Source organism: Chiroxiphia lanceolata, chromosome 1 (assembly GCF_009829145.1).
Source record: "Chiroxiphia lanceolata isolate bChiLan1 chromosome 1, bChiLan1.pri, whole genome shotgun sequence".
NCBI lineage: Eukaryota > Metazoa > Chordata > Aves > Passeriformes > Pipridae > Chiroxiphia > Chiroxiphia lanceolata.
The window spans coordinates 33,190,609-33,334,063 of NC_045637.1; the positions used below are offsets into that span (position 1 = coordinate 33,190,609).

At 39.3% G+C, this 143,455-nt stretch overlaps 4 protein-coding genes and 1 long non-coding RNA gene across 8 annotated transcripts; 3 read left to right on the top strand and 2 right to left on the bottom strand.

Moving 5' to 3' along the window:
* Positions 1 to 279: 279 nt before the first annotated feature.
* On the bottom strand, positions 280 to 26,434 carry RDH10 (retinol dehydrogenase 10). Its single transcript, XM_032712177.1, has 6 exons — positions 25,868 to 26,434; positions 25,190 to 25,425; positions 5,474 to 5,572; positions 4,039 to 4,184; positions 3,595 to 3,726; positions 280 to 1,681 (listed from the first exon to the last, which is right to left on the bottom strand). Exons 1-6 carry the CDS (start codon positions 26,157 to 26,159, stop codon positions 1,558 to 1,560), a joined length of 1,029 nt encoding a protein of 342 aa, XP_032568068.1. The 5' UTR covers positions 26,160 to 26,434; the 3' UTR covers positions 280 to 1,557.
* Positions 26,435 to 28,532: 2,098 nt separating this feature from the next.
* RPL7 (ribosomal protein L7) lies at positions 28,533 to 36,066 on the top strand. The gene is made up of 7 exons (XM_032712189.1): positions 28,533 to 28,656; positions 29,806 to 29,908; positions 30,674 to 30,840; positions 31,488 to 31,625; positions 31,920 to 32,029; positions 33,033 to 33,243; positions 36,002 to 36,066. Exons 1-6 carry the CDS (start codon positions 28,643 to 28,645, stop codon positions 33,239 to 33,241), a joined length of 741 nt encoding a protein of 246 aa, XP_032568080.1. The 5' UTR covers positions 28,533 to 28,642; the 3' UTR covers positions 33,242 to 33,243; positions 36,002 to 36,066.
* An 11,160-nt stretch (positions 36,067 to 47,226) lies between these two features.
* Positions 47,227 to 61,145, top strand: LOC116799241. Its single transcript, XR_004361026.1, has 4 exons — positions 47,227 to 47,329; positions 53,248 to 53,374; positions 60,458 to 60,592; positions 61,032 to 61,145. It is a non-coding gene; the product is annotated as an uncharacterized LOC116799241 (long non-coding RNA).
* A 44,931-nt stretch (positions 61,146 to 106,076) lies between these two features.
* On the top strand, positions 106,077 to 117,188 carry SBSPON (somatomedin B and thrombospondin type 1 domain containing). Its single transcript, XM_032708455.1, has 5 exons — positions 106,077 to 106,361; positions 112,018 to 112,212; positions 112,796 to 112,886; positions 113,685 to 113,861; positions 114,528 to 117,188. Exons 1-5 carry the CDS (start codon positions 106,115 to 106,117, stop codon positions 114,643 to 114,645), a joined length of 828 nt encoding a protein of 275 aa, XP_032564346.1. The 5' UTR covers positions 106,077 to 106,114; the 3' UTR covers positions 114,646 to 117,188.
* Positions 115,258 to 135,891, bottom strand: TERF1 (telomeric repeat binding factor 1). 4 transcript variants are annotated; one of them, XM_032708412.1, is made up of 10 exons: positions 135,658 to 135,891; positions 132,936 to 133,031; positions 130,584 to 130,714; positions 129,670 to 129,756; positions 128,202 to 128,351; positions 124,727 to 124,833; positions 123,663 to 123,728; positions 123,540 to 123,583; positions 122,435 to 122,496; positions 115,258 to 115,618 (listed from the first exon to the last, which is right to left on the bottom strand). In XM_032708412.1, exons 1-10 carry the CDS (start codon positions 135,848 to 135,850, stop codon positions 115,460 to 115,462), a joined length of 1,095 nt encoding a protein of 364 aa, XP_032564303.1. In that variant the 5' UTR covers positions 135,851 to 135,891; the 3' UTR covers positions 115,258 to 115,459. The 4 variants fall into 4 exon arrangements, with proteins under 4 accessions (XP_032564303.1, XP_032564313.1, XP_032564321.1 ...); XM_032708422.1 differs by lacking the exon at positions 135,658 to 135,891 and adding an exon at positions 134,461 to 135,565; XM_032708441.1 differs by lacking the exon at positions 115,258 to 115,618 and adding an exon at positions 117,008 to 117,153 and having other exon boundaries at positions 135,658 to 135,872.
* Between the last annotated feature and the right edge of the window lie 7,564 nt (positions 135,892 to 143,455).

Sequence of the window (143,455 nt, forward strand, 5' to 3'; positions counted from 1 at the left end):
TGCAGATCTATAGAACACCCAAATTAATATTCTTCAATATCTCTTTGACCAGCTATTTCTTCAATGAGTCTAGAAGATAGACAAAACTGTCAGCTCCTACAGCCTAATTTCACAGTACTTACCGATAGACTTAAGAGATTACACTGTAAACCATGTAGCTGATGAAGTGGATACAGGAATTGAGACATAAATATTTGATCTGTGTTGATACTAGAGAGCTGCAGAACAGGCACAAGTAGTTTGTGTTAGTTCAGTCTTCAAAGGAAACATTCCAATCGCTGTTTTAAGGAAAAGGTGGCTCACTTTAATAACCACAGGCATTGGTCACTATTTAACAAGACATTCTAAAAAAGTAATCACAATTTGTCTGATAGTAGTTTACAAGTGGATGGTATACATTAAGATACAGAGGTAGAAGTTCACTTTTACAATGCTTCACTAATACAGATTACCAAATTCAAGGCACAAAATTGTTCGCTTTACAAAAAATACTGTAAAAATGTCATTTGCTGTTCTACAATGTGAGTACGGCTCAAAAAAAAAATCTTTACAACCTTTCATGTTCTGCATGTAGAGTTGCATCACGCATTATTCTATTTTTCCTTTGCTAATAATTGGAATATGACCAGCACTTACATAAACAGTAAGTATCTCAGCTAAATTGCTTTGTCTTTTAGGCACAAGTCCAGTTACAGAATTTAACACAACAGCTTCCCTGGGGGGTGGGAGAACTCTGTCAGAAGTAAGAATGAGGAGGAAGAAAAGAAACATGTAGTCCACAACAGTAAACTGGACTCTGACATATAAAGGGAAACAGAACAGAGCATATTTCAAATCAAGGTACTTGAAAAAAGTCAGCTTAAATCACTGACTGAATTCCTAAAAAAACAGATGCCCAGTACAAGTTTTCTCTGACAGTATGTAAGACATTCATTTGCCTTTGAATCGGCAGACTTACAAATTTCTTTTAATCTTTGTTTAAATAGAACAGACAGTTGCAACAAAAGAGAATTACACCACAATTTGGCCATGTGTCCTTGAGAGAGCTTGGGTCAATGAGTGAAGAGATGCATTCAGAAACTGTCCTTGAATTTACTATAAGATCATGAGCAGTAGCTTAAATGACAAGATTTCCCTCCCTCCCCCTTTCCAATTAACATAGGGAAAGTCAAACCATTTCTGAAACATTGCATCTTCTAGTTGGAGACAGCTCTGAGAAGCCTTGGCAGGCTAAGGAAGAGATATCACACAGTGCATCCCTACAAGTAGTATGGCTAGTTTACTGTACATACAGTGATATTCTAAAAGGATAATGGTGGCAGCTACATCGTAAATTCATCTGACTTACCTATCACATTTCCCAAGTACTCTAGAGTCAGTTTTATTTACAGTATATAAAAACGCACTGATTTTTAGAGTTCAACACACAGGTTTAGGACCCAAGAGAATGCCACATTAAGATGCTGACATTTGCATCTGTTAGATGCAAGTGCACTTTGCAATTCAGTCATGTAACATTATTGCATTCACCTATAAAGGCTAGTCCATCCAAAACTGTTAAATTCCATTTTTTGCTTCATTGTTGTTTGTAGCCTGTTTCCGTTGAGCAATGAAAGGATACATACACTTGTCTGCTCCCAAAAATCGGTACATGCACACAACTGCTTCAAATGGCAGAATACTGTGAAAAAGAGGTTATAAATTTGTTAGACAGCATAAAACAAAACCTCCGCTTACGTATACTTGTAAGTATATGCACTTACATGTACTATGTACTTGGTCTCCTTAAAAGCAACATAATAGCTATTAAGTCTTAAAGACTTAAAGGATTTTTATTTCACAGGGATACTTGGAGAACTGAAATTCTAGAGTCCCAACCACACAGGCAACCAGAAAGGAAGAAGCTGTTTATTCAAATCCCTCCAGCTTAGACCTGATTTTCTGTTTCTTCACAAGCAGTGTGATAGCTTGTTTTAAAGAAGTGGGGGGGAAGGGGGTGGGGTGATGGGGCAAGGGCATCACAGAAGGTCTACTCAAGGCAAAGCATCTGCTGAAAGCCACATCAGCAGAGGTCATCAGACATTTAAGATATTCTTTAATGTGGGATTAGTGTTAGTTAATGCCATTCTTTGATCACCAGATGTCTAACAACCTTGATTTATATTCTAAACGCAATCATCCATCCTCAAAAAGAAAGGTCCAAAGTAAAAGAGAGCAATTTCCTTTTTTCCCCCCTCCAGATAAAATTCCAAGAGGTGATTATGTGATAGGTACCTGGCTACAGACCCTCCCTTCCTTCTCAAATGCACAATATATTGTTTTTATTTCAAGAGTAGCACTCAGGGGCTCTAGTGAAGGACTAAAATGGGATTCCTCAGCCCCTGGAAACAGCAGCAGACATTCAGTGGAAAGCAGTGCACAAATTCCAGCCATCAGGAGTAATGACCACTGAAGCACCAAGAAGTAGATGTCACTGGTACAGGTGTCCTCACTGCCAGCAGTACTGCTTGTGCAGTAGCGACTGGAGGGCCTTTGATCTAAAGGCTGCTGCCTGGGGCATGGATTATGCAGAACCTTTGATCTCCCTGTTGGAAGCTAAAAGGGCCTTTGATGTGACTGTTGCTGCATAAGGCACTGCTTGTGCAGGAAGTGCTGAAGCACCCTCTGAGCTTCTGCTTGAAGAAGTTAGTTCTTAAAGATACTGACAGTGGCCTCCATTTGTTGGCAGAATAGATTCATATATATGCTCTTCCAGGAAGAGGTGAGCAGTAAAGATTCCTCTATTCTTAGGTGAGCCTGTCCACCAGGAGAGACTTGAGGAGAACCACTTTGTATGTGGAATAAAAGTCACCAAGGTTCTCAGTTTCAACCATCCCTCACAGAAGGAAAATAAGACAACACTATATTTTAAAGGTTTCCCCTATATATTACAGATTTAAAACAAAACCACAGACAGCTCTGAAGCTCATCTCCACAAACTAGAATGCAAGTGATGTTGCATCAGAGAAATTGAAGCAACTCCTGCATTACCCTGCATCATTAAAGTGTCAGCCTGGCTACAGATGAAACAGTTTCTATCCAAAAAACTGTAGTGTATTAGAACAAAAATAGTAACTCCTTTAAATAGTCCTTCCACAGACTTCTACTCTGAAAATTGGTTCCAAATGTGCAGGTTTTCAGTTTATCTACAATATTTGTGCAAGTTCTGGAGAATCTGCAGGCAGGGCCTCCTACACACTGGTTCTAGATACAAGTGGCTAAATGTTAGTCTGCTGCCTCGTGCCCCATTCCTAGAGAGAATCTCAAACAGTGGAAATAAAAGTCTGTTGAAAAGAAAATAGGAATCTAAGGAGGATGGGAGATACCAGAAGGTTAAAACAAGGATGCATAAATACATGGGATCTCAGGCTTATGCAGCTTCCCAAGCGAGCAACCTACAAGCATGCAAGCCAAGAGAGAGACTTACGAATTCTAACAAAACCACACCCATGGTCTGTGAGGGTGGGTGTTTATATTCAGGTATTGGACACGCTCCTGTATTTTACTAGTATTTTGTGCATTGTATTGCCAACTAACTGGGACTTCAGCTCTTACCTTTTCATGAAGGTGACCATATACATGAGGCGAGGTGTGCAGATCATTGGCTGGTCTGTAAGGATAGCTCTCATAGCCTGCTTCACACAGTATTCTGGTTTCAACGGTGGAAGGAAAGGCTCAATTTCTTTTCTGAAATATTTAGGACAGATTGATATAATACATAAAAGACCACAGACCTCAGTGAAGAGTTCATTAACTCACTTTCTTTGGAACTTCTTAACATTCACTGTTAAATTACAAAGATTATAACTCAAAAGTTGCATTGCCTATGTACAAAATGACAGAAGACAGCAAATTCAGAAATTCTTTTTTCTGAGAAACACTAATGTATACTAAAGCAGATATAACATTTACTTTAATATTTTTTATGGTAGCAGTTGAGTTACCTTCAAATACTCTTATGGCACTACAAGCACAGAGCAGAAGGAGAATTCTACTCACCTGATCCTGCACCCTCTAAACATTCCTGTATCTACAAGATAAGGGCAGACTAAAGTAGTTTTGATTCCGTCCTTTTCAGCAGCCTTCAATTCATGGCTCAAAGACTCATGGAAACCTACAGCTCCAAATTTGCTGGCACAGTAATCCTGTGTTGGCAATGAACGAAGCCAAAAAAAAAAAAAAAAAAAAGGCAACACAGAAAGGACAGATATGAATGAGGTTCAAAGTCACCATACCTGAGGTGATTCTGCACAGATTTTCAAAGCAACAACAAAAGACACCCACTGAATAGAGCATCACATCAACTCATTTATCACTTTACTTTTGAGGCAATTAGCCCAGAATCATGAAAGCAGGAAAGCTGAATGTAGGAGGATATTACCTTGGATTCAAGTCTTTGAATCAGGCAGGCTTGCATGACAAGTTACTCCAATTACCAGTTTGCTTAATAATAAATGGTACAACAAAAGACTGAGATACCTAATACTACCTTGGATCACATTTGAAAACACTTGGAGAGTTGGCACAGCATAGGCATAAAAATCTTAATGGTGTTATTTTTAAGATTAGTTTCAACAGAAGACATAATGGAGTTTTGAATATTTCTTTGAGATAATATACTAAATTCAGCAAAATAAAAAATAATTGCATAGACAACAGTAGCATTTGAGTTTTCTGTGGGATGTGTCCATCTCTGCTGGTAGTCACACCCACAGGAAATCCTTTGTAGCTTTCTCAAGACAGTAAATAATCTATGATGGCTTGAATTACACCAGCTTCATTCATTTGTGTTATGAAACACTGTGGTTTAAGGCCCTGGATTGAGCCTTACCTGTATGCAAAGAAGCCTGTGTGCTTATGGGATAATATGACCATTATTATTTTAGACACATTAATTTTTACTAACTGAATGCTTTTTGTTCACACTTGCATTTACACTAATGACTGAAAAAGCAAGACAATAAGCTCTAATCCTAACCTGTTTTTATGCACCAAACAAGTCTCACAAACTGGAGCTCTCAAACACCTGCTAGTGAAGCAAGTGAGACATATATTCTGGAAGGTTTAAAGCCATTTCCTCACAGAAACAAACAGAAAACTTTTGAAAGCCTTTGGCTTTAAGCTTAGCATTGAAGATCATGTCAGGAGTAACTGGTCAACTTTCAAGTTGCTAAATTTATTAAAAGATCATTCAGCATTCTGAAACCCTTAGCCATTCTCAGCTTTCAGTGAGGTGGCAAGTCCACCATTCCAAGTAGATGAATGCAATGGCTGCCTGAGTCCTCAGGGAGCCACGTGTTGACATGCTACCCATCACCACAGCCTCCAAGTATCTTTGAAAATTTGACTTCATTTTCTCTAGCTGATAAAATTTAAAAAAGCTTATCCTAACCAAGAAGTGCCAATTTTTTTATAAAAGTATAGTCTAACAAACCTCCACTCCAGCAGTACTGAATAATCCCAAGGAACTTGCGACTGTCACGATGTGTCCATGGTTCATTTCCAGCATCTTGGGAAGGAATGCTTTAGTGGTCTAAAAACAAAAAAAACAAAACACACAAACAACATAAACAAAAAACAAACAAACAAAACCAAAACCAAACAAAAAAACCAGCACACCATACCATGAACAAGCTACATTAGTAATAAGTTTTCAAAACCTCTCTCATTTATTATCAAGAATATAAAAGTACAATGATTGTACTGGTTTTGAACTTCTGAGTTTGTCAAAAACGTCAGCAGAAAATCTACAGCTTGTTTGTGAATTCAGACAGCACTTACATCTCCAGAAAACCTAAGGTTAAAGGATCAATTGAGTTCAGACATGTTTATTTTTCTGCAAGAGACTAGTTATCAGAAAGAGATAATTCGACCTTAAAATGGAAGTCACATTTTTTTAAAGACAGAAAAAGGAATGCAAAGTGTTTAATTACACCATCCAGCACATCTGTTGAGACCAGTACCAATTATAAGTTCTAATTACTGAGAGTGTATTTCGTAAGTTAGATATGGCTAGTTTTATCCAAAAAACTTATCATCTTGGGCATTTTACATTAAAAGAAATACTAAAGGCAGAGTCTTTGCTGATGTTACTTTTTACTTACAATACAATAAACACCTGCTAGTCTAAATTATTTTCCATCTTTATTAGTATCCATAAACATTGCTATAACTAGAAAGACGAGATATATATTTGCTACCAATTCCTTAGAAGTTTAAAAATAAAAAAAGATAAAGCCAAAGCAAGTCTCAAGATGAAACTTTCATTTTAACCTCCAGTTTTTATGTTTTGATTATAACAAAGTTTGTTTCTGATCTGAGTCAGACTTAACACCTTTAAAAAATTAAATTTTAAGCAACAAATTGAAGGTACTTGCTAGAAGATCACCCCTACTAGATTACGTACCTTCGTCATATCTCTCTTTTGAAGCTGACTCAACACTTTCTCATTTTAATAAGTATTAAGCAGAGTGCCATATATGCTACAAAAATCAATGAAGTAGTAAAATGGCATGTGTAGTTACAATGTACTTTGGTTTCTAGGTTGTCAGTGTACCATATGAGATCACTTTTAAGTTGCCCAAGAACTTCAGAAAACGCTTTTTAACCACAGACATGCCTAGTTAATATATCAATCTATTAGTGACAGAGCTACTAGTCTAACTCGCTCAGTACCACTCCGTTTAAACCTCCCAGAAACCTAGTCTGCCCATGTAATTTGTATCCAAACTCAGAGCATGAAAATGCCCCTTAAGTATTTGCTACTTGCTTAATTGTTGGTCTGAGTAGTGTCAGCTGCATTCTTTAAAAGACTTGCAAGCTACAGCTGAATCCATCTAATTCCATTCTTAGGCTGTCTGCATTTTCCAATCATAGACGTCAGGACAGTTTTGCTCTAATGATTTTCACATGTTCCTGTACAACATTTTTGCCTGCAGGTGTTAAATGACTAATCCAGACCTCCTAACACCACACAAAAGAGTGTTTTCACTGGACAGCTGGCAGATGATAGAAGATTAACAGACCTCCTGACTCCTTGCCTTTTCTACTGTTGATTCATACAACTCCTAGATTCTGTCATAACTACAAAACGAAGCTAATTATAAAAAAATAATCAGAGCAAGCTGCCTTGCATTTGTTTCTTTCCTCATGGCAGGGATCTCTAAACCTCTTGTACTGAGCCTCGGACAAGAATTCAGTTTGCTGTTAAACTAATCTGTGCCAGGCACACAAAGTTTCAGCCTCTCTTCCCTTGTTGCATGGCAACAAAGCCCAGTCATCACCGGGCAGTGCCGACTGAAATTGTAAGAGGCTTCGCTTGGATGGCACTGAACTTTTACAGAGTGCTCTTTATCTGGAGCCTGCCTTGCACACTCCAACACCAGCGGTGTGTACACTATCCTGAATGCTCTGTGCTATCCCTATACGACATCTGTGTCCTGACTCAGTCTTGCTAGAAATTCACTCCCCTCCAAAGCATTTGTCAGCTCCATCATCAGTTTCCACTTATGTCTCAGCTATCTGTCCACATCACATTGGAATGACTGATTGCCACCTCCCATTGCAGAAAGCTTGATAATGCAGACTGAAGCTCTGGCTGCAAACCACAGCAACTACAGGAAAGGGGTAATTGCCTTGAGTTTTTCTTGGGGGAGAGAAAGAAGGGAAGGAAGTAGTAATAGATTTTTTTTTCCTCTACCACTTTCAAGGCATGAATCAATGTTTTCTTCCAAAAGATAAACAGGCAAGTGCACCAAGCTATAAAGTGCACCCTTACTATAGCACTGCTTTTTTTCCCCTCCTCTTTTTTTGTTGTTGTTAATATGATGAACTATAACTAGGTGTCCATAAATGTCTATATTTAGCTATGGCTGAAGAAGAGAATTTTAAGTGTCATATATATAAATATGGGAAATAACCAGAATAGTAAATTGCAGAAAGCCCACTAATCTATGCTACACTGCTTGAAAGCAAAAAGATTACAAAATCTGAGTTTTCAGGGCTTGTGGCTAAAGTAACTCATTTTCAACCAGAAGAAATTGGCACATGATGAATAAAGTCTGTTGAGCACACTTTTGGGTGACATCTTCAGCATCTCAAGTGCAGACTGAACAACTCCCAGTGCAGAACTATAGTCACTTCATGTAAGTTATCTCTTAAAAAGTCATTTATGGCCACATAGGAAAAAAACACAGCTCCTCTGCTCTAAAGACAATTAGCAATTCATAGAAATCTTTGCATGAGACCTCAGTGCTCTGAAGCAGCCTGTTCAGAGCAGGCCCCTGTACTTTGTCATGGGATGTTATCCCACAAATCCATTTAAAACCTGAAGCTGAGGCAGTCTATAAAGATAGCACAACTATCACATGTAGGAAACTTTGCAGTCAACTATCAACATCTCAGATAAATGGGTGTCAGAGAAAGTCCTCTCGATTGCTGCCACCCTCCAGCCATCTGCAGCAGCTGGGAGTCAACACTTGAAAACAAGCACTCTCAGAGGCAGACACACCCTACGGGGGGGGGGGATGCATTTCCAGGCTCAGAGTAATGGTTTGCCCATTGCTCCTCCCAGCCTCCTCTCTCTGGGAAAAAACAAACCCAAAGTGAAGTTATTCTTTCGTTGTATAAGCAAACCCCAAATAAATCAGTGTTCTTCCTGAGTTTCTGGCACAGCACACTTTCTTGATCAAAGCAGCTTTCTCTATACTCTGGTCCCCAGTTTTTCTGCACGTTACATAAACCAGATCAACCTAGTTTCTAGTTTCTTTCAGCTTCAGCTACATCTGCCTACCAGACCTGAAGTCTTCTGTGTTCTTGTTGTGCTGCTGAGAAACTAGTTAAGAGTTTGACTGGTTTGGGGCAAGATGCCTCCTGGGTGGCCTTCCCATCTGGAATTTGTCTGAACAGGTAGCACAGCCCACATTAGTCTTTGAGGTGATGCATGGACATGCTAATCCTCCATTTAAAAAAAAAAAAGTGTTAGAAGATACCAAGCAAGAAATGTGTTTTGTCCATGGCATTACAGGTCATGAACCAGGCCCCCAAAATAATTCAAATCAACTCAAGTGATTTAATCAAACTATCTGCCTTCTGGTTTGATCCTTGAGGTTTCAATTTTACCTTTCACAGCTGCAGAGGAAAACATTTAAACAAAACATTGAAGTACTTAAAGCCAGAGCTAGGCCATTTATTCGTGACAAACATACCAGTTTTCAACATTGAGGAGAAACAAATAAGTAGAATATAATGGATGAAAGGAATTGTGTTGTGATGCATCAGGGTGAAGAATCAGAAGTTATGCAATATTCAACATCAAGAAATGCAAGTTAAGCATCCTCTTCACCCAGAATTAGCTTTTTTTTTTTAAATATAGGGAAGAAAAAACCTAAATCCCAAAAGCATAGTGAAAACATGAATTTTCTAACCTGCAATATACTTTAGACACACAAACTAGGTAGCATAGATAGAACATATGAAGCTGTTCTGAACAAAGAGTAGAGCTAGTTTTTAAAGTTAGTTTAACCTGTATGATTTTTGGAGCGTAGAGATCAATATCTTCTAAGCTTATTCCTCTATGCTTCTGAATATACCAGTAAGAAAAAACTATTCCCAGTAGCTGTAACCAAACATCTATTTCATGTGCACACAGCTTAAATGACTTATTTCTCACAAGTGTGAAACTGAACAAACATTTACATGTCACTTCATAGCTTTCGTAATCTGTTCTCAACATTTTGGTTTACGGCAAATTAACTTCTAACAGTCTAGCACTTCTTCCCTCCCCTTCCCCAAATTCTTTAGTTCCATTCTTAATGAAACAAAACTCAAAAGATTGTGCAACACAAAGAACAGCACAGCTGCAATGTCAAGACAAATTAGTCTAAATACAGCAAATGAGAATATGAAGAAATACTGTGTTTGGGAAAGTGATTTTTTAATTAAATTTTGGATTAATTATTCTTAAAGAAGAAAGCAAGCAGAAAACAATGTTAGCTGTATGCAGCTCAACACAATGGACACTGAATGCAGAAAACATACCAAAGTAGAAAAGTAGGTGCTACCTCATGTTTAGAGAGTTACCTTTGTATCAAAGAAAGAAACAAGCAGGTACCAACACATGAGGTCCTTTAAAGTTTCTATTTTTCAATACAATATGTTTCTTCATCCTTTCTGCCTTCTGTCAACAGTCTTTTTGAACTATTTTGATGGCATAAACAAACTGCACTACTGTAAGGTAGGAATCCCTTTATACCAAAGGAATAGCTCATTTTCCACACAGTTCCTTCAGGTAAGGAAGATGGAAAGCATGGGGGGGTATTTTCAGTCTTATCTAAACAGGGGAGTTTTTACATCACTAGTTATCCACAACAGTGGCATAGTGGTATAACATAGAGGATATTTCCTCCTAAGCCACAGCTACTCCTGACTGCCAGGGCCTCTGCCCGACAGCACAAATGCATGCAAGATTCAGGTAAATGTATTGTTTCAACTTCATGTTAAAACCTATTCAGCCAGATCCAAAAAGCAAAACTGGTGTGGTTAGTCAAGGACTTGCATCCAGACATCTCTGGGAACTAAGGTACCAGAGACTATAACTGCTTGCTGCAATCTGTGTTAGCTAATCCTGTAACTCTCAGTGACAAGAAAAGGGTTTTTTCTAAAATACATGTTATCTCCTCTCCCTCCCTTAGCATGGACATTCAGACTTCTTTTCTTCCCATTATTCTTCACAGTCCACAGCAGAACATGCTGCAAGTTCTCTTACTCCTGTGCGGGACAGCATGTGGTCACTCACTCTACCTAATAGAGAGATTTCCACATGCCCCAGTTTCTCATTCCATTCCAGTAACTAAGAAATGCACAAAGGTTTGACAAAAGTGCACCTCTAACTCCCCTGCAGACAGCCTGTGGCACCCTTACTTGAAGTAGGTTTGTCCAAACTGTGCAGTATAGCACCAATGCACTACTATATGTTAAAAGGAAGGTGGCCAAAAGGCAGAAAATCCCCATGGCAAGCTTATCAGTAAATACACTGAAGTTATTTTCAGCTACAGTCATACATCCCAGCTTATTTCAGTAGAAAACAACTTTAAATATGTTTTATAAACACAGGTTAAAACCTCACTTACAGGATAACATTGAAAGTCATCGCCAAATATTTTAGAAGAGGCCTTGAAAATATACCCTAGAATTCTTACTCTCAAAGGAAAATTTATTCAAGTTAGAGGCTATAATATCGAAAATACCTTCTCAAGCACCAAAGCATGAAGTTACAGCCTAGATTTAACCATTTTTTTTCCTTCTAGCTTTTTCATTGAGTTCCAAAGAGAACAGAGAATAATTACTTGTAATTGCATTATCATCTCAATTATTTTTCCCATATAACCTTCACATCCTTCTTAAATTCCTTCATACAAACATACTGAAATAGTGGGCTAAATTGAGATTAGTAGCTATGCTAAGACTACATGAAAATATCAAGTACTGAGCTGAAGACTAGGGAGACCACACAACACAAAGGACATGGCTCCAACAGTAACAGGATGAATATAGCAGGCAGACAGAAGTCTACAACTACTGTTGACCTTGCTAACACAAGGGACCAAAGCTGTACTTTAAAGGACCTCAGATGTCTCTACTGACTGTTTTCAAGAACTGTTGGGCCCCTTCTGGATAATTAGCTGCTGTCTAAGTAAATATTTGACTAGCTGTGGAAATTAGAACAATTTTTGATCTTTGGTTCCTATTCTCAAGAAACGATGATGAAAAATAGGTCAGAATTACACGGTCTTCCTAAAGTAGTGAATAAAAAATAAAATCACATTTCTCTGAATTTATGGGTCTACCCAGATCCTTTTTATGTGAAAAAAATCAGGAGATAGACATGACGTCCTCAAGCCAAGCTTCCATAGACGGCTGTATTAACTATTCAAGGATTGTTCTCAAGTGTGCCTTGCACAGACCCTGCATTCAGAACAAAAAAAAGCTAGACCTTCCAATATTTCATCTCAAAAGACGTCCCTTTGTTATTTATCTCCTAGCAGGCAGCACAACCTTCAATTTCTCATTAAAGCTTTATTTGTCTTTCTCATAAAAACCCACTGTTTTGGGGCCATAGGGATTCCTTTAATAATGTACTACACCCGCAGTTAATGCTTAACATACATGCACAGTAATAATGCTACAGTTGCCTTGCAACCAGAAACTCATGAAAGAACAAGATAGACTTAAAAGAAATCTATAATGATGATGAGTACAAGGAAGCAAAGCCACACAGACACTCTCCAATACCTTGGATAGGCTACATCTGCAGACAGAGCGAAACTACAGATAAAAATCTACTCAGTTTAAGAGGTGAAGGTAATACCCAGAAGGAGTAAGTCACAATTAAAAGCAACATCAGGTACTTTAAAACTGTATTTGATTTACAGAGAAATAAGCATATTTTCTCCTCTCTCCAACTCTGCATGAAATACTGCACTGAAGTACATGAAGTCTTATATAGTAAAAGCATAAGCTATTACTTAAGTCACTTGTTTTATAATTTATTATTAATTTATGGAAGTAATTTTCTCCACCCTCACAATGGATCTATATACATAAAATCCCCTGCTTCTCAGACGTATTTCATCAGCTGAGAAGCATCAAAGTTGTACAAAAATAGGTGCAATCTTATTTATGGAAGTTTGTTAGTATTAACAAGTATCTTTCATGTACCATTTCCTAAAGAACAGGTATGCTACAGTCCATATTTACGTTACTACATTGTTTAGCATTTGTAATATTTAGGGTTTAGTTCCAAAATTTCTCCACTTTTTAAAGCCAAGAGCTGCCACTTTTTCCTATGAATGGTTCAGTTATTGTAGTGGTTCCTCTTCTACATGGAGTTAACTCATGTTAACTATATCAGAAGAAAGGTGAAACTGAATTAAGTAGTTTCCTTAATCAGAGCTCAGTGCCACAAAGCTGTTTACAATGGGTAGACAGTAAAGATAAGATAAGTAATGCTATTAAACAAAAAAAGCACACAGGAAACTAATACCACTAGTTATCTCTCAAACACTAATCATTGATTTCCACTCTTTACTACTAGAACTAATTATGCTATGCCTAGGGCAACTGAACACTGCCTGACTAAATTGCCTTTTGTATAGCTTGTTAACAAGGCTTAGTTGAAAAAGGCTGTGTCCACAGAGACAGGGATAGGAAAAATGCTTAGGAAGGACATTGCAACAAATTTTTATTACTGTTGCCTTATCATGTCTCTACATTGGCTTCTCTGTCATTTATTTTAAGGGCTTAATTTCCTCTGTCTTACCCCAAATTGGGGTAGAAAATAGCTTTGTTCTCCCTCTCACCTGAAGTGTAGGTTAAATACTCAAGAACACTACCTAAGTAATAAAATTCTGGCTTCAGAAACTTTCCTCTCAAGAATCAAGGTGGAAAAGATATCACTACATCAGCTTTACACTGCTCTGCTGCTACTCAAACTCCAAATGCTCTTCAGTAAAGCTTTTCTGCATCCCCACCACTGCATCACTCTAGATTTTGAGTGCACTATTATCTAGGGCAGGGGTTTCGGTACACAGAGCAGAGCCAAAGATAGCACTGATTTCTCCTTAAGAACATTTCACTTCCATTTAGAGGGTTCACTACTTTATATGCTTTTTGGGCATGAAGAAATTCAGGTATTCAAGCTAAACTACCCTTGTTATTGCTATACCAGCAAATGGAATTTAGATCCCTTATGTTACTGGTATGCAGTCTCCACCTTTCTGCTCCTAAGAACTTCCTCTTCCTAAGAGGAAACAGATTTTAGATTTACATGCTTTTTAAATTACTTCCCTCCTCAGATGTCAGGCTTGTCCTGTAAAGTATCCAATCTATCTATCTAATGACTATATGCCACCAGTTATTTCTGTGGAAACATTTAGCTGCCTTTAATGGACATGTTTGTATATATACACTACCATAAATGCACACTGACTTGTCTACTTTCTAGATATTGCTTGATTGCTTGGTTGATGTATAACTGCTTCCTATATATGCAGTAGTATACGTAACTGATTATATATTTTGATCTGTTTCCTCAAGACTTTGCAAGTCTTTGATTTCATATGGCTATGAAAAATGAAGCACCATGTCACAGGTTGCCCAGAGAGGTTGTGGAAATCTCCATCCTTAGAGGTATTAAAAAGCTGTTTGGACACTGGCCTGGGTCCCTGGCTCTAGGTGGCTCTGCTTGAGCAAGGGGGATGGACCTGATGATCCTTCCTGCCTCAGCCATTCTGTAATTCTCCACTTAAGTATACCAATTCCCTGCTCAACAGCCCATTCCTTCTTCCTCTTATAGAGGAAGCAGTTCAAAGGCCAGCAGAGACCTTGCACTCGGTCTGTATGTTAACAGCAAGTCTATCAACACAGAAACTTAACTAACTGGAAAGGATGCTGATGCTTCTGCCACATCTCTCCTGTATCTCTCCAACAGGAGCTCTTGCCTGTAATAAATTATCCTGCTCTGTCTGAAACAGTGTCTGTTCCACTTCCATTTCTCTTTTTCCTTTGGTCTCAAGTCCTTTCAGCCAAAAGGAGAGCCCAATGAAGCAGTGCAGAGCATCTAGATTAATTTATTGTGGAATTAACATTTTCAGTCGAGTTTAGAAGATACACATACTATACGGTTTTCAAAAACTAATTACTACCCCCCTGGCTATTAGAAGGCCTCCAGTAACCACTCCCTTGTCAGCTTCTTAAGGATATTCTGAGCCCTCACAAACTATTCTGCCCACTTTGAATTTTAATGGGGTTTAAAGCTTGGTCAGAGCCATCACATATTGGATTCTTGACAGCTAGCAACAAATAGGGCAAAAGACAGTATCTCTACTTAAGCAGTGCCATAGTGCAAAACATAAATTGCTGAGGATGTTTGTTGTGAGTTTCAAATGCCAAATTAATCTAAAAGATGAGAAAGAATAGCAGTAGGTAAGATAGCATGGCAAGAGATTTGTTGGAGGCCCAGCTATGTGTTTAGCCTGCCTTACACTGCAAAACAAGCAAGTCTAGACTAAAGTGGAACTTGGAAACAAATGTATACCTGCAGACTTCTCCAGACAGCACAAACTTAGGGCATAATCAAGCATGAGAACTGAAGGTTTCAAAGTACTCCTGCTGAAAAGATGACCTCTCCCCTCCCACCCAAAGGCATTTTATTAGACAAGTTGATATTTATTCTCCATAAAATTAATCTCATTCTACTCTCAGACTATCGTAGCTACCAAACCACAGTTATTAGTCAACTTAAACAAAGTATTACACAGTTGGCAGCAGCCACCGAAAAGCAAGATACAATTTAAAGAAAATGAATCCTTCTGCTCAGATCTACCATATTAGCATTTGAGCTTTCTATGTACCCAAGACTAAACACAGAGCTCCAACACAGCTGTGACAGCACAATTACGCTCCTGTAAAATTGGAAATTTAAGTTACAAGTAGGTAGCACCACCAACCTTGTGTTCTTCCACAGGCAGATCTATCTGTAAAGATGACCAAATTGGCATTTATTCAAATGTCAAATCTGAAATTACTTTAGATTTTTCTGGTCAAGCGATATGTGAAGTTAACACTTGCCTACTCCCTTCCACAAAAGCTGGTTTAAGCCCTGCTGAAGTCAAGTGACTAGAAATTCCTTGTTTATATACTGACAAATGGCTGTGTCAAAGGATTTGTAGTGTTTCAGAGCTATGTTGACATTAGTGTAACAAACACATTAGTTCCTCACTTTCATTAGCACAAGTCTGCAGCAAATGTCCAACCATTTGGAGAGCAGTTATTTATTGCCAGCTATTTGATAATCTTGACAAAAATGAAAACATGCCCACGAGTCTGTTAAAAATCCACATAACAAATTCATTTTAGAAAAAAAAAAAAATTAGATAAGACCTCAGAATATTCTGTTCGGGGAACAAGAACACAATTCAACTTTTAAATGCACATTTTTCTCCAGCTTGCCATAAGCTTAGTCATCCTCTGGAATATTTAGTAAAACTTGGTATTTTAGTCTACAGGTTTCCAAAACATTATTAGAGAACAGTATTGTCAGAACTACCTATGGAAAATGTGAAGTCATCATTCATGTTTTATAATATATGTAGCAGACTTTTCAAGAAGTGGCTAAGCAGAAAAGGACTGTCTCACATTTTATAGACATCTTAAGGCCAGTACCTCCATTGCAATGCAACTGCCAGAGTACTTGCAGGCAGATGAAGCCGAGTCACTTTACTCATACTGCCCAACTCAGTCACCAAGTCCTTGTTTTGAATCATCTGTTTTATAACAAAGAAAGTGATTATGCTACAGCTGAGTATCTCACAAGAACAGGTTTAGAAAGAAAGCCCCCCTTTCACATTTAGTGGAAAGAGAAAAACAGAGAAGATGATATAGCTGAATAGAGATTTAGCTTCAATATTTGTTTAGGAAACAGTAAGACCCTAAAAGGCTACAATTTCTTATGAAGTAACTCACTGACCAAGAAATAGCATTTTTAAAATGCATGAAGCTTAGAGGTTTTTGAAATACTTCGATATTTCTATTTTATACTTCTCCCCAGCCTTCAAAAAAAGAGCATGCAGAAAACAGTCTTAGCAGGTAAACTTTTGCTTCATAAGCAAACAAAGGATAAAACGATCAGAAGACTCCAGCTAATACACCGACTAAACCAGCAACTAATACAATTTTCAAAGATTCTGCTTGCACAGGCATTTTAACCAAACACCAGCAAACAACTCACTTTCTTAGGAGGTGAATTTTCAACAACAGAGACACGTCCTTTGCGTGCCTGTGGAAACTGCTTAGTTCCCATAAGCTGAAACATGGCTCTGGCCAGATTTTTTCCACATTCTGTGTTAGTACAACTGATTTCCAAAGAAGTCAAACAGTGCAGTACACTGCACTGACATCACTGCTCTTGATGATAGACAACAGCAATCATAGTATTGGTTCCAGGCAAATAAGCTAAAGCTGTTAACATAACATTATATGATGTGTACAGAAAACTAACTTGCCTTTATCTAAGGGTTTTTAATAAAGTGTAATTAAAATACTGCCATCTCTTTAGAAGTCAAGTTTTACATTCAGACTGCTATGCAAGTGGCAGATTTGCTACAGCTCGGAACCATTTATGACTACTTAACTATTTAGAGGCTATAAATCCCATTCCAAAAAAAGTCTCCAAGAATGAGGTTTCATTAGGATAGCCACAGAGGCCCTGTTCAGAGCTACATGGTTTTATCCTATCCCTTCTCATCTCCACACACTCACTGCTCCAAGTCTGAAATGTTCATGAGGTGATTCTAGTCTCTAAATAGAAAAACCAACCAATTTGGACAAGTTTTCCCTCCCTGCCCTCCAGCCAAGCTGAACTGGCTCACCCAAAGACCAGGTGAATATGAAAACTAGTGCAAGGTAAGATGCAGATTCAAGGGGCGGTCTCACGTGACAGCTTGCCACCACTAAGCTTCCTTGTAGTTTCATCCTAAGTCAACAGAAATTTTGGACAAGTTACTTTTAAGCATACACTCGTGCACTTTTCCAAAACAACACTGAAAGGAGAGTGCTCAAGAAGCTGTCACACAAGTTCAAACAGATGGCAGAAGCAAGCAGCACTACGGCACATTCAGGTGCAGAATTCAACAGCCAAACAAACTTGAATTTCAAAAGGCTCACACGAAGTCAGCCACCTCAGCTCCACAGCTGTTCTGGCATTCCTTGGCCTACCATGCCCTCCCATCCCAGTTGTGATAACTCACTGGTGTCAAGTGTTAATTTGACTGACATATAAATCATTATGCTAATATAATTATTTACAAGAACAGGGTGTTCATTCAGAAGTGTAAGCACAGACATAAATCTCTCCCCTGTTTGTGACACATCTTCTTTCAAACTAAACCCTCAAACCCCAAGATTCTATGAATCTCAAAGTCTATGTCTACTCATCTATATTATAAATGCATTTTGAAAGACTTTTCGGGTTTTTTTAAACAGATTAAGCAGCCTGAGACAACAGGTAAAAGCTTATAGCATCACAGGTAAATCAGCTTGCCTTTGCAGAAAGACCTCTGCCATTTTTTACAAAAGACAGACAGGTATCAGTAACTCAGTTTTACCATCACTGTCAATAGCCAGAAACCTCAAAGGTCAAAGGGAGCAAGGCTTATCAAGTGAGTGATGTGCTGGCTTTTACATACAGAGAACTGTGGAAAGATTTAGTACTAGAGATACATAAAAAAACCTTTCCTTCCCCCAAAAGCCCTGGAAGTAAAATCAAAGCATGAGAAGCATTGGGAGAGAATAATAGTTCACAGCTGATAAAGATAAAAGTAGAAAAGATTTAAGAACTGCAGTGCTAAAGTGGCAGGGATGGTGCTAGAAAACATAACATTCATCTTTCCTCAGCCTGTCCAGTCAGAGTAATTGATGACACTGAGAGCTATGAAAAAGGATTGCTTACCCTCACAGATCAGTTCAGACAGGTTTTAGGCAGTGATGCAAGCACTGGGTTAGCAGGACACTTAGCTGCATCATAATTAGGATTGCTTTTCTCCACCATTGAGCACATGAACACACCTGTCTTCTAGAAGTCTGCTGTAGTCACTTGGTTATTACAGAAAGTTAATAACATAATGACATAACATTAACTTAGCTGTTTTTCATAAAATAAAAGTGGACGTTACTTGTAAATAGAAAAATCTAGAGTTTAAACTCCATTGCCCTCCTCACCTCCACAGGACAAGGAAGGCATGCAATCTTTAGATGAGTATTTCACTGAAACACTGAAGAGCCACTCTTTCTGCTTCTAGCAAGGTTAGGCACCATGCTGTCAAAGACTATCATCCCATTCAAGGTTTTCCTGTCTCCCCAAAGCCTTCACAAGCAGCAGCATAATTGCAGACCAATGTCAGGGCAGAGGTTTGTGCTTATTCAGCCGACCTACCTCATTCCATAAGAAGGAGGAATTTAACCATCACACTGCTCGCTCATCCAGGACCATGCTTTCAGAGTAGATTAGCAATCCTGAAAATATTCATATAGTTTGCTGACATGCCTCTGACCCCCAGAAAAAGTCACAGAAGATTGAGGAGTGAGATTATCCCAAGTGCTTACCTCTGCAAGCCATACTGCAACTCCAGCTTTATTTTAGATGGCTGTAGAATTGCAAGCCACTAATAATTGATTAATACTTCAGATATATTTCAAGTAGTTTGAGAAGTCTTGGCATGGTCTCCTCAGAACAACTTTTCTTAACAGAAATTTCACACTGCTTTTCTGTGAAACACATTACTGTTTTCACCTAAATTCTTCAAGCTTTATATAGTTTAGTGTGTGGAAGTAACTGGCTGATCACACTTCATGCTACCATCTTGGACACCAATCTACAGGCAACAAACAATAAATGCGTCACAATCTGAGAATCTCTATTTTCTGTTCTTTGAGAGTTTAAGATCCAGACACCTTTCAAATGCTGCAGCAAATTCCAAAGTACATCTGAGAGAAGCTATTGAAAAGCCTCAGGTATGACTGAAGCAGCGTAAGAAAAACATTCTGAATGGTCATTTTAGATTTGTTAACTAACTGGGATTAAAATCAAATACTTTACATCATCAACAAGAGGGAAGGGAAATGCACAAATTCAGGTGCCATTTGAATAAAAGAAGTCAGCATTCTCTACCAGGCAAGGAAGATGCCCTAGCACAGAAAGTATATGTAGGAAGGTTGGTGTTGTAACATATTCAAAGAATCTTCAGTACGATTTCCCACAGCCCTGATGGAAGTCTTGCTAATTAACTAAGAGTGCTATAATCTCTTTTGCTCAGACTCCTCAATATGTAACTACTCATTTGTCATCAAAATACAGTAGACAATGAAGAAGCAGGATGGAGAGACTAGAGCTGAGAAACACGTGGAACAACTACAGTTCGGTCAGCAGTACTGTGGAATCTCAATTATAGATGCTCAAACTTATATGATTCCTACTCAAGGCAAATGAAGAAGTGTTTTGCAAAAGACTAAGACCTACCTACCACCCCATCTCAACATGCTTAATTATGAATGATGGCTCTTCAGATGAGTACATTGCCTAAGTAATTTTTATCCTCATCTGTGACTATTCCGAAACTGCTACAAGATTGCTGCTATGGCCAAAGCTCAGCCATACAGGTACCTAACTAAATGGTTTGGGTTGGTAACCTCACCAAAAAAGGAAGAGAATACTAACAAAAAAAAAATTGAAAGTTTGAGTGATCACTATAAATAAAATATGACTACAAAGCTAAATTATAGATACATAGATACACAGATTGTAAGATACAGGTCACAAAATTAAAGATTGCATGATGGTGACAACTGTGCTTAACAATGCTAGACAAGTCCTCATAGACTATGACACAAATCTGTGAGGAAAGCTCTGAACTGCTAGTGTTATGCTCACTCCAGCTTCAGAAATATATATGCATTCATTTATTCTCCAAAACTTGTGTTAAGTACATTACTTTATAAAATGGGAAAGTGCAGATTTTGGGGCATGCATCTGGAAGACACTACTTTCTCAACTGATAGATTCCCTCAATTTTCTTGAGAAATGAACCCAAGAACATATGAGCAGTAGAACCCTAACAAAGCACTTATAAGTTTTAAGTATGACTAATATGACTATTTCCATAGCTAAGAGTATGATTGCTTTTTCCTTCATACTCACTACCCAGCATGCTACCACAGTATATGAAACACATGTGCTGTCCAGGGTAATTTACTGGTGGCATGTAGTTGGAATAATTTTGCAAGGGAAGAGTTAGTTTTGATGATACTTTTTGGATCACATGCATATGTTTTGCTTGAACTTGATCCAACTCATTTTTCAATGGAAAAAAGTCAAGAACATGTAGATTAAACTTTGTAAGTACACTTGTGTGTCTTGGGGTACATTATCATGAAATACAAGAAAAAAAAATCAAAATCAATTAAAGCTGCTAACTCCACTCATTCAAAATACTAAATATAGCTACCTGGCCCTTCAGTGGAATATTGTCTCTGTATTTGATCATAGGTGTCTGAATTTGATGACAAAAATTAATCTGCTATGCTAATAGGCCACAAGACTCAGCACGGCGTAGTTTCAAATAACATAAGATGCTTTTTCTTCTATAGAAGATTCAGAGTGCACATTAAGTGTAATACTTCCATATTTGAACTAAACAAACTATAGGCATAAATGAGCTTTATTTAACACCAAGGAGCTTGAAGAGACTACAATTACAATATATAATTACTGATATATTATAGACAACTATAAGCCACTGTTACTCTCCAAGCAACCCTGTCAGTCTAATTAGGCTGATAAGAATAGTAGTTGCATAAATGGGTATTTGATTTAGTAACTTTGTATTAACCATCTTTCCCAGGTATATTTAAATTTTAGAGGTTTTACACTATTCACAAATGCCCTAAATACTTACTAATATTTCCCTCTTTAATTAATATTTATCTCTTCCTGTATCAAGGTCAGGCCACCTAAAAAATTACTTCAAAATTCTTACAGATATGCCAGCATACATTTAAAAAAAAAAAAAAATCAAGTAATTTGTAAATAAATGAATGTAACTACTCCAGCTAAGAAAGGAGTACACAAGGCTTTAAAAACTCTGGGTCCTAGTCTCTCTCTACATGGATTTTTTTTTTTTTTTAATATGACAGAGCTAGAGGAGAATGCTTTTGCTTCCCCCTTTTGGTAAGTTGAAGAGAACTCTAGGAGGAGAGGAAGCTGAAAGATACGGAGTATCCACATGACAGAAACAGAGATCACTGTTCTCTCAGAGCTGAATACTATGGATCTGTTGTACACGAGGACCTTCATGTAAGAGATTTTCAGACCCTGCTCATCACCTCACCCTTGCCCCAACAACCAAATCTAGAAGCATTTCCCAGGTGATGCACAATATTAATATCTATCTATCCATCAACAGATAATTCCTTCAGAAAATAATGTTAGAGTAGGTGCAAGACTTGCAAATTGCCCCAAAAATAAGAGTTTGTACAGCAGTTTTAGTCAATACAGTGGTGCAATCTAAAGCACAGTATTTTGATACTTAAGCTTTGCTGCAAAACTACAAGGAAAAAAACCCCCTATATTACCTAAAAACTGATAAGGAACAGCTTTAACTTATACTGTGATTTAACGTTTTAAAAATTTGAATCCTGACATATGACAGGAAGAAAACTTCTTAGTCTGCGGAAGTTCAGTTTTAATAATTGACAAGTGCAGCCAACTAAGTTATTATTCTTGCAACAGACCGGCAGGAAAGATAGTGTTACACTCCTGCTACAATTTTATGCATCTGCAAATTATAGTAAACCAGAGCTGGCTTGTTTCAAACCAGGAACGCATTTTGTCCCTATGTTTTCAATATCAGAAGCATTCAAGTTATCACAGCATGAAATAACAGGTTTTTAATACTGCAGTGGATTTTATGCTGTGGAAATTGCTACATGATGCAGTGGTGACATGTTTATATAGAACACTCATAGTAAGGATTACACAAATCATAAATGTCAGCAAAATGGAAAGCATCTGTTTAGGTTGTGGCATGCTAAGGATCTCTTGACTGCCAGTTTGTGATATGGTACACAGCCCAGTTGAAGTCACAACAGCAAAACAGTGACAGATTTTCATGTCACCGCCTACTGCAGAAGTTGGGCAGCCTTCAGATGGTAGCTGCTAACATAAAAGCAAGCTCAGATCACCTGCATTCTGCATGGAGAGCAGGCAATCAATCTTATGTCAGATGTTTCAAGGGAACAGTACTAGAGCCCTATTTTCAGTTTTTATATAGAAGCACAGTGAGGCTTGATTAATGATCAAGGGATGAAAAAGAATTTCCCCTGAACCACAGTAAAAAAACCCCAAAGAAGCAAAACCCCAGAAAGTACAGAAACTTAACTACTGAAGCAATAATACATGCAAGAGCCATGTCTTTACAAAATCCATTTACAGCTTTTTGGACTAAACACCCTCCAAGAATAGTTAAAAGCCTACATAATGCTCCAGAGTATTACTTTGCTTTTGGACCACCAGTTTAGCTGACATGGAAAAGACTAGCTATATAAGACTTCACACATCTAGACACATTGTTCTATTTAAGTCAGCATTGACTTGCATCAAAAAAGTTGGCTTCAAATCAGCTGATTCAGATGATATCTTCTGAATTAAGTAGTATTACTTTCAACAGAAGTCCACCCACTATTGGTCAAGCCAACCTTTTCTGGGATTGTGGAGTGGAACACAAGGAAAAGAGCTCTGCCAACAGCAAAAAAAAAGAGGAAAAGCAAAGCAGGACACAGACACAGGATCTACAGGAAGTGTACATATGAACAGATCCTCAATTAAATATAAAGAGTGTTGACTGCTCTTTAAAAACTTAACCCAAATTCTCAAGTTCCACAGTTCAGACCTAGCTATACCTTCTTGGAGTATTGGACTAATTGTTTTTTTAATTTTTAAGTTACTTCACACTAACATTTAGGGATGAATGGAACTGCTATGGAAACCCAATCATAGCAATACTAGACTCTAAGTTTAGTTTTCTATTACTATAAGAGACTCAGAACACACAGAGTGCTTTAAAAAGGTTTCTGAAACTGTTATAAATAAGTGTACGACTTGGGCCTGAAGGAAGAACAGCTGGAGAATTTAGGATCCTCCCATATTTTAACTCATAGTGATGTCATAATTTAGAGCTCTTGGAACTGTCGATTTGGCATTTAAACCACATCAATAACAGTCATTAAATCTAGTGCACATCTCTATTGGCTTAAGCACCAACTTAACTTTTATGAAGGGGAACATGCAGAGCTCTTAATTATAAGAAGTCACATGAGCTTTCTCAGAACCTTTCAGATTGCCTTAAAATATACTTTCAGAGTTCAAGTGTTTCTAAACATACTATCTCGTATGCACTGAGGTTTAAGCACTCTCTCTGCAAACTTTACAATACATTGGAAAGAGACTGTTCTGCCATTAAGTGTTTCACAGTGCAGATTTGAAGGGGCTCCTTTAGGGTTATGAAACAGCATTTCACTTCCACATTAAAAAAGTTCGGTTTGGGAGGGCCTTCTAAGTTTTGAAGATGCAGCTTTGTACAAAATTTTATTATGAACAGGTAAGACCAGTAAAAGAAGGTTTAAGTTGAAATATATTTCAGATTGCTTAATCCTTTCATTGTTATGCAAGTGTATTTCATAACCGTATTTGAAGAATCAAAGAGCAGTTTTAATACTAACAATGGTCTCAGTCTGACAGCTAATGCTAACCCAAGTGTGCATCATGCCCTCCTTCAACACTCCAATTTATGTAACACCACACCACTGTGGGTTTAAAAATAAACCACACAGGAAAACAAGATTTAGATGGACAAAAAGAGTAAGATCACATAGCTTGTTCTCCTCGATTAGCATCTGCTAGCTATGGAGACAATACCATCCCAGAAACCATATTAAAGATTTTCTTACTTCTTATAGGCAGCCCTCAGAGAAAGCTATGAGGACAAATACGCAGGATTCCTGAAAAAGTGTTCTTGGCTTGATTTCTTGAGAAATCTTTTTCGCTTTTCCTCCCAGCCTTCAAAAGCAACAATTTGCCTCCAAGGCAATTCAAACAACGTTTCCAGCAGGAGTTTTAAACATTTTCTCCAGAAATGTGCAAGTTTGCTATTGCAGCCATCATTAAAACAGCACCTTAAAGCTGCTAGTGTGCTGGCAGAGGAGTATGTGAGGAAGGCTGAGAAGCCATTCATTAACAGTAATAACCTTTAAGCAGATTCAGAGGTTATGCTTGTAAAGGTTTTCATATCCAGAGTTACAGAAATGGGCACAAGACTTAGAACTCTTGATCCTGGGAGGATATAGTTGATTTAAAACTATTGGTTAGCAATCTTAATACCACGATTCCTGTTAAACAGAAAAGTTAGTTCACAATAAGAAATCCCCAAAGCAGTGAGCTTGCAAACAAAAAGGAGAAAGTGCAGATCTCAAGAAGTTAAGCAACAGCAGTTCATTTTCCAAAATTAACTGCCGAAAAGGGCAGCAGAAAGGAGTTTATAGTTACCCAGAAGTGTGCGTGGCAGTTGACCATCATGGTCCTCTCAATAAGCTCATCAGGACACTCCAGAAGATGGTGCCCGGAGACCACACCAGCATTGTTAACCAGGACAGACACCTCGCCAACCTCCTTGCGGACCCTCTCAGCTATCGAGTAGACATTCTCTCTTTTGCCCACATCACAGGTGTAGGTGTAAACCTGCAAGTTGCAATGGGGTAGCGCATCTTTCTCTCCATCACCAGCTATTAAAGAACACAGACAAGAGAACAGAAGGGGTGGGGGAGCAATAAAGTTCTTACTCGCTTTTTGACATTCAAACAAGTAGTCAAGTGTAAATAGCAAATACAATCCCAAACCAGCAAAACTTCCATTTACTTCGGCGTCAGCGCAGTACGCAAGAACTCGGCTATTTACTACCGCTGTCAAAGTGCATTAAGAAAAGCCGCAGGTTTTAGAGCCGCCTCTGGAGCCCAAGGCTGTGCGAATAAGGTCTGCGCTCAGCGCTGCGGGAACGGGGCCGGCTCCGCCTGGCAGCGGCAGCCGCGGGGGTCCGACACCCCCGCGCCCGGCGGTCTCCGGCCCGGAGCCCATCTCACGGCCCGCCGCTGGGGAGGTAGCCCCGGGCCGGGCAGGTGAGTGGCGAGGGGCAGCGCCCGGAGCCCGCCCCGGCAGCGCGGCGCTTACCTCTGGGGGCGGCGGTGGCCGCCTCCTCGGCCATCTCCCGGTAGATGTGCCGCACCATGCCCGCCGTCTCCTCGTTGCTCTGCGTGTTGATGTCCCACAGCACCAGCAGCGCCCGGCGCCGGGCAAACTCCAGGGCGAAGAGGCGGCCCAGGCCGCTGCCCGCCCCGGTGATCAGGCACACCTGCCCCGCCACGCTCTTCTCCTTGGGCCGCACTAGCCACTTGGCCGCGGCCAGCACGAACGCCCACAGCACTCGGAAAGTCACCACGAAGAACTCCAGCAGGATGTTCATGCTGCCGGAGCGCGGGGGGATCCGCGGGGCCGGCGGCGCGGAGCCTCCTCGCCGCCCGGCTCCCCCACCTGGGGCCGCCGCTGCCCGAGACCGCCCGCTGAGGGCGCCGAGGGAGGCTCCGCTCCCGGGGTCCCGCCGCCGAGCTCCCCTTCTCCGCCCTCGGCACCCTGGGCACCGCCTCAGTCACACACGCCGAGGAAGGAGCACGGACACGTCTCTGCCCGCCCGCTGCTGCCACCGCCCTGTCCCGTCCCGCCCGCGGCCCCGCTACTGGCAGTGCACATCTTGCTCGCTCGGCCCTCTATATAGAGCGGACTAAGCGGCCGAGCCCCGCCCCTGGGCTGGCCCATCCCGCCCCGCATTCCCGGGACCCCCCGCCCCCGCCACGCCCCGCCCCGCCAACGAGGGAGGTCCCCGCCAGGAACGGGAGTGGGAGCGGCTGGAGCTTCGCGCGGCTCGGGGCGGGAATCCCGGCGGCTTCCCCCGCCCCCGGCCTGAGACTACATGTCCCGGGGTGCGCGGCGCCCGTCGCAGCGCCATCTCGGGGTGGCCGAGGGCGGCCGGGCAGCGTCGCAGCTGCCGCAGCGTGGAGCGGGGGAGCACGAACGGGCGCCGAAGGTCCGTGCTCGGGGCAGCGGCGAGTGGCCGGGAGCCGCCGGGATCCCCGCAGGATGCCCGGGACCCGCAGGCCTCGGGTTTCTCTGCTGAACAAAACCCCGATGGTTTTTCGGTCTGTCAGCCAACTTTAGGGCCACTGGTATCTCCCCAGCCACAGACTTAAGGGGGAGCTCACAAGTGCCAGCACACGGAACGTATTTTTTTTTCTGTGCGACAACAGCGGCCTCTCCCTACAGATGGGCACCCTGCGGCCCCTCGGCACCCGAGCATCCCGCTCCAGGGCATCTGCCAGCTCCAGACGATGAGGAGCAGAGCGTGCCCTTGCAATTTCCCACACGTGGACCAGCAGGACTTATCCCACTGTCTCTGCCCGCCTGCAGCCGCGTCCCTTTCTTCCTACGGTGCCCTTTTGTTCCCTGTGCAGCCACCAGTTCTCAGAAAAGTTGTTGGAGCTTTATATTTGTGACTGCTGCCTCTCGGATTTAGCAGAAATTGGAGTTCAAAAGTTTTGGAAAAATGTGCAGACAACCTCTTCCTTAGTAGATATTGCAGGTGTTTTAGTTCATATTTGCGTGATTTTAATCACTCCCTTTTATAATATTTCTAATGAGATCAAGTGATAGAAACGTCTGTATTAGCACAAAATACTACTATTTTAAAAAATCAGCATCGATACAGCTGTAACTAGAATCCCGAGTATTCTCAATAACGTTCTCGGGTGTTAGTGCCACCCGGCACCTCTGCGTGTTGTCAACAGACAACAAATAAAACCAGCAAACGCAGAGCTCAGCATTCCTTATTCCCAGCCCTGCTGCCCACACTTCGTTTATACCGGACAGTTCTTTGCTGCTCAGAGTTCCAATGATTTCTCTTCTGCCCGTACGTGTGTAATGATGTGCCGGCGCCTCCGTAGGTGATTTTAGGAGCACAGGTATGATCAGAATAGGACCAGACCTACGACCCACAGCCTTAAGCAGCCTTACAAGCCGCAGTGCTGTGCTGGGCAGCGCTGTTTCTCGAGCCACCTCCCTTCTCTACCTGTGCAGTTACTAATTCCCTATGGCGAGCTCTAAAGATGTCCAACCTAATGAAAGCACATTCCGGCACAAACGGAGCCCGCAGTTCCCGTTTCCCCGCGCATCCCGGAGAACGATCCTGCCCGCGCAGTGGGCGGCACGGCAGAGAGCCGAGCTCCAGCCGCAGGGACGGGAACATCTCCGGCATCCCGGGGCTCTCCTGCGGAAAGCGCTCCGGTTCCGGAGCTGGGTAGGGCGCCCCGCTTCCCTCTCCCTCCCGGCTTCCGGGGGTATGCTGCCGGGGCCTGGAGGGAGTGGAATTTCCCCGCTCTCAGCCTCATCCCCGCCTCGGTACCGAGCGCGGGCGGGAGCTAGCGTCCCCTAGGCTTAAAGCACAGGGTTTAAGCCTGGAATAGGGGAAATCCTGCCTCATGCGAGACGCCTTGGGAGCCCCGCCACCGCAAAGCTCGTTCCCAGCCTCCTGCAGGGAAGGCTGGGTCTGGCGACAGGGCGGCTCCCGCCCGGCCTGGGACACAGTCCCCGGGACACAGCCAGTCCCAGGATACGGCCAGTTCCGGGACACGGCCGGTTCTCTAGGACACGGCCAGTCCCAGGACACATTCAATCCCAGGTTACGGCCAGTCCCGGGACACGCCCGCCTCCAGCCCCACTAGGCGGGGACACTTTTACCTCAGGCACTCCTCGACCACCCCATCGCCCGCCCTCCGGTCAGGCACAACAGCGGACGCCCGAGCCCGGGGTCCTGGCGGCGCGCAAGGCCCCGCCTGCGCGGACGAATGGGCTAAGACCTCGCCGCGCACGCGCACGCCCCTCTCTTCCGGCGCTGCGATGGCGGACAAGGAGTGAGTGCTCTCCCTCCTGCTCCATCCACCGCCATCCGGGCCCATCCGCCGCCACCGCGCCGCCTGGCCACTGCCCCCGCCGCCCCCGGGCCGCCGGGCCTCCGCCGCGGCCGGCAGCGGCGGAAGGGGAGGGTCCGGCGCGGCGGAGATAGAGCCGACCCGGCCTGGCCCTGCTGCGGCCGCCGGCCCTCGGCGGGGCGGGATAGGGGGAGCGGGCCCCGGGCGGGCCGAGGGTGCGGGCTAGGCGGCGGGGTCCTCCGGGCCGGGCGGGAGCGCGGTCAGGGGTGTGTTGGGGCGGGAGCAGGGAGGGATCGCGCTGGAACGGGAGCTCGCCCGGGCGATTGCGGCTCTGTAAAGTGCGCTGGCGAGTTTTGCCGCGTCTGAGACTTTAAAATCTCTGGGATAAGAGGCAGCAGGCAGAAACTGATGCACAGGAAGTTCCTCAATACGGGGAAGAACTTCTTTACTATGTGGGTGACTGATCACTGGAACAGGTTGCCCAGAGATGTTGTGGAATCTCCCTCGCTGGGGATATTAACCATCTGGACACAATCCTGGGCAGTGTACTCTGGGGGCAGAGCAGGGAGATTGGACCAGATGACCCACTGTGGTCCCTTCCAACCTGACCCATCCTGTGATTCTCTGAATAGCCAAACAACTTTAAAGTGCTATGAAATAAATTTCAGAGTGCTGCCAAATTTGCCTGTTCTTTTCAAGCACCTGTTGAAATGTTTATTAAACAGAAATTCTTTTTGAACCAGTCTTTGTTTTATTACAAATTGTGCTATAGCAAGGTAAGGAAAAAAATTTGCCACTGGAGTGGTGTTGGTCTGTGCTGTCATTTATCCACAAAGGTTGTGTGCAGTTCAGCAGTTGGTCTGTCAGAGTTCCTTGTCTTGAAAGGGGAACTGCAGGTTCTGAACCCAGGAAATCACCTAGTTCAGTCCCAGGGAAATGTCCTGGGACACTGCTCTGGGCCTGGGAACAGTGGGAACAAGGAAGACACCGCAGTGATGTGTCTGGAGGCAGTGAGGCTTGTGCACACCTTGTGATGAAGAGACAGCATTGGTGTTTGTTGTATGGAACAGTGTTCTTTGGGTTTTTTCATCTCGGCTAAAAGAGGTGGTTTTTGTTTTTGTTTCCTCTTAGAGCAAAGAAGGTGCCCTCTGTGCCCGAGAGCCTGCTGAAGAAGCGGCAGGCTTACGCAGCCTTGAAAGCCAAACGGCAGAAGAAGATTTTGGCCATAAAAAAGGTGAATATTCGTTGATCCCTTGACTTAGATTGTTTGTCTGTTACACTATCAGTTGCTGCTGCTGCTGATGTGATCCAATACATGGTATTTAGGACAAGCACGTTGATATTTTCTTCAAGATTTGGACTAAAATATGCTTTTTTTGGTTGATAACAGACCAGTTTCAGGCAGTCAAGGTTCAAATGTACAATTGTCTGTCACACTGAAGTTAGTCTTGTACAAGGCAAGAGGTTACAGCCTTTGTGAGGGTGAGCTTGATGCATGATCATAGAATCATGGAATCTTAAGGGGTTGGAAGGGACCTTAAAGATCATCTAGTCCCAATCCCCTGCCATGGGCAGGGACACCTCCCTCTAGACCAGGTTACTCAGAGCTCCATCCAGCCTGGCCTTGAACACTTCCAGGGATGGGGCATCCACAAACTCCTTGGGTAACCTGTTCCAGTGTCTCACCACTCTCACAGTAAAGAATTTCTTCATAATATCTAACCTATATTTCCTCTCTTTTAGTTTGTACCCATTACTCCTTGTCCTATTACTACAGTTCCTGAATGAAGGATTGGGAATGATAGCAGTGTTCAAGGCAGAGCAGCACTGCTGTGTAACAGCCTGCCAGGCTCTTTAGAGCATCAGTGAGGGTTGTTCTGAGCTGTGAGAGCTCCCAGCTTCTGAGCTGGGAAGTTTGAGAATGTGGCACATTATTTGAAGGTGATTTTATGTGTTTAAAAGCTTTATGTAACCCTAAGCAATTCCCAATTTATTGCAGTACCGTAAGGCACAGAGAAAACTCATCTATGCCAGAGCCCAGGCTTACCACAAGGAGTACAGGCACATGTACCGGCAGGAGATCCGCATGGCCAGGATGGCCCGGAAAGCTGGCAACTACTATGTCCCAGCCGAGCCAAAACTGGCATTTGTGATCAGGATAAGAGGGTAAGGCTGAGTACAGGTGTAAGCAATTTTATGTTCAAAAGCACTGGAGCTAACTTTCCTGTTACCTCTGTGTTTTGAGGGCTTACATGTGTAAATAAGATCAAGCCTTCCACCAGTGGCTTGGGCAGTGGGTGGCAGTATGTTGTACATGCACCAGAGGTGTTTGTAGTTAAGTGTCAAATCATTTTGCTGGCTGTCTGTTGTCTTTAGGAATCCCTGATTTTTAAGAAGACAATGCTGCAAATACGTGCAGACAGTTGTTCTGTCTCACCTTGAGCTTGATAAAATTACATCTCCTTATTCCCAGACATTCTGCTAAACTTTTTTTCAAGTGTTTGTTTAATTCTTCAGTAAGATGTTACAAAAAACTAACAGAAGATGTGATTGGAAGAATTATGTTCAGGAGAGTACAAGGCTAGTTCTAAGTTATTTCAGTACAATACTTTCAATTCATTTCATGGAAGTAGATATTTTAACTTAACACTGAAATATACGTAGATAGTAAGTTAATTACTAAGCTTGCTTTGTGCCATTGGTGAAACAGTGATGCTTTTTTATGTGGGAACAATGCTGTTGTGTCTTTTTTAACCTGTTCCCTAGTGTTTCTGAGATATTGATAACTGAGGATTTTCCCCTCTGTTCTCCAGTACCAATGGCGTCAGCCCTAAGGTCCGCAAAGTGTTGCAGCTTCTTCGCCTGCGTCAGATTTTTAATGGCACATTTGTAAAGCTCAACAAAGCTTCTATCAACATGTTGCGGATTGTGGAGCCCTACATTGCCTGGGGGTGAGTGAAATGGCCAGTTTTACCTAATACTTTTATCTTCAGTGTACTTCCTTTGAATTGAAAACATGATTAAGGAAGTGCTTTAAAGGTAATGCTTGATGGATATGATTGCTCTCTCATACTGGTGTTCTTGGGAACCTGGTGTGAGTAAAATTTGCTTCCCTGTTGCTTTTGTATTTACATTTGGGACATGTTGAAATGATCTTTAATTGTGTATTATGGGAGTCTAAATCAGGGATGTTAACCTGGAACGTGGCTTGCAAAGGCTTCTTTTTTTTAACTTGACTGTTGCAGGTACCCCAACCTGAAGTCTGTGCACGAGTTGATCTACAAGCGCGGTTACGGCAAGATCAACAAGCAGCGCATCGCTCTCACTGACAACAGCCTGATTCAGAAGCGCCTTGGTAAACATTGCTGAGCAAAACTAGGCACCAGCTTGGTGCCTTGGGGTGATCAGTGCTGCGCTGGACATTGGTCCTTGTGTGTCTCTGGAGTATACTAGGGTTTTAAATTTGTAATTTTAATTGTAAACTCCTTGACCTTTAATAGGTCAGTAGATCTTTCAGTAATGAAAAAGCGCTGCAGCAGGAAAGAATCATCATCCATAGTTTTGAACTTTCAGGCTTAATGTTAGACATTTTGTTGTAGAGTTTTGTGATCTGGTAAACAGACTGTTTGAATTTGCTGAAAGAAGAGCTAGCTAGTAAAAGCAATCAGTGTATTTAGTAAAAATGAAGGGTGGTGATCAATTGTTGGGATATGGGCTGCTCCAGGAGGCTCCTTTTGCAGTTGTGCCAGGATGAATGAAAGCAAACGCTTTAATCTCCCCCTTTCTTTGGCTCTTGATTTGCATTTTGCTTCAAATTAGGCTGTGTCATGTTTGTTCCTTTTCCAGTGCAATAGATCAGCAGATTATAAATTTACAAGTATTGTGTTTAATCACTTTTCTTTTTACCAGTGTATTTTATGAGCAGTTAACTTGTAACATGTTGCTGAAGACTGGAAAGGCATTAAGGAAACATGCTATTGCATTATTCAACAACCTAACTAAATAGTTCAATGAATTTTTGTGGGCCACTTGTAGCTGTGGTTTAAGTGTATTTAATCTAGCTTTTCTTGAAAGTACTTTCCTAAGATTCACTAAGAGTTGTTGTTTTTTGTTGTTCCTCATTGCTGGTTGCAAATATTTAACAGTTGAAACTGATGCCTCTTTCCAAATGTGCCAGCTAAATGTTGAGTTGGCTGCAGCAAGTCCATTTTAAATGGAAAAGTCAGGTCATTCAGTGACTGCTTTCTGACTTCCTGAAGTTTCTCAAAATAAGTAGGCATGACAGTAACAATAATTTTTGGCTTGTTATTGACTATTGGCTCTGTAGTCTTTCTGAAAACAGTGTTTCTGAATTTTAGGAAAGCTTGGCATCATCTGCATGGAAGATGTGATCCATGAAATTTACACTGTTGGCAAGAATTTCAAAGTTGTGAACAACTTCCTTTGGCCCTTCAAGTTGTCCTCTCCTCGGGGTGGAATGAAGAAGAAAACAATCCACTTTGTGGAAGGTGGAGATGCTGGTAACAGAGAAGACCAGATCAACAGGCTCATAAGGAGAATGAACTAATGGTGAGATGTTGCCAAGGGCAATCCACTGTTCCAGCTCTGCTCTGTAGGCTGCTACCATTATTGTCAGACATTTAGGATTAATAGATGCTCACTCATGCTTGGGTGGTACCTACAGTATAAATCTACTTGGACAATACAGTACTCTTGTTTTATTTTTGAAGTTTTACTTAAGCTTAAACATTTGTGGAGAAATTAAATTATCATTGTAGCTGATGTGTTTAGGAAATACAAACATTACCAATAACTTGTTTTAAAACTTTATTTGGTTTTAAGATGGGAAGCCTTGAGATCTTGGCTAAAACTTTCAGCCCTTATTAATGAATTCTTAATCTGATCGAAGTCTTGTGGTTACAAGTACAGTGTTTTGACCAAGATGGTAATTTTGAAAGACTGATTTGCCCATTTGAGTTGTCTGTCATTTAGAAATGGGAAGGGTTATCAACACTTAAGGTAGTTTACAGTGACATCTGAGTCCTGAAGGCAGGATCTAGTTGAAAGGTAGGATCTGGTTCAAACAATCTACCTCATCTATTGTTGTCATTCTGCTGTTGCTGCTTTAGTGAAAAGTCTCAGCCGTTCAAAGCCAAAATTTTTTCAGAGTTCTTGCCTTTGCTTTTTACACACTAAACTAGCTTTGGTGTTGCCCATACCTTATTTTAAGTCAAGGATAAATGCCCTTTTAGTGTGACAGTGCTGGAAGAAAACTTCGTTGTGTTAGGGAGCTTTGAAGGGGTAACAGGCAAAGACCCAATTCTCCCTGAATCGATTCCTCCAAAGTCAAGAAGGTTTTTTTGTTTGGCTTGTTGGGGTTTATTTGGGGTTTTTGGTGATGTTTGTTTTTTATAGGGTTTTGGTTTTCCTTTTACATCAGATATGCAGTTTACTTAGGAATTCTTAACTTCAAGTGTTAGTTAATAAAAAGGGTACGTAGTGTTTTGAATTTACAGCGTAAAACAGGTGCAATTGCTATTTGGATGAGTTCTCAGAAATGAAAGTTTCTGAAGGGAGGAAGGTTTTGCTTTGCTTTGTTTTTTTTCTCAAGTCTTCTAAAAATATTCTTACAGCCAACAAGGCACAGCAAGCTGAGCTCATTGAGGTCTGCTGTCTGTCCAAGGAGCGAAAGGAGTTCTAGGAAATACTTCCTGTTTGATTGACAGCTTTTATTGAAGCTGTTTTTGTAGGCTGCTGTCTTCTTCAGTTTTCACCCCCACAAGCTTCTTGCATGTTTTGTTGTTACCTCCATTTCTGAAGTCAGCAGAGTTTTAAAGCACTGGTTACATGGCACTTCAGGAAAGCAGTTGCTAACTGGGGACAGTGCTCTTATGAAACTCTTTATGTCAATTGTGGGAAGAAGTGGGTAGCTTTGAGAAGTGGAATTGCTGTAATGTTTGGTGTCTGGGGTGATGTTATGTTACCCATACTAGTATTGTTGTAGAAATGTCGCTGCTGGTGGCAGAACATTCAGTATTGGCAGATGTTTCCCTGAAGTAAGTGCATGAGGCTTCATAACCAAGATTAGGGAAAACTAGTTTCACCCTATGCCTCTGTCTGGTTTTTGAGTATAAGATGGAAACTGCTGGTTTTTAATGGAAACACTGCAGCTTTTTTGTCAGGGTAGATCCTTTCTCCATCTTCCCTGCCAAACATCAGATGTATACTGGTGGTCTTGTTTTCAGTAGCCTTTCTACAGGAGTGAGGCTTCTAGTTCACTACTGCAGTGTAAATGCCTGTGAGGGTTAGTACATTGGCAGAGAAACTAGGGGTATTCAGCTGGTTCCTCGTGTTTTTTGTTCGACTTGTAACTCAGCATCCCACGTAAGTGGCATACATCAGGGCTTTACTCCATCTATTAATTTGGGAAAGGACCCTGCAGTTTCTTATTTTATGCTTACAAGCAGTTGTTCTGCTTCGACTGCAAACATAAAACATACATAACTTTGTAAATCTAACATAACTGACTGTTCTTGTCTCTTCCACTCTCTACTCCTGCTGTTTTCCTACTGCTTTGAATAGAGTGCATGCTTAAAATACTGGTAGCTTACAGGTAGAAAAAAACCCAATGTTGTAGTTTCTACTGAGGTAATGGGCAACTAGAGTAGTAGGTTCAGGTGACGTGCTGACAGTACTCTTTTAAATACTGTCATTATGAAGGGGAATGTATCTGAAGACGAGTATTCCTCTTTCCTGTATGTAGATGGTTTCCTGCTATTTGTCTTTATTTCTTATTACTTAAGTGACAGTCTCAAATGAATTAAAAAATAGACTTCGAGAACTGATTCCTTTATATAGATTAGGGGGAAAGAGCATAGTACTTGATAGCAAATTTTTACAATTCAGTATTGGCCACATACTGAATTTCATTTCTTTTCAAGCAAACTTTACAGGAACTCATCTCAAGTCAGCTTTTTGGTTTTGTATGTAAATAGTCCATGAAATGTGCTTAAAATGAAAGTGCAGCAAAAGTTAGAATATGCACAATATTTCCTCACATCTTTAAATATCCAGTTCAGGTACCAATGGTTCAAGGTAGAAATGTTTATCCTGTTAGGTCTGGCACTTGAAATCTGTGTTTTCCGTGAAGAGATGTTAATCTAGCAGTTAGCTATTGTGTGGAAGATTACTGCAGTCTTAAATCCTGTGAAATGAGTGTTTTCAGCCCAGATTGTAAACTGTAAAAATGTATTACTTTCTCACGTGGCCAAAGTAGTTTCCAGTCTACATGTGCATAATGATAACCTTTTTCTTTTTTTCCTTGCAGATACAGATGCCCAGCTGCAATATTTCAAACTCTGGTCTGTTAATAAAACAATCTTGCACAAAACAGCCTGTTGTCTCCATTGGTCTCGTTTTGTGACCCTCTTCCGAAGTGGCAACAGTTGCCAGGTTCACTTTGGAGTATTCTGCTTCAAAGAGCCGTGTATAGTTTGAATTAGCAGTATGTAGATACGTTTTTCCCTCATTAGGAGGAAGAAAATTTGGAAGGATTTGTGCAGGTAACAGATGAGGTTTTGAGTGGCAACATTTATTTTTGTTGTTATTAAAAATACAGTAAATTACATACTGAGCTGTATGCTATGAAGAGGGCAGGATTCCTACATAGTTGCAGTGCACCAAAAAGCTGTGTGAAAATTTTTCTATGTAAAGAAGCAGCAAGTGTAAATTCGTTCTTAACATCTTAAAATCCTGATTTCAAGATTGTAATTACTTCCAGCACTGAACATCTTCAGGTATCTTTTACCAAAGGAAGCATGAAAGACTTTACAAAATAGCAAATTATTCTAGATAATTACTCAGTTTAATTATGTAATTTGTTTGCAGTGTTTTACTGCAGATCTTACAGAAGTGGAGACTGCAGGATTCATGATATGAGCAGTTGTTGATAATGTCTAGATGTAGCACTGAATAGATTTGAAACACTGGGACTAGTAAAACACGTAACTGCATTCAAACTGATTTCTCATCTTGCAAGCACTTTACTGGAGGAGTCTTAGCCTGCCAAGGCATTTGGTGCAACAGATGAACAAGTTGTGTCTGCTCTGACTGAAACACTTTTTTCAGGTACAGGCAAGCTGTATTTACATCACCAGTGAAGAATCTCCATTTAAAAATCGCTGGCATTGATTTTTATTTTTTATGCCAGGTTGTGCAAGAGCTTATTTCTGCGCTTCAATCTAAATAAAACTTTGTAACAGCAATGCTTGTTTATTGAAGCTTGTCAGAAGCTAGTTTTTGGTTTAAAATAACTTGGGAAATTATGATGGCATGTTAACTAAAAATAGTTGGGTGCTTTTGTTTATGAATGTGGTTAGGAATTGGCAAAAGGGCTGAGTGTCAGTCATACGGGTCACTGTTTCCAGATACTCGAACAGCAGAGTCCTAAAACCTGAACTGATAATTCCCCTGTTGTGAGTCGAACTCCAAAATACTGTAACACAACTTCTTGTGTCTAAATATGGAAGTATTGACACCTTTGTCCATTTAAGCTGACTGCACTAAATCAGAAGAATTTGGCATTTCCTTACAGCTATTCAGTGCAAGTAATTAGACTACTGGTACATGCTTGAAAGAGGCTTAATGAGTTTGAGTTGAAAACGATAAAAGTATTTCATAAAGCAATAAGCTGTTTTACAGGGGAAAAAAACCATTTTCATAAAGTTGCTGGAGGAAGGGAAAAATGGTGAAAAATATAATAATTACTTTGCACAACTGATGGAATTGATTTCGTAAGAGTACAATCTTACTTCAGAATTGCACACAAGGGCAATGAAATTTGCATGCGGGGGGGATGTACCTGAGAAAAGTGTTCAGTTGGTGGTTTGTCCATTACTTTGCTACAGAGTTTTCAGGTCTTTGACTCGCACCTGTGTTCCAGTATATTAACAGAAAAGCATGAGTATAATGAAGCCACTCAAATGGATAGCAGGCGTTGTATGATAGGTATAGAGAGTAGGAGACTAACTCATTAAATTTGTGCTGTAGGACCTTGTTTGGCTGATAAGAGTGCCCTATAGGTCCCAGATTTTATTTAAAGGAGTACGTGGACTGAAGCATTAGTTGAGGATAAAGTTAATTTAAGTTAATTTGGTTTTCATGGTACTTAAGCAACTAATTTTTTCTTGCCTGCCTCTGAAATCCTCTCAGATAACAACTGCAAAATGTTAGTGTGGAAACTAATACTAAAGTGTAGCTGTATTTAAGCCAGTATTTCTATGTAGTTGGTCACCTTTTATGGGAACATAGCTTTCAGGATTTTTGGTATTGCTCTTCAGGTATCTCCCATAGTAGGCATTTACAGAAACAGCTCATAATCTGATGGCTAAGAGCATTAGAAAATGTGGCACTATCCACTATGAGTTTTGGAGCATTTATGAGGTAATTTGAGTTAAAAATGTAGCAGATAGGAGTTTAGTCCCTAAACAATAATGCAGATCCTTTGTTAACATTCTATGATAAAGTTCAGGTTCTTGGAAACATGCCTTTACTTGCTGTCCATAACTGCCAGCTGCTGACACATTCCGAAGTAAAATTTCTGTGAACTCTTCTCCTCTTTTGGAATGACCAACATCTTCCTGTTAGTTCCTCAGAACTGAAGCCAGAAGCTTTACCTAATAGCTATTGGAGAAGCAACAGGAGACTGAAATGTTAGCAACTCACAAATTTTGCAGGCGTGCTAAGGTTTATATGCTTTACAGTTAATTGATATTCTTTTCTTTGCTGGTGTCCAGCTCATACAGCCTGTTTCACTATCACCAAGTGTAAAGTCATACATCTGGAAACAGAATGGGAGCCCATCCCAAGGATCAGTGTTTTGAGAGAAAGTTAGGAGACGTGATGGATAGTCAGCTGAACATAAGCTCCCACTTGGCCAAATGCAATTCTTGGATGCATTAAAAAGGGAATATCAAATGGTATGGGGGAGGCAATACTACTTTTGTTCCAGTAGTGCTTACACTAGTGCCAAATGCAGTATCCAGTTCTTGTGCCAAAAATCAAGCACATGCCTTATAATACTTGGAGAGCTTACTTTAAAGGCGGACATGGTTACAAAATGAGTATCTACCTATAATTACCGCCATGAAGAAAAGTAGTTTGATAATACAGAATTCTTTGATCTAACAAAGCTATAATAGGATGAAATGTCTTGAAATTGAAGCTAGATAAATTTTGGGATTTAAGCAAACAATTTTAATGGAACCTAATTAGATACTGGAACACTTAACCAGCGGTGTGCCAGATTCTTTGTCAGTGGTCATTTTTAAATAGAGGTGTGGAGTTTTTTCTTCCTGTAAAGCATATACTATACTTCTAAGAGATTTGTTGAGGGCAGTCCTGGAAGCCTCTCTTAGCAGAGTTACTAAATGCAGGATCTTCAGGTCCTTGAAGGATACAAGTTAGAGCTGCGGTTTAAGGTGTCTGGCCACCCTGAGTGACATTCAGAATGGTGGTGGTGAGTCTTATGTGCTTCACAAGGGAATTTGGAGTACCATAGTGCACAAAATGGTGAGTCACCTAAACCTTAGCATAAACAGGGCTCAGGAGAAAGATGTTAGGATTTCGTGTACCTTTTATTGACTTTGCTGCTTCTGCCTGTTTGGAATCCAGATCTTGCAGCTCTCTCCTGAGGACTGGGACCCATGTATTGTTTTAAGAATTAAGTCTGAGTCCCCAGCAAGCAAAATGGTGTTCCTGCTTCATACAATGGGTTTGCTTACACTTGGGTAACCAGGTGCGTGGGTTTGTTCAGAGCATTTGTCCCATCTCCCAGTTTCCAGAAGACTCTCCACAGAACTGTTAGTGAGAAAATCTTGGTATGTTGCTAGTTACTGAAACTGTACCAACGTCTAAAGTAAGGAGAAGATCCTGGTTTTAGCTTGGATTGTGAAACTGGAGAGCAGAGATATGAATCTGAAAGCGGTCAAGCTTAGAAGAGAACAAAATTTTAGTCTCACAAATCCCCGGCAAAATGTTGTGCTTAACTAATTTTGTAAGGTCTAAATTGTAGTGAGAATTTCTTTGTCTTCATGGATCTTGGTGATTATGTCAATTCTCTTTTGTGACGTTCCCATTCTTGCCAGAATTGGTTTTTTCTGAGAGCATTTGTACTACACTGGCTTACTCTGGGCATCTTAGATCCCTGAACATGCAGGTTTAGGTGCAAGTAAGCTCTTACATCTGGTAGTTTTTCATGAATGAAAAGTCTGAAAAATTGAGTACTGAACTCATGTATTGGAAGTGCTGAGAAAGAACCGAGATGTTCAGAAACAATTTTCTACACAAAGTTTCCATAGTTTTTCAGTCTCTCTGTAGATGATCACACCAGCCATTTCTAGCCTATTCTGTGGAAACGAAGTAGGTTGTGACCTTGGTCATATGGCAAATAAGAAAAATTTCAAAGTCTGGAGCTGTAACCAATTTTCCCTGATTTGTTTTTCTAAAGACAAAAAAAATCTGCTTTTGCAGTTTTTGCAGTCCAAATACTGCTAAGTATTTCTTCATATAAACTACTAATTGCTCCAAATATCTTTCATTATGAAATAAGTAGATACTTGGAGGAAAACTGAGAAATAAGGGCATGTGCAATCGTAGGGCAATGAGGTGTATGTGGGGAAGAAGCCACATGCAATGTTAAATCTAGGGTAGAGGAGGAAAAGGGAGCAGAGGGAGGTGTAAGCCGCAGTGTAACTCTTCACCTGCTTAGCTCTGTTTTGGCAGTACAGAGGGGCTGTAAATCCAGTTTAACTAACCAGCATGCCACATGCTTTACATGCTTCCCATCCTGAGTTGCTCTGGCAGTCAGAGGTGTGTAGTACAACTTAACTAGTCTTCGGAGTCTGCCTGGAGTAATGAGTGTGTGAATGTGCACTGCCCAGGCCCTGCAGTGCTATTGTGAAGCTCTACCCATGGCACATTTCCATTCTTACTGCATTTTGTTAGGAGCTGTGCAAGGATTATCTGAATGGCATATCTGATGGCAGCTGTTACCCACAATATTATGCTCTTTTTTTTTATTGCACTATAAAATTCAGCTGAAGTTTTCAAGTCCTGATCACTCTGAATATCTCATGAATAGAATAACGCAGTAGTACCTCATAATTTCAGCATAATGCGTGTTTAAATTTTTGATACCAATACTTTTTATCACTTACCGTTATAACAAGGCCTCCAAGATAAAAATAAATAAGATATAGTGATCCAAGACAAATAGAAAAATGGGATTCAAGGAAGGCTCTAAGCATCCCTAGTTTTAATTTGAAAGACAGAAGAATTTTTAAACTTCTTTTGCCAGGTTTTATTTAACACAACTGAACTGTAAAAGAACATGTTTAACTAGTAATGCTGGCGCTATTTTTGTGTCAATCCTAATTTTGTAATTTTAAGTACTTTTTTTAATCTGAAATGCTTTTTAAAAATTTTGATATTCCTTCCTACTACGGAAATATAGTAGATGAGGCTTCTCTTTATACAAATGGTCTAATATACACACACACACTTTGTGGGAGAAGCCATCAGAATTGAAAGTGCATAATCACAGAATCGTAGAATAGTATCCTCAGTTGGAAGGGATTCACAAGGATCATCAAGTCCATCTCCTGGCCCTGCGCAGGACAGCCCCAAGAATAAACACCATGTGCCTGAGAGTGTTGTCGAAGCACTTCTTGAACTCTACCAGGCTTGGTGCTGTGACCACTTCTCTGGGGTACCTGTTTCCGTGCCCAACCACCCTCTGGGTGAGGAACCTTTTCCTAATAGCCAACCTAAGCCTCCCCTGACACACATTCATTCTATTCCCTCAGGTCACCAGAGGGAAGAGATAAGTGCCTGAAAATAAATAATGGGAGACAGTTCAGTTGGCTTTAGCTAGGCACACCAAGTGTTAATTATGTGTTCAAAAACAAGTAAACTAGTTATATAGTAGCGTCTAGCTCAATAACCTTCTTATTCTAGCAGATTAAAGGAGACAGGATATAAATGTTGCATTTGTTTAAAACCCTGAAGTGCTGCAGGTGGAGGGGGTTTAGCTCTGACTTGAGCACGGTGTTAACTGGGAGATGATGTTACTTTTGTTATTATTCTAGTTTAGTTTTAATGATTGCTTTGTCCATTTAGAGCCTGGTGATTCTTTGAAGTTCTGCATGATCTTTGCTATTTTCTTTCTTGTGACTATCTCTGAAACTGTTGCTCCCATTTAAGTGTTTTGAGGGCATGAAACTTAGCTGGCAAAAGTCCCAGGAAAAAGGATGCAACACTCCTTTAATCCTTTTATTTGCTTTTACTTACTGTATAAAGCTAAAAATTGTCTGGCTAAACGTAGAATGACTCCAGAGAATATGTATTTTGCACACTGCTTCCAAATTAGTTTGCTTCCAACACCTCATGGAGAAGAACTGAGTGAACAGCCTTGTAGTCTCTCTGTCCCAACATCTGGCTTTCTGCTATCATGGTGTTCATTTCTGTTTGTTCTGTTGGACTGCGGTCCCTGGCTTTCCCAAATGAAGAGTGAATATTTTGAAGTAGTGTTCTACTGCTTCCATTTCTAAAGCCTTTCTGTGACAGTGTTCTTAGCAGACTTTGAAGTACTTCACCACTCACATCAGTATTGCCCTTTTCTTTCTGCTGGGAGAACAGACCTACCTGGCAGACTGGTAGTTGAACCAAGGCTCAGCTCACAGGAACAGGAGAGGAATCTGCAACTTGGGAAGAAGCCTCTGAGTGGTGTCAGGGAGCCAGTAGCTGTGGCTGGGAATGGGATTTGTTCTCACTGGTGTACTGTGACAAGGAAGGGCTCTGCGGCCAGATGTCTATGATCACAAACAAGGGAAGAGGTGTCTTTACAAGCAGGATTGGGACTCACCACCCAAAATCCTGTCCTGAATCATTCTTGAACATGAATCCATGATTCAGGTTTTCAGAGGTACCTGGAAAGGTAGCAATAGTCTGTGCTCTTTGTAGCAGATTAGTCTAGCACACTTACCTGGAAAGAGGTTGTCTGTGTGTATTCAATAATTTTCTGTGACCAAGAGGGGTTCAAATTCACATATATAATTCTGCAGCAAAAATTACCTACGCTTCTTAGAAACTGAGTTTTTCTGAGTAATGGCTATGCTTTCTTTTGAACTCAGCATTGCATATGGTCTGAGTTATCCTACTGACTCAAGTATCTCTTGGTCTATAGACATCAATCATGGATGTTAAATAAATTTAGACTTGACATAAATACAGAGATTCTTTGCCCCACCAAAATATGCTTTACTCTGGATAGGCACAGTAGGAGAATTTTTAGGAGACAATTTTGGCTGCTGTAGTCCTGCAGGGCTGACCTTTCTAGGCACACTTTAAATACCAGCTTGGGCACCTATCTGCAAAGGGAACTCAGTCACTTTAAATACCAGTTTGGGTACCTATCTGCAGAGGGAACTGGGTCCAGAGCCAGTTCTGAGCCAGCAGTTTTCAGCTGGAGTGAGGGCTGTTCTGGAACAGCTGAGGGGCAATATCCTTGAACTATTCCCTCTTAGCTCTGCTCTATTTCATGTATTCAAATAAGCAAGACCCGCTTTTAAACATCAGTCACAACTTGCTTTTTTTAAATTAAATTGGCTTCTTTTCCTACAGTTTTTACCCCGGGTTCTGTGAAAATTTAAGCTGTGAAAAAACAGGAAATGAAAATTATATAACAACTTAATTTCTATCCCTTCCCTTAACATGCTTCTTTCCACAAAACCCGCTGATTCTCCACTATACAAGTAATCTAGATTAATGATTGGTTGTGTTTGAGTAGCAAGCCAAGACCTGAGATAAATTTGCAGAGTTTTTGTTCTGGATGCTGTAGTAGCACTTTCTGAAAGACTGTTGTTTTACTGAAGAAACTACTATAAACTAAAAAATGGAGCTTGTAAATCAAATGATGGCACATACATGTGATCTTTGAAATATAGTCTTAGTGAATCATGTTACATTAAAAACATTGATGTGTAGTTAGATTTAAATCCACTTTTTGCTAAATGCCTAGATTATTTCTGATTTTCTTCATTCCCTTGTTGCTTTATTTTCTTCTTTCACAAAATGTGTGTGCTTGAGCAAAAGGGGCTATTTCTGCCTCAATTATACTTTCCAGAATGCAAATTTTGTTTCTAGTGTTTAGTTTCTTTCCATGTTTTCATTCTGAGTCTTCCTGAACCAAGATTTTGCAATAGGAATAAACTTCTCTTAACTTTTGCTCAGAAGCCAAACTTTTGAAATGAATATAATTGTTTCAATGATAAGCTGTCGCTTCTAAAAAAAATAATAAATATATTAATTTCTTCTTCCTATTTTTTTAATATGATGTGTTTTAACAGTATGGATAAAGGTGTGTGTGTAACAGTTGTCCTACATTGGAAATGGCCAGAAATCTGTTGGAAAAGTCTGTGTATCGCTGAAGAAAAGCAGGTCTTTTCTCCAACTGGGAATCAGGATCCCTCCACAGATTATTTTTTCCAAGGACTCCTGTTACTTAGCCATCTGCAATGTCCCCTCTTGAAGTGCTGAACTTAAACCTTTTTATTCATAGTACAGAAGCACTATGAGTATCTTTGGGGTCTTTAAGACCTCCAGGACCCTATTGAGATGCAGAAGTTAATGGTGCAGAGAGTTCTATCAGACAGGAAGGCTCCTTCTGCAGTAACATGTTGTGGAAATGTTCCTCCTGGTAACACCCTTGTAAAAAGCTACACATGGCTGAAGGCAATTGCTCTAGTGTGTTGAAACCATTTTATTTCAAGCAATTGTGAGACTGAGATCCAACAATACTACTATTTGTTACATGAAATTCATTAAAATTGCATTCAGAGCAGGCTTTGGTTGAGACTAGAAAATAGCCCCCAGTTCAAAAGCTGCCTGTTATCCATCTGGAGCAAGTGAAGTACAGTTCCTGTAATGTATTTATGTTTTTGGATGCTGAGACGTACATGTGAAGTAGGATGTATCAGAGTACATGTCAAGCTATAACCTCTGACAGGGTTATGGTCACCTTCTGAAAGTTCACTTAGACAAAACCAGGCCCTTTTAAACATGCATGTTTCATGGAGTCTGCTTCCTAGGAATGTCTGGGAAAGGCAGGGCAAGTGATTTAGAAGCAGTAATAATCCAAGCATTAAAAATAGTTGTAGGTACTCAACCCCATGTACCTTTTAGTTGCTTACACAAAGCCTGTAGGGACATGGCAGGTGACTGTACCGCAGTCAGTTTGTAAATGAATCTCTAGATGGAGCCAAAAATGCATGAGTTTTGTAGACAATAAAATGAACTCAAGATTTTTTCTACTGAAGGCCTACAGCTATGAGAAGCCATCTGATTCCATACCAGATCTTTATATCCACCTGGAAATTACCGAGGTTTCATAGTGGATTTTTTAGGGCTTAAAGCCTAAAAAATTGCAGTGCTAGTAGTCTAAACAATTGCACATCAGGACATTTTACTACATATTAATGGCTAATGTAATGCTAGGATCCCTTATCTCACTGTCAATCTGCACCTGCGCATCCATTACATGCACAAAATTAGTATGAAAATCTCATGGTGTGTCCTCCAATACTGGCCTGCTCATTAAAATTTTCTGAATTGTCAGCATTGATAAGTGCTAGTCACACCTGTTCCCTTTTGGTGCTGTGTTTTTGATGTGATATCTGGTTTGCCATTTACTAGCCCACTGATTTAGGAAAGCATTTACCAGCTTTGTTGTATGTTCAGGCTTAAGAATAACCCCTGATTGGTTTTATATGTTATTCTTGATTATTTTCATAATGTATACCATAATGGACTGTTTAAAGAGACTATTTAAAGTTGTGTTTACTTTCATTTTTCCCTCACACAACTTCACAGAAATGTATGGTTTCAGAGACTCATAATGGTAACTGATGTCCATGGAAAAGTAGGAAAGCATCTGTGTTAAAACTGACCAAATTTAAACCAACTTTATGAGCTCTCAAAGTCCTTTTGTGCTCAGAACCTCCTCTATCCTGCTGTCTCACTGGAGCTGAAGGTAGCTGCACTAAGGGACTGCACTTTTCCAGCCAATCCTGTAACAAAACACAGCGAGTTTGTGCCACATTCGGTTAAGACTAAGAGAAAACTACAGCTCTCAAAAATACAGCTTTCTTCACTGTCTGTGAAAAACTGCTTAAGACTGCATGATCTTGGGATCATGAAACAATTGCAGCCTCACAGTTGCTTGCTTTCTTGGCAAAAAGATAAGATCCCAGCAGTTACTGTGCTCACAGGTGCTGCAGAATACTCAGTGAAACAAGCCGAGAACCATGAGCTTTGCCTTGCATGGAACCCTTCTGGCACTAATTCTTGCAGAGATCCAACTAAGTAACCTCAGTTGCTCAGTCAGAAGTCCCACACCACCTCATTTTATTTCTGGCTTCATTGCATGAGATAACTCCTCTTTTCAGACAGTGATACTCATGTGCTGAGTGACCTAGAAACTTTTTGCCCCAGTCAGTAGAGCATCCTTATTCCTATCGTGGGACTGATGGAAGAACTGCAAGTGTGTCCATCTCTCAGCAGACTCAGCTTCAGGGCAGTAACTGCCTTTGCTCAATCTGTCGTTGATGAAAGGTGTCCATTAGACACAAAATGTGAAAGCAATTATTGGCACTTTTTCAAGGTAATAAAACCACAGTCTATTCCAGTGATTTATTCCTATCATAGTGACCCGCAAAGAGAGAATGAGGTAGATCTGGTTAATGTATGCAGAGAGTGGCTTTGCCATTATCTGCTGTTGAATGTGGATAATAGCACTAGGTGATATGGCAGCTCTATTTCTACCATGGTATTCCTCTGTGATCTCTGGCAAAGCACCAAGAGCCGATTTAACATTCACAGTGAAATGTCAAATAGTAGAACTTTATCTCTAGCCTCAGAGAAGCAATGACATGTGATTTATGTGAACAGAAAAGTGTGCTCTGTAGTGACAAGGAGCTAACTTTAAAGTAAATGAGAACTTGGATGACTAATAGAGATGAATAATGAAAAAAATAGTTTGAAAGGAAACTCTTTAAGTCAATCATCTGCTCAAAGTACAGTAACTTCAAAGTTAAGTCAGGTTGTTCAGAGCCTTGTCCCTTGAGTTTTTAAATTCTTCAGGGATGGAAATTATACAGTATTTATCCGTGATACCCAATTATTCTCATGTAATTAATTTTCCTTCTTGCACTATATGGCAGTTGCCTTTTTTCCCCTTTGCTATGCACTTCCATGATGATAAAGTCTGGATCCATTCTCTCTAAACTCTATTTAGGTATTTCAAGACTGAAATTAGAATCCCCTCTCTCTTCTCCTTTAGCTTTCTTTTCTACAGGCTAAACAAATGTGGTTTCTTCCAAAGTATGTGCATGGCAGGGGGGTTGGAAGTAGATGATCATTAAAGTCCTTTCCAACCCAAACAATTCTGTGATTCTATGATTCTGTGATTCTATGATTCTATGATTCTACATGCCATCTCCCTGAATACCTTAGTAACCCCAAGATTTCCTATTTGTTAACATATTTACTGAGAAGCGTAAAACTGGGCACAGTACTCCAGATGTAGCTTCATCAATGCCAGGTAAAGGGAAATAATCCCTTTCTTCTGTCTGGTTGCCATGCTCTAGCTAGCATTGGTCAATATATAGTTAGCCTTCACAATTGCAAGGGCTCATGTCCGCCAGGAATTGCATCTTTTTTACTGAAGTCTAGATAGACAACATTCACAGTCTTTCCCTCACTCACTAAATGGATCACCTGGTCATAGAAAGAGATAAGGTTGGTCAAGCAAGACCTGCCTTTCATAAACCCATGCTGACTGAGCCGGATCCCGTGGTTGTATTGTATGTGCTGCATGATGACACTCAAGATGATCTGCTCCATACCTTCCCTGGCAGTGAGCTGAGGCTGACAGACCTGTAGTTCCCCAGAGCCTCCTTCCAGCCCTTCTTGTAGATGCTTCACATTTGCTAACCTCCACTCAACTGGGACCTCCTTGGATACCCAGAACCACTCACAAATGATACAAAGTGGCTCAATGAACATTTTCACCAGCTTCCTCAGAATTCTTGGATGGATCCCTTCAAGCGCCATAGACTTGTGTGCATCTATGCAATGCAGCATGTTGCTGACCATCTTCCCTAGGATTATGGAGGCATCATTCTGCTTCCTGTCCCTCTCTTTCAGCTCAGTGGACTGATTACCCCAAGAACAACTGGTCTCACTATTCCTCCCTCCACACAGTGTGGGGCTTTGGCTCTTGTCTCTCTTTATGAAGGTTCTATCTTCTGTTCATCCTCTCTGATGCTACTGTATGCTCAGCTCCTCTGTTGTTCCTTCAACTGGTTGCTCGACTGATGACTTAACCAGGGCCCACTTCCAGCAGGTGACACTGCTATAGTCCCGGCAAGTGTTCTCAGGGAGTGGCACCCAACACTCTTTGCAGACTGAGACCTGTATGGTTTCATCCTCCTTTCAAGTTCTGTCCAAAGGTGAACCTCTCACAAATGCATCTCCTAGCTTCAATTTCCCATAATAGGGAGACAGATCATGTGTTAAGTACATGACTATGGACAGTCACCTCACAAAAATAGCTTTATTACCTCCCCTTTTGAATTGTATTGGTCTTTATTGCATGACTACATGCAGTGGTTTGCTGTTGTGTATCAAAGGGACCTTGGATTTCTGCGGTGTGACCTCCTGCCCCTTTTACCCATGTCTTCTCTTTTCATCCCTCTAGTCTGTTCATAGCCCTTGCCTCCAGGCATGAACAGAGCTTGTGTAGGCAAGGACACTTCTGTTTTCAAAATTCCTGTGTTTTACTGCTGAAATCTAATGACAGTATGAAAGATACAGGGATGCTGGAAGAGAAAAGAGGCCTCAGTTCACACTACCATGAAGAATTGATTTTAACAGCTTTTAACACCTGCAACTGTATGTTTCCTAATTTTCTGTGTACCTGCCCAGATATCTCAGGCTATGACTTGCAAAAGCCTTGAGAACTCACAGTAAGAGTAATTGGATCTGCATTTTTGCATATGAAGGGCTACTCATTGCAAGTGCCTTGAACAAACCAGATCCAGAATGCCTCAGATTAGGCAACCAAAATCAGCAGGTATTTTGAAATGTACCCTTTGTGTGTGGAACGCCACTCCTCTACCACAACGGTAAAATAAATTACTTTGTGAGACACATGCACGCACTGTAGTGAGAAAAACTCCTAAGAGAATTCATAGCTCTGTCTTCAGAACAATATGTATTAAATCATTTTGAGGGCCACACACTGAGTATCAAAGGGAAAACAGTACTGGATTATTGTTCATTAAGTGAGCATCGTTCATCTGATACACCAAAGGAAACAAGAGTCCTGCTGAATAAAAAACCTGTGACTATATAATGACATTACATCTTATTATAAGGAAGTGAGGGAAGAAGATGACTTCCACAATATAAACTCTAGTATTAGTAATTTATGGAGAGCTTATGCTAGACATAACATTACCATGACAGTTGTCACCAGGGAAGTGTTTGCCTTTTTGCTGAATGCAGACCAAGTCCAGAATGTCTTATGTCCCCTACTCAATATATAGCACAGCAACATCCTGCACTGTTGCTTTTTTAAAATTACATCACCAATTGTTTAACATCCTTTCCTGCCCACCACCATTTCCCCATTCATTTTTCCATCTGTCATGCATTAATGACCTTAATTTATCTGATGAAGATTATTACAGTGATGAAAGCATAACTATTGAAAGGAGGCAGTAACATTGTTAGGCTTGTCAGCTGGAGGAGATGCTCGTTTTCTGTGGACTAGCATTTGTGACTTTGTGTCTGTCAAACTTGGTTACTTTTATGAGGCTGAAATCCTGACCTTAATATTTTCTGCCTTCTTGCTGCCTATTTCTGAAAGGTTCATCATAGTCATTATCTTTCTCTAACTTGAGTGAATTTGAGTTGTCTCTCAAGGATGAAGGATGAGGAAAGGAGGTAATGATGACAGTTAGCAAGCTGTGACAGATCATACTGAAACATCTCAGCTACCAAAAAGCCAGCACCTCCTCCAGTTGATGATCCTGCTTCTGACTCTTCACCTTCCATGCCATACACTGTCCTTGTGTATTTAAATTTTACTTAAGTCCTTGTATTCATTTTCATTCTATTACATTAATTCTTAAGGTAAAAATTGCTTTACTGTCTGCTGACTTGCTAATCACTGCGTTTTTTACGAACACAAGCTTCACAGACAGAAGCATAACTGCTTTGTGACATTGGGGTGGATGAAAATAATGTTACACTAATATTTGTCACCAACCTCCTAAGTCTTCTGATACAAGAAAATAAGTTATCCTTTATCAGTTTTGGCAAAGTGGTCCAGTTCAGTTTAGTCCATCAGTGAAGGTGGCTTCAGCTAACATACTTGACTGCCAAGGGAGTAGGGAGCTCCCTTACATATACTTTTGCATGAACCTGCAGAGGTTGTGCCCTCCAGGTTGTGGGCAGGAATAACAAATTAAGGGCAGTACCACTAGAGCTGAAAGTGGACAACTTCTTTAGGATTAATAACAATGATCCATTGAAGTCAGCCTTTTCTACCAGTAGGAAGCAGAATAAACTACATCAGGAAAAGAAACCCAGCTTAGACTGTGTGCTTTTTCTTAATGGATTCATAACAGTCCCAAGACAGGAACTGAATGAATTTACCTGCTTATGCCAGATAACCAGCTACTATAATGAGGGTTACAAAGACTCATGCATCTAGGTTTCCTTTAGCACTCAAGATCACAGTGCTGGCTCTCTGTCCTGTGGAATAAAGGATTAATATAAATTGTAAATATTTCTTTCCAAAACAAAGGAATGCATTATTTTGAGACACACAAGTACAAGTAGGAGAAGCCACTTCCCATCATCACATGTTCCTGGAGACTTCAGTATGTGAAATAATTTTTTTTCTCCTATCCATATTTACACAGGAGAAATGTAATTAGAGGTTGGGATAAAGGAGGCTGTAAGCAAGCAAAACAATACAGCAAAACATTAGCTTTAGTAATTCTTGCTGTATTTCTTGTTCCAAGAAAGAAGCAACTATTTTTTACTGATATTGCACCACAGGAAGAGTGCAAGGGCAACAACAGGGATCTTGGGTTGATGTAATTGTTTTACATGACAATAGTTTTCTTGAGGTAGTCTCTCTAGGAGTCAGTCTATTGCAAGATCTCATCTATTACTGGTGAGAAAGAAAAGAGAACACCCACAGACAGTCTCTTCTGGGAAGTGGGCAAAATGATGGTCTGGTGTTCTTCCAGCAAATAAACTAACAGCAGCTAGATTTCAGTCTGCTGCAGAGATTTCTCACAGGCAGATTCTCCCTCAGTGGAATCAGGTTAACTCTTTTTGTTTGTTCAGTGGTTTTTTTTTAGAAACTACATTACTTTACACAGGAAAGGCTCAGATTAACAAAATACTTCTAAAGATGGTAAATATTATATTTTTTTAGTGAGACATGCAAGGACCAAGAGTAATAAGGGCTCCATTACTCAAATTATGAAGAGAAAAACTTTGAAAACATGGTTTCTAAGACAGGTTATGGGTAACATGTTATGGGTGCCTCTGAGTAACTCTTACATGGAGTGTAAGAGCTGAACTGATCTTTTTGGTGTTATTTCTGGTTTAACATTGCTAGTTGGAAGTAGATGTTGTACAGAAATCCTACTGAGTAGTAAGGAAAAAAATGACCCTGACAGAAAACAGTTATGATGGAAGAAAGACAGGCAACAGTATAACAAGGTAGAGGTGTTTTATTTTGCTTCCTTCTTTTTTTTTTTTTGTTTTTTTTTTTTTTTTTTTTTTTTTTGTTTTTGTGTTTTGTTTTTTTGTTTTTTTTTTTTTTGTTTTGTTTTGTTTCTGAAGAGTGGGAAAGAATAAACTGTGAAGCAATGACAAAGAAACCTAATATGTTTTAAGGCTTATTCCTTACAGGATTCAAAAATATTTCAAGTAATGTTCGATACAAATGGAAGGCAAAAAATCCTTCAAAAAATAAAATTAAACCCTTCTTTTTCCAATTAAATAATTTTAATTTAAAGCAAAATGAACAGCTCTAATCTTTATTAGAATACCCCTATTAGGGACACACAAGCTGATGTCCTTCCCCACAGTCACAAAGACTAAACCAAAGCAGTTTGGGATGGTTTGTCATGAGATCATCATCTAAATACACTTTCCCTAAAGATCTTCCATCTTGAGTATTCCCTCACTCCCATTCTAAACTTAGGAGGGAAAAATTTGAAGTTTCTTTTTTTGACATCTTTTCCTACATTTCTTCCTTTCACATATGCTTCTCTCTCTTTAGTGACATAATTCACAAGTCTTAAACAGAGTTTTGAAGAACAATATATTGGTGTCTTTCTAAAGTACTTTCGCTGTCTTAGTTATCCATCCAAATCTAAATGCTGTTGCCAGTTATTTATCTGGGAATTACTCAAACCAGAATGATTCAGCTCATGCAACTGGCACAGGTTCAGAAAAACTGATATGCTGAACTTGATCAGATTTTTATCAGTTAAAATGTATTAAGCTTTTTAAAACATTTTAAAAATATCGCCTAGTAAAGGTCAATGGAAAAGCCCATGTAATGACAAGAAAAAGTTATTTTTGGATATTAATGTATTGTCTATCAATTCTTGATTGTCCTTGTTTAGCAAAAACCAGAAGAGACATGCCACAGCACTTATGCATGAAGCTAGAGTTAGTGCTCTTTAAACAAAAGAATCAGCATGAGAGCTCTGAGCATATTCTAAAACTAAAATACTTTTGGGGTCTTAAATATTTATTTTAAGGCTGAATCTAATTCTAGACTTCAGAGATGCAAGACTGTTTACCAAATAAGGCATCAGATTGCTTAGTTTCTTTGAGATAAGCTATTTTTTTCAATACTATTTAATGGTAATTCAATCAACCAAAACATGACATATTCAGAACCAGCTGTTCAGAATTAGACTGCGCAATTTTCCATATTCCAACAAGAAAAGTAGGAAAAAAATTATGTTGTTTTGTTTTGGTTTTCTGTATTTTCTATTATGGTTACAGAATGTAATGTAACTTAAAAAGCCACCAGATTTTTTTATAATGCCAAACCACCCGACTGACAGCATTAAAAACACCATCTCATGAATCAGATTCAATCTATAAATTGAAACCAAACTCTACAAAGATCCAAGTAATTACAAGTAATTATGGAATAGGCCTTTATGATAATAAAACTAAATTGTCTGTGCTGAAATGACCAAGAAAAAGGTCTTGGCCTTGGTAAAAGATCTTTACTTGTAGGACCATGGAAAAGCTTTCCACCCTATCTCAGCTAACAGGCTAAAGACATAAGTAGGTTCCTGGGTATTCAGGATTTTAAAGATAGTTTAGAGATAGTTATACAATAGTATTAGGATATTTGTATCCTAGAAATTCTAGGAAGGATTTCTAGAAAAAAGTTCTTTGTCATAGGGAAACAGCTGAAGGGCCCAGCCCAGGGCAGAACATTAAGAGCAACCAGCTGCATTCCCTGGTTCAGGGAGCTCTGCCACAGGCATCAGAACTGCTGGACTGATATTGTCAAACAAAGTGAAGACACGTGAGTACAGAAAACAATATAATGGCCTGAAGAGAGTGCAGAAAGATAGGAGGACTGACATCCTGGCTGATTGCTTTAATTCAGATTTAGCCTTAAGCACATAGGATCAGGAGTAGCATTCAGGGTAAATGATTTATGAACTCTGTTTGATAAAGATGGTCAGGTCAAATGCCATGAAAGTTTTTCAGGAAGGAGATTGTTCTCAATATCCGTAAGATGATCTGATTGTGGGTCAAATTTCTTAGAGGACTGCAGGATACTGTAATTGAACAGCATGATAACTGAGAGGATGACTAGATAAACACCTGAAATTTGGAAAATCAAGAGAAAAATGATAAATAATTCAGCTTCAGGAAACAACAGTTCTAGCTCTCTAAATGAAACATATGAGAAGGAACAAACTTTTATTGCAGCAACAGAATGATATCATGGGCCGTATGTTCAAATATTGATTACATATTCAAGAGTTTTCTGAACCTGCAAAGGTTCATTCTGCAAAGTTGTACATCCAAATCCCCCAAAAAACTAGTGGAAAACATTAAACAAAATATATTTGACTTGGACTGGAGCATAGCCTAATGCAGCTATCTACATTTCAATTTGTGTTTTGAATTTTAGCTGACAGATAGAGTTAGTTAAATTCAATTAAATGCAAGAAAAAGTGAAGAATATGTCTTTCAGTTTTAAGCACAAGTTTTGAGCACCAGTTAAGCAACTCTATTCAAGTACTTGGATCCAGACAGACATATTCTTCAACTACAACTGTACAAGCTAATACAATTTTTGGTAAAGCCTCTGAAAACAGAGTCCTGACCAGATAAAGTCATGAGGAACTGTCACAGAACAAGTGGTTTTCTCATTTTATCTTAACTAGACAGAAAAATTAGTTGTTGAGGAAATACTCTAGGAAAACAGAGTAGAGTTCATTAAGTATACAACATATTGGCAAGACATCAAAACTAAAATGTCATGAAAACTTGTAGCAATCTAGGCAAGTAGAAAAAAAATTTTGTCAAAGACTGATACGAGTAAACTTCAACATGTTAGAGAATGATCATATCCCCTTGGAAGATCTGGCCTCTTTGAAACAAAGACAGATGAAAGTACATGACAACCCTGAGATACATGAGGCTGTTGATAAAAAATTAAAACAATACAGAACAGATTTTTCAAATTATAAAGCCCAGACCTGGTTAGCCAGTCAATTCCCTTTACTGGCAAAATGTCCTAAAGCTAGTTTTGAAAACCATCCATAAGTATTCCATTTAGCTGCATTGCAAGAGGAAAGAAAAATACATAAAAAGAGAAAAACAAAACAAAACAAAAACCCCACAGGTTTACTAAGTCATGAGGATACTCTCTCAGAGAAGGATAGAAGGTTTATAGCCTGATTCCTGAATATGCTTCTTTGCAATAATGAGATATAAAGAAAGTATGGAAAATTATATAACAGTTGCCAAGGTATCAGTATCACAGCATCATTTATGTACAATCCGCTTGTTTTATATAGTTTTATCTGTTTCATTCACTTCCGTCACCCATAGATGCTGACCTGAAATGGAATAAACATACTTTTTGACTTTACAATAGAGCAACTATTTAGCAAGCAAAATGTAACTTCCATGCTGGACAAGACCTAATGATTTATTCATCACAATTTCTTCTTTTGATAGTAGTTGGCGTCTAGTACCTCATGGAGAAGCAGAAGTTTATCTCCCCAACAATAAACTACCTAACTACAGACCTTTTTAGTCTGCACATTATCTAATTCAACCTGTGCCTAAATTTGGGATGTCTTTCAGATCTCCATTCTACAGATTAAGCATTTCATTTACTACTGTGTTCAAAACAATCTAGGCATTTTGTGGAGTGATTCCTTCATTCTTTTGCTCCAAAGACTGACATCCACACAGTGAAACTTCACATATTTTTTTCCCCACAATTTGGCACTGCATGTTGAAGAAGGTACTAGCATTATCTTCCTAAATTTAGGGTGAAATCTTTGACAGATCTTAAAAGGTCTGAATGGTTTTCAAGGCAGTTGAAAGTTTCAGAGTTGGTTTGCATATCCTGGCATTTTTCTGCAAATCCTGCAGAATCGTTTCCTAATTGAAGGAGATAAAGAAGTTAGTCACTATAGAGAACATTTCTTACAAAGTTTTCAGATCAAAGATGCAACTCATTTTTTTGGCAGTAGAATGTTTATTTGACATTAGTGTGCAACACTTAAAGACTAATTTAGTTTCCAAGAAGCTATCCACAGACAGGGAATTTAACAAAGGTATTCGTTCATTGCTTTTCTAACCATCTCATTTGAAATACCATCTTGAGCCACAAACAGCTACAATCTAAAGGGTGTATCAGTTGAGAAGCATATTTCAAATTAAAACTCAGTTTCTCCTGATTTTCACGCTGAATGGTGCTGCTACATGTGATTAAGAAAATTCACAAGAGGTTTTGTTTGTTTGTTTTGTTTTAAATTGCCTGAACATTTGCAACTCTTGATTTGGAGAACTGGACTGTTACCCTTACAATAGATTTGGATAACACTGGAAATAGTGAGGAAGATGGGGAGCAGGGACAGAGCATGCAACTACTAATCAGAAAGTATGAAGAAAGAAATTATCATTAGTAATTAGAAATGAGATGTGGGATGCCATTCGAAAACTACAGGTCAGGAATTGTCTTTCTGTGTGTTCAAAGAGTTTGGTAAGACATTCAAAGGCCTGGAAGTAAACCAGGGAATATCGGATTCCTAGCTGTGCACAATGTGAAGGATCACTCCACTAGTTTTCACTGATGAATTTAGAGGAACATTTGACATTCAAATAACTTTTAGACAATTGGTGACTTTGGAAGAAGGCTAAGGACAGCACATACCTCGTGACAGACAGCATGCTGAGCTGGCAGATGCCAACACCAGACTTAAAAATGTTGGTTCCCTCTCATCAAGTCACAAAAACTGCCTAGTTACTTTGTAGAAAATTAGGCATCTAGTTAGGGTCAATTCTTAATACTTAGCATAAAAATATTCGCAAAAGCTAGATTTAGGCACAGAAGGTTGTTTACTCTAATTGATGAAAAGATAAACATATTTTTGCAATTTAGTTTCAATTTCTACAGACAACTCAAGGCAGAAGACCCTTGCTACCCCCTTAGTTCAATTTAATTTTTTTTTTTGTGAATACTCTTTTCCTTTTGTGATGATTGAAGGTTTTTCTTCCCATTTGAGATTCTAAGAACTCTTCTAGCATTGCTGCAAGGTTTTTTTTATTGCATTTTGCAACCCGCTGTGATCTGTAAATCTATTAGAAAGAGTGTCAAATGTCTATTGTTTGGTCCTTGAGCAGCACAAATCTTACATTTTTTCTTTGTTTCCAAATTCACTAGTACTGTCATCTCCAGAGAAAGCTTCATAAATACAATCTGGCATATACAAATAAATTGAGTTGTGCTTTTTTCCCTAGATATCTGGGGTATAAAAGGAGAAAACCAAAGAAACCTACCTAGCAATTCTTCTCAACACGTTCTTAAGAAACTCAAAGCAGGGACCATCTGCAGACTGCCATAAATAGATAGAAGGAACATACTTCAGAGGGTGCATTCTCTTACCATTTATACCATCAGTGACTTAGCCATAGCTGAGGTAGAGAAGCTCAAAGTTCCAAGTTTACTGCAGAATCACACATACTGGATTTTATATGGGAGAAACTATGCCACCCAGTGGAAGCTTAAAATCATAGAAGAAAAAGTGCTGAGGGAGAAAAGGGGAAAAAGATTTCCCTGATATTTCAAATTAAAAAAATGAAATCCATGATAAAACAATTTACCATCAAAAGATTAAGAAAAAGCATATGAGGAAACAACTCTGATACTCATAGCTGATTTTATTAACACCAGACAAAAAAAAATCTTCATGTTAATTAGAACTTCCCAAAGACATCTAACCAGATCTCTGGTGGAAGTTCTATATGCCATGAGCAGACCTGTTGGAATATGGTGCAGCATCTATTACCTTGGAGTTTCTCTTCCAAGGAAAATAAGTTACAGAAAAGACGATATAGTGAAAGAGGCAGCCTGCCTAACTGATCATCTCAACAGAGCAACTCCCTGGAACCTTGAAATAAAGACAGAGGACAACCAAGTGCTTTGGAAAAAAGTATGAAAATGTGGTTAAAACAATTTCTACAGGCAAAATAGAGTTAGGTTTGAAACCTCTGTATTTCATTTTGTCCTATCTCTATCGCCTTGCAGTCATTTATGATCACATTGAGAAAGCTTGTTTTGCCAAAGGATTTTAAAAGACCTCAACAGTTTCCATTTTGTTTGGAGATATTTTTCTTTCATGTATGCCTCACTGTATTGGGTCTACCTGAGGTGATGTTAATTTGTTCCACAGCAGCCCTCACAATGCTGTTACTAGTATTGGTAGCTGGAAAGGTGTTGATAACACACCACTGTGTTGGCTGCTGCTGAGGACTGCTCCCACAGCATCAAGGCCATCTCTACAGCATTCCCCTCTCACCAGTCGGCAAAATCTTGGGAGAAGACACAACCAGTACAGTTGACTCAAACTGACCGAAGGGGTGTCCCATACCATGCCACATGTGCTCAGTAAAAAATGTCAGGAGAAAGGAAGTGGGGTGAAGATGGAGTGGGCAGTGGGAGGGTCATTGTCATTAAAGACATTTGTCTTCTAGGGCAACTGCTACACATACTGAAGCATTTGTCCTGGGAAGTGGCTGAACATTACCCGTTGATGGGAAGTGGAGAATAAATCATTTGTTTTTCTTTGCTTTGGCACACAGTCCTTACTGTTGCTTATTAAACTGCCTTTTTCTTGATCCACAATTTTTTTCCATCCTGTTTTCTTCCCCCTTATCCTGCTGAGGAGGTGAGTGATAGAGTGGCTTGGTGGGAACTTGGCAGCAGCCAAGGTCAACCCATCACAGCCACTACTAACCTATAAGGCATTTCTGTTGGTGCTACTTGTTACCCAAACAGTTAATAAAAAGTGCTAGTTGGAATAATACAACATACAAAAAGCACCGTTTCAGGGTCTTCCTAATTTTTATTTTTTTTCCTCATATTCAGAAATACATGTATTCCTCTAATCCTATCATACACCACTTGGTGTAGTGGGGTACTTATTAAAGTACCTCAGTGAGTGACCAATAATTTTGTATTTTATTACAAATACCTACACAATATTCCAAATGTTGAATACCTTATATGCAAAATGTGGAAAAATAAATGATGTATAAAACTAGAAGGCACACTGAGTGCTAAATATCCTGTATTGCAGTTATCATAGTTGGCATTTAGTTACTTTCAGTCACAATCACAAAACCCACTATCTATTTTGGCATAATTTTTAATACAGACTATAACTTTGATTATTGGTGTACACAATTTTATGAACAAAAAAGAAAAAAAAATCAATGATAATATGAAAACCCCACTTTAAAAAAGATATTTGCATTTATATATTTGAGTCTTCCACATATTAAATTGCATTCAAAGTGAATTTCACATTATTGACTCTCCAATTTGTTTAAAGTCCCATAAAAATGTGTATGTTCGTAGTATATTAAAAATATCCCTTGAATGAAAACATACAATTATTATAATCAGGAAAACTATTAGAAAAAAGGAAGAAAGAGTGTGAAAAATCTTGTACCACAAATTGATGGTCATTGCAATTCTTACAGAATTCTATTGTAAGTAAAGAGTTGATTAAAGTAAGAAAGACTATTGAAAACATTATATATCCTTTCTTATGAAATTTGTGGTAGGAGTCTTCTGAAAGTGAATACAGTCTAGGAGTTTTGTGGATTTTTTTTTCTTGCACCTATACTTACATTAAAATAAAAAGTCCTAAAATGAATGTACTGTGTAATGGCATCATACTTAAACATAAAATAAAAACAGAGATGCCTTCCTCTTTGGGTACAGCTACACTGCTTCCTCCAGTGCCCACGTCAAAGTAAGAAGTTCTTGTTTTCTTTCCTGTCTAGTGAAGGGATTTCAGTCCTGTAGTCCTGTGTCTCCCAGGCATGTGCTGAATCCATAAGCTAGTCTCAAGTTTGGTGCCAAATAAATTACCATCATTTGAAAAACTTCCCTAGCATTTTTGACCTGTCATAAACATTGTATGTCCATGCCATAAGGGAGAAATAGTTCCTTCAGTTTTCTCAGTTGTGATAATCTTAATTTTCTTTATTTTTCTAGTGGAAAATAAAATATGTAGGATGAAGGATTTTGTGTGATGGTTAGCATGGCTTCTTACCTATATAAAGTTGCAACTAATTCTCTAGTCAAATTCAAGGCTGGGAAATTATACTACAGCAAACTGCAGTGATTTCTGTATTGCTAAACAGAGTGTTAAAGCCAAATCAAAGATGAAAGGATTTTCTATAGTATGTTTTGTATTAGAAAACAATGCACCATCATGGCACTAACAAAAAAAAAAATTGTAGGAACTCATCTTCTCTCACAACTGTTCTATTGTGTTTTACAGAGATTCTTTTCTCACCTTACCCTTTCCAAAGTTTTTCCAATTCTTAGGATGCAGATATACAGAACAGCAAAAGGAAGTGGACTGGCACTCCTCTAACCTCGGTCAGCCTGTCTAGAGAATTAAACACCAGCTGTTTGTTATTTCTCTCCAGCAACTGGTTCCCAGTTTCCTGCAGTGGCCTGATCACTAGTATTCCCTTCCTAAATAATAAAATTTTTATTCCCCCATATGCTGTATTACAAATTTCAACCCTCCAGTTTTCCATCTCTCCCTTCCACCATACATGCCTGCAGTCCTCCTAATGCCCAGCTTCAAGGATTCTTTCTCCCCCATCCACAGATCTATCACAGACACATCTCCCCCACAGAGAGAAGGAGTCTTTCAGAAAAAGTGGTATGAGGGGACCAGATTTTTATTTTGTTTGCTATGGTGAAGAAAACATGTGGCCATTCTCTTTTTCGCCATTATTTGCTTTCCACCGAAACCAGAATGGATGACTTGTACAGGCATACACTTCTCAGTTATTACAAAGAACAGCTTTGTAAACTGCTCTATTGTTTCAGTGGGTGGAAACCAAGACACCAAAGATGAAGTCAATATTAAATTACATAATGTGTAAAACAAGCATGCAAACAGAAGAGGTTTTTTGAAGACCATAAGAAAACCTGACATTTGCTTCAGACCTGAAAGACACACAGGTGAGGAAATGTATACACGGATAGCAAGCCAGTGTGTCCTGTTTCAAAGCAGTGGGTAATAGTGAACTAACTCAGCCTTGAAAGCAAGCTAATGAATAGACAACTGAACAGTTTGCCAGTGAGTTATCTAAACCTTGAACACTCCTGGTGGAAGCAGTACAAAGGGTGAGAAGGGCTGAGCTCGACTGTTTGGATTTTGTTGGGTAAATGTTATGAACACAACAGTGGCGTCTTATTATTGTGAGCATGTAAATGAAGGAACTGAATCTCTTTGGATAGTGAAGTAGGTACAGATGGTACTGGAGAAATTATTTTGCTGCTACTTGGAACACATGAGTCTGCACAAATATATGTGATCTGTTTTTAAAAATCTAGGAGTATTTCTGCCTAGTGACAGAAAGCACAACATATTAAAAAAGAAAACCTCTCCTTATAATAGGATCCAAACTAAATGGTGAAAATCAGGAAAACTCCAGTCTGCTTATTAGTGCATTAAATTTCAAGACAGAACTCATTTTTGGATGCATGTTAAGACTATGGGAAAGTGGTGTACAAGAAGGCAAGTTACTCATGTCCTTCACATGAACCTAACTGACATTTTAATGAACTGAATTATGCTTGCATAAATAATTTAATGTAAAGTATAGTAAGGTTGAAATAAGAAAGGAGCAAAGCTGGCTAAATATTTTCTGCTCTTCAACCCTCACAGCTGCTGTTTGTCCTCTCTCCTCCATGCTGTTTTGACAGAAGACTGTGCCGTGAATTGGGACAGGGAGCTGGTCTGGAAGAAAATGAGAAAACACTCTGAAACTAAAAGGTGGAGATGTCCACAGATGTAGGTGTTCTGTTCTTGTTAAAGCAGGAACTTTATTTTTTCACAGAAGTCACTCATTCATCATGACTACTGTTCATAGTTATGTATGGCTTTTTAAGAGAAGAGCTTTGTTCTGTAGTGTTCTGAAGAAGGAATGAAAGTACTACTAAGCATGTTCTATCACTTATTCCAAGGCTAGTTCTTTTGCTCTTTTACCAGGAGGACTCTACAAGGATATACCATGTAGTCTAAGCTATTTCAGCGAAACACTTTCTTATGTAAACTACCTATAGTAAAAAAAAGTTCTATTATACTAGCAAAAACCACACATGCAGAAAGCAGCGCAGGTTTGACACTGTATCTGTGGTTCTACCAGCAGTTTAAACTGATGTAACAGTGCTGTTCCATGACTGGACCTTATGACACTGAACATTAATTTGCAATATAATTTAGAGCATAGAACATACTGTGAAACTTGTTCTGTTTTGGAAGGGAAAGGCAACCTTTTTTGATCTTTTTGCTACTACCTTTAGCAGAGGTGGCAGTGACACTGCAATTCAAGGTAGATAATTAGCCAGCCCACACAGAGCCTGATTACTTTCTAAGAGGAAATAATATGGAGAAATAGACTCAGAAGAACACAACACTTGATTCTCATCACCAAATTCTCTCAAGAAATCACAGAATATGTGAAGTTGGAAGGAACCCATAAAGATCGAGTTCAACTCCCTGCTCCTGGTAGAACAACTTAAAAGTAAACCGTATGACTGAAAGCATTGACCAGATGCTCCTTCAACTCTGACAGGCTTGATGCCATGACCACTTCCCCGGGGAGCCTGTTCCAGTGACAAACCACCCTCTCAGAGAAGAACATTTTACTAGTGTTCAATGTGAACCTCCACTGATGCAGCTTCATTCCATTCCACGCGTCACCGGAGAGAGATCAGCACCCGTTCTTCACTGCCCACCTTGAGGAAGTTGCAGGGTGCAATGAGTAGATTTTGTTAAAACTGAACCACATTGCAGTTCATAAAATGACAAGTTTAGCTATTTACCTTGTTTCGTCTTTTGTGTCTTTAACAAATTACTCCTCCAGCTACTTTCAAAGGAAAAGCATACAAATGATCTTCCAGATGCAGCCTTTTCAGTCGGATATCTATGACCAGAAATAGAACCTGATGGTGTTTTTCCTTCCTTAGATGTTCAAGACAAAAATGATCTGTTTCAAATACAAAATTAAAAAAAAAAAGAGTAGATGTGCATAAATACTTAAATTTATTGGATTTTTTTCCCCCAAAAGGACATATCATATTGCCCATATGTGCAGACATGTTGGACTAGGGCATCTCAAAATCCTGTCCTACTCAGATTACTTTTAAGCATCTTGATATTTTTTTGTCAGACCCATTTATATGAATAAAATCTAAAGGGAAAGAAAAGGTGTGGATAGTATGCAAAGAATCAGTTGTTCATTCTCGAATCCACAACTGGAAAATCTTTGTTTACTTGCTTCCTAACTTCTTGAATTAGAAGAGTGGATATGTGTATCTACTCCGAAGATGATATATGATAGTGCTGATAAATGTAGTAGACAGACACAAAATATTTCACAACACACCCTGGTAAGCATGTCATTTTCTAACAGGCACCCAAATAGGTTCTTCCAAACTCCCATATTCGTTTGCTGTGCTAGGCATCCAGCTAATTTTTTTTCCCAATGTCTAATGTCATAAATTTTCTCAGAAGTTAAATGATTTGTGGATCACACAAGACTGACGTTAATGGATGACACGATTTTTTATTTTTAAACATAAAAATTGATTTGATAATGTGTATTGACTGAAGAAGTATTTGACATATTTTAAATGAAAAGAAAACTGAACTTATTAATAAAGTTTTTCTTCTACAACTCACTGCTTTTCTGTCACTTCTGTATTCTGGCTAAATCATTTATATGCCACAAATTCACAAATGAATCATGATCGAGTATATGATTACTGTGAATACACCATAACAATGAATGATTTTCATTAATTCGGAACCACAATAATTCTTCCCATGAAAATTTTCTGTAATGATGAAGTGTTCTCTTCTGTCAGTATAGATTGTCATTAAAAACATTCAAGAAAAGGTTAAGAATGGTGGGACACTGGTGAAATAATCAAGGATAAAATGTGAGTTTGTAAAAATGGTCTTTGAGGTTTCAGCAAAGAATACTAAAAAACTTTCAAAACTAGCTAAAATAATATACTTCCCCCCCATTTTTTCTTCAAAAACAGTTTCTGACGCTGCCACACATACTGAAATCTTCTGGATATCCATTTTGTATTCTTTATGAGTAAGAACTTGTCTGAGGCTGACTGTGCTTTATATTGTTTTTGCTATAACGACAACATACTGTTCCAGCAAGAAGACAGGATTCCTAAAGACAGGATTACTCAAGTTACATATTGGGGAAACAATAGAGCAGCACAGAAAATGGTGATATAGCAGCCATGAAGGTGATTTTACATCACCCTCAGACATTAAACAAATAGTTAGAACACTGGCATGTTAATGGAAAATTGTTTAAGTTACTAAGAAGGAAAGCTATTAAAAAACTCATAATGTCGAAAAATTCTTTAAGCTTTTAGTGATGGGAAACAGAATCATCCAGTGGAATGCAAACAAATGTTTCTGTCAGCTATAAAGAGATCTGTTGTCTATTACCAAGGCTGTCATGATATGTTGTATTTGTGAGGTGGACTCTTGAAGAAGTCAGGTGTCTTTGTCAACAACGTGTGCCTGCTTGAGCTGCAGGTACCACCTGGATCACCTCTATCCCTCTGCTGCTTTTGATAAAAACGAGTTCATGCTGCTTTTGATAGAAATGAGTCTTGCCTTTTTAATCATGTTGCCCAGGATGATTGTCTCTGACCCACATACACAGTAACACAGAGCCCTTATAGCCAGAGATGAGTCAGATCAATTAGGGCTGGACCTTCTCTTATGAATTCCAAGTCTGCATGAACTGATTGCAACATCAAGGATCCACAAAGTAAAGGAAAGCAATGAAGACTGTAGATTTCTGAGGTATGCAAAAATCAGTGAACAGTTCTCAATACTTGTAATGAGCCATATATTTCACCACAGTCTTTGAAATGTTCTCTCATTACTTTCTTGAGGCTTAAAAACATTACAGATGAGACAAGTGGTGACAGCAGCATAGGCAGCACCTTCCTCAACATTTTACTATGAATTGTGTTCCCCACTTATTTAATTTTGAAAAATGCCATTTGTGTAAATCACAAATACCATTTGTGATTTACTTTAGTATGTGAGGATGTCACCGGAAATGGTCACCTGCACACATTGTATGTGTGGAAAAAACAGACGTTCTGCCTCCTTACCAAGTGAACTTTATAATCGTATTTAAAAGAAATAAGAAAAAAAGAACAACAAAGTACTCAACATTACTATGTTTTAAATCTAGAAAAGGTGCAGCCATGAATTAATTGATCCAAAAAAACCCCTTGTTTGGGAGAGAAGAAATAGAATAGTTTCCTATGTCATGGACCACATAAAGAGATTAATCCTAAAACCACTTAGTCGCTACACTGGATGGAAATGAAATAAGAGGAAGTGGCTGCTACAGCCATAACAAGTATCTGCAGATGGAGGGCAAATAGTGGGCCTGCTCCTTTTGGCAACAGCTCATTTCCACATCATTTGACTGTAACAAGAGAGCTCAGCCTGAACAACATAGTGCAAAAAAAGTACATTAGTGCAATAAAAGTCTCTTTAAATTTCTAGAATCTTATGACTGCTTTTTGGAAAGGAGATTGCAGGAAGAAGAGAGAACCTGGAAGGAGTAAGAAGCAAATAAACCACTTCTGTATTCCCCTGAACTAGAGACCACAGACAGCATGAAGCTGGGACAATCCTCCCGTCCGCTCTTGAAGTAGAACAGGGCAGTAACGCTAAATCACAGCACTGAACAGTACGAGCGCTGATCCAGCCCTCCTCTCATTTGTGATACAGAGCTGTCTCCCTCCCTGCAGTGCTTTGTAGCAGAGCAAGTAGCCTGATGAACTCAAAAAGCAGAGGTATCTGGCTGTAACACAGTAGAGCCTTCATTTCTACACTCAAATCTGCAGTACTGCAGAGAGGGCCAGTCCAGCACAAGTGGAAAACAATTAAAAAAGAAGATACTCTTTGGCTTTTTTTAAATCCACTTATTTTGTGGGGTAGTATCATGCTGTTTACAACACACACCATAATAAAGACTTACCTTTCAGAAGGAATTTAAGCACCCTGGGTGCTAATTTGGTTTGCATATGATCCTGAAATGTAAAAGCCCATAAAGACCAAATTTTGAAAATTACCTTTAAATATAAGAAGAGGACATTAGCTTTAATAATATTTCAAACAATTTAAGCATTAGTTAGTTTTCAAAGTAAACTTACCACCAGCTTTCCCTGTGTTCAGTAAACAACTTTAGGGTTTGTTTTCCTGAAGATCCTGCTTACTGTGAATACATACTGATTTCTTTCCCAAATGCCCTGTGTTTTCAGTTACACAGATGATACTCCTTGCTCAACTTGACCTTCCAGATTGTTCTGTGGTGTGCCAAGCCTCACAATCCTGTAGTGGGCTGTATTTCCACTCACTCTTACTTTACCCTCCAATTACAGTGTTCTGGGTTTTGTTCTAAGCTGCAAGATGCTGCCAGGCAGCTCCAGTACCTCTCACCTTAAGAAAGACCATCACTGAATTTCCTAAATCTTGTTTTGTTTTGTTTATTTGTTTTGAACTGTCTGTCTGACTTTCAAGCTTAACCTAGAATTCTTCCTATATCTAGCATCCTCCACTGTGCCACCCCAAAGCTTGGCCTTCTATTAGCCATTACACTCACCTGATGGTCCTCATGAATTCCCACTTTGGACTTGAGCTTGTCTTGGGAACAGTCCATGAAGAGTTTGATCCTGATGAGGCTTTCTTGCTGTCCCTTTTTGAAAGCTTCAAGGCAAGATCAAGAACTCTTGAGGCATGCTGGGATGAAACTAGGTGTGGAGTAATGGTATCTAAGTGAAGGTTGAGTGTTGTCAGAGGCTGATGAGTGCTGTTGATCTGAGAGGAATTATTAGAGAACAATTAATACAATTTTTAACAGGCTCATAATCTGTTTTTTTCTCTATCATCTTCCCCATGTACAAATATCAAAGAGATTAGTAGCATCTTACTTATAAACAAAGCGATGTGCCCAATGTCACAAAGTATTGCAGAATGAGATCTGAAATTTCTGCTGCTATCTCTTAATCCACAACCAAATTAAACACAGTGGAGTTTGTTTATGCTTACCTGTTCTTGTCTTAGTTTTTAATTTGCTGTGTATGCTATAGCAGCAGCTTTACTTGCACTTGAGACAGGGAGAAAAATTTGAGAGAAATAATCAAAAGCAGGTTGTCATTATAACATGTTATTACATAATTTCCTCAGATTATATTTCTACAAAATACTGTAAATTCCTTGTTTTCACATAAATTTTTTTGCATTATAACAATGTTTTGCCTCTGACCCATAAAAATTATTTTTATGTCAAACAGGATGTTAATTTTCCCTGGCACCAGCAATTCCTAGGGCCCTTTGGAAGAGGTACCAGGTTTTGCTTATCCCCTTCTTGGGTCCCCAAGACCTTGTCTGCAGTCCCTTGTCTGCTGCAAGATCTTATCCTTGTAAAAAAAAGTTCTTATATTACTCCATTAGCAGCTAGGACTGCAAGAAAACAGCAAACATGTACTACCTATATAGTGTATTACCATGTTTTGTTACTTCTAACACCACCATGAAAAAAATAATTGGTTAAAAGTTGCTTTTAACAGTGATGCCTCAGAGGTTTTTTTGATTTTTAATTTGTTATTCCTTTTTGAAGTAGATATGTAGTGAATGTAGATTTTAATGTAGCTGTATTATATCCCTTACTCTGTAGCATAATATTTACACATACCCAACCCTGCTACCACATTTCATATCAATCCCTCTAAAATTCCGTTAGCGTGTTTAGTCTTCTTTTCAAGGTAGAATTGTAGAAAAACACCTTAAGGCCTCAACCAGAACATGTGACACAGACACGGTGACCTTCAAGCCCAGAACTTTGGAGGAACTCCAAGGACTGCACGTGCTGCAAAGAAGATGAAGATGAGGAAGAAGGGGTCCCAAAAGTCCCCAGACCCAATTCCCAAAAGGATGTGTTGGGGGGCAGAACCGAGGGTGGACAGAATTGGTATTGGATGGACCTTATTATAAAATCATAGAGCCACTGTCTGGGCACACACACGTGGGATGTATTCCCTGGACCTTGGGCCTGAGATTAAAGGACCTGCTCTCACTGTCTTATCTTATACACTAAATTGGCCTGGAGTCTTTTTCTCCACAGTCTTTTAGGCAACAACAGAATTGTAGGCTCGCCTTGTTTCATCAAAATTGAGTCAACAAAAAAACCCCTTGACTCTGCTATGCTTTTTGTCCCAGGCAGATACACTTTACTGACTTAAGGTGGACACTTATTAAGCAAATTTCTGCCACACAATTTTGCTTTTGTCTGAGAAGCTGTTAAATTCTGTTGATAGCACATTTATCAAGGACGAGTTATTCAGCCACTTACCAACTGTTTTGACAATTTCTTTAAACAGGAAAAAGCATTACAAAAGTATGAATGTGAAAGCAAAGTGAAAGTTATGGTGCTGCTTACAATATTAAGTATCTAATTGAATTATCTGACTTGTGGAAGCAAATGAGCCTGTAGGACAAGCATAAATTTGGTACCTCCAGTTAAACAGGGTGAACACTTTTCTTCCATGTAAAGGTAACATTAGCATAATATGACTGTGAGAAGGTTCCACATGCTTTCTTATTTATCTAACTTTTTTTTTTTATTTACCTTTATTATATATAACTAGAGAGCTCAAGAAGTGTCCTGAAGGAAGCAAGAGACCAGCAGGTACAGAGAGAGCAGAAAGGCCCCACTGCCATAGAACTTGCTCTTGCTACAGCTTTTCTCTGCACCTCCGGTACATTGCCTTGCACACCTACTCTCTCCTGACATTTTCAGACCGAAAGGTGGTTTGTGGGTGCATTATGGGGGCACCATGAAAGGGTGGATATAACTTTCTGTGAGGTTAGGCTGAATAAAACGTGGTCATGGTAGAACAGAGGATGCAGGAGAGTTTCTGGGAGTACTGGACAAGTCGGGAAATGAGATAAATAAGCAGGAAGATGGAAGGCAAAAATTGTACATATAGGGGAAGAGATAAAAACATTAAAGGCTTGGTAAGTATTAAGCTTTCCTTTCCTCCTCCACTTAGTTATCAAATGTGGTTGCAAAATTAAAATTAATCCTCCAAAATAAAACACCACACAACCAGGAGATGACACTGAAGTGGTATCATTCCTTACTACATTTTTACAGGAACATCACCTTGTAATTCTCTGTCTTATTCATTTTATACCACAGTCCAATACTGCACCTCCTGAAACCTAAAACCAGTAAACACTATAAATGTTTCTAAAAATTTCTGTAACGGTTACACTTGGAAAAACATCCAAACTTCAGATGGAGCTGGGCAAGCAAATCTCTTGAAAAGTTTATAAATGGGGTTCTGAGAACTGAACAACTGTGTGGTTGAAATTATGGCCTATAAAGCACAGTCCCTATGTGTTGCCTCATTGTGGCAATCATGCAATGTTTTATTTGGAAATTATTAGGAAGGTATGCCTTCTGAGTAAATGATCCTTACGAGTTCTTTTTGAACAATATACATTTAGCATAAGAATTTAAACTCTGGAATTACTGAGCTTTATGAGGTTGGCTTGGTTTCACTGTAGAACTCTTATCTTAGAGCATTTCAGAGCTCTGGCTTTGTAAACATATATGAACAAACTTGCCAAAAGTAGAAGTTAGATGCCACTCAGTTTTGTTTGGGGTTTTTTTTAATTATTTTCTATCATTAAGTGTTTCAAGAATCTTTCTGCCATAGCAACAAAAGACTTGCTTATTAGATTTTATGTGTCACAGAGGGGAAATAAAACCAAACAAGCATTATGCTGTACATCAAACCATGCACATACCCAGCACATTAAATAGGGAAAAGAAAATCTAATAAAACTGGATTCTCTCTCATGAAACAGAGAAGCAAAATTGTCGGAGATACTGCCCAGATACTCAGATTCAGTCATGCAAGGCTATCCCTGGGAGGCCTATGCATTCAAACAGGACAACTATCCAAAATACTAGTGCATAAGATAAATGCTGAACACATTAAGAAATAGCTGTTGTACAAAAATCTGAAAAAAGATGTTTTTATTCTTACTAAGAAAAGTCTTCTAAGAGTTTTTTTCCCATAAATAAGAAGTGTGTTCAGTAGTCTTTATGCCATTCTTCTCGCCAGTTGCAGTCTCTTTGTACAAACAGTACTATGTAAGAAGCATCAGTTACATTAGGCACTTAACAAATTTGGGTAGAGCCCTTTGGTTTTGTAAGTAAGGCTTTTCAAGAATGTTGAGAAAAACACTAGTCACAAAAAATTGCAGGAAAATAATTTCTTTCCAAAGATACTCTAAAAATTGCTCAGGAAATGTATTTAAAGGCAAGGAAATAAAAGGTTTAGAGGATTTCAGTGTCAGTTTACAGTTTGCACTGTGCCTTAAAACTGCAAGATTCTTAGATTTAGTTCTCCCACTGTAATTGTTGAAATTAATTTTCACTAATTACTAGCTTCTCTAGCCAGTTCCAGTAGTCTTCCTATCAACATCACTATGATCTTTCTACTGCTTCTTCATCTAGCAACTAATTTCAGTTATAAAGAATTAGTTTCAGTTTTAAGAGGAACCTTACATAGTCATCAGTAGGTAGAATGACATTTCATGGAAAGATTTGCAAGAGGAAGGAGAAACCTTTCACCATTCACCCACAAGGTCACAAGCTTTCTTTATTAAAACTGTGGATAATAATAACTATCATCTACCTTTCAGGTGAACTGCTAATAACTAATATCTAACTGCTGAAATAAAGAATGTCTTCAAAAGTTGTATGTTATTAGTATTCAGCTGAAGAAAAAAAGAGTCTTCAGCGTGAGACACTAAAGGGTATAAAAATCTTACGAAAAATGCAGGTCTGTGTTACTGGGAGAATGAAGTAGGGAACTAATGAGTGAGGACCTGATATACTGAGAACTTAAGAGTTCTCAACTAAATCAGCACGAGCCTCAATTGCTTAACATATTTTAAAATCAAGCCCAATAGTTTTATTTATAAGAAACAGCAGCAACAGCATGTGGGAGGTGAAGAACAAAAACTTCATCAGTAAAGATAGATGTCTTTATTGCAAAACCTGTAGGAAACGAGAGTTAAACCTTCACTCATTTGAAATATAACACACTGACAACTTGTTTTCTCTCCCAGTGACTTAAGGGTGGAGGAGGCATGCCTTTTTTCAGCTTTGGGAAACGTGTTGAAGAGCTTTTTACAAAAGACTTGGCAGGATAAGACACATTTCTAGATGCTTGGGAAGTTCAAAATTTCTAATGAACATTGATACCTTCAGTGCCACAAGGGTTCTAATGCTAATGTCACACTAAGAACATGATTCTCGTACTACGTCCTGTGAACGCCTATAGTCCATTTAAATGCTAATAAAGCATCTGTGCCTAAGTTCACATTTTAATGTTAACTTAGTGTTGTCCATGACAATCTATCAATATACAGCAGATAAAATTAACATTTCAGTACCTCCTTATTACTGAGATCAGTAAGGAGAAACAGGGTACACGTGGAAAAAATGTGGACTGTTACATGTATGAGAAAGTTAAACACAAAGTTCTAGAAATCACAAAAATTTTTCGGTTTGGCTGCTCTGATGTTTCTGTTCTAGAGTGTAGTTTATTCTCAGTTTTTCCCAAAGGATGTATCACATGCAAGGCTAAATTGAGTCACAGCCAATACCAGTGGTTTCTTACAGTACTGTGTTTCCCAGAACAGCATTGAGGGTTGGTTGGATTGCGGGGAATCAGTTATGGGTGAACACCATTCACACCAATGAGCTATGAAAGATACTACTAAACTCAAAGTATATGGTATAGTATAAGAAATTTGTAAGCAACAGGTGCAAACAAAGCAATTGTCACAGGCCAGCCCCTCTTCTTCTCATTGCAAGTCTGGTAAGAGGGAGAGCAATCACAGTGTCTCTCTGGCTGTGACTTTCAAGAGAAGGAGGTGCTCACACATTTCTTTTCAGTTTTATTTTAGCTTTCAGTAGTTCAGTTAATGCAAGTTATCAAGTGAAGGGACAGACATATAAAGCGAAGCAAGCTGACTGTGGAAGAAATTCAACCTCTTATGGTAACTAAGGATGTAGCCAACATTATTCAGTGTCAGGATACATACATTGTTACACATTAGGTCAGATTTCTGGCACAATTTTTGTGCACTGGTGGTTTGAGACATCAAAGGGAGTTTCTGTAGATTTATTTCCACACAAAATAGGGCAGTTTACCCCGCCAGTTCCACACTGGCCTGACTTACTGACATATGCTGCCCAATAATTAGCCACATATGTTGTAGACATGCCTGAGCGACTCCAAACCTTTTAGGAATCTTCCTAAAAACCTACCAGAATGCAAAAAAAACCAACCCAAACCAAACAAAACCAACCAACCAAACAACAAGTTTTCAAAGTAGCGTCAGCTATGTAACAGATCTAGTTTGTCCTGAATAAATGACATCGAGATTTTACTTAAGACTCAACAGTGTGCACCAAATACTGAAGACTTGCAGACTCATTTTCATGTTTGTCAGCAGTTACACACCTTTCATTGACTGCACTGAAAATGTTTTGATAAGTAGCAGCCTGACAGTGGGAGTAAAGGGTTTGCAATCTTATAAAGGTTAATTATTAATTATAAATTGAGACTTAGCTTGCACTTTTTAGTTAACTCCTCTATAGCTGCCTGTCATGATGATACATTTCCAGGCTTAATCTGTATAGATTTACATAGATTTTGATAAATTATAAGTAGATGTTGTTAGGTGAAAAAGATAAGATGCCCATGAATGCCAAGCACTTAATAAACTTCAGGTGTTTTACAAACAATGTCCACAGATCCTGGTTCAAGAATTCAAGAAGCAGCATAAATCCTGCTGATGTATTTGAACTTCTCCTTGGAAGACTGCAGTGGAATTGCCCACATGAATATTTAACTGAGAACCAAATAACTGTAGTAGTCATGCTCCAGAGAGCATAAGGCACCAGTAACAACCCAACCAGTTTCAACATGCCAGTCTGTCATTGTGATGGTACTTTTTAAAGTCTAATATATCTTTCAAGGGAAGAACAAACCTCAAAGGAAGCTAAAATGTTTCACTTTTAAATGATACAGGGGGAAAACTTAGTCTTAATTTTTGTTTTTGTTTACTAAGATACAAAAGCACATTTTTCAAGTTACTTAGTGATCTTTGATGAACATGGAAAAAAAGCATTACAGATCTCAGTCCAAGCCCTACTCAAGTTAATGATTTCTGTAACCACACTGAACAAAAAAAAAGGACAAGAATTGCATTGCTTAGTATTTACATTTGGTTTAGATCAACCGTTCAGAATTCTTCGGAAAATGTATCAGTCTGATAATATGCCTATCTTTCAGCATGCTGGCAGAAAACAAGAGGAAAAAAAAGAGAATATTCTGCTTCTTTCTTGGGGGAAAAAAACGGGGAAAAACAACAAGGTGAAAAAAGGTTACTCATTCCCTCCTAACCAACTTTTTTCCTAGGGCCAAGTGAGTAAATAGAACCATACAAAGAAGACAAATTTCCAAGGACTGAGTAGTTTAAATGTGCGGAAAATAAGCACACAGGTTGGTCATTGGCTTACCCATGGATATCTACGAATCGCTGAACTCAATATGCTTCTGCTACTGCCGTTAAATGGTTGTGATGATAGTTTTTGAACAGGCCTGAAATTTTTTTAAGTATCCCATTTGTTGCAGTTCCTGCAGGATTTATCTCTGAATTTTATTTATATGGTGAGACTTTCTCACACGAGATGGGCAGTCTTGCATTCATGTTGTGAGGTCCGTTTAACTCTGAGTTTATTCATTTCATAGATTATGTGATGATGTTGCAGCTCCCTCACTTTTTTGGCACTTGCCTGGACAGATACACTGAATTCAGCTGCATTTTAAGGGTGGAATCTCACTTCATCAATACCCATTTTTATGTTTGTTCATTTTATATACCATATGGAAAACCAGTGTGGTCTTACTGTCAGCACACAAGTCAGATCTGAGTAACTGGAAGTTTCCCTCTGGTCCACTGCCTCTTCTGAAGAGCAAGAGGAGAGCTTTTTGGTTCTCTCTCAAGCTGCCTCTTGTTGGGCTTGTGAGTAGTGTATATGTGTTGTGCTGCATGAATGAAGAAGGGAATGCGCTTTGAAGTGCATCTCCTGCTGCATGTGAATGCTGGTCTGGCTGAAGAACCAGGAGTTACTAATGGTACTCCAGAGTGACTCATAAAGGTGTCGTTGCACCTGGGGGCATGTACAATACTTGGTGAGAGGAAACATTGAATTCAGACCTCCTCAATCTAGAAATGCTCTGCCAACTCAGGCACTGACTCAGGAAATTGTGTTTTCTTTTTCTGAAACAGAAATGCTCTCCAGTCACTGCTACATAGAGAGATAGTCCTTTTAACTTTGACAAATCTCATCTGATACCTTTCATTCCTCTTACTGAAGTTGGGGTTGCCTTCTAGAATCTTTTACTTTACCAGTGTGGGTGTACTTATCCATCAATCTGTCAGTGACTTACTCTATTGCCTTCCCCAGTGGCACACAAGTGTGTGCATTTCCTTTCCTGGGTAGGAGTAGATCCAGAGCGACTTACTCAGAGATCCTATACTTCCCATTCCATGAGATGACCTCCACTTCTGCCTACCCTGTCCATTCTATGACACAAGAACCAGGAGTTTCTCCCCTCCCTCATTACAACCTGTTATTATCACTACCATTTTTCTTTTTTCTCCTTCTTCACCAAAGACAGTCTGTGTAGTCTGCCTCTTCCTTCTCCTTGAGCTTCAGTATTAAGAAAGGTCAGAAAGTCAGTATGTGCATTCTGCCCATACAACAGGCACCTTACTACGTTTTTTCATCCTTTTCTTCCCAATCCTGCTATATCCTTTCCTACCAGTTTTCTAGCCCTGTGTCTGGTGCTGGTCTTTGTCAGAGACAGCAGGGTGAACTACATTAATCATGGCTGCTGCCTGGCTAAGGCAATTCTGTGTTTCTTTTGAACATTTTTTTTTTTTAATTTATGGGACCCTACATTTTTTCCAGTGAAGGTTCTCCTATACAGGGAATTTGGACTTACTGATAATAGTTTTGCTATTTATAACTATAGATGGCTTAAAAGCAGGTCCAGAATGAAAGAAGTTGACAAAAAACTTGAAAACAAGGTACAAAAAAGCCTTTGTGTTTGAGCCCAATCCCCTGGAAAACTCTCATTAATCTCACCTGCACAAGGAATGGAAGATTATTCCCAATGAAGTTTTATAGGAAGTTTAACCACACCCAGAAAAAGAAAGTGTTCCCAGTCTTTGTTTCATATGATTATTTCTATATGTCCTCTAGAACATGTGTGTTTCTTATGACTACAGTATATTCAGTCTTACTTTAAACAGTGATAAGTATATTTATAGTTCTGTGTAAAACAAAATATTACTAGCATGTCAGCATTTGGTTGATCTTCACATTCTTGGCTTCAGAACGGTTTAAAATAAAACATACACGCAAAGCAGGGTTGTTTTTTTGGCTCTGGCTTCCTCATTTTTGCCCACAACAGACCTGGCAGATGTGGGATAGCTGGAATGTGCATATCTAACAATTCTCTTCTGTGCCATCATTTGAAGCTGTAGGAGTGCAGCTATTTGGCTGTAGCACAGAACAGAGCGATGAATGTGATGAAATACAGATTTCATTTATGACCAGGGTATAAATGCTGTTCAGGTCACGAAACAGATTAGTGCTTGGGGACAAAAAGTTCATGAAGAACTCCTTTTTGGAGGTGGAGGGAAGGGTACTACAGAAATACAGCAATTAAACTGAAATGAGTAGGTGGTTACTGAGAATATATAAAAATAAATAAAACCCAGGAACCACAAAAGGATGCAACTTTCTTAATTGCTCTGGCCTTGGAACAGCCTTGCTGGAGAATCATAATCTGATTAATCATGATAACAGATAAACTGGATTGCTTCACAGGAGATTTTACATTCATAGTTTTGTGGAGAGGCTTAAATTTGTTTCAGGGGCCTCATAACAAAGATAAACCCCAAACAAATGAAAAGAAAACAGATAGTTGTAAAAATGAGTTATGAACCAAGACTTTCTCATATGACTATTGTCTTGGTCAGTTTATAATAGATCAAAGAAAGTCCTTCCCAGTGTAGGCAGGACTGTTACAGCAAAAATTGACCTCTTATCAGAGCCAGATCCTTATCCTGAATTCAGATGTAGATGCAAGCTTGATAAATGAATCTGTTTTTGAAGCTAAATAGTCACAAATGTAAACGTGAGCAAAGGTGTTTCAAAGAAGGATTCATAGCATATAATGCCCTGCATCTGTGTGCTGGATCAACTTAAGAAAATAAGGCTAAAAAGATACAGGTCTATACAATGTTCAAAACCTCAGAAAGACTCCCTACTATTTTAGGAATAGTGAAGTATTCTGCATTTTTCATGAAAGTGGGTTCACAGGAGTTTTTCTTTGGAAAGAATACCAGTTCTGAATAGAGAGAGATATCTGACAGATAAGAAACAACCATTACCACTAAGGTCAAAACCACTGAAGTTAAAAACAAACCTGTTTTTCAGTCTGTGTCTTGTTGGGTTTTTTTAACAGCTCAATTATTTCTTCCCACAGGCTATATCGGTGCAGCATTTTCCTTAGAACAGGGCTCAGTGTCTGGAAAGTCAATGAAATTACAGCTGTCCAAGTCAGAAGCAGGGAAAGAGGAAACGCTTTCTGAAGAACTTTTGCTGTATCCCACGTAGTTCAAAAAGGGTGTGTCTGACCGGAAAGTCTTTGAGAGAAAAACCTGATTGTGTGAGGTCCTTCTCACAGATATCCAGGTGGGGAATAGGCTTGGCAGTAAATATTGGAATAATATGATCAAGCAAAACGGGGAGATAGAGATTTTCCTTCCACAGTGGAAAGTTTAAATATTATTTTCCCTCTAGTCAAAAATTTAGTTGATCTGGGAGGGAAAGAGAACAAGATTTCACTTACTGTGGTTGTGTTTATGTGGGTGTGGAGGAGAGGGAGGACAAGAAGAAGTGGAGGACTCAACCTGTTCTGAAATTTCCTGCAGCTTTGGGCTCTGTGTGTGTATGTCTGGGGGGGTATTGTTTATCTGCATCGTAGTCAGAGCAGTCTAACACCTTTGCTAGGCTTGCTGGTCCCCTTCCCTGAGGTGGCTCTTGTATCAGGTATACTAGCCATAGGTCACTATTCTGAGAGCTCTTCCCTTTGTGCATGGAATATTCTCCAAGGACAGGTCCCACTAGTATTATAGCCCAGTTTCACATCTCCAGAGATTATCAGAATGTGCAGAAATTTAAGGAGTCATAAAAAGAAAGTTTTCCAAAGCCGAGAGACATGGAATCTTGCTCTTTGAATATAACATAAAGTAAAAGAAGGACATGACTATGTGCTAAAGGAAATCTGTTAGTCCCTAATTTCTCTACCGGCTTTGGTGGAGTTAGTCCAGGTTTTAACTGAGCAATGTTTAGCATCTGGCAGGGTTTGCAGAACTTGTCCAATCGGATCTGTTTGGATTTGCTGTCTTCAACAACTGAGACCTTAAACCATTTCACCACAGTCACAAGCTCCAGGTTCCATATGTGGAGGGTGAAGACATCACTTGTTCTATAATGTCATGCATTCCCTTGGGGAAATATATGTATTTCTGGGTTTTTTTCCTCAATTCCTTAAGCTATCCTGTGAACTGTGCTCTATAGTCAAACAGTTCGACATGCATTTGTTACGCCACTCTTGAGCTCGAGATTTTCTAATCATCTAATGATGATGGCTGTCCTCCTCCAAAACCACTTAAATACAATTTGATCCAATTGGTCGGCTTTGTTGCAGTGCTGAGCCAGCACGTTGTTTGAGTGCCAAGAGTCAACAAAGCCAAAAATCAGGGTCAAAAGTTGCTATTAGCTGGCACATACCTCTGGCAGGCTTTATAGAATACCCTGATTAAAGCACTTGTTAAACCTTGACCGAATTGTTTTTACTGTTATAAATACAGTTTTGTCAGATTTCATTTTTTATTCTGCATCTGCTTTTGTGAAGAGGTTTGTGATCAGGATGATGGAGTAGCAACCTGAAGCAAAAAGTAGGATTTCTGCTATACCAGGGGGATTTGTGCCATTTTGGATTTTTAACTAGTCTGGTGACAAGTGCTATCTCCTGCATTAGCCCAAGATCATTTGCAAGGTCAGCTGAGAGCTGCTGTGGGATCGCCGCTGGAACACTGGGCACTGCTGTTGTATTTAGTCTAAGGAACCACCAGATGGTGCAAGGAAACAAATCATAGAATAGTAGAACGGCAGAATTTAGGTTGGAAGGGACCTTAAATATCATCTGGTTTCTACGACGCTGTCGCTAGACGAGGTTGCTCAAAGCCCCATCCAACATGAACTTGAATCATCATCAGGCGAAAAATTTGCAGCCGACATTTTCCAGCCCGGGCCAGGGCTCAGCCACTGCTTGGTGCAGCTTCACCTCAGTTTCAGCGGAGATAGAAGGGAGTTCTGACTGAGAGCAACCAGATGGGCTTTAGCGGGCTTTTACATCAGCCCAGGCAGACTGGTAGCTAAGCTTAGGTTCACTCAGTGGTTTAGGTGCAAAATTCAGATGCAGACACAAAGAAGAGCAATTGACTCAAATTTTTGGAGATTGAAATGGAGTTTATTGCATGTTGAAATGTGGAAAGTGAAGAAAGAAACGTACAATCCAGCTGTGTTTGTTTATCTTTCAAAGTTCAAATCCACGGTGAATCCAGAATTAATTGATGGATGAACTTTCTAGATTCAAATGGTGGAAAATCTGCCATTTTTTTCAGGTGGTGTGCAGTTACTACTTGCTTGGGCTGGATCTGGAAAAAAATCTGGCAAATACATTTTTTGAAGTTTGTGCTTGGCCCAAACTCAAAAGTTTGGAGTGAAGTTTCAATACTCAGGTGTGAGTCCAACCTCTCATCTAGGCACTTGGCATTTGACTTTTGGGTGCTATTTGGACCTATAGCTGATCCAAATATGATACAGCACAGCTAAGCATGTACCATTCTGTCACAAGAGGAGGTAATCCAATGGTTTGTGTTTTCAGACCCTTCCTGATGAACCAGAACACCATTAAAAGTACCACTGATAATGCCTGTCTCTTCAGAATGAGTCTTAAACACCTTATTGTTTACCTTATGCATTTTACATTTGGATTTTTTACCTGCGTGATGAACTAGGACTGCAGTTCATTCTATGTCTTTGGCTGGGGAATGTTTTCCTTGCACACTGGGCCTCTGAAGTACGGTATTATGAACACTTATTATCGCAGGAGAGGGTAGTAACTGGAATCCACTTGTTGCCTGTGACAAAATTTAAACTTTCTAAACTTATTTAACATCATTTTAATTTTCACACTTTTTGGAATTTGTAAGGTCCTACCACAGTGAACAGCCCTTTTTGCAGCATTTACAGTAATAATATTATGTTCCTCTGTCACAGGATGCAGAAACTAGAGGTGGAGCCTGAAAAACCTGCCCAGGATCACACTTGTCCACTCCACCAAAACAGACATCTCTGTTATTGAACAGCAACGTGAATTGTAGTGAGGATTAGACCAGTTATGGAACTCTTGTGCTATCGTAATACAGGTTTTTATGGACCAAGATCCAATTCTGAGAAAAGACCATCACTCTGGATCGAACAAGAAGCCTGCCAATCTTTAGGCAGTTAATTTCAATACACTCTTTCTTTGCCCAGTGGAGGGAGATGGGACTTGCAAGGCTTCAGATTGCTTTAGCCAGACCCTTGTGCAGGATGGTTCTCTACAGGGTTTTTACCTCTTCCCGACTCAGCTGGAACTTAAAGATTCGACTCTCCTTTTAGGCACCCTAGTACAGCTGGCATGAATACCTCTGATGACGCTCATTTTCTTCCAGCGATCTGAACTTTTCCATATTCAGTGTGATGTAATAAAAGGGAATACAAGTTATTTCCTTTTGGGAACAATATTCCATAATAGCTGCTTTAGAAAGAAGAAATGTTGAATTACATTTAATTAGGATTTTTTTCCCCTAGGAATTTGCAGAGCAAACATTCATGCAGTAACCAACTAAAAAATGCATGGCTCCCTCTTCTAGGAGAGTTCACTCTACTCAAGAATAATTTTTTCATCTTTCCTTTGATGGTTCATTCAGATACAAATTTGTCTGCCTTCTTTGGAAGAACTAGAGGGCAATCAGAAGCCATTATAGCATTGCCTGGCCTTTTCCTCTACCAGTAGCATTTTACTGGTTTATACTCTCCCAAGAATTAAACCCACTTTCCATAAACATGGACTGCAGTAGTATTAAAACCTCAAAAGCTGAGAAGTCCAGGCAGTATACCCATATATATGACTTGTGAAACCTAAAGGACACAGTTCAATTGTCATAATTTCTATAGCAAATTACAGATATAAAAAAATAAGAAAACAAGGGCAGCTGCTTATGAGATTCCACATTGAGAAAGAAGAGATTAAAATTTGTGGATTAAATTATTCCCCTTAAAATAATCTCTTTAGGCCTTGTCTTTAGAAAGTTTCTGTCCATTTAGATCTTTGAATTGGCTCAGTCCTGGGTAGAAATTCCAAAAATCTTGGATGTGAAACTTCTTGTTTCACTATTTTCTGGAAAGAAATAATTTAGACTGCATTCCAAATGCCAAAAAAAAAAAAAAAAGAATCAGAAAGTATTTGGTGGTCAACATTTCAGTTCTTTCTAAATACATTTATTAAAGGTGTTTTATTGCAGCAGGGAAAATAGTAAGTAAGCACTTTGAACTAAGAACATTTTTGTATGTTATTGTGCCTGATTCTGAAAACTATAACAATACTAGTGCTTACAAAGGAGAGTATGAAACATATCTGATGACAGGTGATGTCACTTCTAGCATAACTACATGATACAGAACACAAATATGTAATGTTCTCTGAATGTGATCCAAATGAATGACAGGAGAGGAAGAGCAGATAACCAAACTGCATATGATGCTACTGTGGAACAGTTAGTCTTACAGACTGTATTTCTGTCATGCACGAGAGGGAAGTTCATTCCTCATCGATTACAAGTTGACATTGAATTCAAACTGGTACTTGTATATCACTTTGTGAGTTACTTGTGCATGCAAGCAGTATTGGGCAATGAAAATATTTCAAGAATTTATTATTTGTCAAAGGAAAATGAAGAAAGGAAATTATGTGATGGGATCACTCAAGTTTTCTTTCTAAGCATTGGAAAAATTTTCCCAGGGACTCTTCTTTCTATATGGACCAGTCAGTTAAAGGCTTGAAGGCCTAGTGTCTGGCTTATGTCCCACCTGACAAAAATCTCAAAATGGAAGGCTTAGTTTTGCATCAGAGCTATATTCAAAAGGGTGAGATGAAAGGGACTTGAAAAATTACTTTTAGCTACATTATTTACTGGAGTTTTTAAGGAGAATCAGAAAGACAGAATCATAACAGGCTGTGATTCAAAAGTCCTTACTAAATTAACATCAAACAGGTGTTTTATCATGAACACTCTTGTTTTCTTACTTCTCTGGAAGTCAAGTTTCCAAGGAGTGTCTTGGATCAAAGAAAAATGAAGTCACTGCAGCAATATAGCCAGACTGGATTTTAGAATTGGCCCAAGCTAGGCAAATTCTCAAAACTTTAAGGTGCTTGGGGGGTTAGTGTTTTATACTGTCTGTCCCTGAATCTGTATGGGAGCAGAAAAGCTTGGTCCCACAAGGAGTACTTTTGCTCTACTAGCCAGTGAGGACTTGCCTAAATTCCTCAGCCCTTCTTGCCAGGTGACTCCAAAGTATGATGGCTGTATAGCCATCTGGTGCCTTCCACAGAACTTTAGATGTCAGAAGTAACACAGTTTTTCCTAAGCACATATTGTATGTCTGAACAGAGGGGGCATTCTGATGGACTGGAATGGACATTAGGCTCTTGAATGGCATCTTGAATGGATATTAAGCTTACTGTATGAAATGCTGACTCCAAACAAAGGATTAACTATTCTAAAATGTCAATGCCATTATTTATTCTTCACTGTCAAAGTGCAAATGCTCCCCCTGTAAAAGAAAGACTGACTTTAGCATTATCATAAGGTAACCACTCTCTCAGGGACAAGGACCCTTTGGTTGGAGTCCATGCTTCCCAGCGCTCAAAGACTGCAATAATCTCATGGTATATTGTACTTTTATGTTTATTGTTTCTTCTGTATTGTTTAATAAGTGGCAAAGATACATTCCAAGACTTTTTTTTAATATGCTATGAACAGCACTCAAAGACTACAAAACAGGTTCTCAGCTGGTATGTTACCTTATAGACTTCTGCGGTACCACATTGATTCATGTTCCTGAGGATACAGACTGCTTACTGGAAATATTTTGCAGAAGAAAGGCTTGTTTCCCTAAGCTTTTCAGTTTAAATCACTCAACCACAAGAATCCTTTGGCTGGACTGTATTATCTTATAAAAAGGTACATTCTTATCAAAAAGGTTATGTAATCTTATTAAAAACCATCCTCTGTAGCTCCACCCCGCTGGGATATACATCCTCAGACGAACTGGAGAACTGCTCTCAATATCTACCAAAGCCACAAATGAAGTAACTGGAGAGAGAGAACTGGTGAAAATATGCAATCAACTGCCTGTAGAGAAACATTCAAAACTACAGATGACTCTGTGTCTTCAGGTCCAGCTCCTGTTCTTGAATGACATAAACTACAAAGGCATCGGGATTGTGTTCATATACTTTCAGCTTTTAAAGAAGCTATTTCCAGTCCCTAGTGTATGTAACATGCATCCAGATGACTTCAAATGTTATAAAATGATTTAATACAGTTGTGACTACTTGTGATTATACAGGAAAAATTCTGAAGAGCTTCTTAACCGAGAAATACTATGCTAGCAAAGGAATTTCCCTGACTACTCCATCATTATTTATTGCCTAAGCAATACTGTGGCTCCTTGCAAATTGTTTGGCCTGTTAGAACCGCCGTAAGGTTAATGCACAGCATGTACACTGTGCTTGCAGAATGCAAGGAGAATGTTTGTGCATGGTATTAAAGACCTACAGTCCGTGTGATCTGGCTGAAGAGCAGTGGTCTTGAGAAGGTACAGATGGTCTGACCCTCAGCACAAGGTAAGAGAAAGAGCTGAAGGAGACAGCTGGTCTCACATAGGCTTGATGTTAATAGGTTTAAGAAAAAGTGATGCCATTGATAAAACCAACAAATAGCAATGCCTCTGAAGTAAAAGATGGGTAATCCTTCAAAGACCACAGACTGCAAACTAAAAAATAAAGGACACTTGTGGGTATTCTCCACACAAAAATGAAAGGAGCATCTAAGTGCTCAGGACAGCAGTCTGACTCCCGTCCTCAGTGACTTGATGAGCCACCAAACAGCGTGGTGGACAACTGAGGCTGGTGAATTGCAGAGACCAAGTGAGCCTATGCTTTCTGCAAGTAGCTTTAGCTATAAAGATGCTCTTCCCAATGTAATGATCTTGCTTATTTAAGATACAATATCTACTAATGTTAAGAACTGTTTCCACATATTATTGTCAAAGATAAAGGTGTAACTTGGCACTGTGCATGCTTCTCTCTTCTTCATTGTCAAACCCCTTTCATTACAGTTACTTTAAGGCCCTCTGCCTATGGAACTGCAAAAATTACAACCTGTGTGTTTTATTTTTGTCATTTCACCAAAAGACAATGCAATATTTGGCACATTTGCGTTTTGTGATCCGACTAGAATATTATTAAACATAAATAAGGTTATATTAATAGAATCATAGAATATCCTGGGTTGAAAGGAACTCACAAAGATCATCAAAGTCCAGCCTCTGGCCCTGCATAGAACAGCTCCAAGAATCATACCAAGTGCCTTAGAACACTGTGCAAATGCTTTTTGAACTGTCAGGCTTGGTGCTGTGACCACTTCCCTGGGAAGCTTTTTCCAGTGCCCAACCACCCTCCGCGTGAAAAAACTTTTTTCTAATATCTAACCTAAACCACCCCTGACTCAGCTTCATACCATTCCCTCAGGTTCTGTCACTGGTTACCAGAGAGAAGAGTTCAGTGCCTGCCCCTCTGCTTCCCCTCGTAAGGAAATGTAGTCTAGAGAAAGGATGTCAAAACTGACGGTTTGTTTCTCTTACTGTGATAATAGCTACCTGTAGCTACCACTGTTTAGAAAGTATTTTGGGAATAAATATGAACTCTTTCTCCCTGTCTTTTCATCTGGCATAAATCTCATGGCTATGTTATTGTAACGCTGAACCCCAGCTGATGGACAGGGTATTTTAGTGATGGCTTAGGGATGCATGTAGAACAGCCACATAATTCTTGGTCAGTAGGTAGTGTGAACTCATGCCCATCCTCAAAGGTTTGTGCAGACGTTCTTTCTGTTGCATTTCTCTAAGACCAAGAAAAAAGTTGAATAATGAGCATTGTTTACAACAGGAACAAGCTTTGAGATCTTAGGGCCTAATCTCAACCCTCCTGGTACCTCCAGATCCGAACCAAGTCCTTTATAAGGTAACATGTCTCACAAAGCATGATATCCTCATAGCTTACTCAGTTTATATGACTTTGTCAAATCACGTTTCCTCTCCATCCTTTATCTGCATTATTCATGTAATGTGAACCAAATGGCTGCATGTTTGAGCAGCAAGGAACTCCCATTTAATGCACATTAGATACAACGGAATGAAGGCACCCCAGTTCAGCAGCGTTTAACTTCCTCTCAACACACCACTGTGGCCTCCTACTTCTTCCTGCAGGAAGGATCTTTTACTGCTTGTGGTGTTCCACACATAGACACATAAGTCCATCAGTGAACTAGACCAACTCTTGCTCCACCTAAAGTCGGTATGACTTTTTCTTAATTGTAAACATTTTTGAATACAGAACATAAAATTTGTTGAATGCATTCAAAAAGGCTTATTTGAACAGTATCCTAGTTAGAACAGCTGGTACCAGCTCACCACTGGTGGGTGTAACCCAAAACTGTGTATTCTATACCCTTCCATACCATTTCCCAGAAACTGGTATCAATAGAGCATTTACAGGAGCTGCCCAGAGCACACCTGACCCTTCAGGCTATAAGCTGGATGTTAAGAGGCCTGTGAGATAGGAGGATGCTCCTGTCCTCATATCCATTGTGGAACTCTCTGCCCTGAGGGAGGTACTGGGCATTCCTGCCTGAACCTGAGGATACATAATCTTGGGTGTCTTGGGACTTCTATACCACTCGTGGGATCCAGAGAAGAACTGTGACCACCACTCTCAACCAGACTGCAACAGCACTCTCACCAACACGTTTTCCCCTCTCCTTTTACTTTGGACTCAGGGGGCCCAATGAACACCACTCTGTTCATGCCCCAGGGTGCTGGGTTGTACATTTGGGTTTTGTGGGTTAAAACCAGTTGTTTGTCTGTATAATTGTATTTATTGTATTATTTTTATTAAATTGTTATTCTGATTTATAATCTCTCTTTTGAGTTGGGTTCATTTCCCCTGCCGGTTTACCTTTAAACCAGCACAAGCAGGAACAACATAATTAAAAATCCAAGCATATTTCAGCATTGTATTTCAGGAAGACTTTCAAGTAATATTTTACTGAATAGTAGCTAAATCTTCATCTTTGGTGACTCATACTCTACCTGAAAGCAACTGGGTGGTCCATTTCAGATAAGCATTTTGGCAGTTAATGTTGTATTGCAGTATTTTTATTAGTAGTGAATGAATCCTTCAATATTCTTCAATCAGTAAATAAGAAAACAATCATTAAACTTATCTGCACAAATAATTATCCAAATATATTGCAAACAAAAATTATTTCATGAGTAGCTGAACTAATTAAATTTTGTTTCCTATGAATTTGTGTGTTATATGTCTTCATTTTCTGTCCCCTCTCCTCACAGTGGTATAATCAGCTCCTTTGCTATCTTCTTTCTGTTTAACTGAACAAGAAGTAGCAGGGCACATTGGTCAAATGGAAGCTGCACCACAGAGTAGAAATGTCATGTCATGTCATGGCTGAGCTTCGCGAACGAAGATTTGGGAAGGCTTTATCCACATTTGTTACAGGCACGTTGGTGACTTATGAGGCCAATACGTGACAGACATATCCGATTGCAAAAGGCACAACAGAAAGACTCCTTAGATGGTGTATTCCGCAAGACACGGTTCTTCCTGCGTTGCCTTTTCTCCTCGAGAGTGATCCTGCGTGTGTTCTCAAAGGCTTCCGCAGCGTTATAGATGCTGTGTCTCCAGGCCTCCCGATTTGAGGCCAGAGTGGACCAATTATGGTGATCAATAAGGCCAAGGCTGAGATGTTGTTTCAGGGAGTCCTTGAATCTTTTCTTCGGGGCTCCTCTCTTGCGGCAGCCAGTGGCAAGTTCACCATAGAGCAAGATCTTAGGGAGGCGGTGGTCCTTCATCCTGGAGACGTGCCCTGCCCATCGCAGCTGTGTTCTCATCAGCATGGCCTCTACACTTGTGACTGCTGCTTGCTCAAGAACAGATGTATTGGTCACATAATCTGACCAGCGGATGTTTAAGATTGTACGGAGGCAGCGCTGATGGAAGCGTTCTAGGAGACGCAGGTGGTGGCGGTAGATGACCCATGATTCGGAACCATACAAGAGAGTAGACAACACTATGGCTTTGTAAACACTGATCTTGGTGCTTTTCTTCAAGTGTTTATTACGCCATACTCTTTTGTGGAGTTTTCCGAAAGCACTGTATGCCTTTGCCAACCTGTTGTCTATCTCCCCGTCAATCTTACCATCCGAGGAGATGAGGCTACCTAGGTAATTAAACTGCTGGACTGATTTGAGCTCTGATTCGCCAATGGTGATATGGGGATGATGGAAGACTTCCTGAGGTGCAGGTTGATGGAGAACTTCTGTCTTCTTTAGGCTGACTTCCAGCCCACAGAGTAGAAATACAGCTATGTTAAAACTGCCTTTGCTTGGCAGGGAAATTATTGTGGTCTTCATGTATATTCTCTGATTTTCCCAAAGTTTACAGGTACTAAATGTATTGAAGGTTTCTCTCTCTCTTAAATATACTTTTAGTTTTTTGACTATATGTAAAATCTCCACCTTTTTGTCAAACCAGTGGAAAAAAGAAAAAAAGAAAAACAAAAAAAAGGAGAGAGATACAGAGAAGTAGGCTTTGTAAGTCTTATTTCCTTGCAAACCTGACAAAAAGTACGCACTCTTACCAGAGACTGTATGAATATTTCTCTTAAATTTTCATGCCACATGTTTAAACTGTCTTAGCAAAACATACCTTGAAGTTGTCAGAAATGTTCTCCCCAGTTATTTGTGTTACTGTGTAATACTGGTCAAACACATTTCAATTTTTAACACCTCTGTCTGAAACATTTGGAAGGCTTCTGCCCACTTCATTTTCAAATCAAAAATGATACAAATATATTCCTACTCTTCAGTGTAAAACTACAAGTATATTCCTACTCTTCAATGTAGAATGTAATTAAAATTAAATTTTGTGTCAATGCAAGATGTTCAAGAAATTATAACAATGAAATTGCTAATTCTTTAATCATAGTTTTGTGATTATGTCAACTTTAGCCTAGTCAAAGTCCCGCAGGACTGCCCCATAAAAGTGAGTCCAGAACTGCAGCTGGAAAACCCTCAGTGACTTCTCATTTTCAAACATTAAGAAGTATGTTCTGTCACTTTTCTATTAAACTTTCCAAACTGATTTTCCAGATATTAGGGGGAGCCTTCTGCTGCTGACAGAGCAATACAGAAATGGACATCTTTTGAGGAAAAGGCAGACATTGGTCCCCTATGCTGCTATAGGAAGGAGCAGGGCTGTGGAAAACATGCCAGAAACCTGCTGAGAAGAAAATGGGTTATTGCTAGGTCCATTCTCAGCTGGATTGAGTACTTCCTTCCAAAGGATTGCTGCACCACTAGAATCAAACACAGTGTGAATGTCTTGCCCATTTCTAATCTTTGCAGGAGCCATTCACTGTTGCTGGAAGGCATTTGGTCTGGGCTAAGAGCATTCATGCATATCAACCAGGTTGAGGACACTTTGACACAAAAAAAATTGCCAGAATAAGGTTGAAAAAAAGATGTTAATTGCTAGCCAGCAGGAAATAGCAACATTATTGGCACAGGAAAACGTATTTCAAGAGGTGGTCTGGAATCACATTTGCAGCCTATTTGAGCAGGGATCATGTTGGATTTTTTGTTCATATGAAGGGCATATGTTAAATACAACAAGAACTCTCAGCTCAAAATTCCTTTATAATAATGGATATCTAGAGTTAACTCCACAGCCTTCTGAATCTGATTTATAGAGCTTAATCAAAAGACCTGCATAGCTCTTCTCATGTATTTAAGAGGATAGCAATATAAATGGAGTGAAGGAAAAAGTGGGTCACAACTTTGGCATCCTTTTTCCTTCCCTCTCGTTTTGGTCTCAGAGTTAAAGTCTTCAACATTTCCTTGTACAGACAAAACAATCAATTAAAAAAACCTTACAGTGTAGGCAACCATACAACTAAAATTACTTTACTTTACCAGTGAGGAAAATACATAAAAATGGGCAAGAGCCTGGAAAAGCCCCAATATCATACTACATATGGTGGGAACTGATAAAATTAGTGTAGGTGATCTAGAGATAATGTCTGTGAAATGTTAACAGTAAAACTGTATATGCTGAAGGCATCCAAAGTTTAAATAAATATTTTGAATAAATGTTATGAAAACCTCTACTCTTTCATGAGCACCTGCTCCAAGAAGGCTAAACAAGATATAGTTTATTTACATGAATCCCATTCTGATCTTCAATAAAAATTAAATACAGGCTGTGTTGGACAGGATGGTATTGCACGCCCAGCAGGACAGGGCATAAATCCCATTCATGTAAGAGAGATGTCCAGACTGTGGAAAGAAGAGATACTGTCCTCCTAGGAAAGCAAGAAAAATGTTTTACATGTTCGAGTTTTGCAGGCTCCAGAGTGCTTAAAAATTAAGATCTGATTGATCCTCCTGTAGGGGGGAATTCAATTCAGTTTATTGCCTCTAAGAAATCTATAAAAAACCAAAGGGAATGGAACATGTTCTGAAGTGTTGTGTTGAGGGGGGAAGGTGGAGTTGGAATGTTGAAGCAGGTCCATGATGTTTCTGGAGCTGATTAACCTAATGAAGCTTTAGAGGAGATAGGGACAAGAAGAGGTTTCAGGTGCTGCAAATAGGAAAATATTTCTTGAGAAACTACAAGAACAAGGTTTCTTTCTTCATCTTCCACCTTCCTAAGAAGTCTCTCCCTCACTCAAAATGCCTAGACACCCTCCTGTACCTCTCCACTTGTTTGTCATGTGTGGACAAAGGAAGAGGACGGAGAAGGGAAAAAGTTAGGGTAAAGAACCATATCCGCTTGTCAAGGGAGGGACAGAAACCCATCTCATTTAGTGATCCACCAGGAGAGCCCCTGGTGGATGTGCTTGCTGCACTCCTGTACTGCTACAGAAGAAGAAACTAGCTGGATGAGGGAGAGTCGGAGGAGGAGGCTTGTTGCCAGCCATGAATGGGCTGGCTGGGGTTCAGGGGGGTGTTACCTCTGCAATCAGGGAGCAATGACCAGCCTCACTGCTTGAGAGTCTTTCCAGGACTTCTGCTGGGGGCCTGGAAAAGTCCCCAGTGGGATGAACACAAAGCTGGCTCCGCTCCACCTCTAGTGCTCTAGACTTCATTTGTGATTGACTGTAAGTCCCACTGTGTTTTATATATAAATGAACAAATTCCTCAAGAGTTCTGGACCAAAGTTTTCATAACCCCTGATTTCAAGCGGAAATGGTCCTTTCATCACAGTGGATCACCTATGCATGCTGTGGGTTGTTATCGATGGGCTTGGGAAGTGGGATCAGACCTTGCTACTGTAATTTCAAGACATTTTGAGTTGGCATAGAGGTGGGAACAATGCAGGAAGTGAAAGCAGATGCTGGGACCATGGAGAGGGCAGAACTGCCTCCCTCAGGGCTGGATTGTGCCATTCTCTGTTTGAGAGAGCAAAGCTATTTCATTTCCCCAAAAAATCACATTTTTATAGCTTCAAACCATGGTACAACAAAGCAGGTAGAATCAAGCCCACAACAGGACCCACATTTTCAATTCTCGATTTTTAAAGGCTAAAAATCTGAAACAACAGAATCACATTTGTCAGGTTTTAATTTAAATGGACATCTTCAGTTTCATAAACCAATTTGCTTTGGGGCTGATGCTACGTGTGTCGACTTTCATATTTATGACAAAGTTACAGACCCTGAATTAAATAATACAGAACCATGAATGCGTACTACTTTTGTAGCCATTTTTACTTTGTAGAAATATTAAAAAATAATTTGCATTTTATTAATAAGTTTTAGCTTTGTTGCATAACTGTGTCACTGACTTTTCTCTGTGTTCATTTAGTATAAATTAAGTGGCAGTGAAAAACTGTGTCTCATGACAGCCATGTAAAATGCTCCAACAAGAATTTCCCCCTTTACTGGACAACCAAATTGCTCCTTGGATTTTTGTACCTATGGGGAATACCTAAAGACAGGAAAGAAATGAACTTTTGTTCCTTGCCAAGCTGTGAGTCTGTCTATAAACAGATCAGATTGATGAGGGATATAACAGTGAAGAATGTTCAAAATACCATTTTTTCAGTTCTGCCTTATGCTTATGCTTGTTTTGTGCATGCTTCAGTTTTTAAAACCTGAATGCTAAAGAAATGGGAACTGTACCTTGTCTCCAACAACATCATAAATGATAAAATAATTTCTGAAGATCTTTTCCAATATTAGTATTTCATAAATATCCTATTTGCCACAAGTAGGATAGGATTCTCTTTTGTTTATCTACATTGTTACATATAATATTCCCAGATGATTCACAGAATATGGAAAATTGACTATCATATGAAGGATCTTTGACAGAACAAACAGCAACATTTAATTTTTGGAAAGCTGGTAGTTTCAAAAGTTCCTTTGTATTATTTACAGATTAGCAACCTTGATGACCTAGGGTTAAAAACAATATTGAACTGAAATAAACTAAAAATATCAACAACTTGGGTATTATTTAAACATCATGTTTCCCTTGACACAAAAGTAATTTTGGTCATCTGCACCATTTCCTTTCATTTTTATTAGCTGTCCATATCTTGGACTCAGCTCTATAAGTCGCAGTCTTACTTTTTTCAATTTGATAGGTCACACTGAAAATTGGTAAGAGATGCTTATGTTTTTTTCCTGTTACATTTGTAGTGCTGCCAACTGCAAACTGAAAGAAAACAAGAATATAATCCCCATAGCGTTGAAATGGTGTAATAGTCATGAATAAAAAGACAAAAATGGGTTATTCATAACTGACTTGGGACTCTTCAGCCCTGAAACTATAATTGTCTCACATTCTTCATACTTTGTCTGCAAGTAAAAAAAGACAGAAACTTTGCTTTTTATGCAAGGGGATAGTGCTATGAAATAGAAAAATTTTAGCTTTCTTTCAGCCATAATCTTGAGGATTTAAGAAAAAACATAAGTTGTTGAGACACGTGATGAAATTGTAAGAGCTGGCAACACCTCAATCAAGCTTACTCTTCATTTCCATTGAAGCTGAAAGAAAAGATGCCAAAACCATACTTCTGGTGCAAAAAGTGATAAACCAGCAGAAAACAATCTTGCCCAGTCAGCTTTTTTTCCTGAAATGAAAGACAAGCATCTTGTAAAAGGTCTGCTCAGAGTTCCAATGAAGTCAAATTGCAAAATCAGCTCTCACTGACTCCAGTGTTGAAATAGTTCACTCGCTTGAGGGATTGTTCAAGGCAAGAAAGGGTACTCTGCTACCAAATTGAAATTTGGATATTCTTGGACTTGATAAACTTGTAGCTCTCTTGAAGCTGGCAGACACAGACAAATATTTTTCTTATTTTCTTCTTACCAATATGAGTTTCTACTACTGGCTTTGCTGTGAAATATTGAAAAGTTATATGAATACTGTATTTCTCTTTAAGAGAAGCTGAATTTATCAAGCTAAACTAAGTGTTTAAAGAAGTTGAAGTGAGTTTATTGGGTAAGGGGTATAATAGTTTAAGGATAAATTCATCACCATGATGAATAGCATATAAAGCTGTATACTCATTATCTTTTAAACTAGTGCCAAGTCATAGACAGCATTACAAAAATGCTTTCTAAACATGGTTTAGTAATCCAGTGCAAGGCCATGTTGCCATCAAAAATGCCTCTGCAATCATCTGTGCTCCAGTTGTGTGTTCCCACCACTTCTTTCTCATTAGCATTGGCAATTATGCAAGCTCTTGTATCTACTTGCACAGCTGCCTGAAAACAACCCATGCAAAAAGAAAAAAGGTAACATTTAGCTGAATCAGTAAGCTGACTTGGCTCTCTGTTCATCCCAAATATCAGACATGGGGGGCAGCAGTGGCAGGGGAGAGGCAGGACTACCCTTTCCACAGAAACATGGTCCTAAAAAAACCTCAAGCTATTCATTGAACTGTACCTCAACATTATGAGTTTAAGGTAACTAGGTCTGTCTCATTCTAACTGTGCTGCCTTTCCACCACCTTGTATGTTAAGAAATCCTTCCAGCCTGTGCAAACTGGGCTTCAAAAATAGGGCAGATGAACACTGATATTTGACCATTGGCAATGTGTTCTATCTGATTTCTGCAGGTGTAAATCACTCTACCATGTGCTAAGCAGAAAGCCAAGGGTTGGATTAATTTTCCTTCCTTAAGACTATTTTGTACTTTTGTAGTAAAAATTAATGCAATCATAATAAAAAATTACCCAACACAAAATCCCCACTACCTTGGTTGATATCAAGCTAAAAAAAAAAATAAAAATCCAGTGCTTGAAAAAGTAAGGATAAAATTAAGGGTGAAGAAAATTCTACATTATAGCTTGAAACTTTTGTGGAATAGACAAGGGCATTGATCTATCAGTGCAAGCAAATGCCTAATGAGTAGTGCTGTGTCTTTTATTTTGCCACTGTAAAGGAACAAAAGGGGGGCAGTGGAGTAAAAATTAACTGTATACTGTAAGGGACTTGTCAAGTCCAGATACACAACTGTTTGATGTGAGCAATTAACATAGCATTTCAGAATTACTAGAGGGGAAAACAGCTGCAGGTTTTTTGTCATCAGAAAGCAATTATACACTTGATAACTAACTGAGCAATTAAAATCCTGTTGAAGACAAATCCTTTGCTAACTTAATACTTACACCATATTTCCTCCCCATGGTCAGTAGGTACCTGTAGTTTCTGACCCTTTTCACTGAATAGCAGGATTCTGCCTCTCTGTTTCACCTGTTTCTCTTCGTACAGTGTGCAATCCAAAGGAGCAATGTGAGTAAAGTCTAAGTATCTCCATTTACTCTCTGTAAATCCTAAGTGTGTACCATGCAAGGCTAAGCAATATATCAACACCATTGCTTTGACTGAGTTCTGGTGGCTCTGACACAGAGAATACAGTCAAGGTTACTTGATGCTTCACAAGCTGTGAAAGGGATACTCCTCAATTCCTATCACTCCAGACATTTATTTGATTAAAAGGAGACCTGTATTTAAAACTATAAAGTAATACTAGTCCAAGAAGACATCTAGAAATCACCTAGCCCAAACCAGGGCCAACTTTAAAAGTTCCACCAGGTTGTCTGATGTCTTGTCCAGTCTAATTTTGTATGTCTCTGAAGATGGTGGTGATACCACAGCTCTTTGGACATTAACTTCCAGTGCTTGACCACTCTAACTGTGAAGAATATGTCTGTTCTTCCCCAGAGATTCAGTCCAGAAAAAGACTGCATCAAGTCCAGGGCATTGCACCAAGCACCAGAGCTGAAGAAGAGGGGCAGCACAAGTGCTAGGCAGGATGCTGGAGGGACAGGTGGCACCCAGGATGAGAAGATGGCTCCAGAGCTGTGAGGTCATTTAGGCCCCTTGCTGGGTAGGAGCAGTGGGAACACTAGTGCTGTGCAGGACTGGAGGATGATGGTCCAAGAGTAGTAGAGTAATGCTGATAGTTTTAGCTTCTATTCTTCTGAAGGTGATCTTCTACTTGAGGTCACTTCATCTTGAGGTCAAGATGGTATTTAGCACTTCTGTACCTCACACTGTCATGAAGGTTGTGTAAAGAGTTTGCATAGCCAGTTGCAACCTTTATAAAACCTCTTGTAAACTTGGGCTGACTGACAGAAAAAGGCCATTTAAAGTATCTTCCCTAGCCTGGAAATCCCATAGAGCCACCCAAAGTGTGAAGTGGCTGCCCAAATTCCTCCAGGGAGCTATATTGCTTGCTTTGTGGTCAGACTTCAGACTCTCCAACACAGCACCAGCTGTTGCAGAGATCCATTCCTGACACTGTGCTGCAGCAGCAGTGTTATGGGCCTGAGGTTCTCTGCTGGTTGGCAACTCTGTTTTTACCACTGATTATATAATACAATCCTATTAATAAACAGGCTATCTCCTTGCCTTAGGGCACAACCAGAAGGTGGAACTGCCTTGTGCTATATTTTCTCTGTGTCCTCCACAGAGCCATATGTTACTCATTCAGGGGATCAATTTAATCCCACTGATTTAACTGAGCTGTGCAGGGCAGTACTGGACTTATATTTTTAAATCTAATGATGAATAAAGAAATAGAACTCAATTTTTGTAATTTTTTGGATCTAAGTCCTCACTGAGTGCCTGTTGATTTCAGTGGAGTAGTACAAGTGATTAATCTGCTTTTTGTACTCAGTAAGTCCTATTCTGTAGACAAATGAACACTCATTTAAGGGAAGTGCTTACCACTTGTTTTACCAAGATAGTTCCAAAGAGGATGTGAATTGATTTTTAAGGAGGTCAAGAAAACAAGTAACAAAACAAAGAAACATTCTTTTTTTTCCCCTTAAAAGTTTGCAGAAATGTGTGCTGAAAATCTCCATTTTAATAGATACTTTATTTTTCTCCAGCAAAACTCTAGCAAAATCTGCTTAAGGCCTTGTGTTTTGCAGCACAATCAGCTGTTGCCTGTGGCATAACTTCCAAAGTTCCAAACCGGTTTTCTTTTCCTCGTAAACAGTCAAGTCCATTTCGTTTGAAGTATTTTATATCCTGTGCTAAAGCACTCATCTCATGCCTACATTTAAACATGCACACACAGGAATATGCAGAGAGATTTTTTTCTCCGAGGCCATGAAAAGGCAATGGCGGAGATTAAGTCTGAAGTTTCTTGCTATCAGTGATGGAGATTCAGAGGTTACTGGATAAGCTCTGAGCTTCTGTGTGAACACTTTAGATCAGCTGAGAATGTGTCAAGGCCTATAATGATGCCTAGAAACTTTAAAACCCCTGTGGATCAGGAAAACAATTCCCATGACTTACTTTGCCCTATGGGCAAACACTGTCATCTCAAAATCAGATAACGTATGGGACATTACATTCTAGACATTCTATGTCTAGAAGCTCTAGGCTATTTTCTTCTAACAGTGTAATTTGGTCCTCATGGGGTATTAGATTATTATTTTGATTTCATTCCTAGCTTTGCCTTCATCATCAACCTTACCAAAATAAGAAAATGAGACAGATCAGTTTTGTTGTACTTATCTGTTGATGCACCTATAATTTTAGAAGATAGGTAATTTTGGCAGAAGACATACTTATTTCCAAAAATTACATCCAGTGATTAAATGGTTTTCTGTTAAGCCCAAGCAGAAATAAATAAGAGGGGGAAAAAAGGTGTAATTCTGCTAACAGTTTTGACAATTTTTCACAGTAGTTAACATGGGAAAAATAGAAATGAGAATTGGCAATGCTGACACAATAATGATTGCAAACATATCCCAGGGTTGAACTTCAGGTTTAGTAGAATCACAGAAAATAAGAAAAAAACCAGTAGCCTAAGAAACAGAGAACAAAATAGACCAACTAAAAATATACCCATTGGAAAAAGCCTTTGTGTATGAGCTTGTTTGTGAAACTGATGCACTACCCATCTGAGGCAAACGGCTGATTATATTTTTCAATTCCAAATTCTCTGATCACTTACCCTGGGAGAAAATGTTTGTTGGAACTCGCTCTATTTCTACCAGACTTTTAATTATCCTACTGGGACGCAATTTACAGTTAGCATTTTAGGGTGAGTCTTGGAGGTGCAGTTCCCATTCACATTAATGATGTGTGCATGCTGTGAAGGTAACTATAATCCCTTTGTAGATTAAACACTTCATGCTGTCAAACATTTTCCCAGTGTTGTAAATCTGAAGGCATTCAAAATGGTGTAGGGCTTTCTTTTTTTTTCCCATATGAGTGATCGCAGTGTTTTTGATTGCTTTGGATGAACAAAGAGACCTCTCCGAGACTGATATTGTCTGCCAGAAGAAATAGTTATGAACAGGTGGCCTGGTTAGTGTAGGAGTTGAGGATCTTCGAAAGTCACACCAAAGAGTCTCTACAGTATATTCTTGTTGAAGCTAATGAAGTTAAAGTGTATAAAAGCTTACAAATTGCTGATGGTCTGTTCTGCACTGATATATATTCAGTGCAGCAGGAGGACAGTTCTATGGGTTTCATGAATGGTGGATAAAACCAAAATGTGACCCCATGAGAAAAGTGCTGCTTTCCTTTCTGAGATATAAGCTTCTCCACGCACTAAGTGCAGTATATCTAGTTTTGCTTCCCAGGGATATATCTCTAGCTGAACAAAAAAATTATGTAAAAAATTTCAATATCAAATTTGTAGACATGCTGTGATGGTCTACAATCAAATTAAGGTGCAGACAACTTCACAGAGAACTGATAAACATGTTTCAGACAGAGGCCTAACTGCGGGTATCCTCTACACTGGAGACTTCTGCTTTGTAACTAAGCCAATATAGGAATCCAGGGAGAGACAGAAACACAGCTGAAATACTCCCTTATTCAAGCTAGATAGCAAAATAAAGCATTTAAGAGAAAAGCAGAAAAAAAATCAAGACAAAATTAATTACCTTTTTATTTATTATGCAGTTACACATATCATGCATACATTTAAAAACAGAAATACTGGGCTAAATTCAGGGCCATCAATAAGTGGGTTTCCTGGATGGGAAAAGCCCTCGCGCTTGCAGCCACTGGCTGATGAGATGGCTGTTCTGCTTCGTCTGCTACAGGCAAAGCTGAGCTGACTCCTGATGAGTTCAGTGCTGTATCTGCCCTCACCACACATCCACCCCAACAGAATGTAGAGCCTAGTCACATTTATCGGCTCTTCTTCCAACTGTGCAGTGGTAGTAACTAACTCCTATACTCTCCTAGTAAGCAGAGAGAGTCCAGGAGTTAGTTATTACCATCTTTGAACCCACCTGAAGTATCCTTGAAGGAAATGAAGTGCCACCCATTTACATCCAAATTACAATATGCTGTTGTGTGATATAAAAACCAAAAAGTTTTAAAAATGGCACAATAGTAAATTTGTCCTGGGGAGAATTTGGCTCAGGCTGCATAAATTGTTTGTGCTCTTTAGCACTGTTCAATATTTTATGAACCTTCTGTAAATTCTGGGTAATCTCCATTTTAGGTAACAAAGTTGTGCCCAAGATGAATGTACACCAGCTCAGACTTGGTGCTGTTTCAACTGCAGTAACAGCAAAAAGAGAGGTACCCATCCTGAGTTCAGAGTTTGAACTGGCTGCAAATTGAACATCTCAGTAGAAAAAGATTATTTCTCAGTGTTTGTCCCCAGCTGGTGCTCTCACTCCTTCACTCCTTCTAGCTGCCATTTGGAAAGAAGGTCCCTCCAAATCTCTTTAATATTATTTGAAAAAGCCTTTTGAAAAAGGGAGAGGACATGCGAGTATTACACATTGGGAAGAAATTCAAACTGATGTAGGGCCATTTTATGAAGTGCAGAGAACTCAAAAAATTTCTGAGCACATGAACTAGGTGAAACACAAAAAGGCAGATCTCCATCTAAAATAGCACAGTTCCATGTAAGTCATGTGGAGTGATTCCAGCTGAGAGTGGGAATTGACCTCTTATTTAAATTTTATATTATTTGCCTTTAAAAAAGTGCACAGGTTTTGTAAGTGGAACTGCAAAGCACTCAAGAATATTTACATTGCAGCAGGAGGGACTTTTGATTCTGTGATCACTGCCCCTACCTACACTCCTAGTTAGCATTTCTATAAATAAGGACATATTTGTTACTTGTAGCCCAAAAGAGGGAAGCACATAATAGTCCTCTCAGCAGGGTAAGTGCTAAGAAAACATCAACCCACTCCCAGGCCTTCACGTGCACTCCTCTGTGAGTCCAGGAGAGGCCACTTACCTCTGCAGGGACAACCTTCAAAGACAGAGATGGGGGTATACCGGGTGAAGTCATTTAGGGTCTCTGTGGAAAATGTCTCCCAATCCAGCTGTCTGTCTCCAGCTGAATTGGCCATATGTCAGAAATCCATCAGGTGTTGCAAGGGCAGTGAGTGCCAAGGACCATTCAGGCAGCACCTGGACATGTCGCAGGCCGAAGCAGCCAAGTGGAGAAGGTGGTAGGCAGGAAAAGCAAGTCATGTTTGGTAGGTGACACAGTCCCGAGGACACCTTCACAGAATCTCTGGAAAGAAGCCTTGAAGTATTGGTGGCAGCAGAGATATCTTCCTAGACTAGATCCTCCACTTGATGCAACTCTGCAAGGTTGATTTGTTTCTTGGCTGATGAGGCTCATTTTGTACCATATGCACATACTGTGGTTCTGTGGCAGCTTAGTCAAAGGTTATTGCTGTCAAGACAGATTTGAACAGAAGAAAAAAGTGGTAACAATTGGACTAGCTTCTGAGCATGCCTCTGAGGTTCCCTCCCCTGCAGAGGTACCTACACATCCCCTGAGGACCTTCAGGTCCTAACCCTTGTATTTGTAGGCAGAAAAGGATACCCAAATCTTGTGGTGTTGAAAGACCAGAGTGCGCAATGGCAAATCTAAGGCAGACTCTACAGCCAAGCCAAGCTCCAAGGCTCATTCCATAACTTCTCTTCTCTTTGTCATCCAGCCCTGTCCCATTCTGGCTGAAGGTCACTAGTGTATTACAGCAGGTTTGATAGTTATTCTTCTGGGAGGATCCAGTGATGAGAGGTGGAAAACACAGCTGAACACACATGAAAACAAAACTATTTGGATTACTGTAGGATCTGATGACTTCTCCATTATTTCCATTCAGTAAACCAATGCTCTTTCTGCAGAGGTCAGTGCATTTGGAATATTTTAGGGACCCATAACTTGAAAAAAGTTGAAAATGTCTACTTCTCTAAAGTAGAGCTACTTTAACTGTAAGTCATCTACCTCTGCATTAGAATCATCTGGTGAAGTGTTAAAAGCCTGCATTGCACAGATGACAGATGACTGGAGATCATATTTTTTTCTCTTGTCCTGAAATACTTGGTTTCTTTTACTGAAAATGCTATCAGAACTCATTTCATGTATGCAGCTAAGACATCCTACACTTAACATGTCTTGCTTTTCTGGTCACCACAGTATTGCCCAAACTTTCACACGTGTGTTAGCAACATGAGTAATATTTATCTTTTTTAAAAGGGCAAGTGTGTACTTTGGAGTGATTTATTTTGGGGGTCTTTTTTGGTAAACATATATGCTTCTTTTTAATTAGGCAAAATCAAAGAATGCAGTAGTATCCAGAGTACAGGAGGCACTTGTTTGTTTGGGAGAGCTCCTAATTTCTGGTGGATTTCTCCTTGGGTTCCCATTATGAATACTACTTTCACATAGATAAGCTCTCCCCTCATATTGGAGCCCTCATCACACTAGAGGAATTTAGTGGTTGACTAGAGTGGGGGCATAGTGGGGAACTGGGCTTTGGGCAGTCATGAAGAAAATGGTCAAGACAGAGCTTGATTTAAAAGTCTGCAGGGAACTGATATGACAAGGCCTCACATCTCGCCTCTCAGCTGAGACTGTTAGACATGGAAGAGTTTTTTTCTATTTCCTCAGGCTGAATTAGGGGGTCACAAAAGCTCGCTGCACCTTTACCTGCATGGTTCGTGCAGGTGTGTGTACATACATGGGTAGAACTCAGTGTAGCGTCCAGTGTGTTTACAATGCAGGGCCTCTCAGGTCTCTTAGAGCTGATTAGGTGAGTTTCAAAGAGGTGCCCTATCAAAAATCACATTTGCATAAACTCCATCATCTGACTGAAAAGTTTTGTTCTCTCTTCTGCTCTTAAACAACAAGATGTGCATGAAATTTGGATGGAAAAAAAAATAATTCAGAATATTCTAGATTCTGCAGATGCTAGCTGTGTGTGGTTTACAATATTCCTCTTCAGCATGAGAGCCAAAATCTGCCCTGTACACTGACACAGCTACATTCACTTACATGAAGTGACATGGCTGTAACTAATTGGACTAAGCAGGCAAACTTTCATTGCACACAGCCAAAGACAAACTCTGGCTCCAAATATTTTTCCCTGAAAACATTTTCATGGTACCTAGCCTCATTTTAGACTGAACAATACATTTTTGTCTACAGACACTAAAAATAGTGCATGTACTAATTAAAAAAAAAACAAGCTGTGACAGAAAACAATAAAGGCAAGGAAATGGGAGAGCATTTTTACATAGCCAGCAGCTTCCCTGGCACCATTTCTAGCTATGAAGAGGGTTATTAGCAAGCCCAGAATTATATAAACAGTTCCCTCTGCCAGCCAGTGTACACCAGAATCATCATTTGCTTTCAAATGATTCAAGTCAGCAAAATCCACTTTTTCATCAGACCAGTGGAAAGACTGGCAGATGTTTTTAAATGTGGGATTATGATCAGAAAAAAATACTCTTTCTCTCAGTGGTTCAGTGCCCTAATTTTAAAAACTCGTCGTTTTTCCTGCTTTCTTCATTGACAGAAATGTGTTTATTGCTGCAGCAGAGCATGCTCATCAGCTGCAGGAGGGGGAGCAGCATTCATTTCTGCAAAATGCACCATCATCAATATCACCCAATAACTCCAAGATGTGGAATTTTTGCTACTGTGTGTGATAATTGAGAAAGAAATAGACTGAGTACTGTGCTAATACTGGTTATAGTTTAAAGCAGCAGGGAAAATCTGATCTGGAGTTAAGGAGAAATAAACAGCCTTAGCCACTTTTTGCACAAATTTAAATAATGAATTTGAAGATAACCTATTCACCTCTTTGGCTTTATATGCTGACGAAAATGGAGCTGGGTCTAAATTGGGGCTAATGTTTGCTCTAGATCTGGCAGAATAGCATGGCTGCTTGGAGGTTGTGCCTGGAGAGGCTGGTGGCTGCAGTGCGCAGCTGAGAGCGAGGGAGCTGAGTCTCAGGGAGCCCTGGGGCACAGCAGGAGGCCAAAGTTCAGTAAATCCTCCAAGATTGCACAACTCAGAACAAGAGAACAGTCCTACGGTGGGGTTGCTGTGTGCCTTGGGTTATGCAAGTGCTCAAGTGTTTCGCTGGATAGGTGCCCTAATCTCTCAGTATTGTTTTATTCTATCTTTAAAATAAAAATAATGATTCCTACATTGGGAAGGGAAGTAATTGATTTAGTCATGATTGCAGAAAAGAGGGGGTCTGTAAATACTAAAGAAAATAACCCCAAAGTGGGAGAAACAGGAACGTATGTGGAATAACATCCTGGGATACTTATTTTCACAGAATCACAGAATCACAGAATAAGCTGGCTTGGAAGGGATCCACAATTTTATAAGAGGGAGTTCTGTTTTGGAAAGTGGTTGTGTTAAACTGCTACCTTCTCTTACTCTGACTGATAGTGTGCCTTTAAAATGTAAAACTACCTGGTGAACCCTGCAGGAAGATAACTAACAAACAGGAGTCAAGTGGACTGTATTCCTCACACATAATGAATAGATGCCTTCACATCTGAGCAAAGCCTTTGAAAGCACAAGTGTCCTATTTGGCCTGAAGAACCAAGACAGATTGTTTGAATAACAGTCGCACTTTCCAGGACCAGGAGCTAAAAAACTCAGCACTTTGTGCTTCACTGGTTATGCTGCAAATGCTCTTCTTCAAATATAGCCAGGTACTCAGCACATTCGCTTATGAGTGCACTAGCTGAGCCATTAATTGCTGCTGGTGGAGGCAGTCCTGCTGCCCTCTGCCTGTTCTGCCCTGGCTTACCCCCCCTTCCTCACGCTAACTCAGCTGCTCCATTTCAGTTCAGCTCCCTGAACTGAAAAAAGGAGAAATTCAGGGGAAAAAATAGGAAAAGGATGTTTTCCAGTCCTGATATGCTTAGACTGGACATACAGATTTGCTTGAATTTTTCTGTGTGGAAACTTGAAAGCAGCTCTGTATTCATCTGTATTCATCTCGCTACTTGGACATTTCTTCAATAGCTAACAGGTAGGATGAAGGCCTTTAAAAATAAGCTAAAAATATCCTGATAGATAGCTCTGCTAGAATTCCATTAACCTCTCAAATTCAAGCAATTTTAGGCATCATTACCAACCCCAACCAAAATCAGTGATTGTAACTGGGATGCAGCGAGTCAATGCATCTCCCATGACAGGGTTGTGCCTGACAGGACTGCCAAGGCTAAGTGAGTGGAAGGGAAAGGCTCTTTGCACAGCAAATGACCTCTCAAATACAGGCAGGTATTCACTCTCTTATGAGTGATTTGATGTAGACAATCTAGTCATTGAAACAGCATCATGCTTTCTGTATAACTGCACAGGCTACAAAACTATAGAAACCTTCTTTTATGTACCATCTACTGTGTTTTTATCCGGGCTCACTGTCAGTGAAGACAAATGACTCCTCCTTTTTCTTACATACAAAATGTTGCTATTGCTTTAAGCTGTCAGCTACACTAGCAAACACCATGATTTGGTTATTCACCTTAGTAGGGATTATTTCTTATCAGGAGAAAGTCTATTTTTTCAGAACAATGGGAACAAGGGCCTCATAACAAACTCAAGTTGAAACCGACTGTGGTGCTCTCAGGAAGCATGGCCCTGTGTAGCAGGCTAGAGACAGCCTGTAGCCTTTGTAGTCACATCAGTCACTTTGTTGTCTCAATATAAAATGTAAGTGGTTTGCTTTTGGAAGGTTATTTCTCTCAAATAAATAGAGCTGTGTGCAAACATGAGTCTGAAAGAAAAAGAAATGCCCTGCAGGATCTTTGAAGTCTTCTCATTTCGTTGCCATTAGATTAACCTCCTAGAAGCAAAGAAAAATTTGTGCAAGTTAGGACCTTCCAGAAAGTTTGCTCATGAGGAGGTGTGGGCATGTGGAATGCTGCTGGCTGACAGATAATGTATTTGAAAAAGACTTTGAAGTTGAGTTGAATAGTCCTTACATCAGGTACTCAAAGTCACTGCAGCTGTAAGTAAAATTTGAAAAATAAGAGAGGTATTTTACTATCAAACATATATTTTGTTCCCACTTGCAAGTGCTTTCAGCCTTCTACCTAATCTTATGGGTAGTTGTGCACCACAAGAATGGACAGAGAGTAAGAGTTTGGCTCTGCTTTACATTCTTTATACAGACAGAGCATAAAAAATCATGGTAAATAATAGCGTTGGTAAGCATGGTAAATAATAAAGATTCTAATTTACTGTTGGGACACATTTGTCTCAGTTTTGTCTTTGTGGTATTTCAAACCAAGGAGAACTCCCTGCAAAGCAATGGATACACTTCGCTTAGAAATAAAACGATGGAACAAGACTCATTGGAACCATATACATGTTTGAAAAATTAGTTGAAAAAAATTTTTCACAGCCTTGGTTTTTTCTCCCCTCCTACCATATAATACTGCAGTTAGGTTTTAGTTTGGAAATTTGAGTTTAGAGTTTCTGAAGCTAAAATAGGGCAGAAATGGAAAAAAGTACAAAAATGGCCAACAACTTGATCTAGACCATGGTTTTCAAAATCTCAGAGCCAAAAGCAACACCTGTTTTTGAGATGACTACAATACAGTCCTTAGATTTCTCCTCACCTCTGGGATTAAGAAATATTTTGGCACAAAGTGCATATGTAGAACAGATGCCTGATGACCTCTGCTCCATGCAATGCTCCTCTGAGACCTACGAGGAAGGTAGAGCAAGGGCTCTGCACATTCCCTAAGCTTACCTACACATGCATTTTAAATTACCCTTGCCCTACACTGCTTTTCCTTGCAAACTTTTCTGCGTGTCAAAAAGATAACCAACAGCAGGGCATGAGCAACATCTACTTTCTGAGGATCATCTCACATCAGACTAGAAAGAAAGCTCTGCCTGTTTTGTTAGAATTACCGTAAGGGTTTCAATGCTGCATCATTGCCTGAGAACACATAACTGTGTTGCTTTGTCCCTCTTAGTTACCTGGTTACCTAGTGCTACTCCTAATAGAGAGGAACTACACTGAAAGGAAAAAACCAAAGTATTTGCCAGAACAAATTGAGTGAGCTTGTTCGCTCTTCCAATTAAGATTCTTTTCTTCCATTTGCTCTGAAACATCTGCTTTACTACATATAGTAGAAATTATAGCATTTTTAATTTGTATTCTATTTTTTTTTTTACTGGACTATTGCAGACATATTTTCTTGGGTTTTTTTTCTGTAAACATATCCACTAAGACAAAGCTCCTCCTTAATCTGTTCTGAATTTGTCCAAGTTTTACTGACTTATCCTTTTAGCATAAGTCATCTGCGTGCAATTTATCTACTTACAAAGGTAGTTTCTACTACTATTTGCTAATATTTTGCCTTTCAGGTGAAGCACAGGAATACAATAAAGGAAAGGAAAGGAAAACATGGAGGCATTCCTTCTCTCACACTGCCTTTACCAAGGCAGGCTGCAAATCTTGTTCTCCTCTCACCCACTGCAAGAACTCCCCCAACATTTGCTATTCACAGGTTCAAGTTTTAGGCTGGCAATATGCCAGTGAGTTCATTAATGGCACACTGGATAACAGTGCAGACCCAATCCTCAGGGATTTAGACAACATTTTAACAGCAATGTTTGATGGCTACAAGAAATTAAACTCTGCCTGGCCCAAGCTGTCTCGGGGGGATTCAAGTACCCACATGTGGTAGATAATATAATAGACTGTTACCTCCCATCCGTAGGCAGCTTGGGAGACCAGATGTCTCTTTCTTTAGTAGCTATCTGCAAACTGAAGTGTGTAAAGCTAGCATATTTTTGCAGTCACTTCACTACTTTCTTTTGAGATTTGACTTTTGGCTAAAATTGTCAGGTTCCATTAATCCTGAAAACCTCTTAACACTGAAGTGAACTGAAAACCAGAATCTAAATCTTTGTACTCTAGGAAGTTACTTGGGAATCCACCTCGCTTTCCTTGTGCACCTGCAAGTACAGCTTCTTTTGTTTGTTCTGGAAACAGTTTAAAATAAAAAGAAAAAAAAAGAAAGAAAATGAAAAACATAACACAGCAAATGCTCTTGGCTGTGTGGGATGTGACCTGAAATGAGAAAGTGCCTGCACCAATAAATCTTGTTTCATGGTCCCAGGCCGTTCCCAGCCACTGGGCTGTGTGGAGATGGATAGGGACGCTCTGGGACAGTTGTGCGGGTCACTGTGATGTGCATCACCACTGTACAGGGTATGGCTGAGCAGTTCACAGTTGTGTAGGACAGTGCCAGGTGGAACACTGCTCTGCATATCGGTTCTATGCAGGACATGGCTGTGTGACACCACTGTGGCGGACATTTCTCTGTGGCTCAGCAATACATGGGACCCTGCTGTGCAGGACATCTCTCTGTGGGAGGGACATCACTGTGTGAAACATTGTTGTGGGGGTTATTGGAGTGTGGGACACTGCTGTGTAGGACCTTGGTGAGAGTCCCTGGGACGTTTCTGTGTGGCATGTTGCTGTGAGGGTTATCACCACGTGGAAGGCTGCCATGGGGTGCATTGCAGGTCATCACTGTGTGGGACATGGCAGTATGGGTCCTGCTGTCTGAGACATCCCTGCACAGGACATCACTTGAGGGTCACAGTGTGAATCCGTGCAAAGCGGGACACTAACGTGTGGGACATGGCTGTGCAAGTCCCAGTACATCCCGGTACAAAAAGAACATCGCTGTGTGGGACATCGCTGGGTTCTACCATGGGGACCCCGCGGGAAACAACCACCACCTGCCCCGGCTCCCTCTCCCCCCGCACCCCAAAGCTTTGCCGCTGCCCGGTGCCCCTCGGGGCGCTGAGCCGGCCCGGCTGCCCGGCCGGGCAGGACAGGGAGGGCCGGGCAGGACCGCACCGGCCGCCCCCGCCCGGCCCCGCCGCCTGCCCGCCGAGCCCGCCCCGCTCCGCCGGGGGCCCGTGGCGGCCGCAGCGCAGCGGTGCGGGATCCTCACGTCGGGGCGGCTCAGTGATGGGCAGCACGGTGATGGGCAGCACGGTGATGGGCGGCTCAGCGCTGTCGGGAGCGTTGTGGCTGGGGCTGCTGTGGGCCGGGAGCGGGGCCGGGGGCAGCTGTTCGGGAAAGTGCTGCCAGGGCCGGGATGCCTCCTGCGTCGGCGAGGGATGGAGGGAGGGAGGGGGCTACGGGACCTGCTACTGCGACGGAGGCTGCCGGCGAGCCGGGGACTGCTGCCACGACCACAGCCAGGCGTGTCCAGGTAGGTGCGTCCGCCCCCGGCCCTGGGGGGTCCGGCGGGGCCGCGGCCCCGGCGAGAGGGGCGCGGGCCGGACGCGGCCCGGGCGGGATCCCGCACCCCCAGCCCTTTCTCCAGGTACAGGGATCTCTCTGCCTGCCGAGGCTTCGCCGGATGGAGGTGTCGCTGGGGTTGGGAGCTGGGGTGTGCGGTCATGGGCTTGAGGGCTGCGAGGGGGGCAGATTCCTCCCTCCCCGGCGTCCCCAGCCCCGGGGCCAGGGCATGAAGAGGGACCAGGCTGGGGCAGCGCCAGAACAGCGGCAGGCGCAGGAAGGGGGGCAGAGAATTTTCTCTCACTAGACATCTGCAAGGTTTCCAGATCAGCTGTAGTACAGTGATGGTCTGAAGTTATTTTACCTCTACAATTTTTTGTTACTTACTTTACACTCGTGCTAGTCCCGAACACACATTGATTGCAGGAGGTGTGTCCAATTACAGAGACAGCAGGGAGATTCATTTAGCACCCGCCTGTACCTTTCAGCTGATTCCTCACATCCTGCCAAACAAATAGCAATGAAATGACTGGGGAAATCCCCACTGTGAGGTTTTGGCCCCATTTCTAGGGGTATGAACCAGCAAGGATTTACTGTGAAGGCAAGGGCTTTAAAATAAGCATAGGAGAATGAGTGCAAGCTCATTTGTTTAGAATGTGGCACTAATAATGGCAGGGTCATGGATTTGATTTCCATAAGGGCCATTCACTTAAGAGTTGGACTCGATGATCCTCGTTTGTCCCTTCCAAATCAGAATATCCTGTCATTCTGTAAAAGAGTCCTCTGCCAGCCCTTGGGGGAAGGCCTGGCCCCCAAGGCAGCAGTGGCAAGCAGGAAAAGTGGTCCAGTTCTACCAAACTGAGTAGCAACCTTGTAGATACTCACACTGCCTCTTTCTGTGGTATTTCTACTATTTGGGGTCTTCACAATTTGTCCTCCCTCCCTCTGTCTTTGATGCAGGACACAGCCCTTGCTTTGCAGGTGCAGCACTAGTACTCAGACTAATGTCTCCTCCCAGCTGGCTGGACATATGCCAGCCTACAGCCAAAAAGTCATGAGCCTTTGCTGCACAGTTCTGCTAATTAGGGTGTATTTAGCAGGCTCAGTGCCATGCTGACACAGCCACATATCTTTGGGACCCAAGTTGGCTTATGTCTGCCTGTACTGGGAAGGGGGAGTACAATTGTCAGATGCTGTAGACACATCCTAAGGGATATAAAGCTTCACAGAAGAACTCAGCAGAGCAGAACTCTGACCTCAGGTCTCCGGAAGAAATACAGTCAGTTCTCTCACCACTAAATAATCTCACCAGAATAACATGGGGGAAAAAATGCACCACAGGGTATAACAGAAGGTAGCATTTTTAAAATTAGCATTTTTAAAATACAATGTTCTATCATTCAGGAAAATCAATAGGGGGAGAACTGACAAAATGCTTGCTTGTCATACAGTCAGAGCATATCACATATTTTCAGTAAATAATATGATTTTTAATATTCAAGTATAAAAGGAGAGAGCAGATAAACGTGCCCAGTATTAGCATTAAAATGAAGCTCTAATCCAATAAAAATTTCTGTGCTCTTCAAAAAGAAGCTCAAACTTGTGCTTGTAAAGTTCTAGTTTAAACACTTTCCTTACCATGACTTCTGGTATCTGATGATGCCCCACTGTTATCGAGGTGGTATTTTTTGTCTCATGTTCAGTGGCGGTTTCCTCAAAAGGCATTATGTGTTTGTGCCGCCTCTCTCTTGTACCCTGTGTGGGCAGTGGGTGCCCTAGATCCAGGCAGGAAGATGGAGTCTCCCTGAAGTCTCTCTCTCTGCCTCTCCTGCACCAGAGCCAGGTGGCCCACTTCAGGGAGGTAAACCCACAGGGAATTATTTCTGTTTTCTCTATTACCCATTTCTGACTGGTTCAACTCCCTGCACTGCCTCGCTGCCCAGTTGTGTGAGCTCCAATGCTAACACAAGCAGAGCTAACAGCACATTTGGCATGGGTGGGTGTAGCATGGGAGGGCAGGATTTTAGCAGCCTGGGAAAGTGATCCTCGAACTCATACATTCAAAAACTACAAATCTTCCAAGTTTCACAAAATTCACAAGTCATTCTTTTAAAGGCAAATGATCATATATAATTTCCATGGCAAGTCATTAAGTTGTATTTTGTATAAACAGAAATTCCAAATAGTTCCAGTGGGAGTTGGTATCAACTTACACAAGTATGGCTGGAAATTTTAAAGTTGTTTTTGTTCCTGTTGGATATCGAGGTCTCCCTATTGAGTCTTTGTAAATTCTGTCTATGTGTTTAATGACATCAAGAGTGTTTATTGGCATAGTTCACTGTTTTGAATGTAAAGTTCAAAACTTGAAAACATAAATGTGAAGAAAGGTGATCAATGGCTCTTGTACTACAGCTTGTTTGTCAACCTGTTCACCACTCTTGATTTCAGCACCTGCTGAAATGACATTTCCTCCTTTCGCAAATATTTAACAGGATGAAGTATTTAGGGAAAGTGTAAAGTGCCTCAAGGATCAAGAAATGTGTTAAGAATAATAAAAAAACAATGCTCCAAAATAATAGAAAACACTGAAGGGAGGGGCTTCCTAAAGCTGCCAATGGCACACTTAAATTCTGTTATGCCTAAAAATTGCAGTAGATCTAGTACTTTATAAGTAGATAGCTCAGCAGAAGCCCAGGGACTTCTGAACCTAAGTCCAAGAGTTTAAAATAAATTTCTTTATGGTTCTAACAATGATGAAAGAATGTTTTTGTACACAGAGAGCATTTTAAATAGGAACTACTGTACAAGAAGAAAGCTGTACAAGAAGAATGAACTTGTCACTTGAACTGAAGTGGTTACTCTGAGAAAAATCCACAGATCCTTATACATTGCAACGTATGTTGTGCAATGAACATATAGTAATCCTCCTTTTTTTCCAGACGTGGGAAAAAATTAAATGGAATTTGACTCAGAAAAAAAGATCTATGATTCACAGTGCTGTAAATGGAAGACAAGAAAAAAGTTCTGACCACTCAATCTGTGATTCATAAGATAGCAATGTAATTTTTCTGTGTATTTTTGAAATTCCACTAGCTTCCACATTTTAGTAGGTATCTGAGCACAAGTCCTATAATTCAGGTTCCTTTGACTTGCATCTCTCTCATTTTTCAACAAATCATCATCTACCATTGTCATATTAACTAAGCTGAAACAATAGCAACATAGAGATCATAAAGATGTAGCTATGGGTCCCTGATACTTCTTTTTATATTTCAAAAGGTGACACTGTTCCTTGTATATCATCTCTGGGACCCATTCTCTGTCATGCTGAGGAATTTGACATCTTTCCAATGAGACACAAAATTGACGTACTGTCCCTTAATAGTTGCTGGGTACTGACTGCAAGAATGACATTATTATCCCGCTGACTAAATTCCATTCTAGCAACCCAATATTCATATTTTTCCACATGACTGAGGCAATTCATCCTTCTTGTTCTAAATCTTGATGACCATAAAATTGTCATGTATTGCCACAGATGATCAGTATTTAACTGTCAGCTTGGTTTAATTCCAGTAAGACATGAAGTCATTGCTTTTTTGTTATGCAGTTACTAGTCCCTTTGGGAGTTTCCTGCATGGAAAATGTGATGTTAGACCTGATGCTATCTGCATATCAAGGTGCTAATATGGGATTAAAGTTATGTGGAAATTCTTACATATGCAGGCCAGCTTGGAAGAGAGTCAACAGATAAGGAAACAGGCTGGATAGACACTTACTGTTCTTTGGGTACTCTGGTAATGATTTGTAGATGTGTGATCAGACACTGAAGTCTATCCACTGAAGTACTATTAAATAAAGTGGGCTCAAGGACTGTTTTCTGACCCCGCAGCCAGGTGGCAAAGACTGTCAGGTCTATAGTACATTTAGCACGTGTTTTGGCTATCCCATTGTGGGGTCTAAGACATTTTTACCATCACTAGTTTCCTTTTCTAGTTCCCAATGCTTGAAACAAATATCTGAGGGTTATGCTGCAACATGTCAGCGTGGTGTCTTCACAGCCACAGAGGCTGTGTCATGTACCTTGGGGTACCCAGATGTGTCTGAGGGCAGCGCCTGGTGGTGCAGTGTCAGGTATCTGCATGTGGCAAAGGGAGCTGTTTTCTGTTATTTCCCAGTGCTGTTCTACAAATCATACCCAGGGGCTGTCTGTTTCTGTATTCTCTGGAATTCAGGCTGCAAAACTTTTCTTCCAGAGTAGATTGTATGTATCCACCTGAAAAAGATATTTGTCATATTATTCATTAGCAAGGCTGACACAGAGCAACTATTTTGCCAGAATATAAAAGAGAAATGCAAGAGAAGGGAGAACTCTAGCTCAGAAACATGTATATCATGCTTAATATAAATGAGAACTACACAGAGCATGCCATCATTATTAGATGCATTGCAGAGAATAAACTAAGGAAGGAAATGGCTACTGGATAACAGATCTGATTTTTGAGTTTAAAGACAATGCTGAAAATGAGAGATGCTAAATCTACCATGTACAGCTCTCAGAGAAAGGTTAGAAGTGACAAACATGAAATAAGGGTTCATTCTCTACATAATATGATGACTTAGTCTGTTTCTAAAGAACCTGGATGTTATTTAATCAAAAACATATCAAAGGCCATCAACTGGGCTAAAGGTTTCAGTAGTTGCCAGAAAAATGCCACAAAATACAAACCAAAGCAGTTTTCATTCTTTCTTCATCTGAGATCTTCAGTGAGCACACTTAATACGTGCGAAGAGAGAAGTTCTTTGAATCTCTATTAGGCTGGGTTAGGAGAGATCAAAGGTGTGAGTATATGGTACCTGTGCTATTGATGCTCTGTTAGAGGGAAATGCATTTTCTTACAATTCAGTTTACTTTCAAATAATGGCACTTTTTCCATAATGTTTTGGTTAAGTTCAGAGGAAGTTTGTTTGGCCATGAGAACTAAAATTCAAATGTTCAGTGGACTGTTCTATAGTTGGGAATGAGCAGGGCCCCAAAATATTCACCAACAATTGTCTTTGCAGCAAGAACCATGGAGTACGACACCCTATGTATAACAGGGTAACAAAGCTGTGGCACTGGTTCTTAAATGTTGAGGAAAAAGGGGTTAGAAATCAATCTGAGGGGAATCAAGAAAGCTCAAAGGCTTCCTGAGTTCTGCTACTTAATGTTCCAGCCTTTTAACAAAATCTGGTGGTGTAGGAACCGCCAGCATAGGTCAGACCACTCTGGTCTAGATAATCCATAAGCTAGTCTCCTTTGGGGCTAATGCTGTATGCTTCAGAAGAGGGTACAGAAGAACCTCAGAGCTGTAGTGAAAGGTTTTGATGAGGGGCTGTTTGTTTATACACAAGGGATCAAATATGGAGCCAAGCACTGCAGGCAAGTTTGAATGTTAAATCTGAGGATGCAAAACTCCTGGAAGAGCATTTAAAACTTTTAAAATAAAAGTAAAAAAGGAAAAAAACCCCGAACCTCCAAACAGAACAAAAAACCCCAACATAGTCTTAATACTTCAAGCTTTTGATAGCAATTAGGATAAAACAGAAACCTTGACTACTAGTAATGTTTCAATATTCCTTTGCAGCTCTTCCATGTGTTGTGGGGGAGTGGAGTCATTGGAGTGGCTGTGCAGAACAGTGTCATCCTGGTCTGCGAATACGCAGGCGCTACGTACAACAGGAACCTAAAAATGGTGGGGAACCTTGTCCGGCTCTGGAGGAGAAGGCTGGCTGCCTGGAATACCTGACTTACCAGGGGGAGGACTGCGGCCATGAACATGGTATTCTGTCTTTATCTGTACATTGTGTCCATCAAGGCTGCCATAAATTTTACTGATGTCAATGAACAGGAAAACAAAAAAAAGCATCTATCTGTAGATAGGCGGTTAAAAATACAATTGAAACTGTTGCTTTCTACTGTCATATTGCTCTTTATTTTATTATTTTTTCTCCACTCTGGCATTTCTTAATTTCTATTAAGTAAACAACCAAACTAAGCTGCATGCACTCCCTTCGGTTTCTGGACATAAGCCCCTCAGAAAGTATCAAATTATATCTGTGCAAAGTTAGAACACAAATTCAGCATGAAACAGGAAAGAGTACTCTGTAGGATTCCAGCACATCCTACTTCCTCAGATTAGACGGCATCCATTTCTAGATATTTTTCTTCTGAATACGGAGAGCTTAGCTGCAGGGAATGGGGTTGACATCTGATGTTGCCAACATTTTACCACTTTTTCAGTGAAGTCAGCCAACATCACATAACCCTCCACAAGCTCCCGATTCATTCATCCGCTGTTACAGTAATTGAAATACGGCTCAGCTATTGTCTTGCAGCCTTACCGTAACTGTTTTCTTCCTCAGTCCCTGCTTTCATAACAACCTCTGAATACGGTAAAGAAAGAAAACGACGAGCAGTATCTTCGCTCTGGCCCTCAGACAAAGAAGCAGCTGGGTAATCTGTTTATCATATGCATGTGGGTCATCTTGCTCGGTAGAAAGTAGCTGGCTACAGAGAAAAATGTAATGAAATTTGCAACAATTAAACAATAAGCTATAGCTTGTATGGGTTTTCTTTCATGCAGTTTATTTGCATGTTCTAGACGTTGTTTTTTATTACTTGCTAATTGTCCTGAATTAGACATTGGGATCATGGCAAATGTGATGACAGCTGCGTTTGAAAGCCAACAGTACATAATGCTAAACCAAAGCTGAATGTGTCCTAAGCGTAAGTCTAAGAAATTAGACTTAGGCCTCTGAACTCATAAAGTGGGTTGAATGTGATTGGTCTCAAGAGACCTTTTTTTTTAAACTAATTGACACAATCGATAAAAAATTTTGTTTGGTTACCAGTAGAGATAGCTATGAAGTTTAAATTAGGCTATTACTGGGTCTGTAAGCTCATGCTTTGTCCTGTGCTATTTTCCCCAGGAAAATATTCTTAGTCTCTTTTCCATTTTCTCCTTCAGCAGAATAGAAGCAAAAGTATGGGTTACCAAGTTCTGCTTTTCAACATAATTTAAGAATACAGAACACAACATAAAGCACTGGACTGGAGCATAGAATGAGAAATAGTTTGCAGAAAGTTTTTAAGAATCCATTGATTAGATTAGGTCAGAAAGAGACTTGTTAGCAACGATGATGTCTAACTTGCACTTCACAAATACCATCTGTTTGGTAAGTACATTCAAAATAAAGATAAAGCTTGTGCTTTACTTATCTTAACTAATTTAGTACTTTTTCTGCTGAGCAGATACTGTGTGGAGTTTAGAACAGAGTCACTTTCACACCACTGTGCTTTGGAGAATCGGCCATATGCTCGCTGGATGCAGTACCTACGTGAAGGACACACTGTGTGCGTCGCCTGCCAGCCTCCAGCTATGAACACCGACACGCATCGCTGTGCTGGGGATGGCCATAATGCAGATGGGTAAAGAAAGCCTTTTTTTCTGCTCTCCCTTCTGGAGCAAAACCCAGCACAGAAGTTAAACCTTCTCAAGGTCTCATTAAAAGTTGCATTTATTATACTTAAAAAATGAAACAGCTCATACCACTTGTAGAGCTCGGAAGGTTTACCCTTTCAGTTCTCACAGAATTGGGAAGTAATTTCAATATAAGAGTTCAATGCTTTGCAAGCTTTATTTACAATTGTGAAGGAATAATGCAACTTCTGTAGTGCAAGAGGACTTTTTACAGTTACAGGCACTTTTACATAAAAATGGTATTTCCTGCCATAATCTAAATCTGATTGCAGGTTTAATAGTGGTGCATCAGTACGCCCCTCAAACCTATATACCTAGTTTATAGAAAACTAAATGTGAAAGTAGACATTTATTATTCATAACAGATTTTTACTTGATCCATACTTTCATTAATATGCATACAACTCGATACCTGTACAACCAGATACTCAATCCACCATTCTGTATATATATACTTTAGAATATAGTGCCTGCTCCATAAACCATTTCAAGAGCTAGATGAGTCCTACCTGATTAAGCAAATCAAATCTTCTGACATGTTATACTACATAACCCATTAACATGAAATACACAATTTTCAGTCTTCTAATTCCTCATTTATTGTCACATTTCAGAGGTAAAATCTTACACTGGGAAGCAATTGGCAACTCTCAGTGCCAAGGAACCTGGAAGAAGATTCGGCAACTGGAACACTGTTCATGTCCCCTGGTGCATAGCTTTATTTTTACATAAAAGTTTAAAAGACCTTTAAAACAGCAACAACAAAAAGACTGAGAATATTAACATCAATGCCAAGAAATCTACATCTTTATGCTGCATTTTCTGGAGCCTAAACAAATTTTAAAGGAGTCAGAACTTTAGAAGAAGCATTTCAGGAAACTCTCTCTGCCTTAATACAAAATGCTAAGACTGATTTTCTATTAGAACACTAGAAGCATGTTTCCATGTTTCTCTTTGGTAATTAAGAGCTAATATTTCTAATCATAGTAGTTGCTTCTCCTGAAGTTCGTATTCTCTACTGGCCACAGCCCTGTCTACAGGCACTGCTCCTACTCAGTAGCGAGCCAACCAAACATTCTCAAGTCTGACGATAGTTACTGTCATCACTGAATAGCAAGAGTAAATAAAAATGAAAGTTTGAGTGTTAAAACCAGATTTCAGTTTAGATCCTTGATTCCTTCCCAGCATCATCTAGACAATTGTTTATACTACAAGTGCATAAGTATTCTTCCTCTACATTGTAGTTCTCATGTTCACCCACCTTCACAGGTGACTCCACAGTCAGTGTTAAGGAAGTAGACTTCTCAGAACTTCATGTCACTATTACATATGAGCATTTTTAACTAGTAGTAAGGAATGTTTTTAATGTTAGCCAAGGTTCATCTGCCATAAAGTTCACACTGTGTATTAGGCTTCACATTAAAGTCATCACCTGAACAACGTTGCTTACATAAATGTTTTATACCTATTACTATTCTGTTTCATGTTTTAGGACAGCAACACTGCTGGACACTTTGAGACTAAAATAAGTTGTTATTCTGGAAAGCTAGGCTAGGTCAATCCTGCACAGTGTTCTCCACCGGTCTTTTAACATGACACTTGTTCGGTTGTCGAAGTTACCATGGGCCAAAATTTTAGCCCAGTTACCCACTCCAAACATCTTTACTCCTGATTTCAGTTCCAAGTCTTCTTTGTAAGTCCATCGCTAGGGGAAGAACAGAGAAAAATACTGGATATGTGAACAGAGAAAGGTATTAATGTAACAGCTAACCTTACAGCAAATATAAAAGCAAGTTTTCATACTGTTTTCTAGTTATTACAGAGTAGAGGTGTCAAAGGGGTTTTGTTTTCAAACTTGAATCTAAATCTTGAAGCTAAATACAACAACAAAGGTTATCAAGTCAAGTTTTACAACACATTAGATATCACCTGGAAAGAGAATAGCATGCTTCAATGTTCACAAGTCGCAGGAGGAAAAGAAAAGAGATATTGGGCCAAGGTTTGCTTTCTTCAAAACATGCTTTCCAAAATTGTACTTTATAAGCTAATTGAGCCAAGACAAATCCTGATTGATCCTAGTATGCACCGCAAAAGAGAAAGCATTCTGTGACACATTAGGCCAGGGACCGAGAATCAAGACACCTTTTACCAACAACAAAAGAATTTCAGTGTGCTCAGGAACAAATCCCAATATTTAAAATGCTTATAGAAGCAAAATTATACATATTGGATTTGAAAGTGACATCAGTCATATTCTCAGCTAACAGCTATGCATTTGCTTTTGGCCATTTGTTGAGCCTACTACTTAAGTCTGACTGCCATGAGTTACAAGCTTTTTAATCTTCAGGGCATGACTTTTCTCTCATAAAAGTAAGAGAAAATTACTTGCAGTTATACATCTGTAAGCAATCCCTTCCAGTTCTTTCTTAGTTGCTTCTTGGTACAAATACCTCAATACAAAAAGTTTTAAGACTTCACACGGGGTAAAAGAAAACTGAATTTTTAAAAATGAAATTCTTGATTTTAAAAATCTTACCTTTAAAGAAAAGTGCGAGGGAGAACCAATTATCAATTTTCCTTTAGCATAACTTCGTAAAAATAGACATCTATATAACAAAACTTTACAAATTCTATATATCCTCTGATGTATTTTTTTAACTACTACATTTTTTGATATGTGTATGTATAAGGGGTATTAGATGCAGTCAATTTTTTCACTCTGAAATAGCATTAGTAACTTTATTATGAAATTATTTTAAAACAACTGATTTGGCTAGAATCTGACTCTCCACAAATGTCTTCAAATCCTTGCTTGCTTAATACACAACTAATTACACTGATGTATGATCAGCACACCTCCTCAGGCAAACTGAATTGCATATTATCTACGCAAGCATAGGACAGAATCCTCAGGTGAAATAACTGTGTAGAAAAACTGTTTCTAAAAAGTAAGTATCAATTTCTACTTAAAACTGTAGTTTGATAGCATGTTCTTTCTAAATTTATTCCCCAAACCTGAAATGCAAAGGCCTAACTTACAGAAAAAATAAAAACTTAAAAACATTAATGAGATTGAGACGCACAGAGAATTGTATTGTGCAGCTGTTCCATTTAATTTATTTATGTTTAGTTCTGCTTCTTGCACAGGAGGGGTCCTGCTTCTTCTGACAGTCTCATGGACCGCAGTAAGTTATGAAAGGAGACAAATGGTCAATTTTCACTGGTCTCATGCTGGCATTTCTGTAATCACCAACAGATTCCATATTAAAAATCATTAGTTACCAGAATGTTACAAAATCTGCATGTGTTTATGTGCATGTCATGAGCAAATGACTGCTGAAAATCCAGCCAAAAGACTCCCTTATTTCTGCATTTAACCGTCACCTGTGTTTTACTGATTTTGGAGTTGCTCTGAAATAGCAAAAAAGTCAGAGTTTTTGCTCATAAAAGTACTACAAAATTTATACAGGCAAGTGATCAAAAGCACTGCAATTACTTACGTTGAGTGTGTGAAATTAAAACTGGTAATGTTGAATAGGCCTTTGCGGGCCTCAGGACTTAAGAAGCATTTGCAGCTACTGGTCTGGCCAGTCAGAACAATTTAAATTGCCAAAAGAGTGAACTATGTGTAAAAGAATGTACTGACTCGAGCCTCTTCATCTGAGGAACTGAATTTGCTGTTATGTACCATAAGCTGTTTATCTGATACAATTTTTGTGAAAAAGCTGTTTGTAAAAGTTATAGAACTCCATAGCTGTCCCAGCTGGGCAGAATTCACATCGGCAAAGGCCATCACTGCTGCTCCCTGCCCTCTCCTATAGTCACAGCCACCAACTGATCTCAACTGCAATTCAGGTTATTTCCACAACAGCACCTGGTGCTGTGAATGGGGTTCACACATCCTGCTTTGCTTAGGCAGACCATGGGCTGATTCCTGCCACTGTTTGGAAGGTACAGAATCTTTTGAAATCCCTGTTGGGGCTTTAGCCAAGGGTCATCTGTAGGCTCCTGCAATGTGTGGGGGCTGCTGAATCCCAGCTTTAATATAGGTCAGTCAGGTACCCCTCTGCCAGCTAAAAGAGGGAAACATAATTGTAATGCTGGTCTGGTCTGCTGGACAGATGTTATGACCAAGAGGAGCCCTTGTGTGTCTTGTAGTTTTCCTTTGAGTTACTCGTTATCGTCGGGCTGGAGGGTCATCCCAGAAGCAGTGACTGTGAGCTGCCACCCAGGAGGCACAGGCTCCCTCTGCCTTTTCTTTGTCTCCTTGAATGAGTGAAAATTTCACCCTTTACCTGAAAGGGAGACATCTTGCAAGAGTACAATGCAATACAGCCAGAACAGTGCTCATATTTGGTGCATCCGTCTGCACCAGCCAGGAAGTTACGGCCCTATGAAAGGAATGGGAGGGCTGTGATGTGGGCAGGGGTACCAGGCAGGCAGAAAGGTTGTTCCCATACTTGGGCATGTGCCTGTGAACCTAGAGAAGGGGGTGTGTGCCTTCACCAGTGAACTTACACCTCTACCAGACAGACAAGGGAAGAGGACTCAGCTGTGTTTATGTCTTACACGGGTACCACACATGGGTGGTGTTGAGGACAGCACCTTTTCTGTGGCAGTGTCCTCTGTGTGTGTGTCTCTTGGATTTGTGTTCAGCTTTGTTACTGGGCAAACCTGCAGATGGGAAAGCAGGAGCCACTGCCTGAGTAGTGACCCCAGGTCCCTGGACTCCACACTGGGCTCCAGCAGCCAGACAGGAGGGTCCTGGGCTGAGGCTGCTGAAGGAGGTGGCCACTTCTAACATGCTTTAACAATTCCGTAGCCATATGAATTACAGGGGAATGAACATCACTTAATTCTGCAAATAACGTACCCAGTGGAAATGTAAATCTCATGGCTGCTGTCATTAGACAAATACATACCATCCTGCTGGTGCACAAGAGAGGGGTGGACAGGAAAACCCAGGCTCAGCTGGTATGACTGTCAGTGGCACAAGAGGTCCTTGTGCTAAATCCCACATCCATGGAGATAGCAAAAAAAAAAAAAAAATTTATCTCCTCTCCGAATGACCTGGAACCCTTCTGGGATCCTTAGAAGATTCTGCTTTTAAAAGCAAAATCAATTCAGACATTGGGAATAGGCCAGGTGACAACTGAGTGCCATTCTGCATGGTTCTCCACTTCCCTTGAATTTAAGTTGCTAGAAGTGTCAGCAGCACCCAAACATGAAAGGCAGGGGCATGAGTATGAGGGAGAATAAGCTTAGATAACATTCAACCTGATCAGAACTGTATCCTGGTTTTTCTACAATGAGGGAAAATGTGACACCTATGCAAAGTGTAAGCTGAAGTACGTGAAGACTAAACTTCAAATCTCAAAGTTGGACCTACTCCAGCTTAATGCAATTATCAGTGCCTCTTCAGTAAGCTATGATCACTAACAAACCTCACTAAGCAGTGAAAGAATTACAAGTGATAGCAGTTCAGCTGTATTTCTAAAAGCTTTGGAACCTAAAACTTCTCTAAAGTAGTCTAACCTTTATCAAAAATACTTCCTTTTTCCAATACTTCCTGTTGCACAGTTATTTTGCAACATCAGCAGCGAATGGCTCTTGGTTTGTTTTTTTTTTTTAAACTTTATTAAAAGGCCAGAGATTCCATTGGAATCACGTAGTTCATTTCAGAGCATGCCAGAAAACTTTCCTAAATAAAATCTTTATTCAAGTAACAGAGTTATTCTTGACCTAGAACACCAGATAATTCAAATACTTCAATCAGAGACAATTACAACTATTGTTACTTGCAATGATTAGTTACATTTGCTCTTAAAAGGGTTGGTTTAGCTTGTTTTGATTTTAAATTGCTTATATTGAGCTTTTGTTTTTTAAAAAAAATTTCTTCAGTTTAACATATAAATGAGGAGCCTGCCTTACAGGTAAATCAGGGACTGTCATCTTTTCTCTTCACTGAGGAGCTGTACAGAGCAGCAACTTGTCGATGAACTGTCTGTCCCCTCTGGGACAGCACTTTTGTATATTCCAGCTTTGCACTGTTACAAGCTACCAAGGCTGGTTGAAAGCCTGGACATAATGCAGCATTACATTTGAGCTCACATCATCACGGCACCTAGTCCAGAGCAACGTGACATCTGGCCAGCTTAGAATGCAGGCAGAGCAAGCTTGAGTTTGCCAGGCAGAATGCAGAGGCATACCCTGTCATATCTAAAGATCTTGTTATTCCTTAGAGTCAGTCCTCCTCTAGTAACCTGTCTTCCTTCATGCATTACGGGACTCCGCTCTGATTTTTTTCCCTCTGGTTTAAACATATGGATTTTTTTTCCCATACAAGTCTGACTAAATTCAGAACATCCAGATTTTCAGACACATTCTTTAATTTAAAGAAACTGTCAGTCAGATTTTAAACAACTCAAAGGACAGGATATAAAATTGAGTACAAACAGTTCCCTAAATTCCGTGACACTTGCATCCCCTAATTTAGGGAGGAGAAAATAAAGTATGCTTGCTTTCAATAGCACTGCAGAGTGTTATTTGCAGCTAACTGAAAACACAGCAATGAAAGGCTGAAAATGGGCACTGAACCATTGCAATGAAATGCCATTTACAAAACAAGAGCAAACAATGCCAACATTGAAAGAGGGACTACATGGAAAAGGAAGTTCTAGAAGTCAACAGCTCTGACATTCATTGCATTCTTTCATGCATGTAGACAATTTTATAACCCAGATGATTAAGCAGAGGAGCAGATTTATCGTGTAAAAGGCCAATTATCATTGCTTTCTATACAATATTTCCGAGCAGTCTCAGTGGCAGGGAATATGGCATAAATATCACAGAGGCAGCAAATGCCTACAACTTTTCTAAGTGTTTAAAGAAACACAGTTCTTAATCGTAAAATTCATTCAAGTTTTTATAAAATTTTCAGAGTTCTTTGCTACTATCAGATGCATTTTTCTAAAAATTTTGCCTTTACATTTCAATTAAGGTTGAAATACAACAATGTAACTAAGCAAACAACATCTATTTTTTTCTAACAAGATGTGTGCATAAGCCCTAGACTTAGATACACTGCCTGTAGGTGACCCCATAACAGACTACCTCAGCATGAAAATATGTGAACACAAAGTTCTCATTAGCTCTCTGTCAATTGTGATCCAAATAGTTTAAATCTTGATGTTGAAAACAAGCTTGATGGAAGTGTTCATGCTTACCAGACACTGGCTAACAAAGTACCTATCCAAGTACACTTTGGAGTAAACTAATTATATTTTTAAAGGCAACAAACAAATCCAGTAAGTGCTGCTATTTTTTTCTTTTTAGGGCACCAGTTGTATCTGTAGCTTTTAAAGAGGCTCTCAGTGATTTAACTATTCCTGAGATTTGTGAGAAAGTGAAAAACTTTATAGGGGCTTAACCTGCAAGGATAGATGAGCTCTCATTAGGACCTCAACCAATTTGAGGACACCGTGTAACTGAAGATTTAACCCGTACTTCAAGTGCAGCAAAAGTGGTTAAAGAACTAGAAGTACAACTTTCCTCAGTGACAATCTGGAAAAAAACATGAGCAGGTTTGGCCCTCCCTGTTATACAAAAAATGAAATGTCAAAATGAACACCAGAAAAATGAAACAGCTCACACCAAAATGGATGTACGACGGTAACTTGTACTGTTATCTAAACAGAAAGACTCCAAATTGCTTCCTAAGAGATATTATGAAAATGAATTCAAAGGCAATGCATTTATTTAATATTAATTTCCTTAGTTATCATGGTAGGAAGCTGAACAATTATGAATGAAAATTGGCTATGTGCAAAAATTAGCTTGAAACAGTTTACCCCAACATCATACCAAATTGCCTTCTGTTAAGGTATAGACTTCTGTACTTCCCACCAACAGGGAATTCTAGCATTAGTGAACATAGCAGCATTATTTTAAGTGACTAAATGAAGTAGGCTCGCCCATGAAGAGAATGCAAAGGATGATTTGAAATGCAGCATTATAAGAAGACCTTATCATTTGGTTTATAAAAACTAAAATATTTTCCCAAGCAAATAGATGTTTTCACCTAACATGAGTAAATTACTGAATTATAAAATTGCTAAATATTTAACCTTCTAAATTGGAAAACAAGTAGTCTTTGATGTTTGCCTAAAATTCTCATGGGTAAATGATATCCTGAATTCTGTAACCCCAACAGTGGAAAGAATTTTTTATTTTTTCACATTTAAAAAAAAGAATCAAACTAAGCTTTAGAAGCAGTGTATTTCAACAAATTAAAGGCTCAGAAGCATTAGCAACAATAATATTTGAGAGTGCACAGAATAAGTTTTATTTCCTCTCTTTAAAAAAAATTACTTTTAACAGTTTCAGGACCTGTAGCACAGCTTGAGTAATCTACAGAATCTTAAGTCTAGGCATTTTGGAGAAGGTCAAATAAAGCTGGGAAAAAAATTCGGTGCAGTGTAGATTAATTTTATGTCAATTTAGAACAGAGAATGGTACAAACCTGTCTTCTTCGGCCACAAGCTGAAACTCCATGGTTTTCCACATTCTGTAAGTTGTTGAGACCTAGGAGACAGTTAATATACATCCAGTACAATGAGGAGTCACCATTAAGGCAGCAGTTTTGCATTCTACCATTTACATGAGACAAGAACGTACCCTACTTTGATATGTTATGACAGATTGGGAAAATTTCAGTATCTGATTACATATAAATATACTTTTTCATATGAATACACATGATATCTCACCATAGTCCAAAGATTCAAAAAATAGCCTGTTCAAAAAAATCACCACATTTTCTATACAATAGAGTTCACAGAAGAATTATATTTTAATTAGGTAAATTAATTAGTTAAATTAATTAAGTAAAAATTGGTGCATAATAATGAAACATTTCATTTTGGTAAAAGCATTTTTACTATACATACTGCTCTCATTTTACATAGAATGGGAAGTAACAAACAATCAGAGCTATGATTCTTTGTATACAGATTGCATTATTTCCAAGTACATGTATCAGGTTTTAACTGTGGCAAGCATTCAAGGCATCTTAAGAGTTTGTCCTTCCATGTACAACATGGCCACACACAGAAACTATAACATCATCTCTCTGTGGTAAGAGGTTGCTAATGGTCTTCAGAACCTACTTATAAATAGTATATTATCCATGTTGTTAAGTTAGGGTTACCAGGAAAATGCACAAACATCCTAACTTTGTGCATTTTACACTACAACTTGTTTTTCCAATCAGCCAATCTCTTTAGTTCTTCCCACCAAAGTTATCTAGCACCAAATTCAGAAAGAGACAAATTTCAGTACTCCTCTGGGAGCTTTCTTTTGCATAGAATACTGTAAATCACAACAAAGTAAACAAAACCCCAAGCAAACCAGAAAATAGCGAATGATTTCACAAAATGAGTTGCCAGAGAAGCCACTTCACAGCTTCCTAAATACGGCAACCACCAAACCTGCACTTGTACAGAAAATACACACAAAAACTAGCAATGTTTTTTCCCCCACAACCATTTTTTTATTAATCCAATCACACTTAGAAATAAGTGTTTGACATGACTGTTTCGAAAGTGTAAAAGTAAACTAATACTCACTCTGAAGAACTCTGCTCCCTGTGTGTTTCTGCCCTGAATAAGGCCTGCAAGCAACATAGAATGGAGTAAAAATACACAGAACTTCATGAAAAGTCTATGACCAAAAGCAACAAAAAATTTTACCTTTCTGTGGATTTTTTTATGTCTCCAGGTGATTGATTTGCGATATACTGTTGCTCTTTCACCAATCTTGAAAAAAAAGACAAAAAAATAATTTCCTAAGCAGCAACTTGCCATTTACATGATTCAACAATATTTAAATTAAAAAAATATTGAGATCTCTCTACAGAAACAGTGGCATACAAACACTAACTGCATCAATCCATTAACCCTCTTAATCTTGCCTCACACATTTAAATTGATGGCATTTTGCACATCTAGTTTTTCATCAGGAATTACTTCCATAGGGGTTTTTTAATAAGTCTTTCATCATATCTCTCAGACGTAATTGTGTCATGAGCTATCCTTCTAAAAAAAAAAAAACAAAACACAAAAACAAACAAAAAAACCAAACAAAACTTGTGAAATGTCTTCCTCTATACTGTCTGCATGAGTCGATTTCCTTAACTAAATGATGCCAAATATTCCCAGTATAACAATGCAGAAATAAAGCTCTATCCCAACTAAAGACTACAGTTATATTCTCCATGAAAAACAAGGCAATAAACCTAGAATATTAGTATATTCCAAATAATCGTTTTGAGGGTTCACACTGCCAGAATCATGAAGCAACATTACTATTTCCCTTCACATTAGTATCAACAACAGAATCTTGTGTTCAGCTGTAAAGAAAATATAACAGCCTGATTCCATTTTCTTATTCTCTTTCTTGAGATGACTTATCGTCCGAAATTAGGAGGGCAGGACTAAAAAGTGCTCAATCAAGCATTAAAAAAAGCAAAGTCTTTTCATGTTTTTATTGGTATACAACATCGACAGCTGTTTAAACTGAAAATTCTGCATATTTACAAATAATTAAACTTAACCAAAGCTATTTGATGTAAATGCCAAAACTAACAACCATAGAAGAGCCCAAATTTTAAAAAAATAGGGAATATGCTTGTAACTAATTTTCTATTGGACAGCAGTTTGGAATGTAATGTCCTTCCTTCTACCTACTCTTAATTCTACAAGTTTCAAGTTACTGTCCAAGTACATCCCTCAGTAATATAATCCTTAATACATACCTTTGTTTTGTGACCAAATTACTTTCGTCATTTTCACTGACATTCATAGATTTGTTTTGCAATGTTGTTGCTTCCAGTCCTTTAGACTCTGCATATCTTGTGGCTTCCTGTGAGAAATGGAATTGATACCTTAAAATTAAAGCCAGTCTAATCAGATAGTAGGTCACACTGGGATTAATGTGTGTACTCTCTGTAAGGACTAACAGTGCTTATTTCACAGACACTTCAGAGGTTTTACTATGAAAATAAATAGTTTCAAAATAACTCTAGCTTGCTAAATTGAAATCCATAAAGATCTTTATCAACTAATAACTCAGAGAAATTTTAGTCATAGCTGCAAGTGATATTTATATGGACACAAAGAAATACAATGAATACTTGCATAATGAGTGAACTTATGAAGGTGTGAAGTATATCGTGGAGATTAACTAATATTGCAAATAGTATCAAAGTATGCCAAAATCTGTTTTTCATAACTAGGTTAGAAATGGAAAACTGACAGGTCTCACAAGTTTATCTAGTTCTGTAGCACATGTGAGGATCAAGCATGCCTATAACACTTTCAAAAGACATGTCTAATCAGACCTTAGGCTTGTAATATAACCTTTCTTGCACTGGCAAAAAATTTTTTTTCTAACATCCTGCTCAAACTTTTAGCCACAAACTAAGATTATTTCTCCTCAGTTGCCAAGAGAAGGAAGTAGTAGTTCATTACTCTTTATAGAATGTCCAGACAATCCTAAGATTTGTACTTTTCCCTATATTTCTCCCACTTACCTGAGGTAATAAAAACACTCTCAAAAAAAAAAAAGTCATTTAGTCCAACTTAGTCCACAAGTTCATTCTTGCCAGTTGTGCACTAAGCAGAGCCAACCATCTTCCATCCAACACTACACATCCCAAAAGGTGACCTGCTTTGCAGCACTGAAATATCAAAATGATTCAAAGTTGAGAGCTCCACTATAGGCTCAATATTAATTCTTTCTGCTTAGTCCGTTGCTCTCACTTTCCATCAGTTTGCTCTTCAAGGCTTTCTTTTTCCTCCTGTTAATTTTCCTTCATCCATCAGGTTTTCAGTAGTCTTGAAATCCTAACCTGCCCTTCACAGTAACTTGCAGAGTCTCTCAACATTTCCAAGAGTGAGATAATATAAAAACATTCTCTATTTCAATCACTCATCCATGAAAATACTGGAAATCACAGAAGTGTTTCCAATCACAGAAGTGTTTCATTGTCACATATTTCATAACTACCCATAACTACATCTTTCAGATGTAAATTTTCAAAATACTGGCTGATGGTAGCAAAATCTGTATGATAGTGAGGACATTTTTCCATATAGATAAACAGGTAAAAAGGATTTAGTTTAAAAAAAGGTTTAAATCAACTATACTGTACTTTGCAAGTTAACAGTTGCTTTCAAATTGTACCTGTCCCTAAAAATAACTCTTTTGAAAGAAAAATGAAAGTTATAACAAGGAATTACAAAGAATTCAGATCAATGGTTTCTTGGTATAGGTCCTTTATCCTCATAATGCACTATCCACAAACTGTACTTAGGGCAGCTAACCTATAAGAGTTTCTTGAACTGCAAGAGCTTTATCAACAGTAGGAGCTGCAAGCTTGTAGATTCCAAGCTTGACACTAACCTAGAATAAGCTGTCTTCAAACAGTTTAGCAATGTAGACCACCCCATAGTGGATAAAAAGCTGGACATGACTCAGCAACGTTCGGTTGCAGCCCAGAAAGCCAATCATATCCTGGGCTGCATCCTAAGCAGCGTGGCCAGTAGGTCAGGGGAGGTGATTCTGCACCTCTACTCTGCTGAGACTCCACCTGGAGTGCTGCATCCAGCTCTGGGGTTCTCAGCACACAAAAGACTTGGACCTGCTGGAGCAAGTCCAGAGGAGGTCCACTAAGTTGATCACAGGGGTGGAGCATCTCCTCCTATGAGGAAAGGCTGAGAGAATTGGAGGTGTTGAACCTGGAGAAGGCTCTGGGGAGACCTTATAGCTAGCACCTTCCAGTACCTAAATGGGGGCTTAAAAGAAAGACAGGGACAAACTTTTTAGCAGGATCTGTTGTAATGGGACAAGGGTTAATGGCTTTAAACTAAAAGAGGGAAGATTTAGATTAGATATAAGGAAGGATTTATTTTTTTTTTAATGATGAGAGTGGTGTAACATGGAACAGGTTGCCCAGAGATGAGGTAGATGCCCTGTGCATGAAAACATTTAAGGCCAGGTTGGACACCGCTCTGAGCAATCTAATCTAATTGAAGATGTCCATGTTTATTGCAAGGGAGTTGGATTAGACTACCTTTAAAGGTTTCTTCCAATCCAAACTATTCTATGATTATACTTCTACATCTGGCACTAGAAGAAAGGGAAGAGATATTAAAATTGAAGCTGGAGTGCTCTTCTGTAGCGAACACTGCTGGGGAACCATTACATACTATACAGAAGGGGAAACTCTTCACAAAGATGTCTCCTCCATGTCCTAAAATAAATCTGTTCAAAATAAGATTTGTAGTGTTGGTGCAGAAAGTAGGACAGATGTGCAGGCAGTGGGAGTGGAACAACAGAGGGTCTAGCTATGCTAGTATGCAGTTCCGGGCCTTCTCCAATACCTCCAAACCTTGATCTCCTCTTACACTCAAAGAAATAGCCTTGAAAAATAACCTTGAAAACTGACAGTCAAGTGAAACCATTAAAAGGTATTCCTTGTCTTATACTTTGAATGCATTTAATAAGTTGTCTAGCCTCTTGGGCAAGAAAATGGAAAACACAGAGGAAGTTCAAAATTGTTTATTTAAAATTTGCTTCTTATTAGCTTTAGATGTCTGTGCTTTTGTAATTGAATAATTCAATACTTTTTTATAGGAAGTAAACATAAGAGAAATTCTTTACAATCCTCTTGAAGATGAACTGCAAAAGGAATGTTGTTCTTGTCCATTTTAAATCACTTTTGAGCAAGATTCTTTGTAAGGACCTTTCTTATTTACAGGAAAATAGCAATAATAGTTTTGTACCTCCTAACTTCTCTGACATTCCTAAAGCTTTTAGCCAAATTAACAGGATTTTTTGTATAAGTCATATAGACCTAAACAAAATAAGCATTAAATATATAGCTACGTTATTTTTTAAATGGTCCCAGATCAGAACTGCTTCTCTTAAACATACACTACTGACAGATCTTCTTTTATTATGCTTTTTTCCTATTTTTCTGATCAAAACGGTTGTGGAAAAAACGTTAATAAAAGATATTTTAGAGGAGTCTTATTTCTACTAACTTTCTCCAAGACATATTAATTAAAACAAAAAGGTTGAATAGAAGACAATCTAAATGAAGACAAAGCTTCCTTTTCATTTAATGCAATAATTGACTATTGCCTAAACAACTCCCTTGAAAGTATAAATCAATTTAATCTTATTAGGTAACTCTTTTGAGACGTTTTGAAAATGCTTTGACATACCTGTATTAAGAAGTCAGTTTCCTTTTCTTTCATGAAAAGTTCAATGTAGAACTTGATTTTACTTATTAAAAGACTGTAACTGAAGCTTTGGAGAAGAGGAACATATGGATCCTTGTTTTTAATTATGGTTGCCAGCTTCATCCTTAAAGGCTAAGAAAACCACAGCTTTATAAAACACAAATCCTGCAATAAACTTGGTATATATGCTAAACAGGACGTACAGAAAGTAAACATGTATACAGTTTCCTGAATATGCCTATATAACTTCATGCCACAGTTTGACAGGGTTCTAAAGTAAAATAGGCATAATATCAGGCATTTACTTTATGTGGTCAGTAAATGGTAAAGTGTAACTTTCCAGAGATCCCCATCTTCATTTTCTTTATGAATAACATTGAAAGCAGGGTTGTCAATGGAGCAAAAAACACCCAGTAAAAGCCACTCATTACTCAGTTCTCTTTTCTCATTTGCTACCTCAAAAACACTGCCATTGCAAGGGGTGTACAGTGTTCAGGAAAAGGACTACTTAGTATAGCAGCCTTAAGGACACATCAATACTGATAATCAGAAATTCACATTTTGTCTACCAATCACTCTGAATCTTACAGAAACCAATATAACCAAGAGAATTAACTTCTGTGTACAGGCTGCATTCTTATTTATGAATTTGAATACTATTACCACAGTCTACACTTTCCAAACACCTGAATCCTCTGAATGAAGAGTGTATCTGAAGAATAAGTTATGTACATGCTACTACTTACATAGAACACACATCCTAATATACTAGATGAAGATACAGGCAGTATTTTTACCTTTTTTTTTTATTTTTTGCCTGCAGTCTTTTGCTCTTTTCTCCACCCCATCAAATTCAGGTGTGTGCACTAGTTATTATTTTAGAAATACGCACTCAAACTTGCATCTTTCTGAATGATGCAGTCAGCTTCAAACGAGGAAGCGTCCTGACTCACCTATGTTGTCTTTTCCAAGTAGAGGCATAATAACATTCAGTCCATACTAGAGAAGCTAATGAGTTTTCCTTCCCTGTGATGCCTCAGTACACAGAACACTAATCAACAGAGGTGACAAACAGAGTCCACTGCGATAGAAGTCAGCAGACTAATTATTAGGCAGTTATGCCTCAACCAGCATGTTTATACTGCCTTTGGTCTGAGAAAACAGCACTATTAAATTCCCAGAAGCTGTAGTGCCACCTCACTCCTCATATTAAGTGGGAAAAAAACAACTGCTGGATGCATTTTACTCCCCCAAATCACCCATTATTTCTATCAAATCCCCTAGCCAAAAATTTCCTTTTGTATTTAAAAGTCCCACTGGTGTGTAAGTGACCGCATAGACAATAATCAGGTCAAAGCTATGTAGGTAGCATTTGCTAGCTTTGGAAACCCACTCCCATCCTTCTCCACTGAAAATAAAAGAGTTTAATGCAACTCAAGAAAGTTACTACCTTATCTGATTCAGAGTCTGTAAACAGCCTTTCAAGAAGTTCGGTAGCTTCCTTAAAATATCCATTTTCCATATGAACTGCTACAATCTACAACAAATATAATTACAAGATATGCTGAAATACTTTTCACCTGAGAATAAGAAAAAAAACCCCAAAAGTCACAACAGTACAGTTTTCTAAGACTTCCAAAATTCAGATTATTATATACCTAAGGTTTACCAACAATTATCTAGTTATAAAAGTTAGTTCTGAAGTAATATTAAACCTCATGTATAAAGCCTCTCCATCAGGCATTTAAAAAGACTCTCATTGATGCAAAGTGTCCCATACTTACCCACTAAGCATTGCTTCCCTCTCTTCCTGAAAGACTTTCACATTCCCAGTAGCTGACAATGTGTTTTTATATGTTCGTCTCTGAAATCAAAAGTTTTCTAATACAAATAATGATTTTTAAGTAAAAAAAAAACCTATTCATAACATATTTTAAAGCTCAAGGTACTAGTGTTTTGAAATAGATCTCAATTGATACTTTTTTTTTCAGATTGGCAGCTTTTGATACAAATCTGAACTGGTACAAACAGGAACCAGTTTGGATAGAAAAAGGTCCCCTGTACAGATCTATTTACTCTGTACTAAAACTCTGAAAATTCGGTTCAGTCTGCCAATAGCCCAAGCTTTTTGTAAAAGGGGCTATGTTTTAGTAAGATAGAATCATAGAATATTCTGCTGGCCATACTATTTCTGATCCAAGCCAGGATGCTACTGGTCATCTGGATCACCTGAGCAACTGCTGGCTCGTGTTCAGCTGGCTGTTGATCAGCACCCCCAGCTCCTTTTCTGCTGGGCAGCTTTCCAGCTACTCATTCCCAATGAATAGGTAGCATCCTGAAGCATTTTGAGTAAGTCACACAGACCTGAATTTGAATCAAGCGACGAATATCTTCATGAAGCTTTTCCAGTTTAATTTCTTCCTTTTCAAGTAAAGTCCAGAAAGTCAGAGCAGATTCCAAAGGTGAAATTGTTTGACCATTTTCAAACTGTAATTCTTAGAGTGGAAAAAAAAAAGTACTTAAAAAAAATAGTAAAGGATAAAGCTAAAAATATTACAGTATTTATATGCAAAATAGTAATATGTACTATATATTAATTGAATTCCTTTTTCCTCAAATAATTTTTAGTGTCTTTCTCCAGGTGTGCTTAAGAACCTGAAGTAACTATCTTCTTTTCAGAGAGACTAGTTCTTCCTACCCTTGCTAATGACATTACTGTTGCATTTTTAAGGGATATTACGTGTCAGCTAATTATAGTTCACCTAAAATGCTACTTGCAACAGTGCTGAGTTCAGCATTAGGTCTTTGGGCTGGTATTAATAATAGAGTAAGCTTAGCATCAGATATCAAAACATTTGATATTGATACTGTTAATTTTTGTAATATAACCACCATCCTAAGGTTGGGATTTTTTCCCTGAATCTATCACTGTATTTCCATGTCTTAAGTTTTTGTTGTATTTGAAGTGCTTAAACCAAGAGGGAAATTCAAACAGTTTAACACAGGAGTGTCACTGAAGAGGCAGAAGCAACTTCCCATGTCAGTGTACCACTGTGCCAACACCAAGGTTTGTATAAACTCCCAGTGAGCAGGATCAGTGATCAGTTCTGGCAGAGATCTGACCTAGCCAAATAGTCATCCCCTCAACACTCAAAACACTTTCCCAGTCTGGTCATTGCACACATCTGCACAAGTGAATGTAAAAGAAGCAGGAGGAGCTGGCAGGTGAATAAGTGGTTTTTTCCCCACATTACTGCCAGCTTAGCTCAAGATGTTCACTGAACTATAGGCCCACTTATTCCTTCATGTTATATGACATCAGCAGAATCTCTCTCAATGACTCATTCCTTTCATTAAGGAATGAGTAAACAATTTAAGCAATACTTAAAAAATGAAAATTACTTTATACTCACTACAATAAGTCAGTCAGTGAAATTTCAGTGTTATGTGCATATATACACATAATTAAAAAAACCCACTTTTGTGTTTCTTTTGTGTTTCAATCAAGTAATATGACATTTCATATTAAGTTTATTTTAATACTGTAAAACCAAAGTGTTTAAAAAAGCTGGCACTTGAAACAGCCTATTCTGTTTTAAGACTCAGTACAGATTAAATATTTTAATAATTAGAAAAAAATAGGAAAGCTAGCATGTAGTAGCTTTCCAGGTACACTGTGGAGCTACTCCTGACATAATACCTACTAAGCATATACAATCTTCCTCACCACACAGGTCATTCTCTACACTGATGAGAAAAACACACAGCAAAGTCATATTTCCAAGTGTTATATGCAATAATATAGTTTTAGAGCATTATCGGAAAAGTTTCATAATTTGTAAAAAATTAACTACTTTAAATATTAGAATTTGATTCTCAAGCTAAAATAAGTCAAGGCAACTGTTATTACCTGACAAGTAACACAGAGAAATCAATTTTATAAAAACAAGCCTTTGTGGCACTGCTAGGCTAGAATACACTTCCTTCTTCTATGCTCATGCTAGCAAGACTGCTTCTTAAGTCTTACAATGAGCTTTATCAAACAGTGAAAATTTGCAGCAAAAAAAATTTAAGTCTTCCAAAAATTCCAGTGTGAAACAAAATCATCTTGGCTGAATCAACAAGGTATTTCCAAATACAGCCAGAGGAAACGTGGTAGCAAAAAAGAGCCTCGAGGATCTGCTGCCAGCTGAAAGTCTTACAGCCTTCTGTAGGAAACAAGGGCAGTCACCCTTTTCATCCATATTCTTATTCCTACTGTTAGTCCTACTTTAACCTCTAGTTATGTGTGCAGAAAGGAATGTACATCCTGAGCTTTAAACTTGCAAGTATTGCTCACTAGTAGCTAGTCAGTCTTTTCCAGTAGATTTCTTTTGTTGATGCTACCCTAACAAAAATAGACTGATAATTTAAGAAGTATATAGTAATTTAAACTCAGAGCAGCTAAGTCAGTCAGCACAGAAAACACTGATCCTGCATACAACTCAGTCACATGAGGAATAAAGACAGTCCAAAATGTGGAGTTCATGCCATTTATTTACATATACTTATCTATATATGTGTTTACAGATATGTACAACTTACATATAAATATATATCTATATATGTATTTATAATATGTAAAGGCTCTGTGAAAGCATATCTAATACACCTCTGTGCAAGATCATACAAATATTTTTAGACAAGTGAAAAAAAAAAAAGAATCAGAGTATTTACCGAGGGTTTTTCCTTTTGCAATTCTTATCAAAAGCTGACAGAGATAAATGGTTTTTTTCTGATGTGTAGGTATTTTGAAAAAGCCATTGATAAGAGCTGGAAAAGAAGACAAATCATAAGTCAGTCTTGCTCCAGCACTGCCACAATGTGGCTAGACATATAATAGACACTGTGTTATCAGACTTTAATGATCTACTAATTTTTTAATTAATTAAGAAACCAATGAAGTACATTTAATTAGTATTTGTCCACGTTAAAAAAACTTAATATTTAAGAACTTAAGTAGAAAAATATACCCTTCTCCAAAGAAGCAATAAAATGTATCACAGGCTTATATTCAATCAAATTCAAAGACCATGGTATTGAAATAAAGTTTTGTTTTGGTAAGTAGCTTACTACAAAAGACATCTGTCTGCTCCAGAGCATGGAACGCCCACAAACCATGAGCCAGGGGCAGACTGGTAACGCTTATATGTTGCTATAGAAACTTAAGAGACAAAAAGCAGTAAAAGCTACAAGGAAAGCTCAGTCAGAAACGTACATCTACAAGGGAAATCCTCCTTTCAAGGCTGGAAGGTCACAAGGATTCTTACATATTTTAGAATGGGAACTATCATGCGTTTATACCCATCATGCTGGTTACTGTGAATTTCTTATTTTATTGGGCTGGATATAGTAATTCATCTTCACAGCATAATATAGTAACATTCAAAATGAAGAGTGAATCACAGAACAGTTGGGGTTTGAAGGAGCCTCTGGATATCATCTATACCTGCTGTGATCCCTTCTAACCTTACCCATTCTGTGATTTTGTAGTCCAACCTCCCTGCAGGTTCAGGTGAAGCAGGTTGCACAGGATCACATTCATACAGGTTTTGAATATCTCCAGAGAAGGAGACTTCACAACCTCTCTAAGCAGCCTGTTCCAGTCACCCTCAAAGTAAAGTTTTTCCTTGTATTCAGATGAAACTTCCTGTGTTTCCGTTTGTGCCCCCCAAAAATCACAGAATTATGAAGAACATGTCATGTTACTTGTCCAAGTTGCAGACTGAACACTCTAGGCCAGGAATTGTTTACGTACACATTTCAGTGTCATCCTAGCAAAAAAGTCAGGATTATGCAGCATGGAACCCCTGAGTTTTGCAATGAAACAACTAGAGCACATAATACAATGTTTTACTTGACAGTACTCAGCCTACTTGAATATTAGCATATAACCATCTCCTACACAGAATAGATAAGCATGAAATTACAAAGAAAACAGCCATGATTACCTAAGCTAACATCAAGCAGAATATTGCCATTTGGAGTTGGAAGAACATTTCTAATGGTTTCAGTGAGGACAGGTGATACAAGAGCTTTGAATTCCTATAGCCAAAATATGAAGTAAAAAAAATAATACATCACTTAGAACAGCAGTAAAGCACCACTCATTGTGATCACTTATGCACCTTCCATAGCAGACTAGAGAGTTCAATTTCAGAAAGTGTTTGGACAAGTTTAATAATAGAGATGAACACCTTACTCTGAAGATGAAGGCAGAACTTTGAAATTCTAGAAGCAGGCAGAATAGCATAGGTGAACAATTGCACATAATAAAAGGGGTCATCTTGGCAAGCAGCTTGAAATCTTTCAGCTTTCTCTGTTCTCATAAGGTGCACATACATTACCACTTTAATTCAGAGCAGAGGCGTGTCTTTAAAGCAAACCTTCTGTGCTTGGTTTGTGCAGTGGAACAGTCTTGACTACACAAACTGAACTCCTTTAGAGCTACTCCAAAGAAAAAGAAACCTTTAAATGCTTGCTGTTTGGACACCAGGTCCTTAGCAGTAATTACTCACTATTAATGCAGACAAACAGAAAGAGACACAGCCTTAGTAATCTTTTCTAGACTGTTCTCCCTCCACACATTCAGGGTAGCTTCTCTATTAATTTGTTTGTTAATAGTGTTCTCAATCATAAATCACTTTCTTCCTTGTTGCAACTCAAATGTATTTCTCATCCTAGCCTTTCATTAGAAATTCTAGAAATCCAGTTCCTTGCCATGTAGGTACCTACACAAGCTAGTTCAGGTATATAGACTGTAACACTCTGCCAACACAGGATAAAATAAGTAAGGCATGTAACCTTGCCATGCTGTCTTTAAATCCTTAATGCCAGGTAACCTAGCTATTTCTACATGGCGGCATACTGAGGTATAAAAAAAATATTATTTATCTCCTAATAAAATTGCTCATCTTGTTTGCTTTGCTTTCCTTTCTGCCCTTCCTTCAGTTTGAATTGACCCTCTTGTTGACAGCCAATCATTTCAGCAGAGTCTCACTTTGACAAATGCAAGAGTAATAGTTCTGTATTTCTATGAAAAAAAACCCAAAACCCACACCCAATTTTCTAATGGAATCTTATGGTTGTGCTTAGCTTTTCCCATAGACATATACAATACTGACTTCATAATCTTACAGCACCAATATGCCCAACTCTTTCCTCTGTTGCTGAACAGAGCAGGAACAAGTTCAAAATTTCCTCTTAGTTCTCAGTTCCATGTGACCTTGCGTTCTGTACAATTTAATTAATTGTTTCTGCTACTACAGTCCTCAAGCCTCCAGTTCTTCTCAGAAGACATGTCAGTCTGTGTCCTGGAGCCAGGACACACCGGCCCGGGAGCGGCTGTGCGAGAGCCCCGAGCGCCCGCGGAACCCCGCGAGCCGCCACTGCCACTCACCCTGCGACACGTCGCTCCAGCGCCGGAACTCCGCCCCGCTCCTATCCCCGAAGTGCCGGCACAGGCAGAAGCAGGCGAACTCTAGCATCCAGTCCGCGGCCACGGCCTCCACCGCAGCCGGCGGGGCCGAACAGACGCAGGGACCGCCGCGGCCCTGCCCCGCTCGCAGAGCGCCGCCGGCCGCCGCTGCCATGTTCAAACCGCGCGCTAACGGCTGCCGACTCGACTCAACTCCACCCCGCCCCGCGCTCACCGCGCCGCAGCCAATCAGCGCGGTGGCCCCTCCCGGCTCCGCCCCGCTCGCCCCACCACAGCCAATCAGCGCGGCCCGGCCGCTCGCTTTGGTCCGCGAATTCCTCCTGGTGCCAGAGGCTGAAAGTTGAAGGAGTGTCCTGGTGCGAGCAGGTGGCCGGGAGAGCTGCCACCTCCCACGCTTTTTGGGAGAGTAAAAGGCGAAATGTGGCTGTTTTGTGCATGAATGATGCGGAGGACTTCTCTAAGCACGTCTTCGTGTGGGTTCTGGAGAGAAGGCTGCTGGAGGAAGGAAGGACATAACCAGCATTGCAGAGCCTGGAATGACCGGAAAGTGGAAGCATCGACTTGACGCTGAAGCCCAGGATGGAATGTGAAGAGGGACTGAGTTAGTTGGAATGTAGAGTGCATCTGTCTGAAAAGGCAACACTCTGTATATGTTAAAAGGTAAAACCTAGGAGGGAAGAAGGTTGTCTGCAGAGGGCTGAATTTAAGGTAAATGCTGAAGGGCAGAACGGTTTTCCTTTCAGAGACTTGATGGAGGGTCGAACAGTCTTCTGGTAGATCTGGTGAAAGGCCTTCATCTGAGCTTTACTTCAGGGAGGAACAGTGTGGTTATCAAGGAGCAGAATGAATTAGCTGCTAGGCCTTTGCTGCCTTTGACTCCTATGGTCACATTAAATGCACCTGCAGCAGTTTCGCTGTGGCATAAAAAAAATCAGGTCAAAGACACAAGAAAACACATTATTTAACTAAAAAGAATCATCTATTTGGACAGCTGTACTAATAGAGTGTAAAATTTTAATTTGCACTTTGAGAGAGACAATATTTGGCAACTTGTTAGCAACAGTTGTAAGCTTATGTTGTGAGATTTCAAATGTGTGTTTGCTTACATGTATATCTACAGTAACAACTTCAAGGACATGAGTTCTTCAGACTGGAAAAATTCCTGTTACTTGGCATATTGTTTGGTAGTACTTCAGGATAGTGATAAGCCTGCAACTTTGACAGGCTTCATCAGGCTGCTGATAATCTCGAGAATCAAAATTTTCAAAGTGTTTGACATAACGAGTTAGACATAAAAATGAGATCATTATGCACTAATGTTTATTTGAGCAGGCATTTTGGGAGTTTGGTAGTAGAAACTGACAGGAAGGTATGTTAAAGCTTGAAATTACCACGATAAAACAACCACAGGACCAAACCTGCAAACTGTTACCTTTTTGGCAGCAATCATATTCTGGTTCTCTTCAGGATGCCTTCAGAGGATTCTGACTTCAGGGGTTCAAATGGAGAAAAGATAATTTTTTGAAAATACGCTTGGGAAGCCAAAGTAGGCTCTATGACCTCAGCAAATTCCTCTCAACCGGTGCAGAATAACAGTTTGGGTTACCTGTCCCAGCTGTGTCTCCTCCCAACCTCCCATGCAGCCCAAACTTCCTTGCCAGTATGGCAGTATGAAAAGCAAGAAGAGGCCCTGGCTCTGTGTAAGCACTGCTCAGCAATAACACAAACATCTCTATTATCATCACTGTGTTCAGCACAAATCAAAAATATAACTCCACACTAGTCACTGTGAAGAAAATTAACTCTGCCCCAGCCAAAACCAGCACAGCACGCAGCCCTGAATGTCTTTTAAAAACCCATAATATCATATGTGAACAAATGGTATTCATGTACTGCCTGTCTCTCCCCCCTTGATGACAGAAAGAACCTGAACAAGTATTTTAGAAAAGACGCCTATCTTGTAGGCAATAAGTCAGATGTCCTGGGTGAACTTGCAGCAGCATGACAAATGGTACTCTAGTGTGGCAAAGAATGCATTATTACTCTTATGAATGAGGTGTAAAATAACAGTTGGTTGGATTAATTCCTAAACCAGTTTTTTTCTTTTTCTTGCAGGTGTGTCTATGAGTTCCGTTTGTGGTGGTGGCAATATCTGCCTAGTTTTAGCTCTCATAGTCTGGTCTCCAAACCTGCAATACATAACACTTTCCTGTTTATGCTGAGAAGTCTTATTGTTTATCTGCCTTTTAAACGTTTTAAATTGCAATTTGCATTTCCTGAAAAATTTACTTGCCACTTACAGCTCCTATTAGAAAGTCTCTCCTGCTGATGGATCCGCTGAGGGCAAATGTGAATAATGTTTAATCCCAGTACAACAGAGCCAACAGAGGACTTTGTTTAACCAAGAGTGTACAATGTACATGTTTGATGTTAGGTGTGATATATAGGTGTGCATGCATGTGCATGCATGTGTGCATATGTATATACAGATATAGATGAATATACATATGTTGCATATGTGTGTATATGTATTTGCTCATATATGTATATATACGTGCAGGTATATGTATGTATAGACATCAGAATAATGAATTAATTTGTATATATTTTTGTGTCTCTGTGTGTATACATACATATACATAAACATATCTGTATAGTAATTTAATAGGCGCAAAGGATCTCGCTTAAAATTGTAAAATCTGTAAAATACTCTCTCTTGCTCCTGAAGACAGTTAAAATAAGAAATAAGACTAAATTACAGCATAAATAATTATCAATATTTTCATATAATAAATGAGTAAATACATACTTAACAGCATCATTATATACTTTTGGTCTCCCAACTAATTTGTCTGGATTATTCTTACTTCATAATAGCTCATTTATAGAACTTCTGGTTTTAAAGGCTTTATTTTTCTGTTCATCTGCTACTTTCTTTTTTTGTCTGAATTTATTTTTAATAAAAACCTTTGAAGAACATCATAAAGTTGACAGATCTTCTTTAATCCCAAGAAAACTGTGCATAGTTCATCTTAGTTATTTTAGAACACACATACAAATTCAGGGTAAAATCTTACAAAACATCAAATAAGGCAATAAGAATTATTTACCCTCTTCATCACAGCAATAATACTGAAATTGCCTAGACTAAATTGTTTAAATCTTGGCACTAATGTTACTTTATTCCTTGGTTTCTTTTTGATATTACTGGGAAGTAAGAATGTTTTTAGGCCCCTTGACCTCTATTTTTATTTCGTTTATGAAAGCAAAGTAAATAAAATCTTTTTTCTTTTTATGATTGGCCATATTAAATCCATGGAATATTTAAACTTAAAAACAAATATTACACAAGAAGCATCACATACTTAGGTGATTAATGTATTAATATATGCTGTTATTTTTATAATTACAGTAGTAATTTTATAATTACATGTGTAAAGCGGTTTTCGAATCTGTCAATAAAAGCTGAGCAACACAACCAGTAGATGGCCCCAGCCTAACATCTCTTACACCGTGATACTCTGGTTTGCTGTATGTTGTATTGGTGAAAATTTTACAGTGTATTGTAACACTTGAGAATGAAAAACCTTTTGCTAGAATAATCAATTCACTGGTATATAAAAAATTTAGAGATCAGAATGATGGATAAAGATTTTATTCATAGCTACCCAAAGTATAGGGTATCCATCAATAATGCTGAGAACCGACTGAATGTTTAAGAGGATTTGGCTTTGCACTGGAACAAGCCCCCAAATAAAAGCAAGTACATGAAGAACGTTCCTTTTCTCACAGGTGCTGATGTACACAGAATGAAAATTTGAAGTAAAATTTAGACCATTTAAAATGCTGTAGGAAGTAAAGTCCATGCAAGTGATGACTGAAGTGAATACAGCTGAGCTGGAGGTTGGATCCTGCTGAAATCAAGACAGGAATCAACGTTTAATTTCACTCAACATTGCTATTGGAAAAACATTTCTCTTGCTATATAAATTTAAAAAATCACAAGACTCAACAAATTTTTATAGGAGTGATATTGTAAGAACTGAATTCTACTGAGTAACAAAGGGAAGAAAGGATTTTACTGTGACCAAAAGCACCAACTAGGGATTTGTAAATGCAGATATGGTGCCTGGCAGTGCCACAGATTTTCAACTGATCTTTATCAAGTAATTTATTTAAATCCATATTTTAATATGTAAATAAAAGTGGAAGTCATAAGGCAAAAAGAGCCTATGTGACAATAACACTATGTTGTAGACCAGATGGTTAGAAAAAGCAAGCATCACGGGAAGTTGCTCAATTGGATGCCGAATTTCTTATATCTATTTAAGCTTGTTTATACACTAATTCCATAATGAGTTGGGTACATAGTGAATACATATATCAGGTATGTTTGGGTAATTGGAGTGTGTATCTGTTAAGGATACTTCGAATTTAGATGTTTAGCAGTTTCAACAAATTAGGGAACTAGAAAGTCATAATGATATATAACATGAAATAAATGGCATCTATGTATCTTTGTGTAATATGAAGTAGATACTTTTTCTTTTAATAAAAACCTATGAAATGGTACAGAAACAGACATGTACATGGTCACTGCCTAAGGATTAGCAAAGATGAGAACATTTAGAAGAGGTCAGAATTAAAAATATCCCTGCAAACTTAACATGCCCCTCTGTGAAGGCACCTTTCAATGGCCTTGCATTATCAGATCATAAACTATTCTTTCAATATATCCTTCCCTCATTTATTGGATAGAAAGGATTGTGCCCAAATAATTCACTATTATTTTCTTCCCATTTCAACATGTGACCTTGCACTTTATCACACTCTGCTCTGAGCACTTCACAAACCACCACTAATTTGTCTTTACTTTCATGAGCCAAGTCAGTGGTGTCATCTTTGCTTGCTGGAAGTGAGTTTAACTGATTTAGGCTGCACAATAAGTTCATTTTGTGATGTTCCTTGAAATTCTTCAACTCACATCAAACACCTCGAATGGAGGACTACTGATGGAGATTCAGGTCCAACTGTGGATGTTTCATTATCTCAGGAAGTGGGGCAAAGAGCTGGAGAACTGACCAACATACACCTTTTTATGACTATTCAGCCACTATATACGGATTTCACTTTCCATTCATTCTATATATTAGATGGAAACGAAGTATAGCCAAAATTGTTCACTGACTTTGGATGCCTAAAAGGAAGTATCTTGGACCTGATTTTTCATAGTAATTCATAAGTTTAGACTACCTATAGCCCTCTGGAATTAAGTTCCAAGAATAATAAAAGAGGAAGGTAGGACAAATTATCACAGTGACTTTGGTTAAATGAATAGCAGATATCCTATAACTCAACTTCTGACTAACTGTGGGTAGCTGCAATTCCTTTAAGACCTACCGTCTATGAAATGTTAAATTACAACTATGAGATTTTAAAATTCGACAAGTCAAAATGGGAGGATTTAAAATTGGGTATAGAAAATGAGGAAAACAGAATTAATGATAATTTAAAAAAAAATATTTAAATTATTCCAATATGGCCTTGGAATTTTATACAGAAAGAGAAGTTTAAATTTTTCTGGGCAAGACTCAGATTTTTTAATGTATCAAACCTTCTGCAAGTGCTATCTCATTCACTACATCAAATTAATCTTTACAGCAAGTGGGGGATTGGCTACCTCACATTTAGTGTCTTTGTCAACACAAACTGTTGACTTATTCCCAGAATTGAGTGAGATGGGGGTCTCCTGGAAAAATACTCTCATTAAATGACCCACTGTTTGGCAAGATACTCATGCAGCTGAGCTGAATTAACATTATGAAACAATCTCAGATGTGGTATTGCTGATCTCCTGAATGAGTCACTGATGTTCTCTTAATGCAGACTTTCTTTTGCCTGAGTGTTTTAGAATGCAAAATCATGAAGAAGCAAATACAGAATTAAATTTATAAAGATTTCTTATTGTTGCTGGATCATTCCACATTTCCGAACACTAACCATAAAGGAACAGAATTCAAATTTATAACTTGTATTAGCTAATCTGGCCAAGGGCAATTCAATAGTTTAACTTTACAGCTTGTTTCACTGACACTAGTGGTCTCAGCTGCTTTCCTACTTGAACATATCTCAGAAAATGCTATATAGAAGTGTGACTGTTTTAGTACTAGACCATATCAGACATTAATTTAAATTTTTAATTTATTTTTTACCTTTGGCTTAATAATTCTTTTAAATCATACTTGCATACTTGCATATTTCAGACGTTCAACATTACAACAAATAGAGATAAAATGTGGATTTTTTTTTTCAATACTGTACTGGCCCAGTTTGACATGTAGCCTCCCTGGCTGTTTTTCTAGGTTCCTAACACAATATTTGTATGTATGTCTGCATTACCTTTCTTTTGTCCTTTATCTTCTTAAAAACACACCACAAAACCCCAAATGATAATCAGTCTTATTTTAAAAATTACTTGCAGTTATACATCATGCTAATTCCATGTGTGCTGACTGCTTTTCAAAGAAAAAAAAATTCAGAGGCAAAAATCAGCAACTGTACAGAAGAAATAAAAACAAAAACCAAACAACTCTCCCAGCAATTAATTGATTTACCTCCCTTTTCATAGTTAGTATCAACTATGATTTCAATAAAAAGATAACCAACTAATAATGAACAGTTGTACATTTTTGTTTGGGCCTTTTGTGGCTTTTTTGGGCTTTTTTGTGGGGCGGGGCGGGGCAGGGCTGGGTAGGGCTTGGCTTGGCTTGACTTCCTCCACCCACAGTGGATCAAGATCGTTGCTTCAACCAACAGGCATTGAAGCTGCAACTAACAAGTTTCATTGCCAGATCCAGTAGGTGGTGACTATATATATCTTTCTACTTTTATCCTTTCTTTCTCTTTCTTTCTTTATACACTTCTGTAAGTGTTATTTTTATGCTTTAATGTTGTTGTATTACTATAGATGATAACAACCAAAATGCCTATACACCTGTTTTCCTTTTTAACAAAATTGTTCTAAAATAAACCCTACATATATATGTTTACAAACACCAATTATTCAGTGTTGTTTCACTCTAATCCACCCCAAGGGATTTATTAACAAGAACCGGGGTTACCCTCCCCTTCTGGGCTGGTCATAACAGAACTGCCTATAGCTCTAAGGCCTGGATGGGCTTAGACCTCCTGAGTTTTACATTTGATAGATGATCCACACTGTGGGTTTTGCTAAGGTTCCCCACATGTCAGCTTCCACATCTGCTGAAACAGAAATATTGTGTTTTAGCAACTTACAGATCAAAGAGTATTCATTTGTGACCTTCTCTTCTGGATCACAGTTAGAATTTATTATTATTTTTTTTTTATATTTATTGCTTTCTATGCCTTATTGCAAGTGATGGGAGACCTTGAGCATTCCCAATTCTTACTGGCTTGACTTGGAGGGCTGTGAGCTACATGCACTTTAGGAACTTTGAAGCTGTTTCTGTTCTGCTTTGAAACAGGAAAGGAACCATTTTAAATTAGCAGGTTTGGATAGCCTCTATCGTCCTGTTGAGGAGTTTGACTATGTTGATTTTCAATAGTTCTTACTACACAGGGAAAATTTCAGGAGTGCAATAGAAAGTTAATATGCCAATATTTAAAAAGAATAAAAGTGACAGCCACTGTAGTTATAGACTTGTCAGTGTCATGTAAATCCTTGTAAAAATTATGGAAAAGGTAATGTAAAACTGAATTAATAAATAGTTAAAAGTGA

Excerpts from the sequence above, each read along its gene's own strand:
- SBSPON (XM_032708455.1), top strand. The coding sequence starts at position 106,115 with ATGGGCAGCACGGTGATGGGCAGCACGGTGATGGGCGGCTCAGCGCTG. Across the intron at positions 106,362-112,017 it reads CCACAGCCAGGCGTGTCCAG|CTCTTCCATGTGTTGTGGGG; the intron begins GTAGGTGCGTCC and ends ATTCCTTTGCAG. Across the intron at positions 113,862-114,527 it reads GATGGCCATAATGCAGATGG|AGGTAAAATCTTACACTGGG; the intron begins GTAAAGAAAGCC and ends GTCACATTTCAG.
- RDH10 (XM_032712177.1), bottom strand. The coding sequence starts at position 26,159 with ATGAACATCCTGCTGGAGTTCTTCGTGGTGACTTTCCGAGTGCTGTGG. Across the intron at positions 3,727-4,038 it reads TTTAGAGGGTGCAGGATCAG|AAAAGAAATTGAGCCTTTCC; the intron begins GTGAGTAGAATT and ends TAAATATTTCAG. Across the intron at positions 1,682-3,594 it reads ATGGTCACCTTCATGAAAAG|TATTCTGCCATTTGAAGCAG; the intron begins GTAAGAGCTGAA and ends TCTTTTTCACAG.
- TERF1 (XM_032708412.1), bottom strand. The coding sequence starts at position 135,850 with ATGGCAGCGGCGGCCGGCGGCGCTCTGCGAGCGGGGCAGGGCCGCGGC. Across the intron at positions 129,757-130,583 it reads GTCGCTTGATTCAAATTCAG|ATTGTAGCAGTTCATATGGA; the intron begins GTCTGTGTGACT and ends TATTTGTTGTAG. Across the intron at positions 122,497-123,539 it reads AGGGAGCAGAGTTCTTCAGA|GTCTCAACAACTTACAGAAT; the intron begins GTGAGTATTAGT and ends ACTGTCTCCTAG.
- RPL7 (XM_032712189.1), top strand. Across the intron at positions 30,841-31,487 it reads TTTGTGATCAGGATAAGAGG|TACCAATGGCGTCAGCCCTA; the intron begins GTAAGGCTGAGT and ends TCTGTTCTCCAG. Across the intron at positions 31,626-31,919 it reads GAGCCCTACATTGCCTGGGG|GTACCCCAACCTGAAGTCTG; the intron begins GTGAGTGAAATG and ends TGACTGTTGCAG.